The sequence below is a fragment of the Pelodiscus sinensis genome, chromosome 3, assembly GCF_049634645.1.
Source record: "Pelodiscus sinensis isolate JC-2024 chromosome 3, ASM4963464v1, whole genome shotgun sequence".
NCBI classification, from domain to species: domain Eukaryota; kingdom Metazoa; phylum Chordata; order Testudines; family Trionychidae; genus Pelodiscus; species Pelodiscus sinensis.
This window is the reverse complement of record NC_134713.1, coordinates 41,635,555-41,750,577: the sequence shown is the minus strand read 5'-3', so window position 1 is coordinate 41,750,577 and position 115,023 is coordinate 41,635,555. Positions and strand designations below refer to the sequence as shown.

The window sequence follows — 115,023 nt, the reverse complement described above, 5'->3', positions numbered from 1 at the left end:
GGGGAGGCCTGCTAGTGCGGGGTGCCTCCCCCACTGTCGCTGCCTCTGGCGGCGCGGAGGGCGCTTCCCCCCCAGCAGACCAGGGAGACGCGGAGCTAGCGTCCCCACCCAGCAGACCAGGGAGATGCGGAGTGGCTTTTCTCGGCGCGGATGACGCGGGCGGTGGGACTGCCGAGATGCGCCACCGTCCCGCCGCCCACATCCTCCGCGGCAAGAAAAGCCGCTCCGCGTCGCCCTGGTCTGCTGGGGGGAGGGGGGGGGGGCGCAGCTAGTGCTTTTCTCGCCGATGCCTGGGGTAGAGCAGCTGGGGGGCTGCCAGGTTGGTCCCACAGCACCGAGGTGCAGCGCTACTGGACCAACCCAGCAGCACCCCAGCTGCTCTGCCCCAGGCGTCCCCAAGTCAGCTGCTGTTGAAACTGACCAGCAGTGGCTGAATCCCCGGGCTTCCTGGAATCAGCCGCTGATCAGTTTCAGCAGCGGCTGACTTGGGGACACCTGGGGTAGAGCAGCTGGGGTGCTGCCGGGTTGGTCCCCACAGCGCCGAGGTACGGCGCTGCGGGGACCTACCCGGCAGCGCCCCAGCTGCTCTGTCCCAGGCGTCCAGATTCAGCCGCTGTTGAAACTGATCAGCGGCTGATTCCAGGAAGCCAGGGGCAGAGCAGCTCTGCCTCCGGCTTCCTGTAGTCAGCCGCTGGTCAGTTTCAGCAGCGGCTGACTTGGGAACACCTGGGGCAGAGCAGTTGGGGTGCTGCCGGGTTGGTCCAGTAGCGCCGAGGAGCAGCGCTGTGGGACCAACCCAGCAGCACCCCAGCTGCTCTGCCCCAGGTGTGTCCGATTCAGCCGCTGCTGGTCAGTTTCAACAGCAGCTGAATCTGGATGCCAGTTCCGACTTACATACAAATTCAACTTAAGAACAAACCTATGGTCCCTATCTTGTACGTAACCTGGGGACTGCCTGTACCATTAACCTATAAGCTTTTGCTTACTGGTTAATTGGTTAACCAACTATACTATTTCATCCCTATTCTAGGTCAAGATCACATCTCTTCTGTGACATGCTGCCACAGTTGTCAGTGGAGATGTTCAAATTGTATATGTCCTTTTTATAAAAGCATTGGGTACTACTGATGGGTAGGGGGAATACTCTGTAAGAGCCACAGGCTGCTAGCACTTGCTTCCTACCCCTTCCATTCCAAAGACCAATAGCCTGAATCTAGGGCTTGTTCCTTGGTGGGGAGGAAAAAGAGCTTTTCTGTCTTTGAGTTGTTCATTGGCTCAATTAATATTACTCCTCTTTGTGTATTCAATATTGCTGGTGTCCTTGTTATTGCAACTTTGGTTACTTCTTAGGAGCTGTCTGCATGGCTTGCTTTCTTCCCCCTCTTTATTTTGTTTCTAATGTTTACCTCTAAAATTGCCAAATGCAAAATATTTTAATAAACTGTTTTTCTGTATAGTGAAATAAAACATCCTAGAAATATTTTATCAATATACATTATTACTATTCCGTGGTCATTGGTCGTGGGGGTGGTCGGGAGGTGGGACTCATTAATGAGTCCTGATTAGCTTTCATTTCCTGGTTTCAATGTGTAATGTGAATCAGGTATATGTAACAACCCCCAGCTTAAACAGCCATCTATAGAACTACAGGGGCAAATGTTGCTAGCCTGTATGTCAGTAAACTTTAACTATTGGTCTGTTTCATTTGTATTGCAGCACTTCATGCATTTTGTGTAATTTGGAACAAATCACAATTTCTGCCTCTACTCCCCCTGTGTAAAATGATTAGACTTGCTTTTTCTGTCCTGAGCTCTCAAAAGTGCCGTGATCAATGCTGATTAAATTTTACTATTTAAAAGCTAACTTCTATGATGCAGGGCAATAGAGAAAAAGAAAGGCAGACTGCCACATGCAGCGCCTCATTTGGATGTGTCTGGAGTCTTGGAAGCTTGACTACCCTACGTTCTCCTACAAATGGACCTTGAGCTTAGCTTGTTTGGAGGTTCTAGCAGGGGAGCGCAGCTATCGTATACCCTTGACCGAAGATCGGTACTCCTCTATCTGGGAAGGTCGTCCTCTTCGACCGAGCGCACAGCTTCGGGAGGGACGCACATGGAGCGGTGAGGGAGGAAGGGGACACCCGCCTAGCCAGCCAGATCAGCCGAATCAACCCTGGCGATCAATGGGGTGACAGATGTCGCAGCCAGATCGCCCTCACATCCAAAGCATAGCAGGGCTGTCTAGGTATATAAAGCTTGCACGCCACGATGATTTATGGTTAGGGTGAACAGTAGTTTGTAGGCTATGGGGCGAATGAAATACAACTAGCCTATTTTTGTGCTTAATCGATACAATGTCTAGTGAAAATCGATCCTACCCACTGGGAGCCCCAACTATGTGCCCTATATTTATTTCCCGAAAGTCTTTGCATCATTTGCAAATGACCTGCCTCGCTACTGGCTGCCTGCTTGCCCCGCCCACGGGGCAGGTTGTACGCCTGGAGGCGCGAGGGGTGGGTGCTGTGGGGGGAAGGTCGGTGGCCGTGGCTCCGGAGGTGCGTTGGTAAGTACGCGCGCAGTGCCCCCTCCCCGGTACCAGGCCTGGTTTCATCCCGTGTAAACGCGCCGCGGCTCTGCTGTGGGCAGGGCTGGGCGCAGGGCGATCGTTCCCGGGCAGCTGGTGCGCGGAGCGTGGGGTGCCCCTGGGGCTGATGCCTGCGCCTTGCCCGAGGTGTAAATGCCCTTTCTCAGCGAGCCGCCCTAACGCGCCGCGGGGCTGGGGGGGGGGGAGCTGAAGGAAGGAACCGCGCAACCCTGGCGCGAGCCCCCCCCCGCCTCCCAGAGCGTCTCCCGCGTTACCTCGTTCTCACCCGTTACATTCGCCCCATGGCAGCCACCCCTGAAAGCAGCCGGGGGGGGGGGGGGCAGGAGACTTTGCGGGCTCCCCCACCCACAGACCCTGATGGGCCCTGGAGGCTGCCTTGCCCACCCCTGACTTCAACCCTGTTGGTGTCCTGCCATCACATCTTGCAACCACTGTAAGATCCAAAGTCCTGCTGAGTTCAGGCTAAGGCATGTGTGGGACTTTTTTGGATCAGAGACTCTGACCCACAGAAGAATCAGTGGGGTGCCACACACAAGTGAGACGTGTGAGGGGGGGGAAGGACCACCCTCACTGACTTTGAGATGTGAAAAAGTATAGGATTAACCTATAAGGCAAAGCTTATTGGTTCATCTTCTGGATCAGAGGCAGCAGCAGGGGAAGCTGGTGCTGAGGGGAGCCAGCTTAACAGCCGGTCTCCCCCCTCCCCTCCAGCACCAGCTCTGTGGTGCCATCATCTCTCCTCCTGCCAGAGGCAGTGGGGCCTGCCATGAAGCAGCCTTTGCCTGTGATGGGCCCTGGCTCACTGTGGGCAGAGGCTGCTTTGCAGCAGTAGCAGCAGCCCCTGTCTACAAGGGGTCCAAGCTCCCTATGGACAGAGGCTGGCACAGGCCCAGGAGCTAACCCCACTGCAGCTCTGCTTTTTAAATGGATTAAGAACCTGTCGACAATGCATTTAAAAGGCTAAAGTGCAGCAGGAGGGATCCAGCATGAGCGGGAATCAGTTGGTGCTGCTGTGAGAAGTGTGCGCACTGAGCCTTGTGGGCCAGATCAAGGCAAGCCATGGGCCTGGTCTGGACTGTGGGCCATAGGTTCCACACCCCTAAGCTAAGGGATAATATTGTGTCTGTGTTGTTACCAAGAAGAGCTTTCAATCAGGTTAACAGCTGGGGAAAAGGCATCTTCACACACACACATACTATCTAAATAAGGCCTGTAACTGGGTGGGCCATTCCATGATTTTGGTAAGTGGTCAAGGGCCTCATTTCTGTAGAGGGCACAGGATCTGGTACAGTGGGTAGGGTGTAAAGGGGAGCTTGGGATAGAAGAGTGTAGTGCAGGAGAGGGTGTGGGGTCTGAAGGAGTTTGGGTGAAGGAGGGGGTTGTGATCTGGGGCTTGCGGTGCAGGGTCCAGGAGGGGTTATGGGTGCAGGAGACGATTCTGGCCTGGGAGAAAGGGTTTGTAAGAGGGGGTTCAGGGTCTGGGAAGGAGTTGTGACCTGGGAGAAGGGGCAGGGAAAGGGTTTGGGTGGTGACATGGGACAGAGGCTTTGGGTGCAGGGTCCAGGAGCTGTATGTGTGCAGGAGAGGATTCTAGCCTGGGGGAGGAGTGCAGGGTCTGGAAGGGAGTGGTGACTGCAGAAGGTGGGGAAAGAGGATGCAGAGGGTTTGGGTGGTGATGGGAGGGCAGGAGCAGGGAGGGGTTATGGATGCAGGAGAGGATTCTGGCCTGGGGGAAAGGTTCGGGAGGGAGTGCAGGGCTTGGGAGGGAGTAGTGACTGGAGGAGGTGGGGAGAGGAGATACAGAGGTTTTGGGTGGTGGCTTGGGCCAGATAGCTGAAGGGAAGAGAGGGGCCAGGGTGCCAGAGGCAGGCTGTGGCTGGGAGGTGCTTATGTAGCTGGCTTTCAGACAGCAGCTCTCCACCAGCCTGAAACAAACTCTCTGCCAGTGTGCTGGGGTGCGGGCAGAGAGGGCCACTTCAAGTGGCTTTGCTGGGTGAGGGGAGAGTGAGGAAACTTCATTAGCTGCCCCTGCCTTCAGCAACATTTCTCAACTCTTATAGGCCAGAAATTGGCCAATGGGAGCTTGGGGTGTTTGCTAGGGGGCCAGGACAGTGTGGGAAGCTCTCTCTTCCCTGCCCAGCTTGCGGAGAAATTAGCTACAGCTGCTCTGTTGTAGTAAGTGTGCTGGGCAGGGAGCCGTGGACCAGATCCGGCTCGCTAGATGCCTCTTGCCCACTCCAGCATGTAACTTTATTTTACACAGCAAATGTGCTTTCATGCCTACCTTGTACTGTGTTGAGAGTGCTAAGCACCTGATTCAAAGTCTATTGAAATCCATGGGATTCTTTCAGATCAAACTGTGAGTAGGGATCCCTAGTCGACTAGTTGCTTCCTCTGCCATTGCTGCCTCTACAAGACAGAGGCAGGGAGGGGCGGAGAGAGACCGGGGTGCTTCAAAGTTGCAGTGTCGCGTAGACCCTGGACTCAGCTGGGGACTCCCCCACTGACCAGGGACTCCATGTGGCGCTGCTGCTTTGAAATGCTAGAGAAGCACAGGATCAGCACTTTAGCCTTTGAAGCGTAGCAACAGCCCCAGGGCTGCTGCTATGCTTCAATGCTGGAGGCGCCCTTATCGATTATTCGATCAGCCCATTCATCTAAATTTAACATCCCTAAGTGTAGGCTGTCTTTTAAGAAGCTAGCATTCCTCACTTTGAAACCGTTTGTTTTCTCTATTGTTCACCCATGTAGACATTGATGTGTAAAAGGGAAGTCAAATCCCCCGGAGCCATTGATTCCCCTATGAGGGGCACGTGCAATATACATACATTGCTAATGCTTAGATATATTTGCTATTTGTATAGGAGTAAGACATGACAAAGGTCAAGGCCTGTCACAGGTAATAACTTATAATAAGGAGACGAGGGGAAGTGAAACCAGTCTTCTGTTAAGTAGAGATATGGATAGATTCCACATCCTTTAAACTTGTGACCGGCTCAAGCAGGAAAGGAAAAAGGGAAGTATGGCTTGCCCATTATTCAGCAAGTAGGCACTGTATTTAACCTCATTTGGAAAATTAACCTGACCTATAGGAATGCTAAATGTCAAAGATGAAGTAACCTATCATGTTAAGGCACCTAAACCAGGAAAGATGTGAACCCTATAAAAACCCCTGCCTATGAGATGTTGGGGGTCGGCTCTGATTTGAACATTGAGTTCCTTAGCCGTACCTTGGTTGCAACCAATAAACTTGAGTTGGACCCAGCCTGAAAGTGTGACTCTCTTCTTGGGGTAAATCAGACTAGCCTCCAAGGGGACGAAACCAGCAATTTATGCAACAACATGTTAAAATTAAACCCTTTTTTATGAAGGTTGTTAATTACTCCCTATGTGTGCATAAGTCTCATTGTTCACTTTAGGAAAAACAAATTTGTTTAATCTGATAACACAATTTTTAAAAAAAAACTTTATTTTTTAACTGTCTTTATCTGTATTACAACCTACACCCTAAGTCACTGATGCACAGACTAGCTTGCAAGCTGCAAGTGTCCATTTAATCTGCCTTGTGCAGCTCTTTGGAGCTCATATTAAAACACTGATTTAATTATTAATCCATCAGTATGCTCTTAATGTCTTATTAACCAATTAAGTTATTTGCTATAAGAATAGTAACTATTTTCCCTATCATACTGTTTATATATGAAGAGTACTATAGCAAATGCAACAGTTAATTCACACTATTGTGGCTCTTTTGGGTAATGTTGATTACTAATTTGGATCCTGAACCACTGAGGTCCGAGTATCACTGCCATAAAGACCATTATAACACACTGAAACAATAAATAGTGAAGACTTATATTTCTGCATGTTGCTTATCTTAGGGGGTAGAATAATTGCTGGTTGTGCACTGAAACAAAGCTGCAATATTAGGGTTGTACATATTAATGGCCAGTGTTTCTACTACTTGATGAACCTCTCTAGTCTGGTCTGGCAGCATCCATGGTCAGGCATGATTTTAGTAAGCCAAATGTCTGCTTATCCTGGGAGTGGCTAAGTTTCCATAAAGTTTGTTTACAGCCACTAGTCGTGGTTCTTGGTATTCTATCAGGTTGTTTAGCTCTAATTTAACCCCTAAATGTTTTCCAAGGGTATGTCTACACTGCATTCCTCTTTTGACAGAGGAATGCAAATGCAGCCGAGTGAAATGACAAATGAAGCGTGGATTTGAATTTCCCACGTTTCATTTGCATAATGGCATCCAGGTGCTTTTTTCGAAATAACCCCTTCTAGACTGTGTTTTTTCTTCTAAATAGGGTATTTCAAGAAAAAAACCTTCTTTTGAAATAACCGTTACTCCTTTAAAAATGAGGTGTAAGGATTATTTCAAAAGAACGTGGGTTTTTTTCAAAATAGGGTATTCTGTCTAGACTGCAATTTTGCTTTCGAAATAGGATATTTTGAAAAAATGCCTGGACGCCATTATGCAAATGAAGCGCAGAAAATTCGAATCTGCGCTTCATTTGCAATTTCACTCAGCTGCATTTGCATTCCTCTCTCAAAAGAGGAATGCAGTGTAGACGTACCCTAAGAGCCCAGTAAGCAGTAGAAGTGTTGGTAATGCTACTAGTTAATATTTGATCTCCCATGGTCCAACAAATTCTCTGGTTCAGCATGAGTCAGGTCCCTACGGTGCCAGACTAGAGAGATTCATCCTGTACTGATTAAGAGAGTAGGAGCAGGTCCCGGATTGTGTTTGCACTGGCTGGCTAACTTCAGTCACTTTTATTCCTGGGTCATCAATGTTCAACTGGATTCTGGCCTTTGGCTTTTGTTTTTATGCCAATTAACTAACATGCACTTGTTTGTGCAGTACTACAGCTATCTTCAAGCTGGTTCAAAGGCCACTTCTTCCCTACTCATTAGGGACACTGCACTGTAGAAAACTGTAGTCTGCTGTTCACATGCCAGCATACGCTTTCCCAGATCATTACACCTGAGGATGAGAAAGCACCTTACAGATGGAAGCATCTTCCACATCAGCAAAGACTTCCCTTTACACAGTCCTTTACTTTGTTGATGCTGGTCCCAGGAGAATGAGGAGTCTAGATGATTGAGGTAGTAGTATCTTCTGCTTGACCAACTTCTGTTGGTGAGAGCAGTTATTTAGCTGACTTACTGGTGGTGTTAGAACTCAAAACTCTCTTGGCTTACAGTTGCAGAATGGAATTCAGCTCCTCCTGAGATTCAAACACTACTAGTCTAATTTAGCATATAATAATAATAAAAAAGTCATTCTCCTGGCAGCATAGTCTAGGTCAGCAGTATAAAAAGTTTGAAAGGTTACATGCTGCTATAAGAACTGTTCAGAGAGAGCTATGAGACCCAGTTTCATGAACCCATACTTACACTGGATAGATATCCACCTCCTTTTATATTAAGTCTTAACCAGTGTGAGAGAATGCTGATCCAAGAGCAAGAAAGTCATGTTCCAGAGCATTAGAAAATATATTCCCAGGCTTTCATTTTTCTAATGACGTACAGCTTTTATCTTTAGTTAATATGCGATTCGGGTACATAGGTAGTAAGGGAATCCCATATTTCAGATTACCATCTTGCCGTGCTTTGGTTCTGATATGATTTTTAGTGATTATTAACTTAGAAACATCTAGAGCAGTGTTTCTTAAACTTTTTAAGATGAAGGAACACCAAACAATAATTTTTATGAGAAACACCAAGGATTTCTTGAGGAAAAAAAAAAAAGGCCAGGGAAAAGTTATTGAGCAAAAAAAAAGAAAAATAGGGTCGAGGGGAACGTTACTGATCAAAAAGGGGCAGCCATTTTTAACTCTTGTTCTCCGCAGCACACCTCCGACTGCCTTGCAGTCCACCAGTGTGCCTTGGAACACAGTTTAAGAAACACTAATCTAGAGCACTAAACCTATTTTCCCAACTGATTTTTATAGAATCTAGTGATCATTTATTTCTTTAGTTTCCCACTAGCTAGGGACCTGGGGAACCTCTATACAGGCCTCACCCTGAGACAGTCCTGTGTCCCTGGGGTGGGGCACCTTTATTCTTTTTCTTGTTTTTTAATGGTAGGGTGACCAGATGTCTGGTTTTTTACTGGAAAGCCCAGTTGGAAAGGGACCTTTGTGGCTCTGGTCACTACCACTGACCCAGGCTGTTAAAAGTGCAGAGCTGGTACCATGGTACACTCCAGAAGCAACCAGAAATTCTAGCTCCTACTTGGGAGTGGGGCCACAGGGCTCTGCATGCTGCTCTCATCCTGCTCCTGTTGGCTGGTTTCTAGCCAATGGGAGCTGGTGGGGGACAGTGCCCATGGGCAAGAGCAGCATGCAGAGCTCCCTCTCTGTCATCTAGCTGCCAGACCTACAGGCTTGGCCAAAGAGCGTGCGGGGCCCAACACAGCAAGCTGAGCAGCAGGGCTGGGAGCTGGGCAGCGCGGGGCCCTGAAAGTGGACAGAGCCTCAGGACTCAAGGCAGCTGCCTTGCTCGCCTTGCCCAAAGGCCGGGCCTTCAGATCTGGGTACTTTTGGGGCCCACCATGGAGCTAGGACAGGCAGGGAGCCTGCCTTACCCTTGCTGTACTGCTGTCAGGAAGCCACCAGAGGCCACACTGTGCCCCAACCATATGCCTGAGCCCTACGCCCCACAAACTACAGCCCTCTCCTACACTGCAAATCCCTTGGTCCTACCCCCTCTTGCACCTCAAGCTCCTCATACCCAGCCTTACTCTCTCCTGTACCCCAACTCCTTGCCTCAGCCCAGTGAAAGTGGATGAGGGTGTGGGAGAGTGAGCCACTGAGAGAGGAGAATGTAGTGAGCAGATTTCGGGGCCTTATGGAAGGGGCTGGGCTAAGGTGTTCTGTTTTGTGGAATTAGAAAGTTGGCAATCCAAATTAATTGTAATCTTTTTAGTATATATTTAACATCTTCCAGCAGTGGGGGAGCCATGCTTAGGAATATCTGGATTTGCTGAGTATGTACTTGTCACAGGATGTGCGCATAGCCTCGAGTAGGGGGTTTTCAAACTTTGGGTTGCGGCTTGTAATGTTAAGCTGCTAGCTGGCCGCGAGATGCTTTATTTTCCTAAGTGTTCAGAGGCATGACTGCTTGCAGTGGACGCGGTATATCGTTCCCAATCAATGGGAGCTGCGAGTGGCCATGCCAGTGGACACTTAGGTAAGTGAAGTGTCTTGCGGCTAGCTAACAGCTTACCCTTACAAGCTGTGACTCAAAGTTTGAAAACCGCTGGCCTAGAGTACAGTATGTATGAGTGAGTTAAGACCTTCTTTGTGTGGTGCAGTCTTGACAAACTCTAGCTAGAGAAACAGATTCATCTGACTGCAGCCAGTTTGCCTTGCTGGACCATCCAGGAGGGAGGAAGATTTTACTTACTTGCTGCAATTGTTGGCTAGGATCATATTTAGATCCTGTTGTAGTTTTCAGTAAATTGTTATAATCACTTGGTCTCTCTTGAACTTGAGGGAAGGGCAGTTTGTTATGCACTTTACCATCAGTTTGGTGTAAATTACTGAAGCATTAGTATTTTATGGTGTTTGGTTTATTTGAACTAGCAGTGGGAGCTACTTGCTTTTGTTGACAGTGTTAATTTTTACCACCTTTTCTCAATGACTTTCTTTGTCCATGCATTCCTTGGAATACTTTTTTGCCAGTCATAAAAAAAAATATATCTCTGGATATGAGATTTTTCTTCAAGTATTCTTACAAAGACCTGATATTAAGATTATGCATTGTGTAACACTTCTTTGTAGTGTAATGTGAAGACTTCACATTATTTAGTGAAGAGAAATCCATGCTATCAAGTTCACTGTAGAGATATCTAATATAGGATGACTAATTTTTATACATGCATGTATGTGGAGAGCCCACTGTACAGTAGTGGGCACTTGGCACAAAGTTTCCATCCCAAGGAGAGTTACTGATTTTTCGTTTGTTTTCTCCAAAAGGGAGAAGTGCCAGGGAAATCTGCTAGGAACTTTACTAATGCACTTGCTTGCCACATAAAATTCCTTGAATTGTTGTAATGGGTGGGAATACGAACTAGGGATGTTTAATATCGGTTAATTGAATAGACGAGTAACCTCATGAATTCTTGTCGGTTAGTCAACTATTCTATAGTCCCCGGGGGCGGGGCCGGCAGCCGCTGCATCAGAGGCAGCAGTGCAGGGTATCAGGTGGGAGCTGATCCACGAGGGGAGCCAGTTTAAAAACCAGCTCCCCTTGTGGACTGGCTGCTTGTTGCCCGGTGCTGCTGCTGCTGCCTGATAAAGAGGCAGCAGCATGTGTTGGCAGCAGTTCCTGCCTAAGGTGGGTCTGAGCTCTTGGACACAGCACAATCCGGAACTGAGCCAGGCTGCCTGCCTGCTAATATACTTGAAATGCAGAGCTGGAGCAGGAGTAGGTTCTGGACCTGGTGCGAGCCAGAACTGAGCTGGGCTGCTGGCCAGCCTGCTAAAAAATTTGCTGGCAAGGATGAAGGGAGGGAAATGCATGTAGTCTATAGCATTAACCTATAAGGTTACTATTGACTGTACTATTACATTCCTAATACAAACTACTAAGATGGATACATATTAAAGCCATTGCTGCAGCTTCCAGCTCTTGGAAACCAATGCTTATGTAGCTGATACTTTTTCTGACGTTCCTGGAATGAAAAGACTCAGGCACAATTAAATGATATACATTGGAAAACAGCTCACTTAAGAGGAAAAAAAGTACTTAGAGGGATGCTGAATTAATTTAGAGAAAATATTTCATCTCTCACAGGTATCTTGCAAACCATTACTCTAAAAGTAACTTGCAGGAGATCCTTATAGTAATTCTTCATTTTTGTCTATTTGTCAGGTGACCAAAGATTTGACGTCATGACTGGAATACCCAAACTTTGCTATTTTAATGGGAGAGGCAAAATGGAATCGATTCGTTGGTTGTTAGCAGCCGCTGGGGTTGAGGTTTGTTTTGATAACCTGACCTGTGTGTATACCTGTCTCATAGGCCAACCTTACAGCTGTGTTAGTTACACACAAAAATAAAGTGGAATTTACTGTATGAACAAAACAGCAGTTCTTAACACCAGCATTAGATGTTATTTTAGTCTAGGTAGATAAAGGGGTGTGAACTATGTTTTGAAACCCACTTTTAAACTATGCCTAAGAACAAGTTTGATCTGAATATTTACTATATTATTTGTCAGTGAAATGTTTAATATCGAGCTCATCAGTTATGGTGATAACATATACACAATCTGGGGCAGGCAGGATTACCACCTGTCTGCTTTATCTTTTGTTTGGTCTCGTCTTTCTACTTCTATGGTGTTCTGTTTTTACCAGTGTGATTCCTATGCAAGATTTTCAGCTTCAGCTAACTGATAATTCTCTGCCAGAGAACTAAACTGCATCACAAAAGCATTTCACTACATTTTTGAATTAGTGAAATGGAAGGAATCAGATGTTAGCCATAATCATTTTTAGTGTGATGAAAGATTTCTAATTTCTTGATAGGAAAGAGCTTGGATGAGCACTTCCATAACATGTACCTACCTCTCTACTTTCCCTCTCCATAAAGTAACCATCCTGAAGTCACACTTGACTGACCTCTTCGTTATACAGCTCTGGGGGAAAAAACATGTTAATATCCTAGGTGGTGCTTTTATTCTTTTTTTTTTTTTTTTCAGTTTCAAGAAGAATTTTTGGAAACAAGGGAACAATTTGAGAAGCTCTTACAAGGTGAGTCAAAATTAAATCTGAAAGATTTGACCAAGTTTTTCTTAATCGAGAAGAAGGAGGGCTAAGGGATGATTGGATAGGTTGGGACCAGTGAATTGCTTCCTTCCCATGCACACACCAGCGAGGTGAAATGAAGTACTGTCCTCAGTAGATGGGAAGGTTGCCCTGCACTGACAAGGATGTTCTTCAGACAGACACAGTGACTTGCTGAGGATTAATAGCCTTATGTAAATTCTAAAGGATAATCTGTAAGAAACAAATTCATCCTATTGTCAGTTCCTTTCCCCATCAGCTAGTGTCATTTAATGGACATTAATCCTTTCTGACACAGCAAAAATCATACAAGGAGTGAATCCAAAATTGTCACTCTAGCTAGCCTGATTGTCCCCTTTTTTGCACCTTGTATAGTCATTCAAATCTGTGTGAGATGCTGCCAAGTGGCAAATCAGGCTCTGTTATTTTTAGTATTCATTTATAGTTGAAACTGGACATAGTAACTTTTTCTTGTTTGGCTCGCAAAGCTTGCCATTCTCCTTAGAACTGATCTTAGTCATTTGGAGTCTCCTGGATATTTGCCTAACTCTAGAGTATAACTCTAACTTTGTATAATGTCACAATTGAAGATACTTTCCTATTCATGAGAAAGGCAGTGCCCTAGAATAAATTAATATTTTGAAACTCATCCAAAGTATATGAAAGTGAATGAACTTTAGCTCCCTGCAAAAGCTTAGAGCAGCAGACATTGTGCCAAGTTCCACATCTACAGTTGCATATGCTAGAAAGTTTTAAGTTTCTATGCTTCAGAGGAACATCTTATTTCCTAGGAAATCTTGTGTTTAATAAAAAAGCTTAATCAGAATTCTGAGCAATTTATCTATTTGGGTCACTTCACTGGTGTTTAATCCTAATGTGATTAAAGCATAGTACAAAAGACATACACAGTATCTAAATACAATCTCTTGGCTATTCAAAGGCCCCTGTGTTGAATAATACTAACAGCCTCTCCTCTGTTTCTACCTCTTCTCCCACTTTGCTGGGGAAAATACATTATTTAGGTTTCTTTAAATGTTGGCATTTGGGGTGTACCTCTAACATTAAAAGTATCAACAAAACTGAAATATTTAAAGTAGCTTTTCTCCATAGTATTGCAGGGCCATCAAAAATGCTGATGTGTACAATCAAGCCTTGGCATGCTGAGGGAGAACTTCTTATCTTCAAAGCCAAGTCTGATGAACCAAAGTAATTTTATTTCCTTCATCTATGAAAATAGCTGGGGTCCTTCCAGTAATTAATATCTTTCTTTTGAGTGTCTCTACTGTTACAGTTTTGTTACCATCTCCCATTGACTGTTCACATCAATTTTTATTATCAAAGTAACTTTTTCTGAAGACAACTAGAAATATACCAGAGTGTCTTTGGACTCCAGTTCCAGGTCAGTATAAAAAATTGCGGTGGGACTATATGACTGTTTCCTTTTCCTTTGCAAAGATGGAGCCCTGCTCTTTCAACAAGTGCCCTTGGTGGAAATCGACGGGATGAAGATGGTGCAGACCAGAGCGATTCTCAGTTACCTAGCAGCAAAATACAACCTCTATGGAAAGGACCTGAAGGAGAGAGCACTGTATGTAACAGCACTATTCATACACAATTTCTGCAGTAACCAGCTGATTAACAACTAAAGCTATCTAGCAAACATAAGTTGGTGCCTCTATGGCAGTGGTCACCAACCAGTAGATCGGGATCTACCAGTAGGTCTTAGTGCCTCTGAGAAGTGATCTTGACTGGTTTGGCTGGGAAGCTATCAAGTGCTGGAACTTCAGTTGCTCCTTCCCCCACTGTCCTGCTGCTCCTGCTGTCTGCCTTGGAGCTGCCCCTTGGGAGTCTCCTGCTTGCTGTGCAGGGTATGGGAGGGAGAAGGGGGAGTGCTGATGTTAGGGTGTCGCCCCTCCCCCCACTCCTGTACCTGTCTCCACACGGAGAGAAGGGGATGGAGGGAGCTTGGCAATGCAAATCTCTGTCACTCACACACTGTGTGTGTGTCTGTCATTCTCACAAACACACACTGTCTTTCCCTCTAATCTCCTGACCCAACATGTACATGGGGGGCTAATCTCCTGACCCAACATGTACATGGGGGGCCGGGGGGTGTTACCACTTTGACTGCTTGCAAAGTGGTTTCTTTTTAGTGTTTGACTAGTCTGTGCATTTCATAACTTTCATTTCTCTCTTATGCCTAAATTTAATTCACTGAGTAGTGAGTTCTAAATGCTGAACCTGTCATGGCTGGAGTAATTATCCCTGTGGCAATTGTATTCCTGGAGGTGGCTGGCATGTCCCTGCAGCTCCTGAGATGGTCAGAGCAAGGGTTCTCCACATGCTGTCCTTGCTTGCAGACATTGCTCCTGCAGCTCGCATTGATCAATAATGGAGAACCATGGCCAGTGGAGTTGGTGGTGCTTGTAGATGAGGGGCAGCACATGGAGTCACTGCTGTACATGCCAACTGCTTTCAGGGGTGGGCCTTCCTTCCTTGGCTCTGCTGCTCCATCCCTGGGGAAACTGTCTGGCCACTTCCAGGGTGGGACTTGAACCTTGAACCCACAACCCTGCCATCCTCCCCAGGCAAGTGCCCTATGTCCCCCAAGGACCCACCCTACCTTCATAGGTGCCCTTATCTTGCTTCCTAATGCAGGAGCCTTCTCCATCTCTGGGTCTGGGGGCAGCCTGTGTTGGCTTCCCAGCCACTACCACCCTGTTCCCCAGAGGCTGATGTCCTATCCCTGAGTTCACTAGAGATCCTACCCCGCCCACTCCCTTACCTTGTTTTACAAATGCAGGAACCAGGTCCATCCCTAGGACAGCCTGGGTTGGCTGTCCAGCCTCTCCTAGGGTGGACAGGATGCAAACCCACCACCCTGCGCTCCCATGGCAAATACCCCTATCCCCAAGCCACTCCAGAATCCAACCTACCTCCAATGAGTCCCTTATTCAGCCATCCTAATGCAAGAGCCCAAGCCATCCCTGGGGAAGCCTTGCTGGCTAACCAACTGCTCCCAGGGTGGGTTGGGCTCAAGCCTGACACCCTGTGCTCCTCAGGCAAATGTCCTATGTCCTCGTCCACCCAAGAACCCACCCCACCTTCAGAGCATCCCTTATCTTGCCTTCCTGATATGGGAGGCAGCTTGATCCCTGGGGCAGCCTGTGTTGGCTGTCTGGCTGCTGCCTGGGTGGGTAGAGTGTGGGCCAGGGACTCTAGTCCACCACACCCTGTGCTCCAGACACTGGTGCCCTATTCCCTAGGCTACTCCAGAGCTCACTCCACTTCCCGAGGGACTCTTATCCTGTGCTGGCTGGTGGGTGGAGTGGGGACAGGACTCAAGCCTACCACCCTGTGCTTCCCAGGCAAATGGCCTATCCCCTAGGCTACTCCAGAACCCAGCCCATCTCCCATCCTTCAGTAGGTCCCTTATCCTGCCTTCCTAAGGCAAGCATCGGCTTCATCCCTGGGGCAGCCTGTGTTGGCTGTCCAGCTGCTCCCAGGGTGGAGGGAATTGGGGGGGAGGGACCCAAGCCCCCAATCTTGCACTCCCCAGGCAAATGCCCTATCCCCTAGGCCACTCCAGAACCCACGGCACCTCACTACCTGCAAGATGTCCCTTTCCACACTCTGAACCCCTTGGCCCAAGACAGAGCCTGCACCCCAACCCTCTTCCCCAGCCTGGTGAAAGTGAATGTGTTTCGGGGGAAGGGGGATGGAGTAAGCAGGGTGAAACCTCGGAGAAGGGGTGGAGCAGGATGAGACCTCAGAGAAGACGGGGAAAGTAGACGGGCAAGAGTATTTTGGTTTGAGGTAGATCTTACATTTCACTTAAATCGAAGAAGTGATCTTGTGGTTAAAAAGGTTGCAAACCACTGCTCTATGGAGTTACATTGGTGTAATTGAGATCAGATATGGCCCACTAATTCATTGTATTCTAATTATTTATAGCTAACTGAGATCTGAACTGGTAGATTGCTGTGCTCCAATTTTAAGCAGTTTGACTAGGCAGCCACCAGAATTTGATGGGTAACCAGAATTTCAATGTTACTCCTATTGCTGCAAAATCAGATTTCTCATAGTGTGGTGTTGGCTTCAAGTGGCATCACATTACATTGCAGAAATATAAAGAGTATATTTTCAAGTATTAATTTAGTAGCTGGGGGGAGAGTGTTTAGTCTCTGCTAGGAAATTTTTGGTTTTATTTGAAATTACATCCAGTCTAATTACATCCTATGTGTCTACCAGTCTAATTGTGATCTGTTTCTCTGGAGTCTGGGAATTCTGGATATTCAGGCTTTGAGTACCTGTCTCCTGCAGTCCTTCCTTTAAGGCAAACTGAAAGGTGGAAGTAGTGTTACTGTTAAAAGCTCACGTAGCTTTAATGCTTAGAAGACAATTAAATCAGGACCCTATTTTTGTAGGAGTAAGAGGAGTATCAGTGACCAGGCCAAAGGATGAAACCAACAGCCTCTTTGTGAACACCAAATTCCCTTTTTAAACTGGAGAAGCTTTTCCTGTTGGAAAAAAATTACACTTTTACTACAGCAAAACAAGGCTGATTGTTGATGAACATAAGAACGGCCGTACTGGGTCAGACCAAAGGTCCATCTAGCCCAGTATCCTGTCTACCGACAGGGGCCAGCACCAGGTGCCCCAGAGAGGGTGGACCGAAGACAATGATCAAGCGATTTGTCTCCTGCCATCCCTCTCCAGCCTCTGACAGACAGAGGCCGAGGACACCATTTTATCCCCTGGCTAATAGCCTTTTATGGACCTATCCTCCATGAATTTATCCAGCTTCTCTTTAAACTCTATTATAGTCCTAGCCTTCACAGCCTCCTCTGGCAAGGAGTTCCACAGGTTGACTATGTGCTGTGTGAAGAAGAACTTTCTTTTATTAGTTTTAAACCTGCTCCCCATTAATTTCATTTGGTGTCCTCTAGTTCTTCTGTTTGGGGAACTAACAAATCACTTTTCTTTATAGGCCCTCTCCACACCACTCATGATTTTATATACTTCTATCATATCCCCCCTCAGTCTCCTCTTTTCTCAACTGAAAAGTCCAAGTTGCTTTAACCTCTCCTCATATGGGACCCGTTCCAAACCCCTAATCATTTTAGTTGCCCTTTTCTGAACCCTTTCCAAGGCCAAAATATCTTTTTTGAGGTGAGGAGACCACATCTGTGCACAGTATTCAAGATGTGGGCGTACCATAGTTTTATACAGGGGCAGTAAGATATTCTGGGTTTTATTTTCTATCCTTTTGCTAATAATTCCTAGCATCCTATTTGCCTTTTTGACCGCCACTGCACACTGCGTGGAAGCTTTCAGAGAACTGTCCACGATAACTCCAAGATCTCTATCCTGATTTGTCGTAGCCAAATTAGCCCCCATCATACTGTACGTATGATGCCTAAATAAAAGTGCACTTTGATAATCTGTATTTCTCTTTAGGATTGACATGTATGTGGAAGGAACAACTGACCTAATGGGGCTAATTTTAATGTGCCCTTTTTTATCATCCGAAGAGAAGGAGAAGCAGCACACTGTAATAATCCAGAAGGCCACAAACAGATACTTCCCAGTCTATGAAAAGGTGTGTGGCAAAATATATTTCTTCACTCATGTTACCTTTCAGAGCTCTGTATTGATGCAAGGTAAGATCATAGAATGAGCACACTCTGCATACCTTTATCAGATATAAAGTTGTTTACAGTTCAGAAGAATAGGGACTGCTTTTGATCAACGTTCTAACAAGTAAATCACACAGCAAGATACTAACAGGAGATTGCTCAACCCAAAGTCAGATGAAGAAACAAGTACCTAAATGTCTGTCTATAATGTTTAAGACAGAAAATTGTGTTTTGGGACATTTCAAGCTGGAGGACATACTGCCACTACTAAAACATCACTAGATGTTTCTAAAAATTATAGATTACAATGCCTTATGATAATAAGTTATTAGGGGTAATTCTATAAAAGGTTTCATTCTGTCCAATAGAGGAATAAATCATTCTACTAAAAACAGATGATTGCCTAAGTACAAGTGATTGCAGCTTAATTTATGTGGAAACACAATATAGTCCCAGACAATAAGCACCAATTTCCCAAAGCTGAAGAACAAACTTGAGTGGGAAGAAAAATATAAAACATAAAAATGTGAATAGTTGGAAGTTTACTAAAAATCCTGTTAGATGCTTCCTACCCACTTTCTTCCTATTCCAAAATCTTGAAAGAAGGCTTCTTTAGGTTGAATAGTTCTTCAAAAACCTGGTTAAAACATTGAGTGAAATAATAAACTTCTATATATAAAACAAATAGAAAAATGGGGAGGCTATTAGCAAATCAGTTGGTAGTTAAGGAATGCAGATAATTGAGAACAGCAGCTAAAAAAATGATGGCCAGTAGAGGTCTGAAGACAGTGAAGAAGCAATTATTCAAGTATAGCAAAATAAACTGAGCCTTAGCAAGGGTATAGATCTGATATGAAATAAGGTTGATAATTGTCAATCATGATGGGAAAGAGGTGGACAGCCCTTGGTGGGGGAAGAACAAGTTAGGAACTATTTAGAAAAGCTAAACATACACAAATCCATGGGCCCAGATTTAATGCACCCGAGGGTACTAAGGAAATTGGCAAGTGTTATTGCGGAGTCTTTGGCCATTATCTTTGAAAACTTGTAGAGAGCGGGAGAGATCCCGGAAGACTGGAAAAAGGCAAATGTGGTGCCCATCTTTCAAAACAGAGAAGGAGGACAATCCAGGGAACTACAGATCTGTCAGCTTTACCTCAGTCCCTAGAAAAATCATAGAGGGGATCCTCAAGGAATCCATTTTGAAGCACTTAGAAGAGGGGAAAGTGATCAGGAATAGTCAACATGGATTCACGAAGGGCAAGTCGTGCCCGACCAATCTGATTTGCTTCTATGATGAGGTAACTGGCTCTGTAGACATGGGAAAGTCAGTGGATGTGATATACCCTGACTTTAGCAAAGCTTTTGATACGGTCTCCCACAATATTCTTGCCAGCAAATTAAGGAAGTATGGGTTGGATAAATGGACTATAAGATAGAGAGAAAGCTGGCTAGACTGTCGGGCCCAATAAGTAGTGATCAACAGCTCGATGTCAAGTTGGTGGTCGGTTTCTAGCGGAGTGCTTCAAGTGCTTCTTCGACCGGTTTTGTTCAACATCTTTATTAATGACCTGGATGAGGGGATGGATTGCACCCTCAGCAAGTTTGCAGATGACACTAAGCTAAGGGAAGAGGTAGATATGCAGGAGGGCAGGGATAGGTTCCAAGGTGACCTGGACAGATTAGAGGATTGGACCAGAAGAAATCTGATAAGGTTCAACAAGAACAACTGTAAAGTCCTGCACTTGGGACAGAAGAATCCCAAGCATGGCTGGGGACCGAATGGCTAAGTAGCAGTTCAGCAGAAAAGGATCTGGGGATTACAGTGGATGAGAAGCTGGATATGAGTCAACAATGTATCGTTGTAGCCAAGAAGCTAATGGCATATTGGGGTACATTAAGAGGAGCATTGCCAGCAGATCCCGAGAAGTGATTATTCCCCTTTATTCGGCTCTGGTTAGTTCACATCTAGAATATTGTGTCCAGTTCTGGGGCCCCCCATTATAGAAAGGATGTGAACGCATTGGAGAAGGTCCAGCGGAGGGCGACCAAAATAATTAGGGGGCTGGAGCACATGACCTATGAGGAGAGACTGAGGGATTTGTGTTTGTTTAGTCTGCAGAAGAGAAGAGTGAGGGGGGATTTGATAGCAGCCTTCAACTTCCTGAAGGGAGGTTCCAAAGAGAATGGAGAAAAGCTGTTCACAGTAAAAGTGACGAGGAGTCCTGTGGCACCTTATAGACTAACTGAAGTGTAGGAGCATAAGCTTTCGTGGGCAAAGACCCACTTCGTCAGATGCATCTGACGAAGTGGGTCTTTGCCCACAAAAGCTTATGCTCCTACACTTCAGTTAGTCTATAAGGTGCCACAGGACTCCTCGTCGCTTTTGCAGATTCAGACTAACATGGCTACCCCTCTGATACTTGTTCACAGTAGTGACAGATGGTAGAACAAGGAGCAATGGTCTCAAGTTACAGTGGAGGAGGTCTAGATTGGATATTAGGAAAAACTATTTCCCTACGAGGGTGGTGAAGCACTGGAATAGGTTACCTAGGGAAGTGGTGGAATTTCCATCCCTAGAGGTTTTTAAGTCTCGGCTTGACAAAGCCCTGGCTGGGTTAATTTAGTTGGGATTGGTCCTGCCTTGGGCAGCGGGCTGGACTTGATGACCTTCTGAGGTCTCTTCCTGCTCTTTGATTCTATGTATTTGGCTAGACTGTCGGGCCCAACAAGTAGTGGTCAACACAGCTCAATGTCAAGTTGGCGAGTAATTGGATATTTCTGTTTTATTTGGGTAATGAAGCTGGATGATGTATTCAATCTTTACAGTGGTGAAATATCTTCTATTCCATCATTAACTATAGAAGATATTAAACAGAAATTATTAGCCAGTCCTGGAGATCTAAAAATGTTTAAGTTTGATCCTAGACTGACTGACTTACATAAAATATTCAGAGGGGTAGCCAAGTTAGTCAGTTATAGAAAAAACTTAAAAAACAACAAATAGTCTAGTAGCATCTTAAAGACTAACAAAACATGTAGATGGTATCATGAGCTTTTGTGGGCACAACCTACTCCTGTCACCTGAAGAAGAAATATTCTAACTGTCTCTGGCCCACTTATTATTTACTTTAATGTGTACCAACTTCAACAGGACAGACTGAGGGAATCCCAGTTCAGAATGTTTGGTTAGGGTGCTTCCCAAAGGTGGCGGATCTGTATTCAAATTGGGGAATTTTGAACCAGGGATCTCCCATGTCCTAGGTGAGTATCCAAATAACTAGAGACATGGTTCTAAAGAAAGCATCTACTCTCTTTTTCCAGTTCTGTTTTAGGCCCCACATGCAAGTTAAGTGACCGAACCCCTGTCTTCTCCAGTTTGGGAATTGCAAGCAGAACGAGGTTCCTCCCTGCAGCCGTCATTTAGGTGACTAGCTCTGTGAGGGAAGGGTGTAGGAGACACCCTTCTCATAAGCATCTCCTCTTGGCTAGCTTAGGCAGCTTCCTGGCTAGCTGACTTTGTGGAATACATTCTAAGGCACTTTTTTCTGCCCAGGCATTGTCTAGGAGCCTACATGCCTAACTTGGCTTTGTCAGTCACATTCTTATTCCTGAGATGACTTTTTCCCCTCTATCCTACCTACTTACAACTTTTATGTGTCACTCAACATTGCAACATCTAAGTCCCTCTCAATGCACCTGGCTTCCACAGGATGTTTATGGCACAACAGGAATTGAACTGGCTTCTCCTATGGCCTAGCTACACTTATTCCTGTTACACAGTAGAAAAAGGTAACTGCAAAGAGGTCTAGCAAGTTTCATAGGGTATGTCTACACTACCCCGCTAGTTCGAACTAGGGGGGTAATGTAGGCATACCGCACTTGCAAATGAAGCCTGGGATTTGAATTTCCCGGGCTTCATTTGCATAAGCGGGGCGCCGCCATTTTTAAAACCCCGCTCGTTCGAACCCCGTGCAGCGCAGCTACACGGGGCACGAACTAGGTAGTTCGAACTAGGCTTCCTAGTTCGAACTACCGTTACTCCTCGTGGAATGAGGAGTAATGGTAGTTCGAACTAGGAAACCTAGTTCGAACTACCTAGTTTGTGCCCCGTGTAGCCGCGCTGCACGGGGTTCGAACCAGCGGGGTTTTTAAAATGGCGGCGCCCCGCTTATGCAAATGAAGCCCAGGAAATTCAAATCCCGGGCTTCATTTGCAAGTGCGGTATGCCTACATTACCCTCCTAGTTCAAACTAGGAGGGTAGTATAGACATGCCCATAGAATTGAGTAGGCTAGTGCAGTGGTTTTCAAACTATGGGTTGTGACCCCGTACTGAGTTGTGAAATGTCAGGCACTGGGTCTCGTTGTTGCATGGGGATCAGGTGATCAGAGGGGGTGCTAAAGCAGGCTCTCTGCCTGTCCTTGCACTGCAGACTGCACTGTGCCCTAGAAGCAGCTAGCAGCAGGTCTGGCTCCTAGGTGCGGGGTGGGAGAGAGAACACGCAGGGCTCTGTGCATTGCCCGTATCCCGAGCTCTAGGTCTGTGCTCCCATTGGCTAGGAACCTGCTGCTGGCTGCTTCTGGAAGCAGCATGGTCTGCAGTGCCAGGAGAGGCAGGAAGCCTCCTTTAACCCCCTCCCCCAGATGTGTCTTTTAGTGGGAGTTGGTCAAGGTAAGTCCCTCCAGCCCCAGCCCTGGTGCCCTCAAAGCCGGAGTCCCCTCCTATGCCCCAAAGCTCTCGTCCTCAGTCCCATCCTGGTGCCCACACTCTAGTCAAATTATGTTGGGTCACAAGCATCAACAGTTTTCTTCAACTGGGTCATGAGAAAAAAAGTTTGAAAACCACTGGTCTCAGTCACTAGACATTGGCTTGAGCAGTTTGAAAGGTACCAGTCAGAGTTCCCAGTGTTCAGACTGGCATTTCTTTGTGCATATATTTTATATCTTGCAGGTTTTAAAAGACCATAGACAAAATTTTCTTGTTGGTAATCAGTTCAGCTGGGCGGATGTTCATCTGCTTGAAGCCATTTTAATGGTAGAGGAGAAGAATTCCAGTGTTCTCTCAGAGTTCCCTCAGTTACAGGTAACTACACTAACAAGTAATATAAGCACTCGATAAAAATGTGACAGAGCCACTTGACAGATAAACCTTTGCACATATAGCAAGGTTTTTTTTTCCCAAAACACTGCACAAACACAAATGATTCTGCAACTTTGTCATTCTGTGGACTCTTTATTTACTCTGCCTTCCTTTCTAGTCCCTTCCTTCTGGAAAATTCTCTCATAAATGCTAGAGATTAAAAATGAATAGAGAATGAGATTCCTGTTATAGAAATCAGTACTTTGGCTGAAATTCTGTACGACGGTTTTTCATTTCCTTTTCAGTTTTGTGGGGCTAGTCAATAGATGTTGGCTAGAGATCATAAGATGTGACTTGTTCTTGCCTGAATAATGCAGAATTGCAGGTGCATAATAAACATTCTTTATACATTTCAAGGTGAGAATACTCTTTCCTGGGATGGTTGCCCTGAAAAGCCTTCCTAGAGGAGGTCATCATCTCTTGAGGTTTCTTAGGTGGCTAACCATAAAGCCATACAAGGTGATAAGCATGAGAAGCATACATCCAGTGTGTTGGGAATCCTGAACTGGTTGCTGAGAACTATAGGTTGCATCTCCCTAAACCAGGGCTCTCTTCTCCAGCAACATCTGTGGTACCACGAATGTTCCTGAACGAGAGAGTCCCGGGGCTGGTGAGCCAGCAGCTGAGAGCCCCCCGCATGGCAAGGCTGATGGTAGCGGGGCAAGGTCCTCAGCAGCCCAGTGGCAGTAGCAGGGCCGTAGTAGCAAAGCAAGGGCAGCCGGCAACCCAGCTGGGGTCAGGGCAGCCCATGCATGCTGGCCGGGCAGCAGGGCTGATGCCACAGCAGCCTAATTGGGGCTGCATGCCAGCTCTGCAGCAGGGACAGGACCACAGCAGCCTAACAGGGAGCAAGGCTGGGCTGCAGCAGCCCAGCAGGGAAAGCCTGTCTGGGGCCATGGCAGCTAAGCTGGGGCTGTGGCAATTCAGCTGGAGCCAGGGCAGGCCGGCAGCCCAATCAGGGCTTCATGTCGGCCCGGCAGCGGGGCTGGTGCCACAGCAGCAGGGTTGGGGCTGCGTGCCATGGGGCTGGCAGTGGGGCCAGGACAGATGTGTCACCTGTCCAGCAGGGTAGGCTGAAGGAGCTGGCAGTGGGTAGAGTGGCAGTCTGAGGGGGCCGGTGGTAGGAGTCCTTCCCTGGTCCAGCAAACCTCCTCACCCGGGACCGCTCCAGTCCCAAGAGTGCTGCACCAGGGAGGTCCAACTTGTACTATCTTCTCCAGACCTGAAGAACAACTCTGTGGCTTGAAAGCTTGTCTCTTTCACCAACAGAAGTTGGTCCAATGAAATATACTACCTCACCCATCTTGCCCACTTAATCTCTGGCATTCTTAGAGCTAAATGGCAACCAAACACTTTCCTCTTCAGTCAGGTTCTTTGCTTTTACACAAATTGATGTAATTTTTTCTCTCGCTTTCTGAACTTTAAATGTCTCACTGCAATGTTTCTCGTTTAGGCTTTTAAAGCAAGAATAAGCAATATCCCCACAATTAAGAAATTTCTGGAGCCTGGCAGCCAGAGGAAACCTGTCCCGGATGATAAATATGTGGAGACTGTGAGGCGAGTTCTCCAAATGTACTTTTAATATGTAAACAAATTACTGTGGTTGGTTAAAATAGCAGTGATGAGCTCAATGCTAGCAAATACTCACACTTAAACTGAAAGAAATTGCTTAGAATGTACATGGGCTGGTAAAGTGAATAGATAAAGCTATATCCCATTTGAATGGCATAGCTCTCTGAGCAATATGGAGCAATTGAGATGTAGATAACAAATACAAAACACAATATTCAAATATTAATTTCTGAACTGCTTGTCTGCATTTAGTAAATATAGTTTTATTAAATTTATTTTGCTGTTCCAAGTTAATGAAATGAACACACACATCATCTATCCAGAAAACTTGGATTTATTTGAGGGGGGGAAGGTGGTGAAGCCTCCAGGATCATTTTTCACCAGTATAAGGGTTTTCTGCCATCTCCACAATTCTGATAAGACTTCACTGGGATGAAAGGTTCTTTTTCAAGCTTGCACTTAGCTTTTCCATGGTGGACTTATCCCTGAAAAATGGGTAATTTTAAAAGCTGGAGGCTTTGTATAACACAAACATTCTGTATTTGCATCAAATTTGTATCTCCTTTTGCTCCCTTGTATTAACTATCTTAAGAAGCAATATATAACATATTAGTATATTACTGTCATATCTAATTTGTTCCATAAATATTCACTCAACAATAATATGAAAGACTTTTTCTAAGCTAATAAAATACTTTAATTCATATGTGGTAGTATTGCCTCTTTTTAAAATTTGTATTTTAAATTTAAAATACAATTTAAAATTTTGTATCCTTGTATCACAATTGTTGATCATGTTACAGGCTACACAATTGAAACAAGTTTTAAGTGGGCATCAGAGCTTAGATATTTCCATGATTTTAATAACCTGATACTGCTGCTTCGTCCCCTAGTTTTAAAGTATATACTCTACACATTTTATAAAACTTGTCCACTGTACATGAATTTAGGAATTGTATTCATCCAATGTTCCTGCTGTTGTTGACACAGATGAGGCATACAGGGGTAGGATTAAAAATTGACATGCATCTCTTACCCCAAACCATGTTTGGCTCCTACTACAGTTTCATGGAAAACACATCTTCAGCGGGATTTCATGTGTGTTGCCGGGTGAGGTACAGTCACATATTGTAAAATGCTATCACATTGTTCCATGATTGGCCCATTTCACAGGTAAAGAAATCTCTTCCCCATTTCCCTTTTGATGCTGTTCAACTTCTGCAACAGTTGTAGGGTAGGAATGTAGATGCTGCTTAGTAAGGATAACCAGTTTATGGGGCAATTGAAGTGCAATGGGGAGCACGTTCATTACAATATAGTGTGCCCTGCCTGCCATTGGATTCCCTGCTCTTCTGGGAAGCTCCCCAGCCTGAAGTTGACCAGACACTGTATTTCCTTCATCCAAGAGAAGTTTTAGGCTGATCTGTCTACCTTGCCTCACGTCTTTTGTCACCTGCCTTATGTTAATTGCAGTTCCAGTTCATTCCTTGGATTAATCTGAGAAAGGTGGGCTAGAAGGACCTGGAGGCACTGAGGCAGAACCAAGTACATCAACCATCCCAGGCAGGTTATTAGTCTAAGCTGGTATTAGAAACCTCAGTTCCACAACCTCCTTCCAGTGCTTAATTATCCTTCTAGTTAGGTGAGAGATGTTATGAAAATTTTTCTAAATGTTTCTTGCTGCAGGTTAAATCCCTTGCTACTTGTTCTACCTTCAGTGGGCATGCAGAACACCTGATGACAGTCCCATTTATAACAGTCCTCAACTTGAAGTCTGCCAGGTTCCCCCTTTCCACTTAGATCAGGTTTCCTAAACCTGTTATCATTGCTGTTGATCTCCTCCGGACTCTGCTAGTCCACATTGCTCTTAGAGTGTTGCACCCAGAATTGTACACACCAGGCCTCACAAGTACCTAGCAGAGTGAGACAATTACCTCCTGTGTCTGATGTATGAATGTCTCTGTATATACCCCAGAATGATATTTGTATTCTCTTCCAACTGCATCATGTTGTTAGTGCATACTTAATTTCTGATCCACTATAACCACCAGATTCTTTTTAGCAATACTGCCGCCTAGCCAGTTACTTCCCATCGTCTGTTTGATTTTTTCCTTCCTTGAGGACAAGATGGAAGTGCCAGTTAAGCTCCCTGAATTCTGGCTCAGTAGCCTGTAATGTTCTCTGGTCCCAGTGGTTTGCTGCCACCAGGTGGTTGATAGAATACTTTCTAATATCCTCAATCCAGGATCAGAGTACATTTCTGTCACTTGGGGTGGGAGTGGAGAAAGGAGGCCAGATTTTGAGTCTCTTTGTTGTTGTTGTCAGTGTTTTATTTCCAATGTTTAATTTACAAGAACTTGATTTACCACCTTGCTTCCCGTCACAAACAGAGGGGAGGAGAAAACACTAGAAAGATTCTGGGGGCCCAGAATTGGAGGTGTGGTGCTTTAGAGATTCCAGAGCATGTTTCTTCCTGTCTCTGGTGCTATGCCATCTTCACAGACATAGTGAAGGCAAGGTGCAGGAGCAGCAGTCTGGCTGTGAGGCATGAGGCTATTCTGAAGCGGAATGAATGCTGCTCACGGTATCAGTAACTCCTGTACTCACCTTTTCTCTCCCCTTGAGGTAGAAGGGTGGGATTCTCAGAGATGCAGGCAAAGTAGTAATGTGGTGGCTGCTCTTGGCCTGGGGGTGTGGCCAGCAGCACCAAAGGGTGCAGTAAAGCTCCTGTTCCCTGTGGATTGGTCTCCTCTGCAGCCCAGCCCCTCCCCACCTCTCCTCCCATGAGAAGCATTCCAAAATACTGAATCATGCCATAGTGCAGCTCCCTGGTGGTAATTATTAATGGGCTTTGGGCAGTCTTTGCAATATAACTGAGACACGTTGCTCTGCAATGTCCTAAGGCAAAGGCTCTGCTCAAGTGTGAGCATTGAGGCATAAGAACAAATATTCTGTTCTGAGCATCTCAATGTCTCTAGCTTTCTGTCCATTGGATCAACGTGTTTTCCTACCCCTTGATCAGTGACTGAGTTTTGGGTAAGCCTTTCTCAAAACTGGAATTAAGCTCACTCCATAATATCTAGTACAGTGTTTCCCTAATGGTGTTCCTTGGAACCCCGGGGTTCCGCAAAGTGAAAATAAGGGTTCTGCAAGAAAATTCCATTACAATAACATTTTATGATTTAAAAATATATATATTTAAGCATTTATGAATGTTATTGACAATAATTTTCATTTGTGTTTGCCATAATAAGTGTCCCTGTGTAATGCCAGCTTAGCCAGAGTGGGGATGATGATATCACTACTCAGCGCTGCATATGCGGTCAGTCAGTGGTACGTTCGCCTGTTATATACAACCGTAAAACCCTGTACTCATTCTCAGGGAGCGTGGATCACATGGGTGACTGACTACGAATATACTAGCACCATATTGGACAAAGTCAAAGCTTCAGCTATCAAACCAGTTGCTTGTATGGGAGTGCGCAGGCAGTTCTCTCGCGAATGGTTTACTTCAGTATAGTCGCGTGATTTCTTGTATTTAAAAATTTAACTGTGACAAATAGAAATTGACTGATAGATTAATCTACATATCATGACCATGTTTAGCATTTGTTTATCATTATCCTTACTTATTTGTGGTCTACTTTGTCAGCTCCATATATTAGACTGTTGTTAGGAGTTCTGCAAAATTCTTTTGAGTTTAAAAGGGTTCCGTGGCCAAATAAAATTGGGAAACATTGATCTAGAAGCACTGAGATGTTATGCTGGTTTGCTAGGATGGACAGCTGCCTGCAGTCCTTAGTCCTGCTGACTAGCACTAGTACAGGTACAGCTTCAACTTCATCCCAACCTCTCAGGAGTAAGTACTAAGCATAAATAAGCAAGTCAAAGAATTGGTCCCCAAATGACAGGTATGGGTGCAGCATTGGTTCGGAATGCCTGTACCCTGGTTCAGGGGTGAATTAACCCTGTAATCTCTTTCCCAGTCTCTCTGTGGGCATCCTTCCATGTGACAGGTTCTCCCACAGGTGAACTCTGCATTTCACCCCACTTTAGACTGGATTACCACATCAGGTTACAAAAGGCCCTTGTCTCACCATGCTGTCACTGTGTGATCAGGTCTTTCTGCCCCCTTTGCAGTGCCTTGGGAGTGCACCCCTCAGGTGACAGGTTTCACTTCTTTCTCCTTTCTTCACCTACACTCAGACTGGTCCCAAGGTTTAGTACCACTTGGATTCTTGGATCTAACATGGGGAGAATTTACCTGCCAGCCTGGTTGGAGCCAGATTGGGACATTTCCCAGTTAATAACTCCCCTGTTGTTGTTGTCCTAAGGATCTAATGGATTCCTTCTAGTGGTACCTTGTCTTTGTCATTGTTTTGTTTGCTGTTTATTTCCCCCCACTCACAAGTTCATTTGATCCAGTTCCAGGCACATAAGCAGGACAATATCAAACATCATAATATTGAGATAATATTAATTAAAAATAATACAGATAACCATGTAGTCTCCACAGCTTGTGTTTAGCAAGAATTTGGAAAGTGTTGCTTCCTGTATTTAGAACTGTTACACAGATTTCTCTGTCATTTCCACACTCGATGGACACACACCTTTACCCATTTCCTAGGGCTCAAGGTGTAACCCTGTTAATTTGAATACTCACCCGTACCTAATTCCTTGGGCTCAGAGTGTAACTTCTTTTGGGTTTGCAGGATCTTTTTACCACTGAAAGAGCCTTAAACAGTCTTATCCTTGTTATTTATTAGCAGTTATTGAGCAAAGACAAGACACATGCTAAGCACACATGCCATGCTCACCAATCCTGATCAAGGCAGGCGAACTTCCCCTGTTGGCCAGGCAAGGTCAATCTCATCTGGACTCTGCTTGCTGCATGTTGTAGTCCTGCAGAAGGGTTTTAGCAGCTCTGGTCTTAGGCTTGGTCTTGGAGGTGAGTTTTTCTTCCAGATCTTTCCTCCTCCTTTCTGTTTCTTCTGTTCCTTTCTTCCTTTCCCTGATCTCCTTTTTGGACACCAGTTTATATAGTGAAACTTGAGTCCTGCTTAGCCATACCAATTATTTTACTAACATCTTATTAACCTATCATAACCTACTGTAACAGAATTACCTAACCAATCAGACCCAACCACCTTAGTTGATTTATGCCTAACAAAATACAGCAGACAGAAATAATTAAAGACCAGACAGAGATCATACGGGCAAACAATCGGAAAGTGAGAACCATAGTAATAGAAGGATTCCACAACTCCAACTATTGATAAGGGGTTTCTTACCAGAGGAAATGCTATTAAACTAAGGTTTTTTGTTTGGCTTGGGTTTTTTTTTTTACTCCTCCTGAGACCTGTTTCTTTATCCAGTCAGAGTGGGTGCCATTAGAAAGGGATCTCCTTAATAGCCTGGTATTGCACAATTTTAATGCAATTTAGATGGGATGGGAATATAGAATCATAGAACACTAGAACTGGAAGGGACCTTGAGAGGTCATTAAGTCCAGTCACCTGTCCTCACGGCAGGACCAAGCACCATCTAAATCATCCCTGACAGATGTCTGTCTAGCCTGCTCTTAAATAACTCCAATGATGAAGATTCCACAACCTCCCCAGGCAGTTCCAATGTTTAACCACCCCGATAGTTAGGAAGTTCCTTCCAATGTCCAGCCTAAATCACCTCTGCTGCAATTCAAGCCCATTACTTCCTGTCCCACTATCATGGTCAAGGAGAACAATTTTTTCCCTCCTCCTTGTAACACTCTTTTAGGTACAGGCAGTCCCCGAGTTACGCGGATCCGACTTATGTCGGATCCGCAGTTACGAACGGGGCAGTTCCTCTCCCTGGTCTCCAGCAGACCAGAGAGAGGAAGCAAAGCGGCGGAACACGTGGGCAGCGGACAGGGCTGTCCGCTGCCCACGCGCTCCGCGGCTTGGCTCTGCTTTGCCCCCCCCTCCCCCTGGTGTGCAGACCAGGGGGATGGGGGGGGGCAAAGCAGAGCCAAGCCGCGGAGCGCGCGGTCAGCTGACAGCTGTCAGCTGGCCGCGTCCTCCGCGGCTTGGCTCTGCTTTGCCCCCCCCATCCCCCTGGTCTGCAGACCAGGGGGACGGGGGGCAAAGCAGAGCCAAGCCGCGGAGAACGCGGGCAACGGACAGCCCAGACGCGTCTGGGCTGTCCGCTGTCCGCGTGTTCCGCTGCTTTGCTTCCCGTCCCCCTGGTCTGCAGACCAGGGGGACGGGGAGCAAAGCAGAGCAAAGCCACGGAGCCCGAGGGCAGCAGGACAGCCACGGCGCGTCTGGGCTGTCCCGCTGCCCCCGTGCTCCGTGGCTTTGCTCCGGACACCTGTGGTACAGCAGCTGGGGCACTGCCAGTTGGTCCCGTAGCGCCACTCTGGGCGCTACTGGAGCAACCCAGCAGCACCCCAGCTGCTCTGCCCCAGGCATCCCCAAGTCAGCCGCTGCTGAAACTGACCAGTGGCTGACTACAGGAAGCCCCTGCCCCGGGCTTCCTGGAATCAGCTGCTGATCAGTTTCAGCAGCAGCTGACTTGGGGATGCCTGGGGTTCTTAAGTTGAATCTGTATGTAAGTCAGAACTGGCGTCCAGATTCAGCCGCTGTTGAAACTGATCAGTTTCAGCAGCGGCTGAATCTGGACGCCAGTTCCGACTTACATACAAATTCAACTTAAGAACAAACCTACAGTCCCTATCTTGTACGTAACCCGGGGACTGCCTGTACTTAAAAACTATTATGTCCCCTCTGTCTTCTCTTTTCCAGACTAAACAATCCCAGTTCTTTCAACCTTCCCTCATAGGTCATGTTTTCTACACCTTTAATCATTTTTGTTGCTCTTTTCTGGATCTTCTCCAGTTTGTCCATCTTTTCTGAAATATAGTGCACAGAACTGGACACAATACTCCAGCTGAGGCCTAATCAGTAAGTGACTCCTGGCTGTATAGCTAATGACTGCTTCAGATAAAGGCTATATTATTACAGGAAACATCCTGCTTTCATGAAAATCAGTGGGAACTTTCCCATTGACTTTAATAGGAACAAGATTTGGCCCTCAGTACACGTAATGGTAAAGGGCTCCTTAGCTCCTAATGGTTCAAACGCTTTAGCATAAAACAAAATGCATAGAGTTGTGTTTGGTAAATCATCATGGTCTCCTCTGCTAAACAAGATATCCCACGGGTCTCATCGTGCCCTGCTTATGGCGAAAACAAGAAAAGTGTGAAATGAAAGTAATACAAAGGTCTCCTAGCACTTCTTAAGACAGACAACCTGAAAGTTTTGCGTATTTAGTGGAAAGGTGATAAATGAGCCCATAAAGGATCTTCTCAGCTTATTTCAGTTTGCTCACGTCTTTAAGTGGGGGCTATAGCTAGTAGGAATAATTTGCAAAAAGTGCTAGGCACTTATGCTGAAGTACTGTGAATGTTTATAAGATACTTTTTCATCATTAATGAATAAACCATGTTTTGTTCCAAAGAAACTCTTTTTAGTTACTTTAATCAGCTACTGTTCCAAGCTTCCAAAGGGGACAACTTGGCAGGATCCAAACCCTAATGAAGTACTCACTGTTGATACCCGGGAGGCTATAATGCTGGTCCTGGTCAGACAGTGGGAAAATTGCTGAGTTTCACCTCAGGAAAATGTTGATTGTGCCAGGAAAGTGAAATCTGCCTGGAATAGGATTGTTTTCCATAACACAAAAAGTGAGGTGACTGATCAGAAGGATGATATACTGCAGAGTGACCATGGGCAGGGAGGAGGGGCAGTGAGTGCAGGGAACAGCTATACTGCCAAGCTAGCTCTGGGGGCAGCTGCACCAGCAAGAGTGGCCAGCTTTGCCCCCACCCTCTGCCCTGAGCCTCTTCTCAACCCCAGCCCTGACTCCTGCACCCCTCACTTCCCTGGCCTCTTGCCTTGAACCCCCCATGTCCCTAAGGGCAGTCCTGACTTCTGTACCCTCCCCCACAGCACTAGCCCCCTACCCTGGATGACCTGGGCAATGTCGGGTAAGTCTTCTAGTACTGGCATAAAGCACAGCTTTGCCACTATAGCTATGTTCACATCAGGACCCAATTTAGTATCTCAATATACTTAACACCAAAAAGCATTCCTCCTACACATGTAGCCCTAGTACATATAAACTACTTCTGTGGGCAGCTATAATAGTACCTGACACAAGAGCAGAGATTAAGTGACTTTCCCAGTGTCATTCAGTCTCTCTGGGGGAAAAAAAGAGGAATTGAACCTTGGTTTCCCAAGTCCCAGTTCAGTTCCCATCTGTAGAAGCTGAACTACTTTTCTACTCATTTAGGCTATGTCTAGACTACAGGTTTTTTTTAAAAAAAGTGGCCTTTTTTTAAAAAAAACTTCATGTGCATCTAGACTGCTGCTGCATTCTTTCGAAATTAAAAGAATGCTGCATTTTTTTCAACAGCAGTAAGCCTCATTTTATGAGGAAGAATATCTTTTTTTCAAAGGAGCTCTTGAAAAAAAGCATTCTTGACTGCAAACAGGGCTTTTTCAAAAGAGAGCATCCAGATTGCCAGGGTGTTCTCTTTCGAAAAAGCAGATTGCTTTTTCAAAAAAAGTTGTAGCTGTCTAGGCGATCTCTTTTGAAAGAAGCTTTTTCAAAAGATTCTTTCAAAAAAGCTTCTTTTGAAAGAAGCATGTAGTCTAGACATACCCTTAGTTAGATGTCCAGATTCGACGGTTTCACCTTAAATGTGAGCAACAAAGCCAAAAAATTGATTGCATAGAACTTGTGGGTAGGACCCCAGGCAAGTTGATTTTGTTTCCATTGACAACTCATTTTTAAATGTGTTAAATAGGCATAATTAATTAAAAACGTGGGCCCAATTGTGACACAAATTGCATATCCATTTTTATATATAACTATCTGATTTGCATATGCATTAATAATGATAACTGCATGGGTGAATGTCAGGCTCTGGTGATCAAATTTTAAAAATCAGACTCATGGTTGTCCGTCATTTTAGGTGTCTTTCCTGAACATTGCAGCAGTGAGAGGACAAACCTGAATTACTACTGAAAAATCAGATAAGGGCCAGAGAACACACTGGCTTCATTTGTTAAATAGTATCAACTTGAAATGTAAGCAATTAAAATATAATATTTTCTTGGTTTTTCTAAATATTTTCCCTCTGCTTGCTGTGTGAAAGACTCATTCAAACAACAGGATATGCTGAGTAAGCAGTTATGTAACCATGACTGTGTAACTATGAAATAGACACTCTCTGTATAGTCAAGTAAACTGAAAAGAATAAAGATATTTTTCTCTCTCGTGCATAGTAACTTTAAAACATAACACAGCAGTAGGTACAACCATATTGTATAATGGCACTGTAACTTCTTAATTGTGTGAGGTCTCTTTAGGAGTGGGAAGCTTTTCTTTCCTATTAGGTATGGGTGTGACTTCTTATGAATAGGAGGAGGAGCTCCAACCCTCAGGACCTGAAAACACAACCTCTGTTCTCCTCAGTTAAGGAGAACTCAACCTGGGTCAGGACCAGAAGAAGGTTAGTACTGAGATTTGCATAAAAAAAAATTGTTTTACCCTAAACTGTTTGATCTGCTGGTTTCAACAAAGCTACTTTTAAACACTTTGGCAATGTGAAATCTTTACTATACTTAGCCTGTACCAAAAGCTGTTCAAGAGCTCTTTCATTGCTATGCGGAGGACAAAAGTAGGGAAAGGGTCAATTTAAATATGAAATGAATCCAGAAGTTATCTCAGACTTGAATAAGTCATGTCCTAAAGTGAGTGGGGCCAAAAGCCAAAGGAGAGAGGAGGAAGAAAGCAAGAGAGAGTGAGTAAAGGTCAAAATTCGAATGAAAGCCTGGAATATAGAGCTGATTTCTTTTGGATTTGGATATGAAAGATGGCTGATATAGCATGCTGTGCTCTGATCTGAACTACAGCGGCTGGTCAAAGAATACTGAAAACTTGTCTCCCTCTTGGGGGTGGATGAGAATAAAACCTGCTGCTGCTTTATACTGAATGCAGACAATGTTGCTTTTACATGACTTAACTTTGTTCCCCAGTTCTTATATAGCAAAGTGGCTGCTGCAGAAAATCCAGTGAAGATGCAGGCCCAGAGCTCATTATAGGAAAGAGAATACGTTAGGGGAAATGTGGAGATCAGACAAAAGCATTTAAACTTGTATGTCATTTTGTACATAGCCACGTGCAATCCACACATCTAGTAAGTATGGTGTACTGTCCCAAGTTCATTTCCATGCTTGAAAGACCTTGTAATATAAATAAGTACTAGTAATCTAAATAAATAAGTGGCATTTAAACCACTTACAGAGAGGAAGAATGAATGTGCTCTATGGCCTTAGCTGAGAGCCAGCCGGCTTTTAACTCAAGCTGTAGAGGTGTTCATGCACTAAGCTCCAGAGGTCCCAGATTCAGTTCTGCCTGTAGACATTACACATATCCCCTTCTCATCTTGGTTGATAATAAAACACACATGTAACTGGCAATGTTCAATGATACCTAAAGCTTTTCAGTCCATTTGTTCTGTTTACATGTACAGTGCATAATCCTTCATGAGAGTTGCATTTCACATATTTGATGTGGATACACAATTGCAACAGATGTGTAGAGAAGGGCCTTTATTCCATAGTTTTGGTTTAACAGCACTTATGAGATCTTTGGTTTTCATAGTTAAGGGAAGAGTTTTAGTTGCTATACATTTCTGCACACTGTATATGGTTGCAATGTGTGTTGACATGATATAAAGAGTAAAAAGTATTCATTAAGTGAGATAACATATCAGGAACTATAGGGTGTTGCCAGCTGCACAGAGAGCAAACACTGCCAACATGCACTAAACATTATTTACATTCAAATAACTACAAATGTATAAAACATCTTTTTTATGGATGAAATGTCATGAGCTGCTAGTTAGTTATTTGCTTTAATAAAAATTAAGTGATTATTGCTGTGTCATGTTTACCATGAACATGGTCATAGTACCAAGACAGAAAGCTGAAATGGTTTGATTTTTAGAACTGTTTAAGGGTGATTTAAAAAAAACAACAAATAGTCCGGTAGCACTTTAAAGACTAACAAAACATGTAGATGGTACCATGAGCTTTCATGGATACAGCCCACTTCTTCAGATGACCAGACCAGTCTGAATGTCCAGGACCAGTCTGAATCAGTGTTCCTTGGGCCCGCTTTGGGAAAGCTATTAGCAGGCCTGTGTCACTTTGTTTACCTAAAGGGTCTGTAGCCCCAGAGCCTTGCAGCTCCCATTATCTTCACTCAGCCTAGTTACCAACTTTTGAGGGGGTGGATTTACTACAGCAGCAGTCACTGTAGTGTGTACCCAACAGCAGTGTAGCGATACCATTTGTAGTGTAGACATACCTTGAGTACAGGTAGTCCCCGAGATACGCGGATCCGAATTATGAACGGGGTTTGCTCCCCGTCTCCCTGGTCTGCTGGAGACCAGCAGACCAGGGAGACGGGGAGCAAAGCCGCGGAGCATGCGGACAGCGGACAGCCCAGACGCGCCGCGGCTGTCCCGCTGCCGGTGTCCTCAGAGGCTTTGCTCCCCGTCTCCCAGCAGACCAGCAGACCAGGGAGACGCGGAGCAAAGCCGCGGAGGACCCGGGCGGCGGGACCGCGATGCGTCTCGGTCCGCCGCCTGCGTCTCCCTGGTCTATTGGGGGGGGGGGGCGCAGCTAGTATGCCCTCCTCCCACCCCCAGCAGACCAGGCTTTTCTCCGGACGCCTGTGGTAGAGCACCTGGGGCGCTGCCGGTTGGTCCCGCAGCGCCGCTCTGGGTGCTACTGGACCAATCCGGCAGCACCCCAGCTGCTCTGCCCCAGGCGTCCCCAAGTCTGCCGCTGCTGAAACTGACCAGCGGCTGACTACAGGAAGCCCGAGGCAGAGTTGCTCTGCCCCGGGCTTCCTGGAATCAGCCGCTGATCAGTTTCAGCAGCAGCTGACTTGGGGACGCCTGGGGTTCTTAAGTTGAATCTGTATGTAAGTCGGAACTTGCGTCCAGATTCAGCCTGTTGAAACTGATCAGAGGATGATTCTAGGAAGCCCGGGGCAGAGCCACTCTGCCTCGGGCTTCCTGTAGTCAGCCGCTGGTCAGTTTCAGCAGCGGCTGAATCTGGATGCCAGTTCCGACTTACATACAGATTCAACTTAAGAACAAACCTACAGTCCCTATCTTGTACATAACCCGGGGACTGCCTGTAACAGGAGTTCAGTGACAGCAGCAGAGGCCTCATTGTGCAGCAAATATTCTATAATAGCAAAAACTCATTTTTGTTCAGAAACCTTTTTGCTTGATATTTATCAGGGAATCAGAAGCAAGGAAACATGTGTGGGAAACCCAAACTTACCTACTTCAATGGAAGAGGACGAATGGAATCAATCCGGTGGCTGTTGGCAGCAGCAGGGGTGGAGGTTAGTCCATCATTTTATAAAGGAATCTAGTTCATCCTCAGAGATTGAACGGGGTGCTCTTATTTGGACTCATTCTGGATTAGCCATAATTGATTCTAGTATGCTAGTATACTGCTCTGTGTTTTAGCTTTTTGTGGCAGGGTCATTTCCTACAAGAAGCTGCCTGAAAAATAACAATGTAACTAACTTTTTTCATCTTTCCTTTCCCAGTTTGAAGAAGAATTTTTGGAAACAAGAGAACAGTATCAAAAGTTAATAAAAGGTGAGAATGCAGAACAGGGGGTTTTCTACACCCAAAGTGGCACTAGTTTAACTAAAATTGCTTTTACATCAGAAAAAACTTTAAAAAATAATGAATAGTCCTGCAGCACCTTGGAGACTAACAAAAAATGTAGATGGTATCATGAGCTTTCATGGGTACAGCCTACTTCTTCATTGGTTTTTTTACTCTTTTCTGGACTCTCTTCAGCTTGTCCACATGTTTCCTAAAGTGTGATGCTCTGAACACGTACTGTAGCTCTTTCAGGATAGGACAGGGAGAAAGGAAGGAAGTTATACGGGCAGTTGGTGTAGCTGGGGCAGGGGGAAGCAGGCCTCTCGCTCCTTCTACATCACCCACCCCCTGTGCTGAGGCCCAGCCCCCTATGGGGAGGAGGCAGGGCAGCACACTGAGCATGAGCCCCCTCAGGGGGGGAAGAGATGGGAGGAGGTGAGAATGCACGTGCCCCCCAGCCTCCCCGAAGCACCAGAGAAGGGAGGAGAGTGCACCGGTATGTTTCCTACCTACCTGGAGCAGAAGGGAAGAGAGGAAGGTGCACTGTGCGACCTCAGCACCAGGAAGGGAGGAGGCCGCATGGCTCCAGCCTTCCCGGCCAGGAGCACTGGGAGCAGAAACACTTTCCCCCAGAATACCTACAGCAGGCATTCTGGGGATCGAGTGTGGGCAAGGCCAAGCCTGGCAGTTTGGAAAGGCAAAGTCAGATGCCTATGGGAGTAAGGGAAAGGAAAGACCAAGAGTAGTCGTAATCTAATTGTCATTTGCATAGTTGTGACCAGCAGGCTGGATTTCACAGACATGATGGTGGAAGTTAGCCTTAATGAAGGATTTGAAGGAAGGTAAAGTAATTGCTGATCCTGGACTCCATGTGGCACTGCCGCTTTGAAATGCTACACAGATCCAGGGTCAGCTTGGGACTCCCCAGCTGACCCCAGGCTCCGTGCACTTTGAAATGATGCACATGGAGCCTGGGATCAGCTGGGAAGGGGGGCTAGAGTGCTAGCCCAGGCTCTCCAATGCTGGTTGGAGGTAAAGCCCTGACCTCAGGGGCCAGATCCAGGCAAGTTGGGGCCGCATCAAGTCTCCAGGCCTTACATTTCCCAGAACTGCCTTACAGCTTATGGACTAACTGGTATACACACAGCCCCTCAGGATTTTTCCCATCTTACTGCAGCCTTGGATGTGTGTTTGGCTTTTATTTTGTACACTGTAGGAAGTAGGAACAAGTTTGAATTTGTCCCCTCTTGTTTAGTGTTCTGATCCCACACGTCACTCGTGTGTGCTATACTGAGGGCTGATTCAGTAGGAATTATTTGAGACTTAGAATAGAAATGAGTGAGCAAAAAGAAATGTCTCAATAACTTCCCACAATGCAAAAATGATTCTTGCCTTAATGCACAGAGCTTAAATGCTGTACTCCCTGAAAGCAAGCATATATTTACCGTATAATAAGAGTTTATCTTCAAGCATATCCTATTTTCTTGGCATAGCTGTTCCATGTTGAGTCATTTGGCAACTGACTGCAGGCTATTGTTTCAGTGACTTAGGTGTGTAGGGATTTGCCCAGGTGGGAAGGTATGTTTGAATAGGTTTGTCAGTTACAGATTGGGCACCTGTGTGTATTCTTACACAGCAACAATATCCCACAGAGTGAGTCTCAGAGCCCGTGTCAACTGATTTGGGCTTGTAGTGTCTTGCACTGCTGGGCTGAAAATAGCTGTTTAGATATTTGATCTCAGGCTCTATCATGAGCTCTGAAATGCAGTGAGGGAGAGAGGAGGGTCTTGGGTCCTGGGCTCCAGCCCAAGCCTGAACATTATGCTGCTGTTTTTAGCCCTGCAGCATAAGCCCTGTGAGCTCAGATCAATTGACTGGGCTCTGAGACTTGATGCTGTGGATTTTCTTTTACTGTATAGATGTACCCTGTGTTGATCATTTTTTGAAATTAACGGAGATTTATTGAACCTTCTAGTGGTCTGGGTTCGCTATTATGTTCATGGAATACACATAAAGTAGCCTGATAAGTAGTTGCAGTGTAACAGTACTTTATCTCTTAGGATTCGGAATCACACACAAGAACCCCAAACCAGAAAGAGACAAAGCAGGCTGCTCCTTAAAACACAAAGGCATAACTCACCCCTCCATACTTTAAGGCTACGTCTACACTAAGAGTTTTCTTGGCAAAAAATATGCTAATGAGGGACTCATTTGCATGAGTCACGCTCTCATTTGCATATTTTCTGCCGATCTCTTTTTGTACAAAGACAAGCAGTATGGACGTTTTCTTTTTGAGCAAAAACCCCTTTTTTCCGCAAGATCCTTATGCCCCAAAAAAGGAGGTTTACCAATCTTATGGAAAAAGGGGTTTTTGTGCAAAAAGAAAATGTCCCCACTGCTTATTTTTGCGCAAAAACTGATCAGCAGAAAATATGCAAATGAGATTGACTCATGCAAATGAGTCCCTCATTTGCATATTTTTTGCCACGAAAACTCGTAGTGTAGATGTAGCCTAAGACTAAGGCTATGTCTACACAACAGCAATATTTCAGAATAACTAACTTTATTCCAAAATAATACAGTGCACATCTACACCACCAGCATTTATTCTGAAATAATGTTGAGCTGGAGGACTTCTTACTCTGACTCCTGTAACCAGCATTTCACAAGGAGTAAGGGGAATCAGAGGAAGAGTGTTCTTCTTCGACTTCCAGTTCTGAAGGAAGCCCCAAAAGCTGAAATAAGCTATTTTGACTTAAACTACACAATTGACGTAGCTCAAGTTGCGTAGCTTATTTCAACTTTAGCCCTGCTGTGTAAGACGTGTCCTAAGGTGCTAAAGAACTAAGTTACACACTAACACAGCTACCCCTCTGAGACTTAAACATGCAAGGCACTGCATTCAGCCATATGGAGTGGGCACTATCACTTAAGTTTTGCCAACATATCTCACACAGGGTTTTTTTAGCACCCCGAATGACATAAATTTTACTGACGTGGTAGCGCAGACCTGCCTTACTACTTTTGCTGATAAGACCTGATCAAAAGTTACATTGACCCCAACTATATTGCTCAGGAGTGTGAAAAATTCACAACCTTAAACAGCTGAATTGACCTAGCACTTGGTGAGGACAGCACTAGATTGAGGGAAAATGTGTTGTGTTGACCTAGCTACCACTTCACAGGGAGGTGGACTATCAACAGCAATGGGAGAATCCCTCCCACAGGCATAGGCAGCATTACAGTGATGCAGCTGCAGGTGAGGTTCAAGTATAGACAAGTCCTTATAAATTAATCCCTTTCAGTTTACTAATGCTCAGTGCACTGAGCAGCCAGGGAACTCTTTGTAAGGAGTGACTAGAAAATCCAGCCATCAATATGTTTTTATCTTAGTATATTCTTCTGATGGGAGGGGACGACTTGGCTCTTGCATAACTGTTAATGGTTTTTGGTTTCTATTAAGGAAATGACTTCTGGTAGAAAAGGACATTTTTGCTTTTTAATGCTTATTTATCCCTTAGTGTAGTAAGATTTGCTCTTGGGAAGTCATGAGGACACAAGACCTTAATATAAATGTTTACCAAAAAATGATTATGTGGACAACCAGTTCTATGCAACTTTATTGCACTATGAAATGAAACACTTTGCAGAAACTGAAGGACCTTTTTAAATCTTAGACTATTGATATAGTTTGACAGTCCTGTGCAAAAAAGAGCAGGCACAAACTTCTGTTAAAATGATCTTTTCTAGGTAGAAGAAGAATGCGGGGATTTAGAGCAAATACTCTGCATAACTAGGTACAGTAGAACATATACCTATTTGAGGCCTAATCCTGTATCATTTAATTCAATGAGAGCTTTGCCATTGACTTCACTGGGGGGGAAGAACCAAGTCCTGGAGTATAATCTATATATATAGTTGAATTAATATTTAAATGGAAAGCTCTTTGGGACAAAAAACACCTGTGGGGGGTGCTGGAACAATTTGCTTAGGGTATGTCTACACTACCCCGCTAGTTCGAACTAGCGGGGTAATGTAGGCATACCGCACTTGCAAATGAAGCCCGGGATTTGAATTTGCCGGGCTTCATTTGCATAAGCCGGGCGCCGCCATTTTAAAATCCCGGCTGGTTCGAACTCCGTGCCGCGCGGCTACACGCGGCACGAACTAGGTAGTTCGGACTAGGTTTCCTAGTTCGAACTACCATTACTCCTCATTCCACGAGGAGTAACGGTAGTTCGAACTAGGAAGCCTAGTTCGAACTACCTAGTTCGTGCCCCGTGTAGCTGCGCTGCACGGGGTTCGAACGAGCGGGGTTTTAAAAATGGCGGCGCCCCGCTTATGCAAATGAAGCCCGGGAAATTCAAATCCCAGGCTTCATTTGCAAGTGCGGTATGCCTACATTACCCCGCTAGTTCGAACTGTGTTCCAGCATTTATGTCTCTAACTATAGGCTTGTAAAACAACATGTCAATTCATTATTCTAGGTCTTAGTTGTAGAGTAAATATTTGGATTAATTTATGTTTATTCTTTCCTACATCATTATTTTTATGGCAAGCATTGAAGAGCTTCTAAAATACAATTGAAGGTGTACAAACGACTTAGATTGTTATCATAGTGGAACTGAGAAAAACTCAGTCTCTAGGGGGAGACCAAGGCCACCACAGATGCTACAGCTACATAGGTATGGTGCTGTAGTTATGTTGCAGTAGTGCTGTAGTATATGGGCTTCCTATAGAGATGGGGAAAAATGGTCACTATAGGAACTTTGCCTCCTGAGCAACAGTAGCAATGTCAATGGAAGCATTCTTCTCTCGATCTAGCTGCATATATACCAGAGGTTAAATTAGCATCAGTCAGGGCACTTGGGTGTGAAATTTTCACACCTTTGAGTGCCGTAGCTAGGCCAACCTAACTTTTAACCCGCCCTAAGTAACATTACACTTGCTGTATTTTCCTTTCCAAAGATGGAGCCCTGCTGTTTGACCAAGTACCATTGGTAGAAATTGATGGGATGAAGATGGTGCAGACCAGAGCCATTCTCAACTATATAGCTGCCAAGTACAATCTGTATGGGAAGGATCTGAAAGAGAGAGCATTGTACTGTAATACTTCTTTTTGCTTAATAAACTACAGTAAATATTTATATTACCAGTTAAAGTTTATGTAATACTGTAAATTGAGTATGAAAGGAAGAGAAAAAGCTGTTATGCAATAAGGGGCAAATTCTTGCTGGGTTTTAAGAATTGTTTCTGAAATGGTGCTGAACAGGATCTGGCCCTTAATGATGCCTTTGTTTTGTATTGTGTTTTGCTGAGCAACTTAGGATCACAACATCAGTAGTAAAAAATTCCAAGTATTTTCAGCTTTACTGCAGGTGAAATTTTTTAGATACAGGAACAGAAGTCATAACTTGTTCAGTAATACAGTACTACAATGGTTTTGCTGCCATTACCTGTGAACAAATGGTTCTGTGAATGAAAAGGACTTGAGCTTTCAGGGCTGTTAACCTTTGATAAGCAATAGGTTTATTTTAATAATGAATAAATGAACCACTCATCAGAAAATCTTTGACTGCCTGTCAAAGGGAACAAGGAATGAGAGATTTTAACAGCAATATAGTACAGCCCAATAGCTGATCATACAAACATTAGCTGATCATAAATAATTGGTTTTAATAATTTGTGAGAGAAACCTGAAATAACTTCAGCATGCTCTTTTATTCTCTTGCCTTCCTCCAGCATTGACATGTATGTGGAAGGAACAACTGATCTCATGGGAATGATCATTACCTTTGATTTCACTCCACCTAAGGAGAGGAATCTTCCCTTAATTATTGAGAGGGCCACAACCAGATACTTCCCAGTCTACGAAAAGGTAAGTGATAGGTAATAATGGACAGTCATGTCATTAGGTATCTTGAATGAAGACATATAATGGAGGCATTGGAACAGATGTCTGTGAACAAAAGGAAGTGAATGACCACAAATGTCTGTGAACAAAAGGAATCGAATAACCACATTCCCTAATTTAGACAAATGGTTGAAAAAGGAGGAGACCTCTCATTATAAGTGCTCAGTGTTCAGAATGATTTGTAGTCTCTCGGCTGTAATTGAAGTTAATGAGAATTGCACATCTAAATCTCATTGTGCTGCATTCAAACTGCACCCAAATCAGCTACAGCAAGACACAATAAATATATGGGATAGGAGTTTTCTTGTATGAAAGCTGTTCCATATCCCTAATCATTTTTTTTGTTATTCTCTTTACTTTTTCTAACCCTAAATTATCTTTTTATGAGATTGAGTCATCAGAACTAAATACAGTATTGAAAGTGTGGGCTAACTATAGATTTTTGTATTGTAGTATGATATTTTCTATCTTATTATAAGAATGGTCATATTGGGTCAGACCAAAGGCTTATCTAGCCCAGTATCCTGTCTTCCAACAGTGGCCAATGCCAGATGCCCCAGAGAAGGAGTGAACAGAACAATCATCAAGGGATCCTTCACCTGTTACCCATTTCCAGCCTCTGACAAACAGGCTAGAAACACACCATTCCTACTCATCCTGGCTCATAGCCATTGATGGACCTAATCTCCATAAATTTATCTATTAATTTCATTTGGTGACCCTTAGTTCTTATGTTATAGGAACAAGTAAATAACTTTTCCTTATTCACTTTTTTCATACCTGTCATGATTTTATAGACCTCTATCATATCCTCCCTTAGTCTCCTCTTTTTCTAAGCTGAAAAGTCCCAGTATTTTTAATCACAAGCTCAGCACACAGTACCTTTCAGGCAATTAGCAAGTAACCCACAAACACTACAGTCCTTGAATTTAATCTACCATTTTGTCATTCAGTCATCCAGTTTTATGAGATCCCTTTGTAACCATCCACAGGTATATAGGTGCTTTTTTTGTGATGGTACTAACCGGTACGCAGTACCAGCACCTCCAGTCAGAGCTTACCTGGAAAGAATGGAGCGTACCAACACCTTTGTATGCAAATGTCCGACAGTCGGGTGGGCTGTGTGTCTTAAAGGGGCTGCATGTCTTCAAAGGGCACTTTTTATTTTTAAACAAAGAAAGCAATAGGTATCTTTAGTAATTTTGTATTGTCTGCAAACTTTACTATCTCACTATTTACCCTGAGAAGCTCAGGTCCCAGGACAGATGCTTGGGGGACCCTGTAATTTACTTCTCTGCATTCTGAAAGCTGACCACTCCTAATCTTGGTTTCCTATCTTTTAACTAGTTATTTATCCATGAGAGGGTTTTCCCCTTTGTCTCAGGACAACTCACTTAGCCTTTGACATGGTCCCTCACCAAAGGCTTTCTGAAAGCCCTATTACATTGTATCGGGGTGGGCAAGATACAGTTTGATCTAGCCTGTGGCCACCCTGCCACAGCCCCACCCCGAGGCCTTTGGGGCTTGAGAGTGGGGGAGCATGCAAAGTCTCCTGCTCTCGCTAGGGGTGCTGCGTGCCCCTGGCAGGTCAGGGCAGGGGGACCAGAGACTTCATGTGCTCTCCTGCCCCCAGACCCTGATTGGCCTGCGGGTGCAGTTGTACACAAAGTCTCCTCCTCCCACCAGGGGCCAATGGCAACAGAGGGAACCTTCAGCTGTTTAAAATGGCTGGAGATTCCCTCTGGACACTGTGCACCTTGGCATGGCAGGAGCGGGGCCCGAGCGATTTTGCATGCTCCCCCGTCCCACAGGGGGAGCGTGAAGTCTCCCCCGCCCACATGGGGTGCCTAGAGGGAACCACCCCTTCTGCATAGGCCCCACCCTTTCCACCTGTGGCCCAATCTCTTCTGGGGGCTGAGCTGGCCCAGGAATCAAAATTGGTGAAGTGCCCCTCCCTACAAAAATTATTGCTCACCCCTGTACTATTTCTATAATAGAGGCCCAACTTAAATGCACAGTAATTCCTCATTTAACACTACAGGTATGTTTCAGAAAATGATCGTGTTAAGTGAAAACGTGTTATGCAGGGTCAGTTTTCCAATTGAAAATAATGGAAAAGGTGGGGGGAGAAAGAGGACTGGGTTACAGCAGGGAGGGGAGGTGTTTGGCTCTGGGGAAGGGAAGGGGAGGAGAGGGGAGGGAGACTGGGTTGGGCGTATGCCCCTGTGATGGGTCTTCCGGGACCTGCACGGCGTCCGGCGAGGGGGGGGGGCGCTGGGGAATGGCACGGTGAGTGGTGAACCCTCTGCCACTTTGCAGGGAGACGGGGGAAGCCCCGCGCAGCCACCAGCAATGGGCCGGCTGGGGAAACCCAGCCTCTGGCCTGGAAGCGGGGGCAGAGGAGAGGGGGCAAGGTGTCCGGCGAGGGGGAGTCAGCGGGCAACAGCGTGACGAGCGGTGAATCGTCTACCACTTTGCAAGGAGGTGGGGGAAGCCCTGCGCAGCCGCTGGCAATGGGCCGGCTGGGGAAATCGGATGGTCGTCTAATTCAAAAAACGTTCCCTAAAAAAAAAAATCATTCTATCGCGAAAACATGTTAAGCGGGCATGTGTTAAATGAGGAATTACTGTGTACCCCAAATTAAAAAACATAGAGACCTAAAAAAGAGCCACCATGGCTTAACAACAAAGTAAAAGAAGCAGTGAGAGATAAAAAGGCATCTTTTAAAAAGTGGAAGTCCAATCCTAGTGAGGTAAATAGAAAGAAACATAAACACTGCCAAATCAAGTGTAAAAATGTAATAAGAAAAGCCAAAAAGTATTTTGAGGAACAGCTAGCCAAAAACTCAAAAAGTAATAGCAAAATATTTTGTAAGTACTTCAGAAGCAGGAAGCTTGCTAAAAAAACAGTGGGACCCTGGACGATTGAGATACAAAAGGAGCAATCAAGGACAATAAAGCCATTGGCGAGAGACTAAAGGATGTCTTTGCTTCAGTCTTTACAGCTGAGGATGTTAGGGAGATTCCTAAACCTGAACCATCCTTTGTGGTGATGGCTCTGAGGAACTGTCCCAGATTGAAGTGTCATTAGAAGAGGTTTTGGAACAAATTGAAAAACTTAACAGTACCAAATCACCGGGACTGGATGACATTCACCCAAGGGTTCTGAAAAAACTCAAATGTGAAATTGCAGAACTATTAACTGTTGCTTGTAACCTATCCATTAAATCAGCTTCTGTACCCAAGGACTGGAAGACAGCTAACATAACACCAATATTTAAAAAGGGCTCTAGAGGCAACCCTGGCAATTACAGACCAATAAGTCTAACGTCAGTACTGGGCAAATTAGTTGAAACAATAATAAAGAATAAAATTGCCAGACACGTAGAAGAACATAATTTGTTGGGCAAAAGTCAACATGGTTTCTGTAAAGGGAAATCATGTCTTACTAATCTATTAGAGTTCTTTGACGGGGTTAACAATATCCAGTAGATATAGTATACTTAGATTTCCAGAAGACCTTTAACAAGGTCCTTCACCAAAGGCTCTTGTATAAATTAGGTTGTCATGGGATAAGAAGGAAGATCCTTTCATGGATTGAGAATTGGTTAAAAGACAGGAAACAAAGGGTAGGAATAAATGGTACATTTTCAGAATGGAGAGGGATAACTAATGGTGTTGGATGGCAGGAGACAAATCTCTTGATCACTGTCTTCGGTCCACCCCTTCTGGGGCACCATGAGCTTTCGTGGGCACAACCCATTTCTTCACCGGGACAATTTGTTGTTTATAAAATCTTTTCCATGTTGGTACAAGAATTCAGACTTTTTCTATTGCAGTTATTCCTGCCAGGATTTTGTATTCAGAGGGCAGGCTTTGCAAAAGCACTTACGTGATTCATTGGCACCTGTGCACTTCAGTCACTCAAGTGCTCTGGCAAATTCCACCCTCAGATGCTAACCAGACCATGACCTTGCTGTATTTTGAAAGTAGTACACTGAGTTCAGTTGCCAATGTTTATCCAGCAGATGTCCCTTTCATACCCTTAACATTTGTGTTCCCTTGAATTTTATAGGCTTTGAAACAACAAGGCCAAGAGTTTCTTGTTGGCAACCAATTCAGCTGGGCAGATGTACACCTGCTTGAAGCCATTTTAATGGTAGAGGAGAGAGAGCCCACAGTCCTTTCCAAGTTCCCTGTCTTACAGGTAATTCTGTTACTAAAGCTCCACCAACTATAGAATTGTGCAGTACAAAGACTTCAAGATGCTCATTTAACAGGAGTCCCTGGGCTAATTCTGATCTCATTACCACTGTGTACATTTGTTGTAAGGGTTTTGTAAGCAAGAAATGTAATTTTCTATATGACTGTACAGCACCAAGCACAATGGGTCCTTGGTTTGATTGGCCTCTTGGTGCTCCCATCATATAAATGTTAACTAATAATAACAACAAAAGAAGTCTGTGGAATTAAGGTGAGTTAAGTGCTGCTACTCATGTAAAGACCTTAATTTCTTCAAAATTAGCATGTGAAGTAGTTGGATGTTGTTTCCTTGCTTTTAGAGTTACTGTTGTTTGTCATTTCAGGTGTTTAAAGCAAGAATAAGCAACATACCTACAATTAAGAAATTCCTACAGCCTGGCAGCCAGAGGAAGCCCCGACCTGATGACCAGTATGTGGCAACAGTGATGAAAATTTTAAAGAAAGATTAAATGCCATGTTCCACTCAGAGAGGTTGTTAAAATCCCTGGAAAATCTAAAAGAATCAGGGCAGTTTAGGTGATCAACATGACCATAATTAAAAGCAGCTACATTTCAGTGACATAAAATAGTATCTAATTACTCTTGCTGTTTGAGTTGTTTGTTTTTAATGGGCATCAAGTCCTTGATCAAATATGAAAACAAAAGATTATTTAGGATAGTGTCTACATCTTCCTCTCCGTTGTAAAAGAAGCCACACTGTTGCCACTGTCAGAAGATAAATAATAATCATAAGAAGCTGGTCTCTAAATGCAAATAGTTGTTAAAACCTCAACTCTGGAGGGGAGAAAAGACTCCCACTGAGGGTGTGTCTAGACTACATGGCTCCATCGATGGAGCCATGTAAATTAGTTTATTTGGCATAGTCAAAGAAGTGGGGATTTAAATAATCCCTGCTTCATTAAAATAAACATGGCTGCCGCGCTGTGCCGACAATCAGCTGATCCGACACAGCGCGGCAGTCTAGATGTGGATCTGGCAGCTGGGGAAACCTTTGCCGACTGATCCCTTATGCCTCATGAAATGAGGTTTCTGCGTCTAGACTGCCGGGCTGTGTCAGATCAGCTGATCATCGGCACAGCATGGCGGCCATGTTTATTTTAATGAAGCGGGGATTATTTAAATCCCTGCTTCCTTGACTATGCCGAATAAACTAGTATACATGGCCCTGTCGATGGAGCCTGAGTTATGACTTATACATTGACTTATAATTTTCAGGTATGGTATGTACTATACATCAGTGTTGGGCAATAACCAGCCTGCAGGACCAGACACAGTTAACCAGGTGTAACCCTTCTGACGGGTAGGCCTGGCAGCAACCAGGACCGGGTTCAATATCTAGGGGATCATCTCACACAGAACTGGCTCAAGCCCCCACCCAATAGCCTGGGAAATTCACACACCCCTGGGCACCTCAGAGGCAATGCTTCCCCACTCGCAAGCACAGAGTCTGAGTGTAGAAAATAAATTTTTAATGAAAGAGAAGTCACATGGCATTATCTTGGGAAAATACCACAAACAGAGTTTGGAGCCCCCATGAGTAACTGTCTCAGCACAAAAGGATTGAGCAGTGTCTTTTGCCTCTCAGGCTCACCAGTCCAACAAGGTAAGGGTTCTATTCACTTACCCAAACTTTCTCCGTACCCCACCTCAAACGCCCCACTTACAGCTCTGTCCAGTTAGTGCAGACCCTGACACATCCTGATGACTCTACTCCTTGAGCCTGAGGCTATGCCATCTCTGTGCTGCCCCTACCAGCCACCTGCCAGTCGTTCCTACCAGCACTCCACCAGCCGCCTGCCAATCATTCCCACCAGCCGCTCTGCTGGTCGCCCTCCTACCAGCTGCCCACCAGACACTCCCGCAAGCAGCTCCGCTGGCTGCCTGTTGGTTGTTCCCGCCAGCCACTCCACTGGCTGCAGTTTGTCTGGCTCCTGGCCAAACCAATGATTTCAGCTCTTAGGCTGTGTCTAGTTTATTTGGCATAGTCAAAGAAGTGGGGATTTAAATAATCCCTGCTTCATTAGAATAAAAATGGCCACCACACTGTATTGACAATCAGCTGATCCAGCACAGCACAGCAGTCTAGATGCGGTGCTGTCAACAAAAGAAGCCATGTCGTCTAGACATAGCCTTCGTGATTTCAACTCTTTAGCCACCACTTAGGCTGGCCAAAGATTCCAGCTTCCACTGGACTAGCAAAAAGACTCCTTGGGAAGTCGGCTTTAGGTCTGTCCTTAAAAGCAGGAGGAAAGGGGCAGGTTGAGCCAGCCTTACAGCTCACACCTGGCAGGCATGAAGCTGGCTGAGTCAAGACCTTCTCCCCCACCCCCAACTCAGTTCACTCAACTCTGGCAGGAGGGAGGCTTGCTCCTCTGAGACCTCTTACAATGATGGTCTCTCTCCTGCAAGCACTGGTGTCATATTTTACAGTTCCCACATTTAGGGGCAGCATGATTTGTGACCCCCCCCACAACAGCCCCAAATTAGTTACAATACACCACATTCCATTCCAACACTGATCCTCCATCAGCCCTGGCTGGACTGGATTTACATAGCCACACCTCAGATTCCTTCCCCCTCCTGGCATGAGCTGTATTTACATATCAACAGTTAATTATCTTGCAGAGCTAAACAATTGCAGTGAGCACAGCTCTCTCCTTTTAGCTGGCTGATAGCTAGCAGTAATTTAGCCCCAGCTTACACAGGCTTAGTCACTGATGGGCTGCCATTGTTTTATTTACCTGCATTCCCTCAGGTACAGGTGCTTGCATCTCCTAGTGGCTGTGGATTGCCGTTCTTGGTAATTGGGCACCGTGGGAAGCAATCTCCCAGTCGGTGCCACTTCCCGCAGCTCCCACTGGCTAGGAACGATGGTGATCTGTGGCCAATAAGAGCTGTAAGTGCCCGTACCTGCAGAGGTATAGGTAAATAAAATAGCGGCAGCTCCCCATTGAACCCTGGTGAACTGTGTCTGTCTTATTGCCCATCTTTGCTATACATACAGTTAGAAACATCTTTTGGTTTACAGTGGTTGCAGGATACAGTCCCAGGTACAGTACCTTGGCATTGTGTGGTACTGTAGTCACCCTGCTTGAATTTCTTCTGATCTTCAAAGATTCTTATGGGACTCAGCATGGTTCAGCTGCTTAAGTAAGAGACTATCTTCACTTAAAATGCTACAGCAACACAGCCACATCATCGTAGCTCTTTGGTGTAGACACTGTCTGCGTCAACAGGACAGGTTCTGCATCCTGAAGAAAAAACAAACAAACAAACAAAAAACCACACACACACACACACACAGAGAGAGAGAGAGAGAGAGAGAGAGAGAGGCAGGAGCTAGATCAAGGGAAGAATTCTTCTGTTAGCCAAACATTGTCCATACTGGAGGTGAAGTTGGCTTAACTATACTGCTCAGGGGTGTGTGACATAACACAGTTTAGGTGATGAAACTTTCTAGTGTAGACCAGGCCTATTCACAAAAGTGCATCCCTCCTGGGTTGTCACCCAGGGTGGGCTCTGGCCCACCCTTTTAGCATCCATTCCCATTCCTCCCCTGCCCCAGCATCATCTCTGTTCCCACCCCAGTGCTTACCTCACGCCTCCCATCTGGTTCTCCAGCCATAGAGCAATGTCAGAGTATGGGGGCTTGAGTAGCTCCCGATGTAAACAGTGTTGGCTGTTCTGATATAGCCCATCTCCTCACACTTCTGTGGACTCTTTGGTACCATTAAAGCTTCCCTTAATTAGCAGAACCTCTGAGGGAAGGCAGCAGAGGGAGCAGTGCCTGCCTCCCTCTCTAGGGAAGGGTTAGGGTGGAATGCTTCCACAGTACAGCAGGCTATTCTGGCAGATTCATCTTTTCAAGTTCTTTTCTTCCCCATGGGGACTGGATAATTACCTTTGGTTGGTTTGGAGTGGGGAGGTTGTTTTGTTCTTTTTTTTCTTGGATTTTGTAAGTGAAAACTAAGACTCTCCCATAATCACAGAAGCTCAGGCTTTAAGATAATTACTAAACATCACCACAGTCATGATAAAATCACTTGAATTGGCAACACAGCCCCCGGGGGCTCATGCCTCAGGGTGCAGTGTCACCTGCTACCACTGGAGGACTCTGGATGGATCTGAAACTGCTCCAGGCCCTGCAGGCTTGCAGTATACCCAGCTACCACTGGTGTTTCCTGGTTCTGACAACGGAAAAGCACAGGGCAGGGAATGCTGACTACTGTAAGCTCCATGCCAGTGGTTCCCAATCTTTTTGATACTGGGGACCTGTAAACCCATTCACAAGCTTTTGGAGAACCGGTAAAATTTATTTGCATATTTGCGTATTCATTAAGCAAATGATGAATATGCAAACAAATTGTTTCTGCTCCTCCCAAAGCCCCTAGTGCCAACTTTAGCAAAGCTTTTGATACATTCTCCCACAGTATTCTTGCCAGCAAGTTAAAGAAGTATGGATTGGATAAATGGACTGTAAGATGGATAGAAAGCTGGCTAGACTGTCAGGCCCAAGGTTTCCCAAACTTTATATAGTTGGAACCCATTTTTTTCAGTACCTTTTTTTGCGCCCCAAAAATATAAACGCATATAAACTGGGTTGAGACAAGAGGTGCGGGCTCTGGGGTGTGAAAGAGGGATTTAGGTGTAGGAAAGAGTGAGAGGTGCAAGCTCTGGGAGGGAATTTGGATGCAGGAGGATGTGGAGAAGGGGATGCTGGCTCGGGGAGGGGACTCCAAGCTGGGGCGTGTTGGGCTCAGGTGGAAGGTTGGGGTGCTGAGCAAGTCACAGGCGTGTGGATGTGAGGGTGCAGGAGTTTGGGCATGTGAGAGGCTCAGGAAGGGGGGTTCCAGTGTATGATAGGCTCAGGTTTGGAGTCGGGGTGAGGAGTACAGGAGTGTTCTGATGCTGTGGCCAGATGACGACTTGGCCCCAATTGGGTGCTTGTTGGCCAGGCTTCATTTTTAAATAAAGTATTGTCAAACACAAATGGTTTCAGCGTCGTCTTTATTTAAGAGAGGGGCAGGGAACCTGTTTTGAGTTAGGGGGTCACTGGCTCACAGAAAAGTCCGTCAGGGCCACACAAGTGAGGTACAAAAACACAACCCCTCCAAACCCCTCAAACCTCACTAATGTGGCCCCAATTGTGCTTGTGGGCGCTGGGACAGGGTTCTGGGGTAGGGTGTCAATGGGTGCTAGTGCAGGGGACAGGGTGCCGGTGGGTGCTGAGCAGAATACTTGTGGCAGGGAGGGGACAGGGACCAATACCTGGGGATCCTGCAGCTGCATGCCAAGGCCCAGGAAGTGCACAGGCTGCTCTCCCATCCCCCAAATAGTGGCACGGTACCTGAAATGCTGGAATGTCGCACACCTAATGCCTTCCTGCGCGGGGGAGGGGGAGTCCCGAACCTCGCCAGCCAAAACACTGGGGCAGTGCATGCCTGGCTCCTCTGCTCCCCATGGCAGCATGCACCGCCCAAGCAGCCGGAGCCGGCGCAGTCCCGGATCCCCACTACCTCCCCAGCGCGCGATGGACCAACGTTTTAGGTACCGTGCTGGCTGTTAGGGTAGCGGGAAGAGCAGCATGCACACTTCCGGGAGCTGGCATGCAGCTGCAGAACTTCTCCCCAGCCCCGCAGGAAGCCCGCGTGGTCACTGGAGGTAGCTTCAGCACGGCCACCCCCCCTCCTGGCCCCAATCCCAGCCACTTTATCGGCCAGCGCTGGCTCCCATTCTGCATCGGTGCACCTGGCCTTCTCCCTAGGTCCTAGTGCCTGCCACTTCTAGCCTGGAAGCATGCCTGGCAGAGTCTGGGAGGGGGTTGTGAAAAATATACAAGTGTCAAGAGAAGCCTGCAGGCGGCAGGCTGTCTCCCAAGAATCATGCACGCAAATTTTTCTGAGGACCGGTATTTTTTTTCTGAGGACCAGTACTGGGCCACCGACCACACTTTGGGAAATGCTACTCCATGCCATGATTTCAGCTTTCAGACCCTGCTTTTCCGGGCCCAGTAATGAGCAACAAGGGTTTACTGATGGAGAAAAGGGGATGAGTCATGGAGGAGTTTTCCAAGCCTGGGATGGTATGTGTGGGCAGGTGGGGAAAAGGGTTCAGAGGAGGGTTCTGAGCCTTATGTAATGAGGTTACATGCATGAAAGTGTTGAAACATTGGGCCCCTGCCAGGGGTGCCAATTGGGGGGCTAGGTGGGTCTGTAACCCCCCTGAAGTTGGAACCCCTGTGTTTCATACTGCCTAAAGCACAAGCTCTAGCTTATGAGTAGACATTCCTTTTTCATTGGTGGCCACTGCAAGAATCTGGTAAGTGGTTAAGAGCTGCACTCTTCCATGATATTAATGGAGGGAGCGGTGGGGTCTGGGATTGAGCTTGGGTGCAGATGAGAGCTTGGGATGTAGGAGGGGAGTGTGGGACCTGTGAGGGAGTTTAGCTGAAGGAGAAGGTTGTGATCTGTAGGAGGGGGGTGTAGGAAGGGGTACAGGGTCTGGGAGGGGACTGTAACCTGGGACAGGAGTGCAGGAGGCAGTGCAGGGATTTGGGTTGTGACTGCGGGGGTGGGGGGAAAGGTGTTATTGGGGTGCAGGGTCTGGGAGGGGGTTGTGGAAAATATACAAGAATCAAGATAAGCTTACTTTCCATCAGAAGGAGAAATGTATCTCAACTGAAAATACTCTCTTCACAGAATTACTATCTTTTGATTGAATGGTGGGTGTCAACCATCCCCTTTCTTGCGATACCTCAGTACACATGAATTACAGAAAGCAAAGATACAAAGACTGAGGCATCTTCCTGTCCTTATATCCCCATATTTTCCTCTTTATTGAGTAAAAACTGATGACAAACCAGAATCCATCAGAACAGATCACCTTCATATTGGTGCACATAACACAATTATTTCTGCACTTGGATGATCTGTGGTGGAGATGGTGCCAAGGGATTACAACTATGGGATGGGGTTTAGGGCATGAGGGATCTGGTTGGGGGTGTGGGCTGTGGTGTGAGTTTGGGGATGAGGTGTTTGGGTGCAGGAGGGGGCTGCAGGCTGAGGCCAAGGGGTTTGGAGTGCAGGGGCGGACTTAGGGCAGGTAGTTGGGGTGAGAGGGGTCTGAGCAGTAGTTAAGGTGTAGGAGGGGGCTCACGGTTAGGATGTGGAGTCTAGGAGGGAGCTAGGGCAGCGGATGGGGCTTGAGACTGGGGTAGGGGACTGGGTTCAGGGCACTTATTGGGGAAGATCTCATTTGGGGGGAACAGGTGGCCCCATACTGCCCTGCACTTAACTGCAGGCACTGCCTTCCCTCTGCTCCCATTGGCCACAATTCCTGGCCAATGGGAGCTGCTGGGACAAAACGTACTGGTGTTCATGTTGACCCAGCTCCAGCCAGGGAGGGAGCGGGGGAGAAATAGCAGCATGCTGAACCACCTCCTCCCAACCCACCAGGAAGGGCTGGTGCAGAACACAGGGTCTTTAAGAGCTGCAGCCCCTTTCTTAATCCGGCCCTGCTGCCCAGTGCTGGAGGAACATGCCTTTCCCCTGGCTGCGGCAGTCCTGAGCCCCTGCAGGAGGTTTATTAGGCAGCTGCAGGTTAATTTTATTTAAATCCATTTCCTTGCATTGTAGATTTGCATTTTTTTGGGGTAACCCTATTGACATCATTTATCATAAATGTTAAGGGACTATGAAACTACTCTAGTGGAGTTCCTCTGGTTTTCAAAATGCCATTTTCTAAAATATTCAATTACATATAATAAAATACCAGTATTGCCTAGCATTATACAGTTTTTCATTGATATCCAAGCATTTTACAAAGATGAGTAAGTGTTTTACAGATGGAGAAATTGAGTGTGATAGTTTGGGAATAGCGTAGCATGCTGTACCTTAAAATAGCAACTGGATCCCCAAATTCATCAATTGTACAGAGTTATATTTCATACAAAGCATATGTAAAATATCCTGTGAAAGGACATAATCTTCTGAAGCCTGATGTTCTGGCCAAATATGTATATTATTAGTGTGTATAAGGTTATGAGATTTGGCTCCTTGGTTGTCCCTGAAATATGTTGCAAGGATTCCTGTTCAAGTGAATGTTGACCTCCCATTAATCACCTGTCTTACTCAAGGAGGCAAGTGTCACACAATGGGAACTGCTTGATAACTGTGACTTGAGGATTCCTTGATCATTGTGACTCAGCCAAACCCACAAGGACACGCCTGGACTAGTGTCTTCTAGACACGTGGACTAAAGCAGCAGTTCCCAACTTTTTCTAGATGGGGACCCATTTTGACAATTCAGGAAGACTTGGTGACCCAAGGCAATTAAAAAACGAAGTGGGGGGGGGGGGGGAGGAGGCAGTGCCGTAACTAGCTAATTTTGCACCTGAGGCAAGAATATAAAATTGTGCCCTCTCCTGTTTATATTTTCATAGTAGTTATTTCATAGAAAAATTGAAAATACATTACAATAAAATAATAACACTACATTTATTTGAGTTCTGGTGGGGAAAAGACACTCATCCCCAAACTGTTCCCCTTTGGCTTAAACCCCACACTCAGGGGCTGGGAGTCACACTCAGAGTTACACTCAAGGGCTGGGAGTCACACACTCAGGGGCTGGGGGGGTGGGAGTCACATGCAGTGAGTGAGTCACACTCAAGGGCTGGAGGGGCTGGGAGTCAGGGCCTGGGGGTGCACACTCTGGGCCTGGGAGTCTCACACACAGGTGTTAAAAAATATTAGAAACAGAACAGGGAGAGGGGGCCAACAGAGCCTGGGATGGAAGGAATTTGCTGGCTGCTTTTGAGAGTGGTGCAGGGCCAGGGAAGTGGTGAACCTGTGGTAAACAGTGTCCAGCTGGAGCCAGCTCCAAACTCCTGTCCCAGTCATGTACCTCTCTCTACACCCCAAGCTCCTGCCCTAGCCCTGAGCCCCCCCAGACCCAAACTTCCTTACAGAGCCTGCACCCTGAAACCCCTCCTGTACTTAAACACCTTGCCCCAGGCTCAGCTCAGAGCCACCTCACACTCCAAATCCCTTAGCCCAAGACCAGAGCCTGTGCCCCAACCCTCTGCCTGTGCCTGGTGTAAGGGAGGGAGAATAGGAGAATGGAGTGAGCAGGGACAGGGCCTCAGAGAAGGGGCATGAAGGAGGCAAGGCATGGGTATTTGGGTCTGAAGTAGATCCTGGATTGCTCTTAAATTGAAAAAGTGATCTGCTTAAAAAGGTTGGAGACCCCTGCCTTAGTCTGTTCTGAGTCACTGAAATGGTATTTAATTCAACTGATTGGTTTAACTGCCTGAAGGTTGTTAAACCAATTAAGTTGAGTACCACTTCAGGTGAATGGCTCCTTGAGACTAAGCCAGCCAGAGACCAGCGGGAGTGGAGCAGAGCGGGGCGGGGCAGGGTGGGGAGGAGCCTTTTCAAATGTGTGAATGGCTCCTTAAGAGCATCACCTGGGGAGACTCTTGGCGACCCTTTTGAAATGTAATGGTGATCCATATTTGGAAAACCCTGTACTAAAGCTATCTGTGCCTCAAAGCAGCAACCTAGAGCCACATATTCACCACTGTCATATAATTATGTTGATCTCTTTTAGAGAGTAAGCCTTGTGAGGCATCATTTTCAAAGTCATTAATAGCCTGTTGGACTGTATGTGCTATCATTGGGGGGGCTGAAAGAATTCCTGGATCCCTGGGCAAAGTAGAATCTTGACCCATGGGGGGGGGAGGGTTCCCAATGAGTATGTTAATTGGTGACTTTTCCATCTACTCATTATGCTTGTAACAGGAGTATTGTGTTGATAAAAGTTCTTTCTCTTTTTTCTTTTTTTATTAATTAACCTGGTATTGGTTATTTTTGTGTGTGTGTGTCCTGGTTTTACTTTAGGGCTACGATAGCCCAAGTGATCTCTTCCCTGGGTTTCTTATCATTGCTTGGGTGGTGGCAGGTGGATTTTTAATCCCCCAAATCTAGGTTTTTAAGATTTTGGGGGGAAGCTTTATACCAAAGCCTGGAAAGATAAGGTTTTGGGGTACTTTTGCAGGCCGCCACTTCTGCATTCATTGTGCCAGAATGGGGATATGTCCTTGACATGGTGGTATAGTAGTGGGATCATTATGAGAACCCAGGATTTTAAAATGACACAGGTTTTTCTTTTGAGTTGCAAGCTTTGCAGGGTTTTCTTTTCTTTTCTTTTCTTTTCTTTTCTTTTCTGTGCTGCCTTGGGGAGAGGCAGACAGAAGGTTAACCTTAAGCCAGATGCAGACCATCCTACCCAAACAGTTTGTTTTGTTCTAGCCTTCAGGATAACTGAGATAGCTAGATTAGAACAGAGCAATGGGGGAAAGACAAGACTTGTGTTGCCCAGGAAGACTGCAGCTTTTTAAATCAAAAAGCCAAAAATTGCCAGGGTATACTTGCTATGGCCTTATTGCCATTGCTGATGTCAACTGTTGTATCCACTGTACTTCTATTACTAAGAATTGTAAGAATGTGCAAAACCCCTGGAAACTTTTAAGAAATGTACCCAAGGACACACTGTTTATGTTAAAAAGCCTTGCGATACTGGTATATCACTGTTAATACCCGTACAGTGGAGTCCTGATTATCTGTCACTCGGTAATCCGACATTCTGCTTTATCTGACCCTGCAGCTCCCGGGAACTTTGCAGGGTCGGATCCAGCGCGGGCCAGGAGAATGGCCCCGCTCACTGCCCTGTTGCTCTCTTGGAGCAGCTGCTGCCGCTCCTGCCGGGAACAACAGGGCAGTGAGCGGGGCCGTTCTCCTGCCCTGTGCCCTGGAGCTGCTGCTGCCGCTCCTGCCAAGGCCGCTTCTTCCCTAGCATCAGCGGCATCAGCTGTCCCCTTGCTCTCTAGGAGCAGCTGATGTTGCTGATGCCGGGGAAGAAGTGGCGCCGGTAGGAGCCGCATCAGCTGCTCCTAGAGAGCAACGGGACAGCTGATGTCGCTGCTGCCGAGGAAGAAGTGGCCCCGGCAGGAGCCGCATCAGTTGTCCCGTTGCTCTCAAAAGCAGCTTCTTCCCTGGCAGCAGCCCTTATCATCCAACATATTTGTTAATCCGACCATGCGTCGGTCCCGTTTAGGTCGGATGATAGAGACTCTACTGTATTTAGTTTTGGAGCTTCTCACCTGAGAAGGGGCATTCCAGGATTGTGTGGAAAAGGGAAACTGAAGCACGACTACATTTTTGTTTTGTGACTAAGTGCCAAGATGCCAACATTATGGGGGATAAGAATACATACATTATCCCAGTGTTAATTGGATATCAGATCATTGCCAAAGCTGGCATTGATAAATTTAAATTCTTTAGCTCTGAACAAGGGCATTGCTGTACCCACTAATGGGTGTTGGGTCCACATTTTGTAAAAAGGGGCCCATGTAAGGTGTCTACTGAAAGCTTGTTCGCTGCTAATTCTATGTGTGATACTTGTGTACGTGTGTGATGTTTGTATATGAAATTATGGAATGAACTCTGTTCTTGTATTTTTAAAATGTTTTCTGTCTAGAAGGAAGCAATGGAAATGGACTGCCTCCTTCAAGGAATGGTTATTCAGTGAATGGTTGTGCTAAATAGCACTGCCTCCTGAACAATGACCTGAGGCCTGCATCTGGGAGACTGCAAACCAACTTGCATGGGACTACTTGCATGTGACCAGTTCCAATTGGAAGATGCAAGGAACATCGAGGGGCCCTTTGAGGCTGACCAAAAAGACTGTTAAGCTAGCAGTTTGTACTGTCTTTGCTAACCACCTGCATCAAGCATTTGGTGACTGATGTATGACGTGTTCTCATTAACAATCTTACTCTTCACTTTTTCTTTCTTTTATTAATTATACCTTTAGGCTGCGTCTAGACTGGCAAGTTTTTCTGCAAAAGCAGCTGCTTTTTGGGAAAAACTTGCCAGCTGTCTACACTGGCCTCTTGAATTTCCGCAAGAACACTGACAATGTCATGTAAGATTGTCGGTGTTCTTGCGGAAATACTATGCTGCTCCCATTCAGGCAAAAGCCCTCTTGTGCAAATGCTTTTGCGCAAGAGGGCCAGTGTAGACAACTTGGTATTGTTTTGCACAAAAAAGCCCCAATGGTGAAAATGGCAATCGGGGCTTTCTTGCGCAAAACCGCGTCTAGATTGGCACGGACGCTTTTCCGCAAAAAGTGCTTTTGCGGAAAAGCATCCGTGCCAATCTAGACGCTCTTTTCCGCAAATGCTTTTAACGGAAAATCTTTTCCGTTAAAAGCATTTGTGGAAAATCATGCCAGTCTAGACATAGCCTTAGAGTTTAGAGTCTAAAGGATTGGCCCAGCATGCTCTTGTGGATAAGATCTAAAGTGAAAATTCCCCTGGAACTGTGGCTGAGTCCTTTGGACCAGGAGGATCTGTTTGGAGTTGGTGAGTGTGAGTTTTATAACTGCTCACCTGTGTGTGAGGCCTAAGTTTGATGGTGGCACAGGGACGCTGGGGTGCCTAAGGGGTTTTGCTGATGAGGTTTCCTGCTGGCCAGAGTGGCAGCTGAAGTGCTCTGTGTAACTAGAGGGGTGCTTTGGAAAAGGTCCCCAGTTGAGGGCAGTAAGTAGCCCTGATTTTAAGCAATTGAACCTGAGCTGACACCCTCAGCAGTCCCCAGACCCAGCCTGGTGTATGACAGTCTTGTACTCAGCTAGATGCACAGAACCTGGTCAATTAAGCTTTGGATCAGGACCCCACGCTATTCTAAACTTGATTTTGAAATTGAGAGTTGTATTGGTTAAAGAGGCATTTCTGGATTCAATTACTTAGGACACTCTCTGTATGTCAGTCATGGTACTCCACAGATGTGGAAGAGTTTTGTTTAATCTTCACGTATTTCTATAGTCTAGTAAAGTGTGCATGTACTTATTTACTATGGTTTATCCCAGGCCTCCAGGAAGAAATCATAGCCAATGTGGCCAGAAGCTGTCTAGCACGGTCTGCAATTTGGGGCGGGGAAGGGCATGTCATGATCATGAGGGATGGCCAGCAGCCTGGGGACTAAGGGTTTATAACTGTACCTAAGTTAGGTAGCAGTCAGCTAATAAAAATGCAGATAGGGATTTCAAACTGGGACAAAGGAATTTTGGGGTTTTTCCCTCCTTTGTCCCTGGGCAGTGTCTCTCCAGATGCTGAGGGAGACAGACATAGAATCATAGAGCTGGAAAAGACCTCAGAAGGTCATTAAGTCCATCCCCCTGCTCTAGGAAGGAACAATCCCAACTAAATCAACCCAGCCAGGGCTTTGTCAAGCCAAGACTTAAACACAGCTAGGGATGGAGACTCCACTACTTCCCTAGGTAACCCATTCCAGTGCTTCACCACCCTCCTAGTGAAATAGTTTTTCCTAATATCCATCCTGGACCTCTCCCACCCCAACTTGAGACCATTGCTCCTTGTTCTGCCATCTGTCACTACTGAGAACAGCCTCTCTCCATCCTCTTTGGAACCTCCCTTCAGGAAGTTGAAGGCTGCTATCAAATCCCCCCTCACTCTTCGCTTCTGCAGACTAAATAGACCCAACTGCCTCAGCCTCTCCTCATAGGTCATGTGCTTCAGCCCCCTAATCATTTTCATTGCCCTCCGCTGGACCCTCTCCAATGTGTCCACATCCTTTTTGTAGTGTGAGGCCCAGAACTGGACACAATACTCCAGATGTGGCCTCACCAGAGCCGAATAAAGGGGAATAATGACATCTCTGGATCTGCTGGCAATGCTCCTCTTAATGCAACCTAATATGCCATTAGCCTTCTTAGCTACAAGGGCACACTGTTGACTCATATCCAGCTTCTCATCCACTGTGGCCCCCAGGTCCTTTTCTGCAGAACTACTACTTAACTGGTTGGTCCCCAGCCTGTAACAATGCTTGGGATTCTTCCATCCCAAGTGCAGGACTCCAAACTTGTCCTTGTTGAACCTCATCAGATTTCTTGTGGCCCAATCCTCCAATTTGTCTAAGTCACTCTGGACCCTATCTCTGCCCTCAAGCGTATCTACCTCTCCCCCTAGCATAGTGTCATCTGCAAACTTGCTGAGGATGCAATCCATCTCCTCATCCAGGTCATTCATAAAGATATTGAACAAAACCGGTCCTAGAACCGAACCTTGGGACACTCTGCTAGAAACCGAACACCATCCTGACATCGAGCCGTTGAACACTTCCCGCTGGGCCCAGCCTTCTAGCCATCTTTCTATCCATCTTACCATCCATTTATCCAATCCACATTCCCTTAACTTGCTGGCAAGAATATTGTGGGAGACCGTATCAAAAGCCTTGCTGAAGTCAAGGTATATCACATCCACTGACTTATTCATGTCCACAGAGCCAGTTACCTCATCATAGAAGCTGATCAGATTGGTCAGGCATGACTTGCCCTTTGTGAATTTATGCTAATCACTTTCCTCTCTTCTAAGTGCCTCAAAATAGATTCCTTAAGGATCCCTTCCATGATTTTTCCAGGACCGAGGTAAGACTGACCAGCCTATCGTTCCCTGGATCGTCCTTCTTGCCTTTTTTGAAGATGAGCACTACATTTGCCTTTTTCCAATCATCCAGGATCTCTCCTGATCTCCATGATTTTTCAAAGATAATGGCCAAAGGCTCCTCAATGACATTTGCCAACTCCCTCAGTACCCTCGGATGCATTAAGTCTGGACCCATGGATTTGTGTACGTTTAGCTTTTCCAAATAGTTCCTAACCTGTTCTTTACCCACCACGGGCTGTCCATCTTCATCCCATCTTGTGTCACTTAGCGCGTTAGTCCAGGAGCCGACCTTGTCCGTGAATAGAGAGGCAAAGAAAGCATTGAATACTTCAGCTTTCCCCACATCATCTGTCACTAGGTTACCTCCTTCATCCAGTAGGGGCCCCACACTCTCTCTGATCACCTTCTTCTTGCTAACATGCCTGTAGAAACCTTTCTTGTTATCCTTCACATCCTTTGCCAGTCGCAATTCCAATTGTGCTTTTGCCTTCCTGATAACCCCCCGGCATTCTCGAGCTATACATTTAAACCTTTCCCTGGTCATTTGTCCAAGTTTCCACTTTTTGTAAGCTTCCTTTTTGTGCTTAAGTCCACCAAGGATTTCCCCTGTAAGTCAATCCAGTCTCCTACCATGTTTGCCTCTCTTGCTACGTGCCGGGATAGTTTCTTTCTGTGCCTTCAATAAGGCTTCTTTAAAATATTGCCAACTGTCCTGGACTCCTTTCCCTTTCATGTTAGCATCCCAAGTGTCTGAGGGAGTCAAAATCTGCTTTTCTGAAGTCCAAGGTGTGTATTTTACTACTCTCTTTTCTTCCTTTGGTCAGGACCCTGAAATCTACCATCTCATGATCACTGCTTCCCAGGTTGTCACCCACCTATGCTTCCCCTACTAGTTCTTCCCTGTTTGTGAGCAGAAGGTCAAGCTGTGCACAGCCTATGGTCGGATCCTTCAGCACTTGTACCAAGAAGTTATCCCCAACATTCTCCAAAAACTTCCTGGATTGCCTGTGTACTGCCGTATTAGTTTCCCAACAGATGTCAGGGTGATTAAAGTCCCCCACGAGAACCAGGGCCTGCAATCTGGAAGCTTCTCTCAGTTGTCTGAAGAAAGCCTCATCTACCTCATCCACCTGATTCGGTGTAGTAGACACCAACCACAACATCACTGCTGTTGTTTGCACCTCTAAACATAATCTATAGACTCTCAAACGGTTTTTCTCCCTCTGTATACTGGAGTTCAGAGCAATCGTAGTGCTCTCTTATATATAGTGCAAGTCCTCCTCCTTTTCTCCCCGTCTGTTCTTCCTGAACAGTCTATACCCTTCCATGACAGCGCTCCAGTCATGCAAGTCATCCCACCAAGTCTCTGTTATCCCAATTAAATCATATTTCTTGGGCTGGGCCAGGGCCTCCAGTTCTCCCTGTTTGTTGCCCAGGCGTCTCGCATTACTGTATAAACATCTCAGATAACCAGTTGATCGCCCTATCTTCTCCATTTGAATCGGGGGTCCTCCTTTCTTGCTCGTTCCTCTTTGCATTTCTTCCCGGCATCCAACTTTCCCACTCTCCTCAGGGTTTTGGTCACCGTCCCCCAACAAACCTAGTTTAAAGCCCTCCTCACTAGGTTTGCAAGCCTGCCCGCGAAGATGCTCCTTCCTCTCTTGGTTAGGTGGATCCCATCTCTTTCTAACAATCCTTGTGCCCGGAACAGAGTCCCATGGTCGAAGATACCAAAGCCCTCTCTGCAACACCACCAGCGCAACCCGCATTTACTTCCTCAATTCGACGATCCCTGCCCAGTCCTTTCCCTTCAATAGGGAGAATGGATGAGAACACCACTTGTGCTCCAAATTCTTGGATCCTTCTTCCCAGCGCTACATAATCTGCAGTATCCCGCTCAAGGTCATTCTTGGTCATATCGTTAGTTCCCACGTGGAGAAGCAGGAAGGGGTAGTGATCCGAAGGTTTGATCAGTTTGGTAAGTCACATCCTGAATTCAAGCTCCCAGTAAGCAGCACACCTCTCGAGATTCCAGGTCCAGACAGCAGATGGATGGCTCAGTCCCTCTTAGGAAGGAGTCCCCGACCACCACCACCCTATTCTTTTGGAGGTGGTGGTTGTGGAACACCCATTCCTACGACTACGCATCCCATGCCTTCCAGTAGATGGTGTTCCCTTGCGGTTTCTTCCTTGTGAGGTCCCTTCCAAAGCATTCACCACTGCAGAGCCTGTGGAGAGAGCCTGAAAGCGATTACTTACCTCAATAGCAGTGGGGGATTCCAGTGCTGGCCTTTTCCCTTCTAGAAGTTACATGCTGCCAGTTCTCTTCCTGGTCCTGTACTGCCCTCTCTGGCTCTTCCCTGAGTTTCTTATCATTGCTTAGGTGGTGGCAGCAGATTTTTATCCCCAAAATCTAGGTTTTTTAAGATTTTGGGGGGAAGCTTTATACCAAAGCCTGGAAAGATAAGGTTTTGGGGTATTTTTGCGGGCCCCCACTTCTGCGTTCATCGTGCCAGAATGGGGATTTGGCCTTGACATGGTGGCATAGTGGTGGGATCATTAGGAGAACCCAGGATTTTAAAAGGACACAGGTTTTTCTTTTGAGTTGCAAGCTTTGCAGGGTTCTTTTCTTTTCTTTTCTTTTCTTTTCTTTTCTTTTCTTTTCTTTTCTTTTCTTTTCTTTTCTTTGCTGCCTTGGGCAGAGGCAGACAGAAGGTTAACCTTAAGCCAGATGCAGACCATCCTACCCAAACAGTTTGTTTTGTTCTAGCCTTCGGGACAACTGAGATAGCTAGATTAGAACAGGGCAATGGGGGAAGGACAAGACTTGTGTTGCCCAGGAAGACTGCAGCTTTTTAAATCAAAAAGCCCAACATTGCCAGGGTATCATTGCTTGGAGGTTGACAGTGCATTTGTATCCCCAAAATCTAGGTTTTTAAGATTTTGGGGGGAAGCTTTTTACCAAAGCCTGGAAAGATAAGGCTTTGGGGTACTTTTGCAGGCCCTCACTTCTGCATTCATTGTGCCAGAGTGGGGATTTGGCAGATCTATTTGATAGCTGAGTCTAGGAAAAAACAGCCTTCTTTACCCCAATTCAAATCATGCCCTTTGTCCCACACAGGGCCACAATCATGTTTCAGTATCTAATGGATTGAGTGCTCTGTCCACATGGGTTGCACACCATGACATACATCGACAACAATGATGTCTACAGCTAGAGCTGGAAAGACCACCTGAGGCACATATCAGCTATATTACAAGCCCTTCATGAGGCATGAATAACAGCCAAACTGACCAAATGCCAGCTGGTCGGGCAAGAGGAGACCTACTTTGGCTACTAAGTAGGATGGGGACAGCAGGATTATGCAGTGTTGCCTCTCCCTGAAGCTCTACAGTTCTGAAATCCTTCACTACATAGGGGAGGATGACAAAAATGCAGATTATTTTTCTAAAGGGACACAGGTTGGAAGAACTACAGGATCACTTCCCAGCCCTGATTCTGAGGCAGAGTTGGACCGAGCCATTCCGGCGCCCCGGGCAGACAGCTTAATTGCTCCCTGGGTTGGGGAAGGACGCATGCACGGTCCTGCCCCCAGGCTGGCGAGTGGGGGAGGGCACATGCGCCGCCCCGCCTCCTCCTGGCGCATGGGAAGGGCACGTGGAGCTGGTGGCAGCAGGACGCACGTGCCCAGCCCGGCCCAGCCCGGCTACCACCGCTGGTGCACAGCCCGGGGCCTCCCAGGGTGGGCCAAGCCTGGCCCTGCAGGGCCCTGCGGCCGCAGGGGGACGGGCACTGTTTGGCTGGCGCCGTGGAGGTTAATGCAGGCCACTGCAGGGTGGCCGCTGGGAGCTGCTGCAGCCCGCGATCCGGGAGCCAGGCTCCCCCCATAGGTTGGCGCCCCGGGCAGCTGCCCGGCTAGCCCATGCCTTAATCCAGCCCTGGGTATGTGATGGGGTTACTGGATGGAAGGGGATTAAGGAGCAACTCTGGGTTCAGGGTGTCATGCCCCTAAGCTTGTACTTGGGTTAGAGATCGGATTTAAAAGGGAAGATGTGCCTGGTTCTTACAACAAATCAGAAACTGGGACTATGACAGGGAGTTCAGAAGGCAGCACTCTTCAGGGAGATAGCAGCCATCTGGAGTGCAAAGGAAGGGAGAAAGTGATCCAGGGAAGCTGACTAGAGGCTAATGAAATGCTCTGAAGGATGAGCAAAGCCAAACCAGCATCTCAGAGTCCTGTGTTGGGAGCTGGTGGGGTGGGAGGGCTGAGGTTCTCCTACTGTACCCAAGAACTGTGCCCACTAGGCAGGACTGTTGCCAGAGACTAAATAGTGGTTGTAACTGCTACTATGGATTCTAACCACTAGAAGGGAGATGCCATCTCCTGCCCACAGCAGATAATACTGAAAATAGGATAAGTGAAGCTTTCCACAAAGAGCTGTACCAATCCACCATGGGTATGTCTACACTACAGCGCTAATTCGAACTAACGCGTCTAGAACTAAAAACTAGTTCGAATTAGCGTTTTGCTAATTCGAACTAGCAAGTCCACATTGAGTGGACTCTGAACAGGGCTTAAGGATGGCCGGAAGCAGTGCCGGCAGGGCATCAGAGGAGGACTTATTGTGTGGAGATGCTGTCTCAGGCTAGCCGAGGGCTGCGCTTAAAGGGTCCTGACCCCCACCCTGGACAGACAGTTCTCAGGGGTGCCCCGCTTGCAAAGCAGTCCTGGCTTGGAGTGCCCGGACTACCCACACTGGGCACATCACAGCACTCGGCCATCAGCCCGGCTGCACTTGCCGCAGGCTGCCATCTGGGGAGAGGGGGCAATCGGGGGGCTGCAGGAGAGCTTCCACCCCCAGAAGCCCGCAGAGCCAGCCCAGTCCTCCCCATCGGGGGCTCGTACCCCATTCCTCCCTCACCTCCTTCCACTTACCCTTCCCTAGCCCCCCTTCTTATTGATGTACAAAATAAAGATAACGTTTCTTCCAACATTGACTCTGTCTTTATTGAACAAAACTGGGGGAGACTGGGAAAAGGAGGTGGGAGAGGGGAAGAGAAAGGCTGGGAGAGGGGAGGGCAACTAATATGATCAGGGGTTGGGAACAGGTCCCAGATGAAGAGAGGCTACAGAGACTGGGACTGTTCAGCTTAGAAAAGAGGAGACGGAGGGGGGACAGGATAGAGGTCTCTAAAAGCAGGGGTTGGGTGGAGAGGGTGCATTCAGAAAAGTTCTTCATGAGTTCCCATAAAGAAGGACTAGAAGACACCAAAGGAAAGGAATGGGTAGCAGGCTTCAAACTAGTAAGAGAAAGTTGTTCTTCTTCCCAAAGCAAATAGTTAACCTGTGGAACTCCTTGCTGCAGGAGGCTGTGAAGGCTACAACTAGAACAGAGTTTAAAGGGAAGTGAGATCAAGTCATGGAGGTTGGGTCCATGGAGTAGTCTTAGCCAGGGGGTAGGAGTGGTGTCCCTGCCCAAAGTTTGTGGAAGGCTGGAGAGAGATGGCACGAGACAAATGGCTTGGTCACTGTCTTTGGTCCATCCCCTCCAGGGTCCCTAGGGTTGGCCACTGTCGGCAGACAGGCTACTGGGCTAGATGGACCTTTGGTCTGACCCAGGATGGCCATTGTAAGCTCAGGGCTCAGGGTCGGGGGTCTCAGTGGACCCCCTTGATTTCCATGCACACCTGCTCCTGGGTGGCCAGGCTGGCAGCTCTCCTGCCCTAGACGGCCACTTTCCTGTGCCTAGTGCGGAGATCGTGGACGAGGTCCACGATGTCCGCACTAGCCCAGGAAGGTGCCCGCCTCTTGTGGTCCAGGGCAAGCTCCCGGGAGCCGCCAGCCTGGTCCCGGGAAGAGGGGGAGGGCTGGGGGACATCGGGTGGGTGGCTCTGTGCCGTGCCAGGTGCAGGGTCTGCTGGCTGGGTGCTGGCAGGCTTGCACCTGGCACGGGCACCGTAGCCAGCCCGTGCCCCTTTAAGGGCTCCGGGGCCGGGAGGGGGGCATAGAGTTTCCCTGGTGTTGGCCAGAGTGGCCACCAGGGAAACCTGGGGAGGGCTAGCCTCCCACTAGTTCGAATTAAGGGGCTACACACCCCTTAATTCAAACTAGTAAGTTCGAACTAGGCTTAATCCTCGTAAAATGAGGTTTTCCTAGTTCGAACTAAGTGCTCCGCTAGTTCGATTCAAATTTGAACTAGCGGAGCGCTATTGTAGCGGCTATGAATGTTAGTTCGAACTAACGTCCGTTAGTTCGAACTAACATTGTAGTGTAGACATACCATGAGATTTTGTGGATCTTTAGGTTTGTTGATTAGGCAAGTCTGTATTGGGAAGATTCTGATGTATGTGACAAATCAGAAAGCTGGCAGAGCCAACTGATTTCATTTGTTTAACAATGGGCGTTTCCCTTACCCTTTGGACAAAATTGGACTCTCCTCCCAGTAGGTGGAGCTATAAAACTTTATAACTTAGAGGAACTATTTTTTTATTCAAGACTAGTTTGGACTGGACCAGGAGTCCCAAAAGGTTAGTACTGATCTTTAGAAATGTACCAGGAATTGACCAAATGGTTTGAAAGTAATTTCAGTAAATGGGTCTAATGGATGAAATATTAATAGAATGTTTGTGCTAATTTTCAGTATGATAAGGTTGATGTGCAGTAAAGTAATTCAGGTGCAGATCAAATGCTTGCTGTAGTGCTGGAAGAAAAGGAGAATCCAGATGTCAGGAAAAAAAATAGTGATTTCAGGAAAGATCAAGACATGGCATTTCTGAGGGCAAAGTGAGCACTGTGCATTTGCTCCCACAGTTGCTAATGCCATTTCAGCTCCACTGTTGCCATGGCATTAGCTCTTACGGGAGAGCTAGCATGGACTAGGTGCTGCCAGCATTTCTTCTACTAAATCAGCTAGCCTGTACTGAGCAAAGTGAGATGAGACAGTGCTAAAAACAGTACTGATTGCCTATAGCTCTATCTACTCTAGTACTCACACTGTTGTTCCCGCTGGTGTTAGCAATGATAAAAACATAGAAATGTAGGTCATCTAGTCCATCATCCATCCTGGCATAAGGCAGCACTAAGAATTTCTAGACCATCCCTCCTGAGAGGTGGTTTTCCAACCTGTTCTTAAAACACTCCAAGGACAGGGATTTCTCAGCCTCCCTAGGTAATCTATTCCAGTGCTCAATTAGGAAAAACTTCCTAACTTGAATCTAAATCTCCTTTGCTGTAAATTAAATTGGTTACCTCTTCAGTGATGGGGCATTTTTTTCTGAAAAAAGAGGCTAGTGTAGATATGGTTTGGGAGTACAAACTGAGGGAGGGGAAGGAGACAGAGAAAGAAGCAGCAATAACAAGAATGCAAGCTTGGAATGGAGAATGTGTTTTCACTGGACTCTCATTGCACAAGCTGGCTACCAGTACAGAGCGGGTCAGAAGACAAACTAAAATGATCAAATAAAAAAGAACTAAACTTCTCCGCTCCTTAGCAAACACCATAACACTTTGAGAACATAAGAGGCAGCTGGAGATAATGAAAAAGACCTTTGTACTAAATGTAGACTGTAGGAAAATATCATTTTGCTTTAGATTTTCAACAAAATGGCTGCTAGAGAAAATGCATCTAAGAGGGGTCTCTTCTTAGTCTTTAATGTCTGAGTTCCTTTATTTATAAAACTTGAGGGTTATTTCAAAGGAAGGTTTTTATCTCAAAATAACTCAGTTTTCCCCCCCCGAAATAGCGCTATTCCACAATAGCGCCATAACGCGATTATACAAATGAAGCACAGGAAATTCAAATCCATGCTTCATTTGCAATTTCAGGTGTATGTATTTGCATTCCTCTCTCGGAAGAGGAATGAAGTGTAGACATACCCTGACACATGGCAATATGCCAAAGCATTCTATGTTTATATAACATATTGTAAGTATCTGAAGGGTATGTCTACACTTGCGCCCTCTTTCGAGAGAGGGATGCAAATGAAGACATTTGAAATTGCAAATGAAGCCGGGATTTAAATATCCCACACTTCATTTGCATATTCACATTATGGCACTATTTCGAAATAGCGCTATTTCGAAATAACAGACGCTGTTAAGATGCGGTTATTTTGAGAGAAAACCCTTCTCTCAAAATAACCCTTATTCCTCATACAATGAGGTTAGCAGTTATTTCGGGAGAAGGGTTTTCTCTCGAAATAATCGCGTCTTAATAATGTCTGTTATTTTGAAATAGCACTATTTAAATAGTGGGATATTTAAATCCCAACTTGATTTGCAATTTTGAATGTCTTCATTTGCATCCCTGTCTCGGAAGAGGGTGCAAGTGTAGACATACCCTGAGACATCTTGAAGCGAAGGCAAAAGAAATAGAGAAAATGCTGAAGGAACAGTGTTAGTATTATAAAATACGTGTAGTGTTTTAAAATTTCCTCCCCACTATTACATTCAATGAAAACACAAAGTCAGATCCTCATTTGGTGAAAATCATTTTCATACGCTTGACTTCACTAGGTGAGGATCAGGCCCACTCTTCTGATTTTTCTACACCTCAAAACTATTGAAAGAAATGTTACCAATAGAAACTATAAAAAAATCATAATAGCTTAGTGAGCATTAGAAATGATTAATTCTGCTACCATGCACTAGCACACTGTTACATGCATGTTCCATTTTTAAATGGTACTGACTGGAAGCTAAAGTGGTCCATGGGTTGGACACTGGTTCAGGAATCAGGAGACTTATTTTTGTAGATAAGTTCATGAAAGATCGGTCTAACAGTGGTTACTAGCCAAGAGGGTCAGGGATTCAACCTCATTCTCTGTATGTCCCTAGCCTCTGACTGCTAGCAGCTGGGAATGAGTGATAGGGGATGGATCACTCCCTGATTTCCTGTTCTGATCATTCCCTCTGAAGCATTTGGCATTGGTCCAGGCCCATATGCTGGGGGGTTCAAATGATGCAAAAGCTCCCTTCCATGGCCCCTGAAGTAAGTATGCTCCGGACAGCCAGGGGAAGGCAGGAGTGGTGTGCTGCCTGTGCCTACCTTCTTCATGCTCTGGTCAGCCGGGGGAAGACTGGGGCTGATTTCCCTGCTTACTTGGAGGACCACAGAGGGTGCATTCATACCCGTGGGTCCACATTTACAAAAAAAAGCACACATCCCCAGAAATTCCTGCATACAGGCCTGTGGTCACTGTTGAAAGACTGAATATTTGATTAGATGGACCATTGGTCAGATCCATTATGGCCATTTTTATCTGCCTATGCCATTGATTTGCTGGGGAGGGCTTGGGCAAGGTCCATGTATACCTCAGTTTCCCTGTATGTAAAAGAGTCATAATGATATTTGGTCTCATGTGTACAGTATTTTGAGAGTTTCTCTGTCATAAAGCACTCTACTAATTATGACTGAAATATTCTGGGCTTTAAAATGGTCACACTGAGGCTACATCTAGACTGCAGGCTTCTTTCGAAAGAAGCTTTTCCAGAAGAGATCTTCTGAAAAAACTTCTTCTGAAAGAGAGCATCCACGCTGCCAACGCACATTGAAAAAGCAATTTGCCTTTTCAAAAGATAGCGTCCACACTGAATGGATTCTCTCACATTTAAACTATTATTACTATAGATGGAGTGGCCACCAGGGCATCTGTGCTTTTTCCTCTGTACTCTTCTTTTGAAAAAACTCCCTCTTCCCCGTCCACACAAGTCTTTTTCCAAAAGAGCTCTTTCGGGAAAAGGCTTCTTCCTTGTAGAAAGAGGATGACCAATTCTGGAAAAAACCCTCAGTTTTCGATTTTCTTTCAAAAGAACGCAATTTGAGTGTGGACGTAATTGAAGTTTTTTAGGAAAAATGGTTGTTTTTCTGAAAAAAAACTCTGTAGTGTAGACATTCCCTGAATTACATGTTAGTTGTATTAATCCATGGGGTTTCAAACTTTTCACACACACACACACACACACAAGCACACACACACACCCTTCCTGTTTTATAATTGCATAAAATTCTTGATGCAAGGGCAGCAGTTGCATGAAAAAGTAATATTAGAAAGATATTTCATGCATATTTAGCATTGTTATCACATGGATTAGCAGCTGGAAACAAGGCACTTTCAGAGTTGGAGAAAAGCAGTTTGAATGTATTAGAGAGAACTTTCACCATAAGATGGAATTCATATGAATGTGAGGCTTTCATATACCATGGACAACACTTCATCTGATCTTTGAAATGAAACCTGGATTTTCAAAGATGCTGAGCAGCAACAACTCCTACTAACAATGATGAGTCCTGTGTCACTTTAAAGACAAACAAGTTTTGTAGAATCATAGAATATTAGAAATGGAAGGGACCTTGAGAGGTCATCAAGTCCAGTCCCCTACCCTCATGGCAAGACCAAGCACGGTCTAGATCATATTTGTTTATTTGTGCATAAGCTTTCATGTTTATGTAAAACTGATAGTCTTTAAGGTGCTATAGGACTTCTTGCTGTTTTTGGAGATACAGATTAACATGACCATCCCTCTGAGACTTGATTAATGAAACAGTAATTTATCTCTTGAGATTAGGAGCTAACAGAAGATTAAAGATCAAGCAAGCAAGTTTCACAATGACATTTTCACAGCAGCTTCTCCAGCAGTCAGGCCTTTAATGTTTATATTTATACTCCTTGGAATATTTACTTTCTTGCCCCCTAATTTATAATAAATCTTTTTTGCTGGTAGATATTATAGTTTGCAAAAAGAGCATTTATAATAAATCTTTTTTGCTGGTGCTTTCCCACCAGCATTCCTTCAGCATTCCAGATTCCTGCATTCCTACAGCTTCTAGTGCCATTGCATAACTTATTTGGGTTGGTCTTTAGTCCAGAATCCTGGGCCAAATATTTTATGTTCCATTACTTAATCTGAACTTCAGAGCAGGCTCAACAATGGAGGTGGGTAAAGGAGACAGCTGCCCTACTGCCTGGCCATTCAAAAGGGATCAGAGCTGCTGGTGGCTGCTGCTGCTAATATTGTGACAGCTGGACCCCTAGGTCTTTTAAATCACCACCAGAGAGCTGTGCAGTGCAATCTGTGTGGCTCAGAGGACTGCCTGAGGCAGGGGTAGGGCAGCGTAGTACAGCACTAAGGGCTGCCCCAGTCTCTTCACCCAATGCCTTGCCCCTTCCAGCAGCACAAAACTACCCCTTCATCTTGTCCAGGGGGGTGGCAACTCTGTTGGCTCCCCTGCTTCAGAGTGTTAGTCTCTTTCCTTTTGTTGACTTTAAAACAGTTTTGGCATTCAGCTCATTACACACGTATTTAGTATGATTACGATCCTTTGTGGAGCCATTATCCACTTCTCATTTGAGATGAGACAAAATCTTACAAGACTAGCTGCATTCCTGATATTACCTCCCAAATGGCAAAAATCTAATGAGAAAACAGTTGATCTCATGGCAGTTTAGCCCATTTAAGCATGTTCTCTCCATAAGACAATAGGAGCAGCAATAGGGCCGGCACTGACAACCTCCCTAGGCTGCCCGCTGCGACAGGACTTTGTGTCCCAGCAGCTGAAGATTCGGGTGTAACACACACACACACACTGCCCTGACCATTGGCTGACAGGCAGCCATTTTGATGTAAATAAAGCAGCGATTATTTAAATTGCCTCTTTGTTTCCCTTTGCCGAGTACACTCATCTACATGGCTCCGTCGCTGGAGCCATGTAGTCTAGACACACCCTGAATATCTTTGAGCCTTTTGCTCCAGCATTGAAAGAAAATTCCAGTGTTCTGAGAAAAGCTACTGCTCTTTTCTGGTCCTTGGTATTTTGCTTGTTTTTGTTGTACAGTCAGCATCCAGCATTACTTTAAATTATTTGTATAATTGTAGCAAGTAGGAACCCGAGTCATCTAAACACTACAGTGACAGGTGTTTGAGAATGCCGTGCTGACTTCCTGAGTGTCAAACACTGAGCTTCCCTCATGTTGATTCTTTGAAACTTTTTCCTTTATTTAATTTAACAGGAAACCAAGACACTTGGAAGCATGAGTGGGAAACCCAAACTGTACTATTTTGATGGAAGAGGCCGAATGGAAACGATACGATGGCTTTTAGCAGCAGCTGGAGTCGAGGTCTGCTTCTATTTTATAAAGAAACCAAGTTGGAAATGCATAATTTGGTGGAAATGACGGTTCTGCATAGCAGATGTGACCACCTGGAAGTCATTGGTTCCAAACTCACTGCACATACACAAGTGGTTGCACAGCCAGCGTGTAAAATTATAACAGTGTGTGTGATTATGTCTCTCTTTAGCAGCTTTCCTTGGAGACAGTGAGACATATTTACACTTAATGGAGCTGCTCCAATCCAGTCAAGCAATTGAGCCTGGGTTCTGTACCCACTGATGACCATTGTGGTCAGTATTTTACATGCTATCCTCTGTTCCCAGGACACAGAGGATGTGAGTCTTTCACAGCCTCACCTGGAGAGCCTGGTTCTTTACTTCAAGCCTTACAGACACAAACTTCCAAATCTAGATGTTTCCATTTCACTGCTGGATATTGGCCAAGATAGCGATTGCATCATGCCCGTCAAAGTGGAGCTGGAGCCTCTATGCCCTACCCAATGCAAATAACAATACTAATATAAGTGAAACTAACTGCTTTCTGGGTTAACTCTGAAAGCCATGCCAGAGGGGTACATGGCTGCTGTGACATGTTGGTTAGTAGGCAGCCAGGAAGCCTCTGGGGATTTCTGCTGTTGCAAATCCTTTTTCTTTTCTCCCCACGCAAGGGTTATGGCAAAAAATCATAGACTAGCCCAACAGCTACTGGATGTGCTTTCTTTCCTCCACCATGCCTGGCTCTGCTTTCACCCCATCCTGGGGACCTAGACACCCCAGTCATTACCTGTCATCAGTGCATTGTGTCTGCCTCTTGCACAGAAGAATGTTTCTTTAGCTCTCTGGTCACCTTGAACACCTGTGCAGGGCTAGCCACAATCTAACATAGGTTCCTACACAAAAGGCATTTAAATTAAGCATAAAAAGGCAAAGGAAAAACATAACAGAGGCAGGATTTTATCTAAGTACAGATTATTGCAAAGTCTTTAACTGCAGAAGTGAAATAAATCCTAAAAAATGATCTATTAATTATTTTCCCAAGTGTTTCCCAACTGAACCCCATCAATAAAAATAAGACACTTTTCCCTCTTTTTACCCATTTGTTTTCCAGTTTGAAGAACAATTCTGTGAAACAAGGGAAGATCTTTTAAAGTTACGACAGGGTGAGTTTCTATAATTTGTTTTCTTTTAGAATTGTTGTTGTATCCTCATGGGGAATTCGTTAAAATGTAACTGCCTTTTAAAAAAAGAAAATCGGGAGTGGATCATGAATATGATGAATCATAATTGCAGTAAGACCATTTTATTTCATTCAAATATTGGATTCTAACCTCCATTCTGTTATGCCAGTTTTATAACAGTAACATGTTACTCTATAAAAACAAGGACAGGGTAGGCCCATTGCTCAGTGAAGAGGGAGAAACAGTAACAGGAAAGTAGGAAATGGCAGAGGTGCTTAATGATTTCCTTGTTTCAGTTTTCCTCAAGAAAAGGAAGATGACAGGATGCCTAACATAGTGAATACTAGTGGAAATGGGGTAGGTAGGTTTAGAAGTTAAAATAAAAAAGAACAAGTTAAAAATTACTTAGAAAAGTTAGATGTCTGCAAGTCACTAGCCCTGCCCTCTTTGCCCTCTTTTCCCCTGATGCCCACCCCCTTACTACCCTCTGCCCCTGTTCCCCTCCTGCCCCTGTGCCATCACACATGACTTGCTCCATCCCAGCCTTCCTCATGCCCACCCCTTCTTTCAAGCCTTCTCCTAGCACCTTCCCCTCCCCCCTCTAGCCCCCAATGCCCTTACCCTGTCCCCTCCCAGCATCACCCTGTCCCCCTCCCACTGACACCTCCCCTCCTGCCCTTTTCCTCATTGTCTCCACCAGGCGCCCTGGCATTTGTCTCTCTCCTCCACCTGTGCCTTGGTGCCTTCCCCTTTCTTCTCCTGACCTGCCCCCCTCCCCTCAGCACAAACCCCTTCCTCTCCCACTCCTTCCCCTGTTTTTTCCCCTCCCCTACCTTCTGCCTTCCAGTTTTTAGGTCAGTGGGGCTGGAGTCTGTGATCAGGCCCTGCCGCCCCTCTCTTCGTCGAGGGGGTATAGGCTGCTCCGGCATCCGCTGCCTGTTCCTTCTCGGGCTGCAGAGTCTGGGCGTCCGCCCCGTGGGGTTGCCTGCTGGGTCCCGGCTGCTGCAGGAGGGTGGGCGCTTCCCTGAGCTCCCAGCCTCAGCCTCGGCCCTGGCTCCAGCCTGGGTGGACTCCCTCCCCCTTGTCTGCCGCACCTCTGGCATTTAAAATACCCAGCATGTGGCATGAGCATGAGCCGCAATGGTGCGGGGACAGGGCTAGCCCGCCGCACCCGTTCTCTGCAGCGTCCACCCAGGGGCGAGGCCTCCGCATCCTGTCACCCCTGTCTGGCATGCAGTGTGCACATGCGCTGCCAGGGCGCAGGGGCGGGGGCTGCGGGCGCCCCGTTACAATCTCTCTTCTCCTCTGGGGACGCTCTGGGGCCAGGGGGAGGACGCGCTTGCAGGTGTGGGCTGGGGCCCACTTCAGGCAGGGCCAGGGGAGAACACCAGCTCCAAATATTGGTTGAGCAGGGCCCCCGGCTCTGAATATTGCTGGAGCATGGGCACCACAAGCCCATATAACTCGCCGCCCATGTCCACAGGTATGGGTGGTTGCAGATCTCATTAGCTTTGGATCACCATTCCCAGCCAATGGGAACTGTGGGAAGCAACGTCCCAATCCATGCCACTTTCTGCAACTCCCTTTGGCCAGGATGGCGATCCACGGCCAATGGGAGCTACAAGCCCTTGTATCTGTGGAAGTGAAGATAAATACAGTGATGGCAGCCTGCCAAGGGCTCATCTTGGTGAACTGCCTCCGTCTTATTGCCCCACCTCTGCTCTATAGATTGCTTGTTACGGTGTTTTGATATGATCAGATTAAAGATGTTATATGCAAAATTATTATTTTGGAAATTCATATGAAGCATGATGAAAGTTTTCTTACGAGCCAAATCCTTCACTCTTATCCTATTAACCTCTGTGGGAACTTTACTTGAGTAAATGACACAATGCATAATTTGTCCCTTTCTTTGAATTCCTATTGTATTTGCAGTAATTCTAAGAAGTTTATTATTATAATGCAAGCTCTTATTTTTTGTTTACCTATTTCCATAAGAAATAGCATTCACATTTTACTGTAAACTTTGTTCACTTCACAGTATGAGATAAAAGAACTTCACATTTAAAAAGAAAATTGCAAAATAGAGGTTCTCTCAACTGTGTTGCAATGATAATTGTTTGGAGAAAGTGACTAGTTTATTTGAGTATTACTTCTCATCTTTCTTTTAAAAGATGGACATCTGCTGTTTCAACAAGTGCCCATGGTGGAAATTGATGGAATGAAGATGGTTCAGACCAGAGCCATTCTCAACTACATAGCAGGGAAATACAACCTCTATGGGAAGAACCTTAAGGAGAGAGCACTGTACTGTAACACTACTACCTTTTTCTGACAGCAAGAAAAATCACTATTATATGTGCAGTAAAAGGTGGAGGGGGAATCCTGATTCCTAATCAATTATATGATGAATCAGCACATTTCTGTTGATTTTCAACCAAGATCAATAATACTAAGGTCTGGGACAAAGTTAAATAACTAGATTAGAAATTCACTTAAAAAGTACATGTGAGTTTATCTTGATTACCTCAGAGGTCATTACAGTTTTCAAAATTCAGCCAGTCAGATAACACATGTACTGCTGCCACAGAGGCCCTTTTTTTTTTTTTTTTTAAATGGAGATTGCCTATCTCCTAGAACTGGAAGGGACCGTGAAAGGTCATTGAGTCCAGTCCCTTGCCTTCTCAGCAGGACCAAGTACTATCCCTGACAATTTTTGCCCCAAATGGCCTTCACAAGGATTGAACTCACGAACTCACAACCCTGGGTTTAGCAGGCCAATGCTCAAACCACTGAGCAATCCCTCCTCTCCAGTGTTTTGCCTAATATCACTGTCCACTGGTAGGACACCATTACTTGTCTCTCATAAGGTCAAGCAGCACACTGCTCTTGCAAGCTAAGAGCCAAAGTAATCCCTGCCCTTTGTCCCCATGAACTGCATATTTAGGGGAAACTCTCGCTATACATCCCCAAACGACTCAGATTAATTAGTAAAGGCAAATAAATTGTATTATTGTTTGATGGTCTTGTCGCTATGGATACAAATACCACTTATTATTGCTAATGTGATGTCCAACTTAATTCTCAATGGGACACATAGGCTGTGTCTAGACTGGCCACTTGAATTTCTGGAAAAGCACTGACGATCTCATGTAAGATTGTCAGTGCTTTTCTGGAAATACTATGCTGCTCCCGTTCGGGCAAAAGTCTTTTTCCGAAAGAATTTTGCACAAAAGGGCCAGTGTAGACAGCACAGTACTGTTTTCCGCAAAAAAGCCCCGATCGCGAAAATGGCGATTGGGCCTTTTTTGCGGAAAAGTGCATCTAGATTGGCCACGGACGCTTTTCCACAAAAAGTGCTCTTCTGGAAAAGCGTCCTGCCAATCTAGATGCGCTTTTCCGAAAATGCTTTTAACGGAAAACTTTTCCGTTAAAAGCATTTCCGGAAAATCACGCCAGTGTAGACGTAGCCATAGTGTTTCACTAATATTAGGTCTCGCCCTCTCACTGATTTCACACAGGTGCCAAAATAGAAACGTGGGTGATTTAACTATGTTTAACTTTCAGAACCTAAATATGAAAATATTGGCCCTATCTTTGACACAGATAATTCCAATCATCTCTAAAAAAGGAGGTGATGTCATATATCTACTGATTTTTGACTGAGAAAACAGAAATTGGTCAGTGGTAAACCTTCTGGCATTTAGCCTCTTAACCCTATATGAATACTGGCATACTTTGCCTTTCAGGATTGATATGTATGTGGAAGCAACAAGTGATCTGAATGAAATTATTATGCACCATCCTCTCCAGCCACCGGAGAACAAGGCAAAGCATCTTGCCTCTATCATTGAGAAGGCCACAATGAGGTACTTTCCAGTCTATGAAAAGGTATGTTGCAGTACTCATTGGCACATTGAGTCACTTTATTATATATCCTGGATGTAGTCTAGTAAATACACATTGAGCCAGTATTACAGAAGAACAGATATATTTGGTGTGCCGATGGGAAAACTAGTTAAGGCAAGTATAAATTTATGGCCTTAATGGGATTTCCTTAGCCTCAAAGGTAAGAAAAAATAAGGGCAGAACCGCACAAGGGCCAGGATAATTTTTGTACTCCAAATTTCTTGTGAATTGCATATAGCTATAGAATAACTATCATTATTTTACTCTGCTCATGCAACTATCTGTTCCATAGAGCATCAGGAGGCACCTTCAGATGTGCATTATCTATACCACACCATTGACAGTGTTTGCAAACTATCTTGTGCAAACATTTTAAGATAAATTTTCAGTTGGCACCTACACAAACCTATGGCACTATATATATATATAAAACACTACTATTCATAACAACAACTATTAAAAGAATGAATCTTTCCATTTGATCTATGAAATGTGTGTATGGGCTTTTTTATGATTATGCTTTGTCTACAATGGTATTAAAATTACTAGCTGGAATTGCTCAAGGTCACTTTATTTATTTCAAATGGGTTTTTTTTTAGCTTGGTACTGAGGTGGAAAACATGAAAAGTCGCCATGCCAATCCTCAGACCCAATCCATTTCAGTTGTGTTCATAAAAGCTACAGATTTTAAAAACTCTTTCTGTCAAAAAGACTAAATCTTCCTGTCAGATCCAAACCTTCATTATTTTGAAGAAAGCCTAACACAAAGGTGAAATTGAGTTTTCTGTATGTTCAAACAATCCTGCATTTTTATATTACTTCCTTTCAAAGGTAACTCTTACACAGATCTAGATGTGCTATTGAAATATTACATTAGGCTTAGCTTTATGTATTTATCCAGAGCACAGACTATCCTGTTTATATTCATAAAGTCATTCTTTCCTGTCCTGTAGGCTTTGAAAGACCATGGACAGGATTTTCTTGTTGGCAACCAATTCAGCAGGGCAGATGTACAGCTGCTTGAAACCATTCTAATGGCAGAAGAATGCAAGCCTGATATACTCTCCAAATTCCCTGTCTTACAGGTAAAAGAATTAAAAGCTCTAACAGGCAATGAAATGTGTAGGAGCAGATCCTCACTGAAGACAACGTAGCTATATAGCTTTACACTGATGCTCTGGCTCAAATGTGTACAAGTGTTTCAGATATTGCCTAAATTCAAAACTGTTACAGAACAAATCATGTTATATAACATAAGAACATGAGGCCAGATTAATCCCTGAAGTCAACAAAGATGGGATGAATTTGGCTGAATGATTTAAACAGTAATGAGAAAAAGATACAGCGTGCTTAATTCTTCCCTCAGTTATTCCACTTTAAGATGCCACCTGATGTACTGAGATACTGCCTATTATGTGAGCTTGGGAACTCTTTTACCCAGTCTTGCTGAGTCAGGTTGTCTCTTTTAATGCATACACAGTGGAGGGCCATAACCAACTGCAGATAAAATGAGGTTCCTAGAGCTGATCTCAGTGTAAGGGACTTTCCTCAACACTCAGGTACCTCCCTCCCTTGGACAGCAAACCTAAAGGTACATTATGTGATCTGCTCCCTCCCTCAATGGGGAGACAGATATGCGCAGCCTCTTTAACTGCCCATTTATGACTCGCACAAGGTGTGTTATGTTGTAAATAAGAAATAAGTTATTAACTATAAAAGGTGAATTTTAAGTTAATATAAGAGATAGCAAACCAAATAAAGCAGATTACTAAGCAAATAAAACAAAACAAATTATCTTGATTGACCAATGAAATTGGTTATAAATGATTCCTCATCTTAAAAAATGTTGTCATAGGCAAATGTCAGAGTTTTGAAAGCCAGCTGCACTAGTCTGCTGCTTGAAACTCAGAAGCTGGATGTCCTTCCACCTTCCTTATGTCCAACTCTTCTACCTCCACTTCAGTTCTTGCCTCCAAGTCTTTTTTCAGTGTCTCCTTGCTGATGTCACTCCCAGGCCTTATATAGAGCTTGTGTAAGGTGGGAACCCTTTGGCTTCTAGTGGAAAACACTGGCATTCTAAAAAGGGGGGGCACTACCAGGTGACAGACACATGTCTTTGCAGATCTGTGGCAGCCATTACTTGCAGGCTGACTGGAGCATTCACAGGAAGACTAAGCTCTTTCAGTGTCCATTGTCGTGGCTAATGGGCTTTTTCATTGTTGTACATGAAGGGCTAGTTGTGACTAACACCCAAAGTATCACATTTGGAATACAGACACATGATCAATATTTCTAACTTCAAATACAGAAGTATTTGTATGATACCGACATACAAACTGGATAATCCCATTCAGTAAATCATAACCTTTCCAATGATTTCCGTCACATATGGTAATTCTCCTTTGAAGAAACCAAACAGTATCCAGAGAGTTCTTTAAATGGTCCTGGGATATCTTCAGATGCAAGATCATCCCAAAGAGTGTCTACTGGGCTACAAATGACTGTGTGCTTCTTTGTATTCTCAGTCCTTCAGCACCAATATTCTGCTAACATGATGCTCAGGAACAGCTCCCAGAGGGACAAGCTGGCCACCACTTCCCTCAGCTCCCATTGGCAGTAAATGGTGAACTGTGGATATTGGAAGCTGTGGGGGAGCTGTGCATATGGATGGTCCACATCAACAAAATGTCTTGTGGCTCACCAGCGGGTTACCCTAATGAGCTGCAGGTTGTCCACCACTGCTCTAGGCTATCTAACATGGAATGGCCCTAATTATCATTCACATACTTCTCTAATATGTCTTTAAAGATTGAATTTGGCCAGAGGGGTCAATATCTTCTGCCTCTGGGTCAGTGGGTGGCCACACTTAAAACAACCCCCCAAGTCAATAGTCCAAGCCCGGGTCTTGGCCACAACAACAAGGCTAATCAATAGCCCTGTAACTCCAGCCCGAGTTTAGGTTGGGGCAAGAGGCAAACAGTTCTGACCTCAGCCTTGCTTCAGGGCGGGCGACAGATAAACAAACACTGGTGTAGGGCCCTGGCCCTCGGTTCAGGCAGGGCAGCAAACAGTTGCCAATAGTTCAAAGTACACTGGACCTGGTTTGGGGCGGGGCAACAAACGATCAGTTAGTTTAAGTGCCCAGTAGCCCAGGCCTTATTTCAGGTGGGGCAACCAGGAGCAGTAGCCAAGGGTTTTGTCTCCTTGTTCAGGTAGAATGTGGGTTGCTCACCTGCAGTGGTGGAGAGGGGGAGACTACCATCCAGTAGGTGGGTGGCAGGGGGGAAGCAAGCCCACCCACTCCACTGTTTCCCAGCCCAGGGCCCTAATAGGAGCAGCACGGTCCGCTGTTAAAGAGGCTGATTTGAGGCCTTTAACAGCCTTTGCTGTTCCCTGGGCCACTTCTTTCTCCCCCTCCATGCATCCCCCGCTTTTTGGGGGGTTCCAGGGTTGTTAGGTCCAGGTGGGGTCCCAGAGGTCCAGGCCAGTCCTCGGCTGCTTGCAGGTGCAGCAGTCCCAGTTGGTCCTCCGGTGTAGGCTGGTGCAGGCAGTCAGGCAGGTCCTTGGGGTCAGGCACAGCGGGAGGTCCAAGCCAGTCCTCGGTCTATTGCAGGTCCAGCAGTTCCAGTCAATCAGGTACGGCTGGAGGTCCTGGCCAAAGCTGAGCCTCCCAGGCAGGGAGCACTGGGCAGGCCTCTGGTCCCTCTGTAGGCTGGGCCCCAACTGAGTCCTCAGGCTGGGCTTTTATAGTTCTGGCCCCGCCTTCTGATTTCCTGTCAGGTGGCTGGGCAGGGTCAGGCTCAGCCCAAAATGGCTCCTGGAGAGGTTCTTCCACCTCTGGGTCAATGAGCAGCCACTCCTCCCCAGTACAGGGTCATATAGCCTGATAGTTAACCCCTTCTGGGTCAGCGTCACAAACATTCAATGACAATGAATTTTTTTCAGGACAATTATAGTTGCTGACAAAAGCCCATTTTTTCAATGAAAAAGTTATTAAGAAAATTTTAACCAGCTCTTAGGCCACAATCCTACAAGAACTGCCAGGCAGACAGTGCCTGCAACTGCCATCCCAGTAGTCAATTGGATTTTGTTGCATATAGCTCACTTACAGTTCATTGCAGGCCAGATCACAGGATCCTGTTTTAATTCATGTTTAATATATGTGCAAGTATCTTTTGCTCTGTTATTTCTTTGCTGTTAAATGTTGTACCATTTCTTGTTTCAGGTTTTTAAGGCAAGGATAAGCAACATCCCCACAATTAAGAAATTCCTGCAACCTGGCAGCCAGAGGAAATTACCACTGGATGCAGCATTAATTCCAAAAGTGATAAGCATTTTCAACATTGGCAATGAATGATTTCAGTCATGGCAGATGTTTTACTGTAGCTGTGCAATAGCTGATAAAATGGCAATTAATTAAAAGGGTGAAAATTACAGTGACAAAATCAGTTAATACAAGCTATAAATTATGTATGCAAAAATTTCCACAGTAAATCCAAATAATTGCACTGGCACATGAAATGGTTAACTAAATTATAGGATGCACAGAGAAAAAGGAGTGATGTTAAACCACTGGCTTTAAGAGCATAAAATGAAATAAAACATCTCATTGCTCTTGTTGTCTAAGTGCATTTTCCGGAACTTTGAAAGGAGATGGGTGTATGCCTGCAGGGCAACAGAGATCACAAAACACTAAATACAATCATCAGGATAGGCATAGTGGCAGAAGTCAGTTCTTCAACAAAACAAAACAACAGCAGAGTCCACACTGGATCTATGTTGACAATAAAGGGAGGGGAAAAGACAAAAGTCTTTCACAGGGGTGGAAGTTTTTTGTCACCAAAACTGGAGTCCTTCTCCCCCCCCCCCCCCCCCCCAACAAAAGTTGCATTGCAGTATAAACATTCTGTTTTGTCACCAAAAGGCAGTTTTGGTGACAAAACATGCTAGCGTAGACAAGCCCAACAAGTCCATAGATAGCACCATGCACTTAAGGAAGTTCTAAAACATATTAGGTAGCGCACACTATAATTCCAGAAAAAAAGTAGGAAAAACACAATGGGCATGAGACATTTGGATTCAGAATCCACATTCCTGATATTCAAGTGTATTTATGTCTGGGGTGATGGTTCAGGCCAATAGTTGTTTTTTAACTACATTTCCCTCTGCACTTATTGCTTTGTGGCTGAATCCCAAATGCTATCTTTTTAAAGTGAGACTCTTAGTGCCCATTCTGCTGCTGCTGCAACACACACATATATGCTTGTTTTAAGTAGCTTTTACTGTTAGAAGATTAGCAGTTCCAATCCTCAGTTTGTTTGAGAAAAGAGGTGCTTCATCGGTGTCAGGCGCTAGGACTTTGTCCAGAGATGTAGAGCTCTTCTGCTCACTCGCACTGATGTTTAGTAAGTAAGTGATAGCTAAAAAATGAAGTAATCTGAAACAAGCTATAATGCAGAAATATTAGCGGGGCAATTTAATGAATAAATGTATTGATACAAACAGTGAATATCTGCAATCCTACTTAAATTAAACCTACTTAGGATTAATATCTAATCCTACTTAAAGTCATTTGGTAAAGAACTAGTACCATAGATTTGAAGCAGAACAAGTTGAGGACAATTAAAATCCCATTGACAGTTGTTTGAGACAACTGCAGGAGTGCTTAAATATGGGACTGTCCATTTAAAAATGGGACATCTGGTCACCCTAGTTCCTCCACAACAGAGCCAGTGCAACTGGAACACTTTCAATAGTGGGGTTGCTGAAATCTAGTAGATCCCCTTTACACCTGCCAATACGCCTCCCCTAGAACTGGGGCTGGGAGCAGGGCCCTGTCTCTGGGATGGTAGGACTTGGTAAGGGGGTAAAGGGGCTGAGCCTGGAGGTGGCTTCTGAACCTAGAGGCGAGCCCTGGGTGTGAGGCAGCAGCTGGGACCCTAGGCTTTGGGCTAGCAACTGGAATTCAGGGCATGGGGCCAGCAGTGGAGCCCTGGGCATGGGCTGGAAGTAAGGATATTAATGAATTGTTGACAAGTTGACTAGTTGCTTCCTCTCCCCCTTGCTGCCTCTATCAGATAGAGGCAGCAAAGAGGCATGGGGAAGAGGAGGTACTTCAAAGCAGTAGTGCCGCACGGAGCCCAAGGTATGGGTTCTGTGTGATGCTGTTGGTTTGAAACGCGATGGCGGAGTTTCAAAGGGGCAGTGCCACACAGCTGATCCTGGGCTCTGTGCGGTGCTGCTGGTTGGAAACGCTATTGCAGTGTTTCAAAGCTGCAGTGCCACACGGAGCCCAGGGTCAGTTGGGAACTCCCTAGCTAACGCCAGCTCCATGAGGCATTTCTGCAGAACCCAGAGTCAGCTGGGGAGCTCCATGCGGTGCTGCCACTTTGAAACGGTTTTGCAGAAATGCTATACGGAACCTGGGATCAGGTAGGGAGTCCCCAGCTGACCCTGGCTCTGCATGGCATTTCAAAGGAAGAATGTGGAAGTGCCTATTGACTAGTCGAGTAGTCGATGGAAATTCCATCAACTACTCGACTAGTAAATTAATCGATATTTAATATCCTCAGCTGGAAGTGGAGCCCCTAGTTTGGGGCTGGGAGCACTCATGTGAGCATAGCCAGTGGCCAGGACCCCACTTGTTGGGGGAGGGGGAAAGCAGAAGCAGAGCACCAGATGCACAGCTGGGAATGGAGCCCCGAATAAAACTGAAGCACCCTCCATGCCTCTAATGCCTGCAGCAATGAACAGAGATGCAGCTCTGCTTATCCAGTAGCTCCTGAATTGTGCAGGAAGTTCCTGGACCTTTGAAGATACTCCCCTCTGTCATCACTTATAACTACAGCAAAAGCAAAGTAGCAGTGGATGGAGGGCCTTCAATCCACTCCCCCACGTGACATAAATCCCCCCCTTAGTTAGCCCATGCCCTCAGTTTGGAAATGGGCAATAGATATTGTTATCAGATAGCTCCTCTCTGAAGAATGGTAATACACAAACTCCCCACTCTGACTGTCCCTGGGGATCAGTACCATGCTTAGAGGGGCTGCAGAGCCTGTAACATTCCACCTACCCTGCTACTTCCTACTACTGTTCTGCTGCACTCCTCCCCCACTGCACCGCTTCCCTCAAGCCCCTGGCTTTGCTCTGTCCACCCACCTCTGCTTTGCTCTGTCCCCTCTCAATCCACACTCAGTGGTGGCCCATCAATACAGGCGACCTAGGCGGTCGCCTAGGGCACCAAGAAAAACGGCCGTTGAGGGCTTTGGATGCTGGGGCGCCGATTGTGCGCCGATCGTGCGTTTCGCCTAGGGCGCCAGTTGCCGGCAGCTCGTCTAGGGCCGCTCCTGTCTGCACTCCACTTCTTCCCCCAAGCACCCTCCACCTGAGCGATGCTGGAAGTCAGTGGCATGGAGCAGGTTGGGGCTGGGTCACTCCTCTTCTGCTGCCTCCTATGAGTATAGGGATGCCCCCTCCATTGCTGGCAACAGGCCCCCCTGCTAATCCTCCTGACTGCTTTTGGTCTTGTGCTTTTGTGTCCCACTGGAGCATGAAGCCCCCCCAAAGTGTAGGACCCAGGACTGTTGCCCCAAACCATCCTATAGACAGGATGGCTCTGCTGGGGAGCAGCATGCTCCTGTAGTAACAGCCATGGGGCCATCTTGTTGAAGGACTGCTCCTAAATGTCCAGTTCCTCCCCTGCAGCTCCTAGTTTGTGCCCCCGACCCATACAGAACACCTTCCTGCACTGATGAATGCAGTATGAAAACTTAGATAGACTTGGTAGGCAGATTGAGGGATACAAGGGCAATGCAGGGGTAAAAGTGGAGGGCTGAGAAAGAAAGGGCAAAAAATATCAAAACCAGCACTTAGGATGACCAGATAGCAAGTGTGAAAAACCGGGACGGGGTGGGGGGTACAAGACAAAGCCTCAAATATCAGGACTGTCCCTATAAAATCAGGACATGAGGTCACCCTAATAGTATTAGATAACAGCACAGACTGTGGAGCATTTGAGATATCTGGTACAGAAGGAACACACATGATTAGTACTGGGGGCAGCTAGAGAGATTTTCACCCTGTATAAGGTCTAAGGATTACCAAAACTGCAGAAATTTAGATTGTTTTTGTGTCAGTTGGCTTTTACAGTTGCTTTTAGTTTGTTGTAGCTTGTTGCTTTTTTTTTTCCGATTGGCACCCTAGGCCTGGCCAATAAGAAAGCACAACTGGTGACTGGCATGCCTGCTGTGTCAAATCCATGTCAAAAAAATGAAGAAATTGGGTTTAGTTTTGACTTCATTGGTTTGAGAGTTGCGTGTTGACTGGTTTTCCCGTTTTAGCCTGTTTTAGCTTGTTTTGGCTTAAGTTTTTTTTTGACTGGCTTCCCAGCTAGCAGGGAAATTCAAAGGTGCACAGCAAGCCCATCACAGACTCATGTCTGGGGATGTAATCACATAGAATGATGGGGTTAAGGAGTGACTGGTTTTAGTTTTGATCTGAAGTGGCATTTCTGTGACACTGGACACTTATTTACAGTGTGTGAAAGTTGGCATCTCAATGGTTAACTCTGCGTGCCTGCCTGTGTGTGGTGATGTGCAGGTGGGAGAGTGGAGCAATGTGAGTAACCTGCACATGGACTGTGTGGGAAATGACTCAGCAGGACGGTGAGGAACAAGGGGCTACAAGTCCACCCACAGTGCCAAGACTGCATGCCAAGAGATCCAGTCACATTAGGGATTGGCTTTGTTTTGACATGGGATTAGCCTGTTTTTTGTTATATTGTGAAAGCCTGTGTGCTTATTTACAGTTTTAAAGTTGATAACGGCAATTCTGGTTTTAATGTCCAGAACTGAACCCAGACTCTGTATACCTTGCCATGCCATGTAGTTGGAGGCTTTTAGTCTCAGACTCTGTGTGAGCGGTAGAGGCTATGTCATAAAATGGATCCCTTGACCATCACAAGACACTGGGTAGCCTTGCTTGAATAGACAGGAGGACCAAACAGCATTCACCCTAATACACAACACTGCTGGGAAACTGAACCTGACAATTATAGGACATAAGCCAAGCCACCAACGTGTTTGATCTGCCTGTTATTCTAAACCAGGCATGTCCAAAGTCCGGCCCGCGGGCCAATTGCGGCCCGTGTTCCGGTTTAATACGGCCCCACAGGTAATTTGGCAATATCTATCTTTTATGGCCCCCAACGAATCCATATGTATTGAGATGAATACATTGTAAAATCTCAGTTAGTCAGTTGGTCTAAAACAGTTATAAATATATTTGGACACAACATGTATACTTGGTCTTATGTTCCTGTTCATATTTTTTGAACTTAAAAGTTGACAAACAACCTTTATTACCAATAATATGTAATGTACTTTACAATGTTCCTGACATATATTTCAGCTTCCTGGATTTTTTTTCATCTGGCCTTCAGATATGAAAGGCAGAGTGATTTAACACCTGTTAAGATTTGTCATCCATGTGACGAAATGAAAAGTATGCCGTTTGCAATAAACTTTGCATAAAAATAGTTAATTTGCATTTAATTTTAATGGTTCAAAGAATGTCAGGCAAAATGGTCGGCCCTCACGCATGTTCACTTCATCAAATCTGGCCCTCTTTGAAAAAAGTTTGGACACCCCTGTTCTAAACCAAGGAGCAGCTGTTCCCTCGGTTTTGGTCTAACGTTTTGGAGCAAAGGCTCCATAGCGCTGAATTTCTCATCCCAAACAAGGCCAGGAATCAGGGGCCAGCAGCACGGAAAACATCCATTTAAAACAAACAAGCAAACAAATCATTTGGGACAACAACCAGGCCTCCCTCCCTCGCACTGATGGGGGAGAGAGACTTGGAAACGGAGAGGGGCCAGGGGAGTCGCTTCCCCTCACAGGGATTGAGAGCAGAGGCCTCTCAGGAGGAGGAGCCAGTCACGGCTGGAGGCAGGCGGCGGCCAAACTCTCTCGCTGTCCGTGTCCGAGGAGCGAGGCGGCAGTGCGAGGTCAGTGCGCGGACCGGCTCCGCGCTCCTGCCCCTGCCGGGTAGCGCTGGGGAGTAGGCGGCGCACTGGTGTAGCGGGCGGGGGTGCTGCCTGCCGGGCAAGTGGCGCCCGGGGGAGCCGGGGGCGAAGGGACCCCCGGGCAGGAGAGCGGGGCAGGCGCGGGACGGACCCTGGCGGGCGTGCTGTGGCTGAGGCGGGGCAGAGGGAGCGCACGTAGGGGGCGGCGGGAGAGCCGCGGAACCGGGGCCAGGAGAGCAGGGCGGGACTCCCCACAGCTGTCCCCGGTCCGGCTCGGAGGGGAGGCAGGGCCCGGAGGCGCTGCGGTCCGGCGGCTCCCCTGGCTAGCTGGCCTGGCCCTGTGTACGCAGGTCAGACGGCGCGGACAGGCCAGCGCGCACCTTTCTGTAACAACGCGTTTGTGTGCGGGGCGGGCTGAGCTCGGAGCCCGGGCGGCTGTGGATTAAAGCCCGGGAGCGTTTGGTGCAGAGATGCCTCCAGCAGAGGAGAGAGCGATTCCCTGCTCCCCTCCCCTTCAGCAATGTCAGCGTGGGGTGGGGTGGGCTGGGATCCCACTAGCTTTGGGCAAGGAATGCTTTTTCTATTAAACAGGGTTGACTCCCCCCCAGGATTCTTCTGGAGTCTGCAGGAATTCAAGATTAATTTTTAGTTAGAGATTACGTGATGTGATGAAACATCCAGGAATGTCTCCAACCAAAATGAATTCCTGGGGTTTCAAAAACTTTTCTAGTCCCAGATTGGGACAAAGTAAATATCTCAATTTTTCATGAACCATAAATCTGAAAAAGGTGGAGTCAGGAAGGGAAATCAGGTCATTGCAAATGAAACATTTTGGTTTGTCTTTTATGGTTAACTTAAATTTCTAAACAAATTATTTCAAACTTTAAAAATGTACATTTGAGTCTTGAAAAATGTCAAAACAGGATGCTGATCATTTTGAAACTTTTTCCAAAACAGGAAAGTCATTGAAACCGAGTCTTTGTTCCAAAAAGTTTGTTTCTGCATCTTCAGACCTCTGGCTGGTAGCTGAAGAGCTGTCAGACTCCACAACATTTAAAGCACACAGTAATTTCATAACCCTCTTCTAGGTATAGCTGCAATTTAGTAAGGTAATAGCTGTAGTTCCATTATGTAACTTTTTTCTTTGAATTAGTCCAGACTTCTAATTTTATTGTCCAACTGTACTTTTGTTTGTATGCACCAGAAGAGATTTATTTTTCTTTCTATGCATACTTTACTTTTAACACTTTGACATCCAAATAAAAGTTTGAGTCTCAGAGATGCTGAGCACTCACAACACTCACTGAAGCCAGACAAGCCATAAATGCCCATTGTGTATATTTTAAATCTTATTGGAGAGTGTGTATATGTATTTAACACTAAAAACTTGGCCCCAGATCCTCAAACGTTAGCTAGTTAGGCATTAAATAAATAATTTTAAGAGTTTTGAACTAGGGATGTAATAGTGTAGTCAATTAACCATTAGGCAAAAACTTATCGGTTAATGCTATATATCGGTTAAGCAATGGGCTTAAACTGCAGCAAGGGAGGTTTAGGTTGAACATTAGGAAAAAGTTCCTGTCAGGGTAGTCAAACACTGGAATAAATTGCCCAGGGAGGTTGTGGAATCCCCATCTCTGGAGATATTTAAGAGAAGGTTAGATAAATGTCTATCAGGGATGGTCTAGACAGTATTTGGTCCTGCCATGAGGGCAGGGGACTGGACTTGATGACCTCTCGAGGTCCCTTCCAGTCCTAGTATTCTATGATTTCCCCCCCACCCTTTGTCAGTACATTTTTAGCAGGCTGGCCAGCAGCCCAGCTCAGTCCTGGCTTCCTCTGGGTCTGGAACTTACCCCCGCTGTGGCTCTGTATTTAAAGTGTATCAGGAGCCAGGAGGGCGGGCAGCCCTGCTCAGTTCCAGCTTATGCCAGGTCCAGGAGCTCAGACCCTTCCCTCCCTCCCTGGACAGGGGCTGCTGCCACCATTCTCTGTTGCCTTTGTATCAGACGCAGCGGTGCAGGGCAATGGACAGCCAGTCTCTGAGGGGAGCTGGTTTTTAAACTGGCTCCCCTTCCAGATCAGCTCCTGCCTGGCACCCCATGCTGCTGCATCTGACACAGAGGCAGCAATGCGGAGTGGCAGGGGGCTCCTTGGGAGTGGGGCTGGAGTGCACTGTATGCCAGCCCCACCCCCGGGAACTATATAATAGTCGAGTAACCAATAAGAATTCATGAGGTTAATCGACTGTTCAGTTAACCAATATTTAACATCCCTATTTTGAACAAAGATTGTGACTTTCTCTTCGATGCAAAGAGGGTGGCATGAGTTGCATAGAGGCTGGGAATATAAAATTCTGTTAAAAAATTATCCAGTTAAATGGTATGTTTAACTGGTTAACCAGGATGCTATGGCAGGGGGTGGCATGTCGTGGGCTGCTTCAGCCTGGCCGAGCCTGCTTCACTGCTCGGTAGGTGGGGGCTTCTCTGGCCGGTCTGGGATACCTGGTAAGTATGCCGGTAAGGGAGAATGCTTACTGGGTAACTGGGTAACCATTTAACTCTTTACATTTCTCCTCCTGTGGTAGCTCTGTGCGTGGCAGTCCTGAGCCCTGAAGCCGGGTTTTTTGGATAGCTGTGTGGCCACACAGCTTGTAGGGGACCCTGCTAGGGGCTGGTTTAAACTGAAAAGTTAGGTCAAGCCAGCTATGTACTCAGGGGTGTGAAAAATCCACACCGCTGTGCAATGCAGTTAATCCAGTCTCACCCCAGAATTCTGTCAGCGTTGTTCCATAGGGTGACCATCCATCCTATCTTTAACAGGACGGTCCCTCTTTAATCTCTTTTCCCGGTGTCCCGACTTTTAAAAACAATGGGAGGTAAAGGGAGCTGCTGGTGCTCAGGGCTCCAGCCCCAGAGTGGTAGGAGGTGAGAAGAGCCACTAGCGCTCCGTGCTCCAGGTATGGGGCAGAACTTCATCTCTGCAGTGGGGCAGGGAGGACAGGGAGCTGCCTGCACTTGGAGCTTCAGTCACTAGAGCCTCCCCCGACCCCACTCTGGGGCTGGAGCCCTGCGCACTAGCGGCTCCTTTCACACTCCCCCTATTATGGAGTTGAAGCCCTGAGCACTGGCAGCCCACCCTTAGGGCTGAAGCCCTGAGCACCGACATCTCCTGCCCCTCCGCCTTGGAGTCTAAACTAGGGAAATATGGTCACCTTATGCTACTGCTTCTTGGGGAGGTGGAATCACTACAGTGATGGGAAAACCCTTCCTGAATGTCTATTCTGAAGCATTATAGTGGCAGAGCTGCAGCTATAAACATTAAAACACTGTGGTGGGATGTGGGTAGGGGAGGAGGGAGCAATGGTTCTCTCATTAATTTTAGTAATAATAAGCAATCGTCATTACTAGGATTCCTTTTCCTGATTGGGGGGAGGTGGCCAGTGCTGGTTTTTCCTCTGTCTTGGAGGTAGCATTACACAGAGGCTTAGGCATGAGACAGGCAGATGACATTATTTGGGAGCCCATGGGAGTGAGCACAGATCGACTATGCTCAGGCTGTAAAAATAGCTGTGTAGACAGTGCTCTGAAGTTGCAGCTCAGGCTCTGAAGGCCCCTCCTGAAGGCTTCAGAACCTGAGCTCCAGCCCACACCACAACTTCAAAGTACAGGCAGTCCCCGGGTTACGTACAAGACAGGGACTGTAGGTTTGTTCTTAAGTTGAATTTGTATGTAAGTCGGAACTTGTACATATTGTACCCCAGGTGTCCCAGATTCAGCCGTTGCTGAAACTGACCAGCGGCTGACTACACGAAGCCCGAGGCAGAGCTACTTCGGAATCTTCCTGGAATCAGCCGCTGATCAGTTTCAGCAGCAGCTGACTTGGGGACACCTGGGGAAGAGCAGCTGGGGTGCTGCCAGGTTGGTCCCCACAGCGCCAAGGTGCGGCGCAGCCGGAACCAACCCGGCAGCGCCCCAGCTGCTCTGTCCCAGGCGTCCAGATTCAGCCGCTGTTGAAACTGACCAGCAGCGGCTGAATCGGACACACCTGGGGCAGAGCAGCTGGAGTGCTGCTGGGTTGGTCTTGTAGCGCCGACCCTTGGCGCGGAGGGACCAACCCGGCAGCACCCCAGCTGCTCTTAGGGACGCCTGGGGCAGAGCAACTGGGGTGTTGTTGGGTTGGTCCCGCAGTGCCACTCCTCGGCGCTACTGGACCAACCCGGCAGCACCCCAGCTGCTCTGCCCCAGGTGTCCCCAAGTCAGCCGCTGCTGAAACTGACCAGCGGCTGACTACAGGAAGCCCGAGGCAGAGCTGCTCTGCCCCGGGCTTCCTGGAATCAGCTGCTGATCAGTTTCAACAGCGGCTGAATCTGGACGCCTGGGACAGAGCAGCTGGGGCGCTGCCGGGTTGGTCCAGTAGCGCTGCTGGGTTGGTCCAGTAGCATCCTCCGTGGTGAGAAAAACCTGGTCTGCTGGGGGGGGGGCGCTCCCCCCCCAGCAGACCAGGGAGACGCGGAGTGGCTTTTCTCGCCGCGGAGGACGCGGACAGCGGGACCACCACGGCGCGTCTCAGCGGTCTGCTGGGGGAGGGGCGCAGCTAGTTCGGGGTTCCCTCACCCTGTTCTTAAGTAGGGATCCGACATAAGTCGGATCCACGTAACCCGGGGACTGCCTGTACTGTATACATAGCTGTCTTTAGAGCATAAGTCAGTCCATGAGGGCTGGGAAGCTTGTTCCTGCAGGCTCCCAAATGCCTGAGGTTATGTTTGCACAGCATCAGTATATATAACAAGTGGCAGAAATGTAAGGGCCTAGGGATATTTTTCAGCAGAAATGGAGGTGCTTAGTGAGTTCAAGTGCCTGCAGGGTTAGATGGCAGCCAAATAGAGAGTCTAAACTATTTTGTGGGTGTCCTCCTACTCCATTATCCTCTTGATTCAACTACTCTGGCCAGCAAGTAGGAGCAACCAAAGCTCTGTCCAATCCCCAGCTTACATACTCAGAAGAGGAAATGAGCACATATGTAACCTTACATAAATATGTGGGGTGGGGTTTTTATTTCTTCCTCCACAGACATATAGACCACATTGGCCTTAAGATAATGCTGCAAGTTGTGCAAAATAAACTGTGAGAGTTGTTTAACACTGTGACATGTTGATAGTTCTCTCTAGGGTTGCCAACTTTCTGACAGAACAAAGCCAAACACTCTTGCCCCAGTTCTTCTCCGAGGCCCCATCCTGCTCATGCCATCTCCCCTCCCCTCTCTTCAAACATTTGTTCACCCACATCCTAGTCACTCGTTCATTTTCACCGTATGTTCAACTGAAAACCAGACACCTAGCCACACAAGAGACTGCGTTCCCTCTAATCTTTTCCATCCATGTGCAGATTTCTTCCATCCATGTGCAGAATAAATGTGCACCAAGGCATGTGAATGTGCACCACCAGAAGAAACAATAACTTAGCTGTGGATGCTCTGCTAGTCAGCTGGGCAGTATATGACTCTCTCCTGAGTGGCTACACAAACACCCTGCTTTCAGGGAACAGTCCTGAAGGCATGTCTATGATTGTCTGCAGTAGGGATGTTAAATTGTGTGTAGCTAATTGTGTAACCACTGAAAAATTCAGCAGTTACATGGGGAGCGACAGGTGGGTTCCCACCGCCAGTGGGTATGGGGAGCTGGCTCCCCACACATAGTGGGAGCCTGCACGTAACATGAACGTTAAGTGATATTCGCAGATTTATCACTTAACCGTTTACATGGTTAAACTTTCATATCCCTAGTCTGCAGTAGCACTAGATTTAATTTCTCTGCCTTTGGCTGTTGGGCCAAACAGGAACTTTACACTCCATGAAAAGGCAGGGTTGCCAGCACATTGCTGAACTGCCCTTTGGCTGCCATGAAAGAAAAAAAGCTGGATTTATATAGATGGAAAAATTAGACTCTTGATTTGGTAACTGCTTCTGAGTGGTGCAGTATGTCTCCTGCAAGGGGCTGAGCACCCTCAACACCAGTGTTTCTTAAACTTTTTAAGACTGAGGAACACTAAACAATAATTTTTTTTTATGAGGAACACCAAGGATTTTTTTGTTGACCAAAAAAAAAAAAAAGTTGGGGGAGGGAAGGTCATGGAGGAAGTTATTGAGGAAAAAAGGATTGGGGGAAAGTTATTGAGGGAGAAAAAAAAAGGTCGCCTTTAAGGGCAGCCATTTTGAATTCTGTTGTTCTCCGTGGCACACCTCCGACTGCTTAAGAAACATTGCTCAACACCAATTGACCCTATGGACTCAGCCTCGTGCAGGGTTAGGGCATGGAGCTGTACAGCTTCGCCTGGGGAGGAATATGGCTCCAGCTTATCATAGAGTCATAGGACTGGAAGGGACCTCAAGAGGTCATTGAGTCCAGCCCCCCACCCTCAAGGCAGGACCAAGCTCCGTCTACACCATCCCTGACAGATGTCTATCTAACCTGTTCTTAAATATCTCCAGAGAGGGAGATTCCACCACCTCCCTTGGCAATTTATTCCAATATTTGACCACCCTGACAGTTAGGAATTTTTTCCTAATGTCCAATCTAAACCTCCCTTGCTGCACTTTAAGCCCATTACTCCTTGTCCTGTCCTCAGAAACCAAGAGGAACAAATTTTCTCCTTCCTCCTTGTGACACCCTTTTAGATATTTGAAAACCGCTATCATGTCCCCCCTTAATCTTCTTTTTTCCAAACTAAACAAGCCCAGTTCATGAAGCTGGCTTCATAGGTCATGTTCTCTAAACCTTTAATCATTCTTGTCGCTCTTCTCTGTACCCTTTCCAATTTCTCCACATCTTTCTTGAAATGTGGCGCCCAGAACTGGACACAGTACTCCAGCTGAGGCCTAACTAGTGCAGAGTAGAGCGGCAGAATGACTTCACGAGTTTTGCTTACAACACACCTGTTGATACAACCTAGAATCATATTTGCTTTTTTTGCAACAGCATCACACTGTTGACTCATATTCAACTTGTGGTCCACTATGACCCCTAGATCCCTTTCCGCCATGCTCCTTCCTAGACAGTCGCTTCCCATCTTGTATGTATGGAACTGATTGTTCCTTCCTAAGTGGAGCACTTTGCATTTCTCTTTATTAAACCTCATCCTGTTTACCTCTGACCATTTCTCTAACTTGCTAAGGTCATTTTGAATTATGTCCCTATCCTCCAAAGAAGTTGCAACCCCACCCAGTTTGGTATCATCTGCAAACTTAATAAGCGTAATCTCTATCCCAATATCTACATCATTGATGAAGATATTGAACAGTACGGGTCCCAAAACAGACCCTTGAGGAATTCCACTTGTTATCCCTTTCCAGCAGGATTTAGAACCGTTAACAACAACTCTCAGACTACGGTTATCCAGCCAATTATGCACCCACCTTATCGTGGCCCTATCTAAGTTATATTTGCCTAGTTTATCAATAAGAATATCATGCAAGACTGTATCAAATGCCTTACTAAAGTCTAGGTATATGACATCCACTGCTTCTCCCTTATCCACAAGGCTCGTTATCCTATCAAAGAAAGCTATCAGATTAGTTTGGCATGACTTGTTCTTCACAAACCCATGCTGGCTATTCCCTATCACTTTATTACCTTCCAAGTGTTTGCATATGATTTCCTTAATTACCTGCTCCATTATCTTCCCTGGGACAGACGTTAAACTGACCGGTCTGTAGTTTCCTGGGCTGTTCTTATTCCCCTTTTTATAGATGGGCACAATATTTGCCCTTTTCCAGTCTTCTGGAATCTCCCCTGTCTGCCATGATTTTTCAAAAATCATAGCTAAAGGCTCAGATACCTCCTCTATCAGCTCCTTGAGTATCCTGGGATGCATTTCATCAGGACCTGGTGACTTGCTGACATCTAACTTTCCTAAGTGATTTTTAACTTGTTCTTTGTGTATCCTATCTTCTAAACTTACCCTCTCTCTACTTGTATTCACTACGTTAGGCACACCTCCAGACTTCTCGGTGAAGACCGAAACAAAGAAGTCATTGAGCATCTCTGCCATTTCCAAGTTTCCTGTTACTGCTTCTCCCTCCTCACTAAGCAGTGGGCCTACCCTGTCCTTGGTCTTCCTCTCGCTTTTAATGTATTTATAAAAGGTCTTCTTGTTTCTCTTTATGCCTGTAGCTAGTTTGATCATATCTGATCTGAACAGAACATAAGAACGGCCGTACTGGGTCAGACCAAAGGTCCATCTTGCCCAGTATCCTGTCTGCCAACAGTGACCAGCACCAGGTGCCCCAGAGAGGGTGGACTGAAGACAGTGATCAAGCGATTTGTCTCCTGCCATCCTTCTCCAGCCTCTGACAAACAGAGGCCAGGGACACCATTTTTATCCCCTGTCTAATAGCCTTTTATGGACCTAACCTCCATGAAATTATCTAGTTTCTCTTTAAACTCTGTTATAGACCTAGCCTTCACAGCCTCCTCTGGCAAGGAGTTCCACAGGTTGACTATGTGCTGTGTGAAGAAGATCTTTCTTTTATTAGTTTTAAACGTGCTACCCATTAACTTCATTTGGTGTCCTCTAGTTCTTCTATTATGGGAACTAATAAATAACTTTTCTCTGAAGCGGCGAGGAGTTCTGTGGCACCTTATAGACTAACTGAAGTGTTGGAGCATAAGCTTCATGGGCAAAGACCCACTTCTTTCGTCTTTGCCCACAAAAGCTTATGCTCCAACACTTCAGTTAGTCTATAAGGTGCCACAGGATTCCTCACCGCTTTTGCAAGATTCAGACTAACACGGCTACCCCTCTGATACTTAATCAGAAAGATTAAGGTTTTATCCCCATTTGTAATTCAAGTTTTAAAACCTTGAGGGGTAATTTACCCATAATCCTGTGTGTCCAACATGCTGTTTTTGGAGCCAAACCCTGCTGGTCTGTCCCAGCAGATGCAAGTTACATACACTGGTCCAGTGTAGGGCTGTTAAATGCAGATTAATCAACTAACTGAATAGTGGATGGAATTTCCATCCTCTTCTCAATTAGTCGAGGAGGGCACCTCCACCTTTGAAATGTAGCAAGAGCCCTGCCAGTTCTTGCTATGTTTCAAAGGCAGAAGTGCTGCAGGGAGCATGGGGTGAGCAGGGAACTCAAGTAGTCCCCCCAGCCCACTTACACCATTCCCCTGTGTTTCAGAGCAGCTGTGACATGGGCCCCTTGCAAATAAACTCATATCCAGGTTGTTTTCCCCCTGCAACTGGGTTGGGCACTTCTTTTTCACCTCAAATTTCTTTGCTACTGCTCTTCTTCGCTCTCCAGATGTTTTGAGTGGAGCAGCCAGCTGGTATTAACAAACTCTTGTGTCTAAGTGTTAGTTTGACTTTCCCTTCTCTACTCCTGGGAAAGGGGGAGTGAAATTAATGTGCCCTAGAATGCATTTGCTGATCAAATTTGAGCAGATGGAGGGGCAGAGCTAAGTGGACAAGTTCAGTTTGCTGAGTGGTAGCTTCAGTTTATTTCTCATTGAAGTCTTGAGTGTAGAAGGAGGCTGGGTCAGGGGCTTTGGAGAGGTACTAGGGAAGAAGCAATGTTGGGGGAAGGGAGAAGGCAGGCTGTTAGGGAAAAGGTAAAAAGGGGGTCAGCAGAGGAAAAGACAGAAAGCAGACAGACATTGGTGATGAGTTTATGAGCCCATGATGCCCGGGAACCAGGAATATTCCTGACCGGGGCGCAGCTCCACCAAAGTTTGGGGCTGAGTCTCTCCTCCTGCCCCCAATACCCTGCCCGATCCCAGAGCCTGCACCCAGCACGCAAGCTCCCTCTCAGAGACCATAGGTAGGTAGGGGGTAGGAGGTCGGGGAGGGAGGTTGGGGTATGAGCTTTGGGCATTCTGAACACCATCACAATTTCTGCAAACCTGCCATCCCTGAAAGCAGAATGAAAAGAACAAAATAGGGCTGAGAGAGAGAGACTGGACCAAATTCTGTTGTCTTTACTCAATGCAAAACTTGATAGTGATTGCAGGAGTCACTTAATTTGAGCCTTGCGGAGGAAACCATCCCGGGGGGAGACTTGGGTAGAGACAGCTAATGATGCAACATACCCCACCACTCTAATGGCAAGCTCTCTTGTTCATGGCCTCCATTTCACTGGTGTTTTTCTGATTATCTGCCAAAGAGTTAACCTTTGAGCTATGATAAGAGATTTTTAAAAAGTTGCAAAACCTGTTCCATAAATAATTAAACTTTGTCTCTTAACAAGGGAATCATTGTGTTGTTTGCCTTAAGGCTGATGGTCCTCAAGGGTTTCAAATATTTTCCTTTGTGTCCTTGCAGAGGTGACTCAGCAGAATGCAAAGGCTGTTGTGACATGAGCATTGTTAACAAAACTGGAAACTACTGAATGCATTGCAGGCTCTGTGCTGCCAGTTACTGATAGCTGAGCTGTAGGATGGGAGGTGAGAGGAATAGGGAGCACAGTGTGTGAGTGAAGCTGTCCCTGCATAGATGTCCTACTAAGTATTCTGCCACATGGTGTTTATAGACATGGTGGGGACCATACATGCAACTGCCTTTGCTTTAGCTATAGATGTTGAACAGATTGGTGAAAAAGAAGTTGTTAAAGCCAGGGCAAGGTCCAAAGGCTACAGTCAGTCTCAAAGCCACATTTAAATATTGTTGCATCAAGTGGGGGCTTATTGGTTGGGTTACTGAGACTGAATAGTCCAGATCCCATGAGGGGATTGGCCTTTGACTGGAACCTGAGGGACTAAATAGTTTATTCTAATACATCCTACAGATCTAGTTATAAGACCAAAGTGAGCACTAAAGGTTGAACAGAAAATTTATTTTTTTCAGTATATTTAAATGATCTCTTGGGATACGGCTACACTAGCTTGTTAGTCCTCATTCCACAAGGAGTAACGGTAGTTCAAATTAGGATCTTTAATTTGAACTACCTAGTCCGTGCCGTGTGTAGCCGTGGGCACGGAATTCGGACTAAGGGGGATTTAAAAATGGTGGCGCCCGGGAACATGCAAATGAAGCCCGGGATATTTAAATCCCGGGCTTCGTTTGCAACTCCGCTTGCCCTCATTACCCTACCTAGCTCGAACTAACGAGCTAGTGTAGACATACCCTTGAATACTTAAGCTCTACAGTTATCCTTCAATCTAGAAACTTGTTCACTAGTGTGTGGCTATAACATGGATGACCATTTTGGCTCACTGCTGTGTCAGCAACTCTTGTCATGTTCCTGAGGGAATTCAGACTACACCCCCTCAAATAAAAATTCTACATGCAATATTTTAAAATTCTGTATCAGTCTGAAAATTTTGTCCATGAATGTGGAGACTCCAGATTGGCAGTGTGGAGCACAGGCCACTGTCTGTATGGAGGTGGGAGATCTCTCTAAAGCTCCTCTTTGCTCCCTTGTCATCGACTTGTACCTAACCATGACACAGCTCGAGGGCCGGACCTGCTCCAGAATCAGCCTGGGGGCCATGCCCCACAGCACCAGATGTGGGCAGACAGGCTCAGCCTGGAAAGATCCGAGTGTGGTGGAGTCCAGATGTGAGGTGGGAGGGTTCTGTGTGGGGCAATCAGTGCGGGTGGTTTAGACGGAGGTCTAGGAGCACAGGGGCTCAGTGCAGGGACAATAGGATTTTGGAGGTAGGTACAGGCAAAGGTGGTTGGGAATCATCGAGGGCAGGGGCTTGATGTGTGTGGGGTCTCATGCTGGGGGAGTGCAGCTTGGTGGGGTGGGAAGTCTAGGTGTGGAGGGCTCATCAGGGTAGTCCAGAGGCATAATGGGTGTGGTTCTTCTGGGTGGGATTTGAGTGAGGGAAGCTCAATGGGGGGGGGGATGGCTTGAGTGCAAGGCGCTCAGTGGGGGATTCTGGGTGCAGGGGGTGGTACTTGGTGGAGTCAGAATTCAGTTGGCGGTTGGGGGAGGTTCTAGGTGTGTCAGGGTGAGACCCATCTTGTGGGTGTGGGTATTGGGGATCCAGATGTAGTGGAATTGGGGCTCAACAGGGGGAGGATGTGCAGGGAGTGAGGCTCAGTAGATGGTGGGGGGGAGTTTGGTGCAGGGAAGTTTAGTGGGGACATTCTGGGTGCAGGGGAGTGAGGATCAGGTGGGGAGGATTGAAATGTGTGGGTGTTGGGTGGATGAAGAATTGGGTGTGACCTAGCCTGGGTTAAGGCATTCCGAACCCCCTTTTCCTCCCCCAGTGATTTACCTCTCTGCCGGCTGCTCTGGGTGCCCACAAGGATGTACCTATACAGGTAGTCCCCAAGTTACAAATGCTTCGATTTATGACCATTCATCCTTACGACCAACCTCCCTTTAAGCGTGTCCCTGAGTTATGAACACGATCCGCGCTTACGAACAGCACGGTCACATTTAAATGAATGGGGTCCGACTTACGAACAGATCGAGTTACGACCAAGTGCTTGGTACATAACTCGTTCGTAAGTCGCTGACTGTCTGTACTACTGTGGAGGAGTATGTGACTGCTCTTGTGGCTTCCCTTTGTTTTTCCCAACAAAGTGTCATTTTTTCTGCAGGAAAGCAAAGAAATCTCTGAAAACAAAAAAATCTCTGGAAGACATAGCTGTGCAGAATTCCCCCAGGAGTAAAAGATGGTTCAAGAGGATTGAAGTCTCAGGAAATTGATTATAGGGAGAAACCTGCTTAGGCAAAGGCTGTAACTAGCTGAAATTAAGTTTTAGTCTTTAAAGCATATTCCTACTTCTGTTTGTGACTCTTCCTTAACCCTTAGTACTTCTACTTTGTATCACTTAACTTATGGGGCTGATGTGTGCTAGGCAGGCTGCTGGGGCCAAGGGTGCTGAATCAGAGCTGCAACGTACACAAACACTCAGGGGACAGTTTACTTGTCTGCTAGCTTCTCTGGGCTGAGAGCCACACCAGCAGTGCATTTAACGCACTGAGAGTTATAGGACAGTCAGTGACATAACCACTTAATGGTTTAGATTGCACCCCCAAATGTCACAGTCGCATAAAAAACAGTCACTGTTGCCTTATTCACAATCTGTATTTGAGAGTGTTTGTGTGTCCATCCAGCTGTGAGTCCATTTGTTTAAGAACTCCTCCTAAACAGTAGGGCCACCAAATTGGTATACAGCTTCCTCTTATCATAACTTAAAGCAAGGTCAGCATTTTGTGGTGCCAGGAAAATGGGATGTCCATGGCATGGGATTGCTTCTCATAAAATATTACAGAAAAAAGAATAATGAGGCAAGTGAAAGGGGCTCGCTGGGAGAAGGGGGTACTGTCCCTTTCGGAATTGCCCCCCAGGCGCACTGTAAGGAGGGCGGGGGAGGGACAGAAGCTCCCTCCTACTCCCAGTTCATACGGGAAGATTGCTGGCTGCTCCCTTTTGTCAGGGTGCAAGAGGAGAGTGCAGAGTTTGCTGCATTCCTCACTCTGACTGGAAAGTTAAGAGGGCAGACAAACCTGGACCTGCCCCTGCTGGGGGATATGCACCCCTCCTCTGGCTGTGTCCGCTAGAGCTGCAGTAGCCATGGAGTGATGCTTCTCACCTCGCCCCAAGTAGGAATGTAAAATCCCATTTAATCAGTTAACCAGTTAAATTTTTAACTGGTTAACTGACTAAGCAGAATGCCAGGAGGGGGATCACTCCCGCCTGGCTGGAGCAGTCCCAACCTTGCCCGAGGATGCTGGCTCCCACGGGCAGGGGCTGTTCCTGGTGGGCTGAGAATGAGGGCTTCTGTGCACCCATTAACCATTACGCAGTAAGTATGAGTCAAATCCAGATTTGGGGATTATGATTACCTCTCTTTCTTGTATACATCTCAAGCAATATTGGCTGTATTGGCAGGTAAAATTCAAAATCTCCCTGGAAATTAAATACTTCCTTTTAAAATAATTTTCTTTGCTGTATTTGTCAGGCAACGAGAAATCTGAAAACATGGCTGGAAAACCCAAACTGCACTACACTAAAGGAAGAGGGAAAATGGAATCTATCCGATGGCTGCTAGCAGCTGCTGGGGTTGAGGTTTGTATTTCTTATAAAATGATCAAATTACTCAATGGCTGAAATGCCTGCTCTGTTTTGAAAATATGACTAAGGACTAGTTATTAGCATCATCTCCTAACACATAAGTGATTATGTCAGTATATTTAAGAGTCACAAGAACCTGGATGAAAATTCTGCATATAAGTTATCTTATATGTTATTTACATGATCCTAATAGTATTCATTGAGGATATTAGTGAACCTGGCATTTTGTGTCCTGTAGAATGTATTTATTTCATTTTTTTATAATAACAGGGTTTTTTTTTCCCAAGGAGAATTTAGCTGTTGTCTTTTCCAAAAAATTAAACGGAAGAGATCTTGGATTGGGAAATAAAATTTAAATGGGTGCAAAACCAGTTGAAAAACTGTTTCCAGGGAGTAGTTATCAGTGGTTCACAGTCATGCGCAAGAGCATAATGATTGGAGTTCTGTAGGGCTCAGTTCTGGAACTGGTTCTATTCAGGATCTTCATCAGTGATTTAGATAATGGCATAGAGAGTACATTTATGCAGTTTGTGGATGATACCAAGCTGGGGAAGAGGGAGGTTTGTAAGTGCTTTGGAGGATAGGGTCTTAATTCAAAATGATCTGGAGAAATGGTCTGAAGTCAATAGAATGAAATTTAATAAGGAGAAATGAAAGGATTTCACTTAGGAAGGAACAAGTGGCACACATACAAAATGGGAAGTAACTGAATAGGAAGGAGTGTTGCAGAAAGGGATGTAGGTGTCATAGTGGACCACAAGCTAAATATGAGCCAACAGGGTAACACTGTGGCAAAAAAAGCAAACAGCATTTTGGGATTTATTAGAAAGAGCATCATAAGCAAGGCACGAGAAGTAGTTCTTCAGTTCTACTCTATGCTAATTAGGCCTCAGCTAGAGTATTGTGTCCAGTTCTGGGCACCACATTTCAGGAAAGATGTGGACAAATTGGAGTAAGTCAAAAGAAAAGCAACAAAAATTATTAAAGGTCTAGAAAACATGATATAGGCAAGATTGGGACAAACCTACGGTTGTTTGGTCTGGAAAAGAGAAAATTAAGGAAGAAGATGACCATTTTCAAGAACATTAAAGGTTGTTACAAGGAGGAGGGGAAAAATTGTTCTTAACCTCTGAGGCTAAGACAAGACGCAGTGGGCTTAAACTGTAGCAAAGAAGTGTTAGGTTGGACATTAGGAAAAACTTCCTAGCTGACAGGGTGTTGAACTACTAGAATAAATTGCCTAGGGAGGTTGTGGAATCTCTATCACTGGAGATATTTATGAGGTTAGACAAATATCTGCCAGGGATGATCTAGAAAGCGCTTGGTCCTGCCAGGAGTTCAGGGGACTGGACTAGATGACTTCTGGAGGTCCCTTCCAGTCTATGATGCTATTACTGACCTTAAGCAAAGATCTGGCTTAGTATGACTTAATTTCTGTGCTTATTTTTTGCTTGAAAGCATTGTTATAATTTCCTAGGAATTCATTTTCCTCTTTGGCTTTCTCAACACAAAGTGAAAAATCTTCTTTATGACTTCCAGTGATATATGTTACTATGGGAGATAAGTTGCAAGAGAACATGTTATGTAGGGGCAAAGAGTCTATTCTCAATCAAATGTATTTTATTTTTAATGTTTACATCAAGGCAAGAAACATAAAAGGCAGAATTGCTTCTTGTAGCTTCTCAACATTTTCCCTGCGGTATCAGCTGCTTTTTAAATAAAATACCCAAAGGCAATTTCCATTAATTGATGATCCATGAAATTTAACAGTCCAACCCTCTTTATTTCTGTTTTCCAGTTTGAAGAACAGTTTGTGGAAACAAAAGAAGACTTGGAAAAGTTACGTAAGGGTGAGTCTGTGGTCTAGTCTGAACACAAACTTGCTCCAGTTTAACTTAAAGCTGTGTTTTTTAAACTGATGCAAATTTGTGTCTAGACCAGTGTTTCCTGTAAGCTGAGTGCTTGGGCAGCCGCCCAGGAAATATTCAAATGCTGCCCAGCCGATTAGCAGAGTGCCCATACTGCCCAGAGACAGCAGCATATGTTTCTACCGGAAGTGTAAATCTGCCATGCCTTGGTGCACATAACAAAATTAATTCCGCACATGGATGGAAACAATTAGAGGGAACATTGGTCTAGACCAGTGGTTTTCAACCTGCAGGCCTCTTGTGGCCCAATGAGCACACAGTTGTGACTTGAGGGAACATTCTCAATGCCATAACTAGCATGGGGCAGGAGTGGCACCTGACCCAGATGCAAAGCCGGTGGGAGGGTGCTAAAATAATGGTGCAAGATCATGACCAGCAGTGTCAGCTCCTCCTGCTTTTCCCAAAGTAGGATTGTGAGTTCAGTGACCCTGGCTGGAGCAGGCTCCCCAGCACTAGGACTGCAGGGGCAAGGCAGGCTTCACAGCTGAGCGACATTGTAGCAGAGGTGATAGATCTCAGGCTTGCTGAGGAGGCTGCAGGGGGCTAGGGTACAGGCAAGGAGGTGCATGGGGGACAGAGTGTAGGTGGCTGGGAGCAGTCTCTGGATAATGTGCTAGGTACTGGGGCACAGTCCTAGTGTGGGAGACTTGGATGGGGGCTAGTCCCTCAGGAGTGGTGGAAAATGCCTGGAGGGGCCTGGATGCTGGAGGAGGCAGTCCCAGATGGTGGGCAAGAAGGTCTTTCTGCCCTAGACTAGACACCCTGTCTCTGTAGCGCAGGCACATGTGCCATGCCAGTGTTGGGGGGAAGGGGAATTGGATGCTAGGGGCACAGCCGTGTGGGTTGGGTGATGGGGGAGCATTCTCTGGCTGTAGGAACAGCCTTCAGGTAGGCCCGGGTGTGCTTTGGCCAGGGCTCTTCATCTTTGCAGACAGGCTTTGTAGCTACATTCTCCAGATGTTCAGCCCAGCCATGCTACTAGAGGCAGCATAAAAGTGAGGGTGGCAATACACCGGGCCATGCCACCTGTGTAATAATTTAATGTTAGAACATAAAATGGCCATACTGGGTCAGACCAAAGGTCCATCTAACCCAGGATCCTGTCTGCTGACAGTAGCCAATACCAGATGTCCCAGAGGGAGGGAACACAACAGGTAATCATCACATGATCCCCCTCCTGTCATCCATTTCCAGACAAATAGAGGCTAGGGACACCATTCCTACCCATCCTGGCTAATAGCAATTGATGGACCTAGCCTCCATGAATTTATCTAGCTCTTTTTTGAACCCTGTTAAAGTCCTAGTCTTCACAAAATCTTCTGGCAAGGAGTTCCACAGGTTGACTATGCGCTGAGTGAAGAAAAACTTCCTTTTGTTTGTTTTAAGCCTGCTGCCTATTAATTTTATTTGGTGACTCCTAGTTCTTACATTGTGAGAATAAGTAAATAACTTCCTTTTTCCCCACCAGTATGATTTTATAGATAGACATCTATCCTATCCCCCCTTAGTCTCCTCTTTTCTAAGCTGAAAAGTTCAAGTCTTTTTAATCTCTCTTCATGTGGGACCCACTCCAAACCCCTAATACTTTTTGTTGCCCTTTCTGAACCTTTTCCAATGCCAGTATTTCTTTTTTGAGATGAGGCAACCACATCTGTATGCAGTATTCAAGATGTGGGCATACCATGGCTTTAGATAGAGGAAATAAGATATTCTCTGTCTTCTTCTCTATCCCTTTTTTAATGATTCCTAACATTCTATTTGCTTTTTTGACGCTGCTGCACACTGAGGCTGTGTCTCCGTTGGCATGATCTTGCACAAATACTCTTTAATGCAAGAGTTCTTGCGTTAAAGTATTTGTGCAAGAAAGCGTCTACACTGGCATGTGTCTTTGTACAAGAGATGTGCTTTTGCGCAAGAGCATCCGTGCCAGTGTAGATGCTCTCTTGCACAAGAAAGCTACGATGGCCATTTTAGCCATTGGGCTTTCTTGCGCAAGAAATTCATGTTGCCTGTCTACACTGGCCTCTTGCACAAGAACAGTTGTGCAAGAGGGCTTATTGCTGAGTGGGAGCATCATAGTTCTTGCGCAAGAAGCACTGATTTCACACATTAGAATGTCAGTGTTCTTGCGCAAGAACTCCCCGCCAGTGTAGACAGGCAGCATGTTTTTGTGCGAAAGCGGCCACTTTGGCGCAAGATCATGCCAATGTAGACACAGCCTGAGTGGATGTTTTCAGAGAACTATCCACAATGACTCCAAGATCTCTCTCTTGAGTAGTTGTAGCCAAATCCCAATTGTAGTTGGGATTATTTTTTCCAATGTGCATTACTTTACATTTATCAACATTAAATTTCATTTGCCATTTTGTTGCCCAATCACTTAGTTTGGTGAGATCTTTTTGAAGCTCTTCACAGTCTGCTTTGGTCTTACTTTTGATTTACTTTCCTAATTTAAAATGCTGTTGGTAGGCATTTGCAAGCATTGAAAAGTGAAGTACTATAGTGACACATCAATACTGTATAACAAATACTAAAGCTTATTTTTTGGCAGATGTGCAAGTAGTTTATCTACAGTGTAGTATGTAGCATTTTAAGAACATCTTTCTTCTGTTTGGCTTAATCTGGATTGTCAGTGGGAAAAAGAGTTTTGTCCATGAGACAACTTCTCTGCTACGAGGTGGCCTGCATGAAAAGTGTATTCCATATTTCTTCACTCTGGCAATAGAAGCTTAGAATCTCTCAAATATAACTGGAGATGTCCATGTGAGTTATAAGGACTTTTCTCTCAGAGCCTTGCAGTGATGCAACAGTTTGTGAGGACTGAGTGACTTAACTTCTTTTCTTTTCCAAAGATGGACATCTCCTGTTTCAACAAGTGCCCATGGTGGAAATCGATGGGATGAAGATGGTGCAGACCAGAGCCATTCTCAGCTACATAGCAGGGAAATACAACCTCTATGGGAAGGACCTCAAGGACAGAGCACTGTACTGCAACAGTATTATCCTTATTAACAATACCCTTTATTTTAACATTTACCTGAAATAGATAGAGGAGTAATCAGCTTTGAAATTTAACCTCCACCCTTGCATGTATGTTAAAATTATGAATATGTCAAAACACTGGTGTCTCAAACTCAGAGTTTAGATTTGTGGTCCTTATCTAACTTGTAGATTGATACATTCCAAGGCCAGATGAAACTGTTATGATCTTTTCTGACCTATATATCACAGGGCATTGACCCTCCCCAAAATAATTCCAAGAACACATCCTTTAGAAATACATCCAGTGCTGATTTTAAAAAAATGTCAGTGATGGAGAATGCACAACTTGATACTTACTCTCACTGTTAAAATATTTACACCTTATTTCTAGTAAGAATTTGTTTAGCTTCAACTTCCAACCATTGGATCATATTATATGTGTATCTGCTAGATTATTAAATGCTTGTTTCCTATGTCTGTTGGTGAACAAATTGATAATCTTGTTAAGGCCCTCCACAGGGTTTCTTCAGTTACTTAGTGACCAGAAGCACTAAGTAGTTACTTAGTGACCAGAAGCACTAAGGCAACTACTAGTCCCTGATGGGATAATAATGAAGTTCTCATATGCTTACTTTGATTTCTTTCACGTTTAATTAGAGCGATTCAGAGAACTTAATCATTGAAGGCAATCTGGTGTGTCTTTATGTCTGTTAGTTCAATTTAAAAACAGTCATTTTCAGCTGGAAACTTCTGTTCGCTTAAAAATTACTGTAGATCATGGTTTGTTCATATGTACAAACAACAGTCTCCTACGTAAAACAATTTTCTGATATCCTGTTGCTTAGACAAAGATTCATTGTATACAAGAGTTATAGTTTCACAGAATCAGGGATGGTCTAGACGGTGCTTGGTCCTGCCGTGAGAGCAAGGGATTGGACTTGATGACCTGTCAAGGTCCCTTCCAGGTCTAGTGTCCAGGTCTATGATTGTTCTATAGCTTAATGCGTGAACAATGAATTTTGCCTTTTCCACTTCCCCTAACAAAGTCACAACAAAAACATCAATGTTGAGAAAACATACTAATGGTGTTTTCTCTAAAAATTGACTTAATGGGAATCCTTTTATGGGGTTCATTATTTGTGGTATCAATTTTGTCTAAACAGATGTGTTCATTTTACAAGGAAAAGGCCATATTCTACCCTTAACTATAGTAGGGCTGATCATGTAAGTCTAGGGTACCACCAATTGCTACCTTGTCAGCATTATTATAATCAAAAACCTAAGATGATGAGTCTCAAAATATTCTGAGGAACTCTTGCTGGTTATATAGTACTGGTACCTCTACTAAAACAACTTGCAAAAAATGGAGCTGGTTGAAAGAGAAAAAACAAAATGTTGAAAACCTCTTCCAAAATGCCCATTTTTTTGGGTCAAAATTCAAAAAGGTTTCTTTTGACCAGCAGTGTAGCTAGTTGAAAAACAGAGAAGAACTTTTCCTGTTATTTTGTTTGACTTTCAGAATGTAACAGCTTTTGAATAGTACAACTAACATACATTGATAGTTTTCTAATATTACTCTTCCTATAGTTATTGCTATTTTTGCCACAGGGCAAAAGACAGAGGCATTCTAGTCTAATGTGTTTCTAATAGCATAGGTAATGATCAAACAGTCAAATCAATGTTGTTGTAGTGCAGTAAGTGAGTTATCCTCCTGAGTATTCCTGCCATTACATTGCAATAAAATATAAATGCTGACTGGACAGAAGATAGGTGTTCAGAAATATGTTCATTCCTCTAAATGGAAAATAAAAATACTTGTTTCAGGATTGATATGTATGTGGAAGGAACAACAGATCTAATGGGAATGATCATGTATCTTGCCTTCCAACCACCTGACGCAAAGGAGAAGAATTTAGCCTTAATCATCGAGAGAGCTACCACCAGATACTTCCCAGTCTATGAAAAGGTAAGTAAGTCAGGCAAGAGCTCAGACACCACAGATCATAGAGAGGAACAGTTTGACATTGTTTGCTGAAATTTCCCTTGCAGAGAAGGGAGTCTCCTCAGGGCAGGTAGAGTTTTAGGACTCTAGGACCACATGGAGGAGCCTCCTAGGATGATGTGAAAAGGAAGCCAACAACCTGTTACTAATTCTGCCACGAAGAGTCTCTGCTGGTCTCTGTAGGACCACAAAATACAACACAGTTCATTGTGAGTGGGGATGGCAGAATCCAGCTCTTCTAAAGTAGTTTAAGCCAGTTGTTTTCAACCAGTGGTCTTCCAGGGGGTGCATTAATTTATCTAGATTTATGCCTAGTTTTACAACAGGCTACATAAAAGCACTAGCAAAGTTCATGCAAACTAAAATTACCTGCAAATGATTTGTTTATTCTGCTCTGTGTACTATACACTGAAATGTACGTATACTATTTATATTCCAATTGATTTATTTTATAATTATAAAATAAGAAATTAAGCCATTTTCAGTAATTGTGTGCTGTGAGACACTTGTATTTTTATGTCTGATTTTTGTAAGTTTTTAAGTGAAGTAAAAGTGAAGTTTTTAAGTGAAATACATTGTACTTGGTCTTGTAGCCATCAGGGCAGGGAGCAGTTAATTATTCAGAATAGATGCCCTCATAGTGACTGGTTTGTTTATTTATTTAGTGTAGAGTAACTTCTAACATTCAGTTGTTCATGTTAGCATCCATAAAGTTGCCTAGCAGTGATAAGCTTTTTACAACTGCTGCTAAGAGCTGATTCTACAAGAGGGTTGGTTCTGATGGACTCTAGCATCCCAATCCAGGGCTACGTCTACACTGGCCCCTTTTCCGGAAGGGGCATGTAAATTTCACCAGTCGTCGTAGGGAAATCCGCGGGGGATTTAAATATCCCCCGCGGCATTTAAATAAAAATGTCCGCCGCTTTTTTCCGGCTTTTAAAAAAGCCGGAAAAGAGCGTCTACACTGGCCCCGATCCTCCGGAAAAAGTGCCCTTTTCCGGAGGGTCTTATTTCCTACTTCAAAGTAGGAATAAGACCCTCTGGAAAAGGGCACTTTTTCCGGAGGATCGGGGCCAGTGTAGACGCTCTTTTCCGGCTTTTTTAAAAGCCGGAAAAAAGCGGCGGACATTTTTATTTAAATGCCGCGGGGGATATTTAAATCCCCCGCGGATTTCCCTACGACGACTGGTGAAATTTACATGCCCCTTCCGGAAAAGGGGCCAGTGTAGACGTAGCCCAGGGGTTTGCTTAGTCAGTATGGACTTGATAGTCTGGTGCTGCTGCTTTTGCTGCTTAATTGCATCCTAAACATCCTTGAACTGATTGGTTCAAGGGCCCAGAGGAGATTATGACATCACCTATTGTCTCTACCCCAGGCACATACCGCATCAGCTACTGCTTTGTCAAGATTCTCAAGGATCGATTACCCTGCTGCAGTTCCCTTAGGCAGCAGCATGTTTCCCTGGCTATTTGGCTAATGCAGAGGTTCCTGTAAAGCGAAAATGGGAGCGAAGTAACGAGGGAATCCAGGAACTTGTAAAAACTGCAATCAATGCTTTTAGTAGCTTTAAAGATGGGTCATGTTTCTTCTGAACTATCTGCTGTTAGCATTGCATCCAGCTGCTAGACAGTCATTCAGTTATAAAGGAAGGAAGGGAAGGATGTGAGAAAGGAGACTGTACTTACTGAGATGAGGGAGAGCTTGACTATATTCCCAACCCATTTCAGGTAATGAAATTATAATGAGCAGTGTGTAATTAGCACAATAAACCTCACACGGAGCAATAGCATCTACTCTAAATAATACGTGTTTCTCTTTTTTAATATGCTCTATTGTTGTGCTCCCTTGCTTACAGCATGGGTGATGTTCTTACTGAGATGAGGGAGAGCTTGACTATATTCCCAACCCATTTCAGGTAATGAAATTATAATGAGCAGTGTGTAAGTAGCACAATAAACCTCACACGGAGCTATAGCATGTAGCAGAGCTGGATCAGACAGCACTACCAAACCTACACTCAGAAGAGACGCACACACCGGTCATGGAGGAGAGGGTGGGCCTCTACAGCTTGGGTGCTGAGGATGTGCAATACAACTTGCTTCATGCAGAGAGTCTTGTGGTGATAGCTTAAACATTTGGGTACTCAGGAAGTCTCACTTTTTACTTAAGGCCTGGAGCACATCAGGTGCACATCCACTATTTTGTAACTGCTTCCAAAAACAGCCCCATTCTTCTCTTTGCACTGCTTCCATGGCTGAGGAGGAGGTTATATGCTGGATCATGGGCCATGTTTAAATTTAAATAGCTTTGCATTCTGATTGTGCACAATCTTCTATTTTATCACCTCAGACCTCTTGCTTGGACTAACAGACTGATACCTAACCAAAATAAGCTAGTTTCATTTATACACTTAAGACCTTTCTGTTTTCTCACATTCCACAGGTTTTAAAAGATCATGGTCAGGAGTTTCTTGTGGGTAACCATGTTAGCTGGGCGGATGTCCATCTGCTTGAAGCCATTTTAATGGCAGAAGAGTGCAAGCCTGATATACTCTCCCCATTCCCTCAGTTAAAGGTAACTGTATTGCTCCCACCAAGGAACACTCATTTATATTCAGAATCTCTTGTGCAATCTAAAGTATTGCTGTTTAAGCTCTTGGCCCCACTGCAACACCCGAGCTCTCCTTATTCTCAATGGGCTATACTATGGAAAGAGCAGAGCTGCTCAAAACATTTTCAGCAAAAAGAAACTGAACTGAAGCTGAAAAGCTCAACAGAGAAATTTTAATTTTGATGAAGACTAACTGGTTTTAGAGGGAGATTCTCCCATGCATTGGTCTGGGATGTGAAAGACTCAAGTTAAAGTCCTTGGTCTGATAAACTCAAAGCAAAGCAAGGACTTGAACATAGGTTTCTAGTTCTTAGGCTGGTGCTTAGATCATCAAGATATCACAGCCTTTTGTTCCCCAAATTGAAAACAAACAGTAACACAATTTCATCACAATCTGGATCAAAAGAAATTCTGAAACCTCAGAAGTTGCAAAAAAGGAACTGTCATCTTATGGCTAGTACTAGCTTCTTCTGGAGACCAGGCCATAAAGTGCCAACAATTGTTGCATTTTGTGTGTGTGTTTGATTGTTTGCTGATTAGAATTTTTTTGTTAAATACTTTGTTCATTTTAATCTATGCAATTGAATATTATTTCCTTACTCTGAAAATTTTTTATTACTACTCATTCTAGGCTTTTAAAGGAAGAATAAGCAACATCCCCACAATTAAGAAATTCTTGCAGCCTGGTAGCCAAAGGAAACCACCAGCAGACGACAAGTTCATTGCAGAGGTGAAGAAAATATTCAACATCTAATCACTATATCGGCACTAAAAATCACTGCAACTACAATATATTAGCTCAGCTATCGTTAATATAGCTGTAAATGTTGCATTTACATTTAAGAGTTGGATTAGATTATAATGGGCTCTTCTGGCTTTAATCCATAAAACTGAATTTTGAAAGTTTATAGAAAGACATGTTAATTGCTAGCATGCAGAAACACAACGCTTCACAATTGTCACTATAGTGGTTATAACTAGATTATAGTTATATGTATTGTAGACAAAAGTAATTGGAAGATAAGTTTATTGAAATAAAACACGCATTACTTTCTGATGGAGTTCATTTATTTACAATACATGGTAGGTTAATATTGAGCCAGATGTACCTTTTGAAGTGCTTTAGAAAAGTGGGTGCACACAATCATTCCCATTTTTCAAACGAGGAAACTGAGGCATGGGATCATTGTTGCATGGCTTTAAGTCCAGGAATGGAATTTTCCTTTCTGAGTCCCTCTCCTTTTCCCACTGGACCACACTACCTCCATTTGTATTTAATGGATGTTGGATTTTGATCACACTGGTACTCCCAGTCACCAGTGTCCTTGAAAGCTTTTCATACAGATTCTAAAACCCTTCTTGCTGCATAAAGTAGTATCATGCCTACATTAGTGCTCAGAACTCTTCAGTAACTGGTATTTTGTAAGCAGAAATGGAAAACTATTTAAATCTCTAAAATGTTCAGAATTTGGGTTAAACTCTCATTTAAAATGTTTTGTCTGCTAACAAGCCAAAGTAATTAAATACATCGTATGACTGAGTATCAAAGGGACATGGACACATGATCATGCTCTTCATTAGATTATATTCCTTGATTTCATACCCATCATAAAGCAACTTGAAGTGTAGATAAGTGATCGAATTGCCACCCAAGATGAGTGCATATCATCTTCTTGCACTCCTCACCTTGCCAAGGTGGGCGAGGGGAGGATGTTACAATTTCCTATGCCACCAATGAGCTCAGTTCCTCACTGCTTGTCCATTTTGAAGAGATGTTGGGTGGGAAGAGAGATGTGATGCCTACTGGTCTCTAAACAGTTGGGCTACGTCTAAACTGGCATGATTTTCCACAAATGCTTTTAACGGAAAAGTTTTTCCGTTAAAAGCATTTGCGGAAAAGAGCGTCTAGATTGGCACGGACGCTTTTTGCGGAAAAGTGTCCATGCCAATCTAGATACGGTTTTGCGCAAGAAAGCCCTGATCGCCATCAGGGCTTTTTTGCACAAAACAGTCCTGAGCTGTCTACACTGGCGCTCTTGC

General features: G+C 45.5%; 4 protein-coding genes across 6 annotated transcripts; all 4 read left to right on the top strand.

Annotated features, from left to right (window-relative positions):
* The first annotated feature begins 2,466 nt into the window (after positions 1 to 2,466).
* Positions 2,467 to 25,465, top strand: LOC102456353 (glutathione S-transferase 3-like). Its single transcript, XM_006137750.4, has 7 exons — positions 2,467 to 2,562; positions 11,494 to 11,600; positions 12,323 to 12,374; positions 13,863 to 13,995; positions 17,868 to 18,009; positions 22,999 to 23,130; positions 24,641 to 25,465. Exons 2-7 carry the CDS (start codon positions 11,514 to 11,516, stop codon positions 24,767 to 24,769), a joined length of 675 nt encoding a protein of 224 aa, XP_006137812.1. The 5' UTR covers positions 2,467 to 2,562; positions 11,494 to 11,513; the 3' UTR covers positions 24,770 to 25,465.
* Positions 25,466 to 34,159: 8,694 nt separating this feature from the next.
* LOC102456602 (glutathione S-transferase-like) lies at positions 34,160 to 48,260 on the top strand. The gene is made up of 7 exons (XM_006137751.4): positions 34,160 to 34,315; positions 37,124 to 37,230; positions 37,441 to 37,492; positions 42,473 to 42,605; positions 43,247 to 43,382; positions 47,493 to 47,624; positions 48,004 to 48,260. The coding sequence occupies exons 2-7, from the start codon at positions 37,144 to 37,146 to the stop codon at positions 48,127 to 48,129; spliced, it is 666 nt and encodes a 221-aa protein (XP_006137813.1). The 5' UTR covers positions 34,160 to 34,315; positions 37,124 to 37,143; the 3' UTR covers positions 48,130 to 48,260.
* A 20,397-nt stretch (positions 48,261 to 68,657) lies between these two features.
* LOC102456850 (glutathione S-transferase-like) lies at positions 68,658 to 84,016 on the top strand. Its single transcript, XM_006137752.3, has 7 exons — positions 68,658 to 68,733; positions 74,215 to 74,322; positions 75,424 to 75,475; positions 77,668 to 77,800; positions 79,243 to 79,384; positions 80,356 to 80,487; positions 83,628 to 84,016. Exons 2-7 carry the CDS (start codon positions 74,236 to 74,238, stop codon positions 83,757 to 83,759), a joined length of 678 nt encoding a protein of 225 aa, XP_006137814.2. The 5' UTR covers positions 68,658 to 68,733; positions 74,215 to 74,235; the 3' UTR covers positions 83,760 to 84,016.
* A 5,254-nt stretch (positions 84,017 to 89,270) lies between these two features.
* Positions 89,271 to 114,037, top strand: LOC102457087 (glutathione S-transferase-like). 3 transcript variants are annotated; one of them, XM_006137754.4, is made up of 8 exons: positions 89,293 to 89,405; positions 90,381 to 90,532; positions 103,348 to 103,454; positions 105,259 to 105,310; positions 108,241 to 108,373; positions 110,195 to 110,336; positions 112,816 to 112,947; positions 113,615 to 114,037. In XM_006137754.4, the coding sequence occupies exons 3-8, from the start codon at positions 103,368 to 103,370 to the stop codon at positions 113,735 to 113,737; spliced, it is 669 nt and encodes a 222-aa protein (XP_006137816.1). In that variant the 5' UTR covers positions 89,293 to 89,405; positions 90,381 to 90,532; positions 103,348 to 103,367; the 3' UTR covers positions 113,738 to 114,037. The 3 variants fall into 3 exon arrangements, with proteins under 3 accessions (XP_006137815.1, XP_006137816.1, XP_075779721.1); XM_006137753.4 differs by lacking the exon at positions 90,381 to 90,532 and having other exon boundaries at positions 89,271 to 89,405; XM_075923606.1 differs by lacking the exons at positions 89,293 to 89,405; positions 90,381 to 90,532 and adding an exon at positions 89,749 to 89,773.
* The last annotated feature ends 986 nt before the right edge of the window (positions 114,038 to 115,023 follow it).

Bases quoted from the DNA above. Each gene is read 5' to 3' on its own strand.
- LOC102456353 (XM_006137750.4), top strand. From the start codon at position 11,514: ATGACTGGAATACCCAAACTTTGCTATTTTAATGGGAGAGGCAAAATG. The intron at 13,996-17,867 runs GTATGTAACAGC...ATTTCTCTTTAG, and splicing joins GACCTGAAGGAGAGAGCACT to GATTGACATGTATGTGGAAG. The intron at 18,010-22,998 runs GTGTGTGGCAAA...TATATCTTGCAG, and splicing joins ACTTCCCAGTCTATGAAAAG to GTTTTAAAAGACCATAGACA.
- LOC102456602 (XM_006137751.4), top strand. From the start codon at position 37,144: ATGTGTGGGAAACCCAAACTTACCTACTTCAATGGAAGAGGACGAATG. The intron at 43,383-47,492 runs GTAAGTGATAGG...TGAATTTTATAG, and splicing joins ACTTCCCAGTCTACGAAAAG to GCTTTGAAACAACAAGGCCA. The intron at 47,625-48,003 runs GTAATTCTGTTA...TTGTCATTTCAG, and splicing joins CCAAGTTCCCTGTCTTACAG to GTGTTTAAAGCAAGAATAAG.
- LOC102456850 (XM_006137752.3), top strand. From the start codon at position 74,236: ATGAGTGGGAAACCCAAACTGTACTATTTTGATGGAAGAGGCCGAATG. The intron at 75,476-77,667 runs GTGAGTTTCTAT...TTCTTTTAAAAG, and splicing joins TCTTTTAAAGTTACGACAGG to ATGGACATCTGCTGTTTCAA. The intron at 80,488-83,627 runs GTAAAAGAATTA...TTCTTGTTTCAG, and splicing joins CCAAATTCCCTGTCTTACAG to GTTTTTAAGGCAAGGATAAG.
- LOC102457087 (XM_006137753.4), top strand. From the start codon at position 103,368: ATGGCTGGAAAACCCAAACTGCACTACACTAAAGGAAGAGGGAAAATG. The intron at 103,455-105,258 runs GTTTGTATTTCT...TCTGTTTTCCAG, and splicing joins TAGCAGCTGCTGGGGTTGAG to TTTGAAGAACAGTTTGTGGA. The intron at 112,948-113,614 runs GTAACTGTATTG...TACTCATTCTAG, and splicing joins CCCCATTCCCTCAGTTAAAG to GCTTTTAAAGGAAGAATAAG.